Genomic DNA, 144,179 nt, shown 5'->3' on the forward strand with positions numbered 1-144,179 from the left:
CAACCACATAGCAGCAAATTTGGGTTGCATGGTTATAGTTGACTGGTAAGTCTTGCACAAGAAACCTGCTTCCTCCAAAGATTGGACTTTTTTCCAATAAGGAAAGTGTTGGGGAAATACACTGGAAAGTGTGGGATAAGTCTTAACTTGTTGCATTATCATCCAGCCTCCCCGCAGACAAATCAGAGTGAATACTCAAAAACCAGATCATCTGGAAGCTTCCCAGGTGACCTGTCTGTTTGCTCAGTCTGCTGTCCAGGTGTGAACTGCTGGTAAGCCACTTCAAGGCTCTCCCTCCTTTGGGTTCTTTTTCTTTAAAGTGGACTTGGATCAGGCAGCCCTCCAAAGGACTCCTTCAAATAGAGGGCTGTCATCAATAAAACAGAACATCAGCCCGCCCCCCCATGCTCGATCAGACTGAAAGTCCATCTATTCCAGCATCCTATTTCCAGCAATGGTCAAGCATCAGTCTCTCAACCAGCTCTGTGCCAAATTTTGCTTCCATGTTTTTCCTCAACCATTCTCCATCAACTAACAACACTATCCGAAGGGAAGGGGAAACGATGGTGAGATTCTCAGGGCTGGGTTGCAGGTGTTTTGTTGTACTTTTCATACTTTTGAGGTGGCCAAGGAGCACTGCAAGTGTCATTCCTTTCCACAAATTGTCTATTTGATGGTCTACACTCTACAGTGTTCCTGAGAACCCGCACTTCCTGAAAACCCATGGCATTCTTCAGCTAGGCTTACCTATAAGGAGAGGAAGGTGTAGAGATTGCCTGCTGAATACCTGGAAACTGTTCGTTGTTAATTTTAAAAAGCGAAGTCTGAGTTTCCCGCAAACAAAGTGACAGGTAACATACCAATGATGTCAGGTGACCTCTATCTTTCTTTCTTTCTTTCTTTCTTTTTCTTTCTTTCTTTCTTTTTCTTTCTTTCTTTCTTTCTTTCTTTCCTTGCCTGCAGTTTGAAATCAAATTGAATTGAAATCAAACAGTGCAGGCAAAGGCACACCCCACAAAGCACTGACAATCAACTGATTATTGGAATGTATGAAGCCCTTTGAAAAGACCCAACAATCAGCTGATTGTCGGGTCTTTTGAGCCCCTTGCAAAATGCTCCGCAAGACTTGACAATCAGCACTGGGCTTTGTGGAGCACTTTGAAAGGCACTTTGCAAGACCTGACAATCAGCTGATAGTCTTGCAAAGATAGTCTTGTGAAGCCTCTTGCAAAGCAATTTTGGCTGAGCCAGGTCTTTATCTCCCCACACACCTGACAGCAGGTGTAGGGCAAGTGGACATGGCTTGGCCAAAAAGGCATTGCAGGCCAAATGGGGAGGTGGCCTTATTAGACCCGTGAGCTGTTATATATATATATATATATAACACAGGCTGCAGCCCCAGGTCCAGGGCATCTGGTGTGACTTCCATTGCATGCCGCCCTGGGCTGCTGCTGGGAGGAAGGGCAGGATATAAATATCAAATAATGTTGTTGTTATGTGCCTTCAAGTCGATTACAACTTATGGCAACCCTATGAATCAGTGACCTCCAAGAGCATCTGTCGTGAACCACCCTGTTCAGATCTTGTAAGTTCAGGTCTGTGCCTTCCTTTATGGAATCAATCCATCTCTTCTTTGGCCTTCCTCTTTTTCTACTCCCTTCTGTTTTTCCCAGCATTATTGTATTTTCTAGTGAATCATGTCTTCTCATTATGTGTCCAAAGTATGATAACCTCAGTTTCACCATTTTAGCTTCTAGTGACAGTTCTGGTTTAATTTGTTCTAACACCCAATTATTTGTCTTTTTTGCAGTCCATGGTATGCGCAAAGCTCTCCTCCAGATTTTTCTCTTATCCAGTTTTTCACTGTCCAATTTTCACATCCATACATAGAGATCAGGAATACCATGGTCTGAATGATGCTGACTTTGGTGGTCAGTGATAATAATGAGAAGGAGCTACACTGCAGTGGCTCCCACACCGTCAAAATTCCATGAGAAGGTGAACCTGAGCTGCGTCAAAACAGGGAGGCATATGCTAGGCTGGAAGGATGTTGTGATTTCCGAAAGGAAAATGTTGACTGCATATTTAAAGGCAATAGTTGCCATTTGTCCTCTTCCAGGATAATCACCAGTTCATGTGGAAAAAGAGGCAGCTTGTTTGCAATATACGCATATAGACATACATTTCACACTTCGTTAGCCTTAGGGTTCCCAGAAGGCTCCTTTGCACTGCTGGGGTGAAAGAAAGGAGGAAGGGCGAGTGGGGGGGAAGGATATGACCTTGCAGAAGCTTTGTTGGAGTCTGTCCAGGGTCGAGGCTGGAAGGTTGTATCTTCTTTTCTTGTTCTGCACAGAGATGATGGTCTGCAGCTGCACCAAGCCCATCCGGACATCTTGGCACTGGTTTTTGATGTTGCAGGAAATGCCAGGGTCAAGGGCAAAAAGACTGTCAGGAAAAGTGAGAGCTGTGTCCCTGCTACAGGCATCATTTGGCTGCACGCAAGAAATACAACCCCAAAAGTGTTAACAGAACATGGTTTGTCTTCGTAGTCTGCTGTAACCTTGAGTATTGGGGCTGATAGAAAACAAGAACATTCCCCAGGTCTTCTGCGCCTTTGCAACAATCCTTAAACAGAGGCTCTCTTTTCTAAGCTGAGAGAGCTTCAAACCTGCCAAGAAGCCATGCCATTGGCCAGATAAACTAGTAAGGGGGCAGCCCATGCCCTGCCCCACTTTGTGTTGGAATTGGGCTTGGCAACCTTGGCTATGTTCCAAAAAATATAGGAGAACAGTTTATTCTGAGACCAATTATGAACCCAAATTGGACAGCATCATGCTCTTGATAACACCACTGAGGACATGCTGGGGTCTGATCCCTTCTCCCATGACTTCTCTACCCCCTCTCACCTGCCTGCTGCATCAGTGGATGCCAGGGGCGAAATCGTCTGGGATCTTGGGGGTCTTAGATCCCTTACCTTTTTGGGAGCAGGGTTCCAGCACGGTTCCTCTGTCTCCAGCATCATATGAGCCAATCAGCATGAAAGGAGAGTGTGTTAGCCACTGATGAGAGTCTCCTAGCATGCTTCCCTGTCCTTTCCTGCTGATTGGAGCCAATCAGAGTAAAAAAGAGCTGTCATTCACTGAGAAGACTCTTTTCAGTAGCTAACGCTCTCCCCTTTCATGCTGATTGGCTTCTAGAGATGTCTGTTGCTGTGGGAGAAGGTGCTAACAAGGAGCTCATTCTCAACCCAGTGGCAAAAAGGGGGGAAGGCGGTGGGATGGTGACTAACACTAAGGGATCCTGCACTTCTGAATTTGGTACTGCACTTCTGGTGGACACATTGATCACTGCAAGGAGAATTGGAGGTTTCTTGGCCCTTCTAAAGATTTTGGTTGCCCTGGAAAAATTACATTTCCCATGCAACCCTGACACCCAAGACACTGCCTAGAAGTATTCCAGGCTCTCTGGATGTTGGGGGAGAAGAGAGAGACCTTCCACCCACTCTCCCTGCTATCCCAGTGACAGCAATAGCTAAATAAGTAGGTATGACAAAGCTGTTCTTCAGCTTGGGTTACAAGAGTCAAAGGAGGTAGGTTCTGCCAGTCAGTGCAGACAATACTGAGCTAAATGGACCAGTGGTCTGACTGGTAAAAGGCAGCATCCTAGCTTCAGCTGAGCTGCTGAGAGCAGCTAAGCCCTTGTCTGAAGTGGTGGCAAAGCTTTTTCTTGTTGTTAAAAGAAAGAAACTGTAGTCACTTCACATTTAAAGGTAAGAACCACAAAAAATATTAAGAATGTGACCCCTGCAAAGTTGCCAGATTTCCCCCCAAAATTGGAAGTGTGCTGATGGATCCACAAAAATGTGTGTGTGATCAGTGGCCCGGGTTGAGAAATGTGTGTGTCATAACTGGCCCAGGTTCTTGTTTTTGCCACACAGCTCTCATCATAATATTTTGGTTCCACCCTCTGTCCCATTATGTTCAGTGGATCAGAAATAGGGATGGAAGGACTTGTCAGGTTCTCTCAGTTTCTCATTTCCCCAGTCTTGAATTCAGTTGTCTACATTTCTGTAGGAATTAGCTATTTCTTTTTTTTTAATCCCCATAAAAATTCTTCAGCATTTTATTGCGATTTCCCCCCCTTTGAATGCATTTTTGTATGCAGTTTTGATAAATGTACACATATTTGCAAGCAACATCTCTTAGTATAATGCAATTTTATATGCTATTTTCATTAATATTCATATTTATGCACGCATTTACCTAATACATACATTTTTGTAAACATTGGTTGGAAAACTGCATTGCAAAATTCAGATAAGTGCGGATTTCAAAGGATGGCTGTGTTTTGGTTCTCATACTGTTTCAGAAAGTGTGAATGTGATAGATTCAGCTTGAAATGCGAACTGAATCGAACTTCTCCCCCATCCCTAGACCAAATGTAGGTATACCCAGGATTGGAAGCTGTGTTATAGGGTTACCATCTTTGGCAGAGCACTGGACAAGGAATCCTAGAGCCCAAAATTGTTTGTGATAACTTGGGGTCTTATCGGTAAACTGTTATCCCTCCTGAGTGAGAACATTTGTTCAATGTGTCATGACAAGCCCCGAAAAGAAAACGGCCCCAAACAAAAATGTAAACCAGAAAGAGCTGGAAGCAGAATGTAAATGACAGCTATTTCCCAGCAAGGATAGCTGTTTGGCTAAATGTCAGATGTGACAAAAAGAATTATGGCTCCTTGCTTGAGGTCTGGGTCAGTTGACCTTTCCTCATTCAGTATTTGTTATATCTTGATCTCTATTCCCATGCACTTAAATTCTTGACTTCCCCCTTTGCTGAGACCACAGAGCCTTTTAATTGTGCCAGACTAGTAATGGGCTCCATTTCTGCAATAATTGGATTTGCCATTGGCTTAATTATTATTTCCTGATATTCTCTATCTCTGCAGACAGAACTTTGAAATAGCAACTCTCTGTGCTTGATTTCCAATTCATTCTTTTTTTCTGATTTGTTTTTTTTAAAAAAAAATCACTTTGAAATCATCAATAGTGTGACTGATACTTTTATCAATCTACTTTATGTGTGAACTCTTCAAATGTGTATTCACTTTCACTGATGTCAATGAAGTGTTGATTGTAACTAACAGACAGAAAGCAGCAGGGGAAATGAGGTGTTGATTGTAAGCAGCAGGGGAGAAGACACTGACTTGATTATCTGCCTTAATGTGCTCTGCAATGCACTTGGAAAGGAATGTAAACAGGCAATAATTACAGAGTTCACAATAAATATCAATACCAGTGGAGACTCATGAATATTGATTATAATATTAATAATTCTCTGCAAAGCTAATATATATATATATATATATATATTAGAGATTAGAAAGATGAAAAGATATTGGAGAAAAAGGAATTGGATCATTACAGTGGGTTCCAGTCCACCTACAGGACCAAGTCCAGAGAGTAGTATTGGGTGATTGTCTTTCAGCCCCCTGGCAGTTGTGCTGTGTGGTGATGCAGGGTACCATCATCCCTAATTCTATTTAATATCTATATGAAGCCATTGGGAGCAGTCATTAGGAGTCTTGGGGCAAGATGTCATCAATATGCTGATGACACTTAGCTCTATTTCTCCATAACATCTGAATCAGGAGAGGCCGTGCAGCCTTGGATCAGTGCTTGGATGCAATGGTGTGATGGATGAAGGAAAATAAACTGAGCTTGAATCCTGGCAAAACAGAGGCGCTGTGCTTGAGTGGTTCTTATGTCCAAAGAATTGGTTGATTGCCTGCCCTGGATGGGGTTGCACTCCCCCTGAAGGAGCAGGTACACAGTCTGGAGATGCTTCTGGATCCAGCTCTGTCACTGAAAGCCCAGGTAATCTCAGTGGATAGAAGTGCCTTTTATCAGCTGTGCCTGGTAAAACAACTATGACCATTCCTGAGCTGAGAGAGCCTGGTCAGAGTAGTTTATGCATTGGTTATTTCAAAACTGGATTACTGTAATGTACTTTATGTGGGGTTTCCCTTGCACTTAACCCAGAAACTGTTGGAATGTATGAGGTTCAACTCCAACTTGATGGGTTGAGGCTGCATGGGGTTAATAAGGGTAGCTAGAGAGCTAGACCTCTTGCTGGTTGAGGCTATACCTATCCCTTTGATCCTCTGCCATCTCTCTCCTTCCTGCTAGGCTGATAAGCAAAGGAATGCTGATCCCAGTTCCTTCCCACCTTTCTCTGTGTTCTCTTTCTCTCAAGAGGGGAGCATACATCTTCTCTTTGTCTCTCCTCTCAACCAGGATGAGGGCCACCACTGCTCCAGCATAGCCAGTTAGCTAGATGTAGAATTCTTTCCTATCAAGCATGTACTTCCAGAATAAAGTAGTTGTTTCTTATTTTAAAGCTTAAAGTCTCTGTCTGACTAATTTGCAGGGAAGGTAGAATCTTAGCAAAGATTCACACACACACTAAGCTCGCTCAATACTCTCTGTTCCGCAGCGCTACGCAACTCTGCTACGCATCTCAATAGAGGAATTCCGACAGAAACTGCATTTGTGAAGAATGCTGCAGCCAGATTGCTGGCAGAAGTGAAACTCTGTTATCATATAACACCTCTGCTCAGGGATCTGCACTGGTTGCCAATTTGTTACCAGGCCAAATGCAAGGTGTTACTCCTGGTATATAAAGCCTTTAACAGCTTGGGATGAGTTACTTGTTACAGGTGCTACTTAATATTTATCCCACACTTGTAAGAAATTGTTCTTTTAGTGTCAGACACCTACTGAAACCAAGCAGGCACCTTCGCTGTATTGTTTTCAGTGCCTGCTTAAAAATATTTTGTTTAGGCAAGCCTATCCAGACACATAGATGCTGATGGGTTTTAATTTTTTTACCCTATTGCTATTTTAGTTATTTAACTACAAATGTTTTAATTACTTGTTTTTAACTGTGTTATCAATAGCTATTCCCCCCCTCCAAAAAAAAACTGCTTAGAAGTTCTCACAGTCTCTCCAGAATCCCCTAATTTGGGTTGTTTCCTCATTTGTGGTGGAGCATTAATTCCATCACCAGCAGTGAAGCAAGTTTCAACCACCAGTATGGTTGACAGGTGTCCAGTTTTTGCCTGGAGACTCTGGATTTTTGGGGTGCTCTCCAGGTCTCCGGGTGACTCACCATAATCTCTGGACTCTCAGCTTTCATTTGTTTTGAAAAAAAAGTTTCTAGGTGGTCTGGTTCCCAAGATATACACCAAAATGTCAACCCTCACACACACAACTTCAGTTAAATGAGCTGGTAGCTGACTGCTCTAATCCCACCCTTTCAGGTTTGTAGCCAATAAGTGAAGTCAGGGTTGTAATTGACAAGACAGTAACTAGAGCCCTTTGCAAGTCAGAAAACTCCCCCCCCTGCTTTTCTGAAAATCTCATCAATTGAGTAAGTATAGAACTTTCAGTATTTTTCTCTCTTGTGTGTAGGAGTCGAACAAGTTTAAATTTTCCTGGGCTGTTAAAGAGGGCACTGTTTTGAAAACCTTCCCAATACGAAGCTTTAATCCAGTACTTGCTTTTCTGGGAGTAAAGCTGCAATGCTAATCCCACATACCCAGAGTAAACCCCATTGAATTCAATAGGACTTATTTTTGAGTAAATATGGTTATGTTTGTGCTGTAAATGGATGGAAGTGGAATGCCAAAGACTATGCAGTCAGAAGAGATGCGGGTCTGGCACTGCCATGATGGAAAATGGCAGACTGTTGACTTTCACCATTCAGGATCACCAACAGTACCTATCAACTCTCCAGGGTCTCTGCCAGAGGTCTTTCCCCATCAAATACTACCTGATTCCTTGAACTGGAGATGTCAGGAGTTGTACTGCATGCAAGTCATGTGCTCTGGCACCTTTCCTAAAACAATTGGACAAATATTGTGTGTTTATATAGCATACATAGTTAAGAACCATAGTCAAGAACTGTAATTTGAGAACTGGTGCCTGAGTGTGCTTTCCCCCCCTTGCTCTTCCCTGTTCCTTTTCCCTCATGTGTTGTGCATTTTACATTGTTAGCCTAAGAGTAGTTATTTAACTTTTGTAACTTGTATTGTTTTATTTATGTGTTTTATATTGTATTTTTATATTTGTGTTTTTTGTAAGCCACCTTGAGGGCCTTTGGCCAAAAGGCGGGGTATAAATAAATAAATAAAAATAATCATTATTATTATTATTGATGGGACTTTTAAGTGAACACAGCAAAGAATTGTATTTGTCTTTTTCTCCCCCTCCAGTCCTTTTTTTAAAGTAGGCAGGGCTTATCTAGGTATCACTGCTTTTATTATGTAGAAAACTAATAACGAACTATTTTTTAAAAAATGTTCTGATTCTCTGCATGCTTCCCTGTTTGAGTAAGCCCCACTGAATACATTGGGACTTGCCTCTGAGTAAACAAATGTAGGATTGCATTATAAATATTTTTACAGGTTGTGTAAATAATAAACATATTTTATAGTCATGCTTATATAAATATTTCTTTATACTATGTCCCGATGTATCTGATTTCACACTATGGTTGTACAGTATTTCTTCCTCTACATTTTCAGTGTGCCCTTTTTCCTTGGGGTGTTTATGGTTCCCCTCTGTTGTTTTCATCTTGAGGGGCAGATTAGGCTAAGAGATGGTGAGTAGTCCATGGTCACCCAGTACACTTTGTAGCTGATTTCTATTTTCAAAAATTAATTAAAATGATTTACATGAAGGCAAAGTTTATTAAGTAGATCCACACAATATGTTTAAAGCACATCCAACTTGTATTATAGCACATGGCTTCCACTAAAGAATCCTAGGAAGTGTAATTTCCCCCTCACATTTATAGTTCTCATCACCCTTAACAACTACAGTTCCCATGATTCTGTGATGTGATTCATATGCTTCAAATATGTGTTGAATGTGCTTTAAATGAATAGTGTGGATCTGCACTAGGAATGATGTGCCTTCATTAGTGAATTGAAAAGAGCAATTCTAAAAGATTTTTTTAAAAACGGGAAGGGTTGTAGCTCAGTGGTAGGGTATATGCTTTGCATGCAAAGGTCCACAATTCAATTTCTGGAAAATACTATTGCCTGGAATCCTGGAGAGCCAATGCTAGTCCATGTCATCAGTACTCAGCTAGAAGGCAGATTCCTTTGTTCCTAAAAATGGAAAGAGACCAAAGGGCCACAGTGACTCTAACATTTATGTATTTTAATTACATTTATATACCACTTTATTGTAAAAAATCTCAAAGCAGTTTACAGAAAGAATTAAAACAATATTTTTTTTGGCAAAAACAGTGTAAGACAGGTATTTAAAATATTTGAAATAATAAAACCACCAATGAGTTAAAAATAAATAAAAACATAATAGCTTCTACATGCCTGGTTAGGTTTGCCTAAACAAAAAATGTTTTAGCAGGTGCCAAAAAGAGTACAATGAAGGCACCTGCTAATATCAACAGGTAGGGAATTCCAAAGTGTAGGTGCTGCCACACTAAAGGACTGATTTTTTACAAGAGCAGAACAAGTACTATGTGGCACCCATAACATGGAAAGGACACCTTGAACTTGGCCTGGTAGCAAATCAGCAACCAGTGCAGATTTCAGAGCAGAGGTATTATGTGCTGATAGGGTCTCACTCATGTCAGCAATCGTGCCACGGCATTCTGCACTAACTGCAGCCTCTGGGTCATATTGTGCTGCATGGGGATTTCTGTGACCTTGTCTAACTAGCTGCCAGGATTTTTTTAGTTTTTGTTTTTGGTTAGGAATCCTGACTGGTCGTGGGATGCTGAGTTTTCTGCCTTACTCATAGGAATCTTGTTGTGGTTGGTATGGTATTACATTTAGGAAATCATCACTGTCTTTTGTTTTTTTTATTTGCATTTCATTTACTTTTATCCTCACTCCCTTTCATCCATAGAAGCAACAACAGTGGTTCCATGAGCTCCTCTCAACCCCCTCAAACCCACTGATGATGCACCTTGTTGGTTGTATGACGGTTTGCTTCTTGCCCAATAGTGGTAAAAGAGAATTCACATACTGGGCAGCGTGGCTACAATTGTTGTTGTTTCCAAGCTGTTGCCTATGAAGGTAGACCAAACCATGTGTGTTTTCTCTGTCAGTTATTATTCACTGGAATTGGGTTGGCAGTCAAAGTGAGTTTATAGCAGCCCACAGGGGAGACAGAAAAGATTAGAGAATCTTCTTACTCTTGCTCATTTCTCAGACATCTTTCTGAAGTGAAGGGTCAAATCTGTAAAGAAATTTGGAGCAGCCATGTTAAAAGGTAGGGGCAGGGCATTCCAGGCAGGGGGTTGCCAACCCTACTTGGATATGGATATCTTTGCATAGGATCCCTGATCAAGCTTTACCAACAACACGATCCAAACCATATCCAAACTGTTGGGTGCGGTCATCTGGACATCTGGAGTGCATTGCCATCAATATGCTGATGACACGCAGCTCTATTTCTCCTTTTCATCTTCTTCAGGTGAGGCTGTCAATGTGCTGAAACAGTGCCTGGCTGCAACAATGGACTGGATGAGGGCTAATAAACTGAGGCTCAATCCAGACAAGACTGAGATGCTGCTAGTGGGTGGTTCTTCTGACCGGATGGTGGATGTCCAACCTGTCCTGGATGGGGTTGCACTCCCCCTGAAGGAGCAGGTTTGTAGCTTGGGGGTTCTCCTAGAACCATCTCTGTCACTTGAGGTGCAGGTAGCCTCGGTGGCACGGAGTGCCTTCTACCAATTTCGGTTGGTAGCCCAGCTGAGCCCCTATCTGGACAGGGATAACCTGGCTTCAGTGGTCCATGCTCTGGTAACCTCCAAGTTAGATTACTGCAACACACTCTATGTGGGGCTGCCTTTGAAGACAGTTCAGAAACTGCAGCTTGTGCAAAATGCAGCGGCCAGATTGGTAACAGGGACCAGACAGTTTGAACATATAAAACCAATTCTGACCCACTTGCATTGGCTGCCTGTATGTTTCCACTCTCGATACAAGGTGCTGGTTTTAACCTATAAAGCCTTACACGGGTTAGGACCACAATACCTGATGGAACACCTCTCCCGACACAAACCCACCCATACACTACGCTCATCATCTAAGGCCCTCCTCCGGGTGCCTACTCAAAGGGAAGCTGGGAGTCTGGCAACAAGGGAGAGGGCCTTCTCAGTGGTGGCCCCCAAATTATGGAAAGATCTCCTTGACAAGGTGCACCTAGTGCCAACACTGTTATATTTTCGGCGCCAGGTCAAGACTTTCCTCTTATCCCAGGCATTTTAGCATGTGCTTTTAGATTGTGTTTTTTAAAAATTAAATTTTGTTTTTAAATTGTTTTTGTGTTTTAAAATTTGTATATTTATTTTTAATGTTTTTAATTGCTGTAAACCGCCCAGAGAGCTTCAGCTATGGGGTGGCATATAAATGTAATAAATATATAAATAAATAAATACTGAGAAGGAAGTCCTATTGAGTTCTATGGGACTTAGTCCCTTACTAAGTGTGTTTAGAATTGCAGCCTTCGGAAGCATCCATCTTTACTCCTGAGTGCTCCCATCTAACATATCCACAACACTAGGTTCCATTCTTCCTACAATGGACTTCTGGTGACTGGCCAAGCCTGAGGGCACTTAAACCCTTTTTGCCAGAAGCAAGTAGGCTAGATTAAATGTTCCCTACCCAGGCTCCATCTTTTAGCTAACATTTCTATCTTAATTTGCAATCAGAGAAATATTTTTGTTTGAATTGTATGCACCAAGCAACTGTGGTTGATACTTAATGTATCATGCTTAATGACATCACTCGGGCCCGCCCCTGTGGCATCATTCAGACATACCCTTATGACATCACTCGGGCCCACCCCCAAAATCTCAGGGTTTGGGATGCTTCTGACCTGGCAACCCTAAAACCAGTCCCTTTAGCTTTTCTACATGGAACGGGAAGGGGGCAAAATCTTGTCCATCTCCTCAGGCAGCCAAATGTCTGGAGTTGGGCCTGGCACCTGTAACTGAAAGAGAGTTTCATGGTGCCTCTCAAGGTAAAATTCAAGCTGCTTAAAAAAAAATTAGGAAGGCCTCTTTGTGATATTATTTTTGATGCCACTTAAAACCTTTTTAATGAAAGCCTGCCCAGACATGTAGCACTATTATATATATTTGGGGTTTTTCTTTTTTGAATGGTTGATTTTTATCCATATTTTGATGATTTTATAGTCTGCTGTTTTTAAAGGGTTGCATTCAAAGTAGCGCTGTCACTGGTTCCTACACTAAATATTTCCCCCCTTTCCTCTTCCTCCTGTGTACCCAAAATCTATTCTGGGGGTTCCCCCAGCCGTCTGGAGCAGATTTGGGGGTGGCACATGGGGGGAGGGGGGAGGCTGATTACACTAGTACTAATGCTTGTTGTCATGCAATTATTTAGTTGAATGTCTGTTTTTATTTTTTTTATGAATTTTTGTGCTGCTGAACTGTTTAGAGGTGTTTTTCTTAAATTAAGGGGTATATAAATCTGGCTAACTTAATAAAGCTCCTTGCATCTAGGATCCTTCACCATTTCCAATCCTTGCAGCCCATCTTGCAGAGAAGACCCGTGTGAGTCTTTTTCCTCTCGGTACAACCTGGTAGAACACATGTCGTCTTCCTGATTGAAGGACCGAGCTAAGGGATTCTATTTATTTCCCTGCTAAACAGCCTGGGGCAGAAATGATAAAGATGTGCATGCTTCTTGCCTCTTGCCTTGGATTGGCCTAGAAATAAAGTTGAGTTAGTTTGGGGGGAGTGAGTGGGTGGAAAGTAATTATGCATGGCATGGAGAAAAGTGGATGGAGAAAAGCTTTTCTCTCTCATAACAGTTGAACTCGGGGACATCCCATGAAGCTGAATGTTGGAAGATTCAGAGCAGACAAAAGGAAATACTTCTTCATACGGTGCACAGTTAAACTATGGAATTCACTCCCACGAGAGGCCATAAACTTGGATGGCTTTAAACGAGGGTTAGACTAATTCATGGAGGATCAGACTATGTTCTCCCTCCACTGTCGGAGGAAGTATGCTTTTGAATACCACTTGCTGGAAACCACAGGAAGGGTGAGTGCTCTTGCACTCAGGTCCTGCTTGACGGCTTCCTGCGGGCATCGGTCTGGCCACTGCAAGAACAGGGTGCTGGGCTAGATGAGCCACTGGCCTGGTCCAGCAGGCTGTTCATATGTTCCTAAATTCCTAACTCAGTTTATTTTCTGACCCAAACTGAGTCCCTCATCATTACCCTGACCCCCGTCCTCTTAAAGTCCTGCTTGGCTATGGCTGGCCAGTGTAGTGGGAGCAGGAGCAGCCTGAGAACGGCATTGCCGGTGGATCACAAAGCATCATGGTTGTGCCCATTATCAGCACGCTCAGGATGCCATGACACCAAGCTGGGGGACAAGAGGAAAAGAACAGCATTCACTACACACACACACACTTCTGCGGCTGAGAAAGACCTGAAGGTGGACATCACCAGCCTTTGAAGCCTGTAGGCACATTTGTATTTTTGAGTATCAAAAAAGTCAGGATCATTCAGACCATGGTATTCCCGATCTCTTTGTATGGATGTGAAAGTTGGACAGTGAAAAAAGTGCATAAGGGAAAAATCAACTCATTTGAAATGTGGTGTTGGAGGAGAGCTTTGCGGATACCATAGACTGCGAAAAAGACGAATAATTGGGTGTTAGAACAAATTAAACCAGAACTATCACTAGAAGCTAAAACGAAGAAACTGAGGTTATCATACTTTGGACACATCATGGGAAGACATGAAATGGAAATGGACAGCCTTCAAGTTGTTCCCGACTTATGGCGACCCTATGAATAGGGATTTCATGGTAAGCGGTATTCAGAAGGGGTTTACCATTGCCTCCCTCTGAGGCTAGTCCTCCCCAGCTGGCTTGGGCCTGCTCAGCTTGCCACAGCTGCACAAGCCAGCCCCTTTCTTGTCTGCAACTGCCAGCTGGGGGGCAACTGGGCTCCTTGGGACTACACAGCTTGCCCACGGCTGCACAGGTGGCAGGGCACGTAACCCCTGAGCCACTCCCTGTGGGGGTGATCTTTAGCTGGCCCTTGACACCCAGAAGATATGAGCGGGGATTTGAACTCACAGTCTCTGGACTCCAAGCCAGACTCTCCTCCCCACTGTGCTAGACCAGCCTGGGATTCACTACAAAATACAATAATGCTGGGGACAACAGATTGGAGTAGAAAAAGAGGAAAGCCAAACAAGAGATGGATTGATTCCGTAAAGGAAGCCACAGACCTGAACTTACAAGATCTGAACAGGGTGGTTCATGACATATGCTATTGAGGGTCACTGATAAATAGGTCACCCTAAGTAGAAATGGACTTGAAGGCACATAACGACAACTGTGGATGCTATCCCCTCTGGTCAATTCTCTCCCTCTCCAGATTCACCTTCATCCTGGAGAGACAAAAAGAGAAAAATCTCTCTCTCTCTCCCATTCTCCAGGGTATCTGGGTAAAAGATGGATCCAGTAGAATTAAGCTGAGCTTTGGAAAGCACATAGAGCTGAAAGCAGAAGTGAGAAACAGCATCACTCTTCCAACATCAGTTCTATGTACTTTATAAGACATAAAAAGATCATCATTCTCACCACCTCATGGCCAAGAGCAAAGTAAAGTAGGTGTGTGTGTTTCTCAGAGGCGTCATGGACTCTATTGCACCCAAATGTTGATGACACCTGCCTTAAGGGGAAGTAGAGTATTTGGGCTCGCACGTCAGAATTTCTTCTCTGGCTCAGTTTTTAACCCAATACAAAGGATTTACAGGATTTTTAAAAGTTCCCCTCTCATTCAAGGTGGGCTTTTAAGAGCTCCCAATGTTCATATTTGATCCTGAGCTTAAAAAAGAACTTAGCATCCAATTCTGGGGTCCAATCCGAGAAACTACATAATATGCTTTCTTCTGAAATTAACCCTGAAGAGGCTTAGTCAAAACAAGGCTGAGTTGGCATCGTGGACGTGGCATGAAAGGAAACCCAATATGCCTCAGATCTCAAAATCAGAGCTGTTGCACATGGCTCCACAACCCTTCTGATGGGAAGCACTGCCAGATTTAGAATAGTGGTGTGCAGTGGGACATTCGGGTAGCTTGTTTCAGGACTGGTAAAAGGAGAAGACAAAGGATAAAAGAGAAGAAACCTGGCTGAGTTTAAAAGCCATTAGTCAGATTGCACCTGATGTTCTTAAGTGCTAGTCCTCTTACACTTCAGCAGGCATAACACTATGTTCTGAGCATGCCAGCCAAGTTTGCATTGCCACAAGCAAAAACTGGATCAGTCACTGAAAATGTCGCTTTTCTGATTCATCCAGCTCTCTGTGCTTTCTGTTGTCAGTTCAACCACTAGAAGTCTCTGTGGAAAGAAGCATTAACCGAGATGCAATTTTATCGTGTCCTTAGAAGGAGAAAGAAATCCATTTCAAAAAAACAAATAAACCATCTCAGGGTCGGGAAAGATTTATCCCAGCCAAGAGTTTAATCCAAAAGCCCTGACTTGAATGCCCAGCAGATACATGATGTGGAAGAGGCAGGCAGACTACTTGATGGCCGAATCGCACCTAGTGCCTGGGCAGAATCCTTAATAGTTTAGCTGCATGGTGGGAAAATGGCTTGAATAATGTGGAGCACAAAATGAGAGGAGAAATGAGCTCAAATGTAAAGGGGTGAGTAGCAGAGAACTTGGAGCCAGGACAGAGAGGATTCTGTGCATGCTCTGGGGTTAGGGTTGCCAGGTTCCTGGCCTGAGACTGATCCTATATCTTTAGAAGAGAAAGTGAGCCAAGTGCAGGTGTTCTTGCAACACCATAATGAGAAAAACCACAAGGTGGAATTCTCCCTTCCCCCTGCACAACTTTTAAAGATACAGAAGACTTCTTGGTTGCCAGGCCCGGCCTCCAAGAGGTCTTCTGTATCTTTAAAATTTGTGCAGGGGGAAGGGAGAATTCCACCTTGTGGTTCTTCCCATTACAGGGTTGGAAGAACACCTGCACTTGGCTCACTTTCTCTTCTCCTAAAGATACAGGATCAGTCTCGGGCCAGGAACCTGGCAAACCTATCTGGGGTAGGCGGCCCTGAACTTTATAGTCTGGTGTTTTGCACCCACCATTTCCCCAAGTGGTAGGAAGTTCCAGGGCAGCCTTTCACAGGATTGTTTTCCTTATCTGGAGAGTGTGTGTGTGTGTGTGCTGGTAGCTTTTGTAATAAACTGTGTAATCTACAAATGTATAGATTTAACAAATGGGGTGCAAGCAGGCAAACAAGTCCCAAGGGATATTGATCCAGCTTCCCTGGTGTCCTAGAAGTTGCTTTGGCAAGCAAAAAACCACTAAGCAACCTTCTCCGGCAAGCTCCAATTGATTCTCCAAATGTAAAAAAAAAAAAAAAGTTTATTCCATAATCCACTGAGACAGCAGATGGGGTATATCGCAAATCGCAGTGGCTTGCAGCAGCCACTATCAGTGACTATCCATCAGGTGACATCAAAGGTCATTAAAGGCTATACCTAAACCAACTCTGCTGCACACGGAGTCCCATTGCTTCTCTCCCCCCCTCCCCCCCGGCAACCTCATCAATGCATGGCTCCTCAACAGGACGGTAGGTTGTTCCAGATGGCCTTCATGACCCCAAGAGCTGGCATTTATCACTCCCTGTAATAGCAAACTCCAGTAGTGGTAAGTGCTAACAGGATTAGAGCGCAAATGGGGGCCCCTGAAAAACAAGGAGGAGGTATCTGCAAGGTTTGGAAACCCCAAAGAGTTTTTGCAGGAGCAAAAAAAAAAATGTTTTAAAAACCTAGGGTGTCTGAAACACCCAGAAGGACTGAAACTGAGCATGCTCAGTAGTCACTGGATGATGAAAAGCAGGGAGGGATGCCCTGCTTTGACCCCTTAGCACTTGTACATTTTAGGAGAAGGGTACAGGATTTTTTTCTGGAGATGGGGATGTAGTGTACACATACACAACTAGTGCCGTTTCTGGTAGATCTAGGGCAGTATTTGACTAACTCATCCCGTCTGTGCAAGGATTACTACTAGTGCAGCAGAACTTTCCACCTCTCCTCCCCCCCCCCATGTAAACCTGCGCCCTCTCCAAATTTAATCTGGAAGACTGGGGAAACCCCTAGAACAGATTTAGGGGGTGCACAGACAAGGGGAAAGGTCCCATTGTACTAGTGGCAATCCATGCACTGACAGGACTCAGAGGTTGGATCTAACCCTTAAAGTGGCAGAGAGGTCTGAGCACCAAGTCCATTGAGCCGGGTACATTTTCCACTTCTGATTAGGGACAGGGGAGAAATTAGATTCACTTTGCATTGAAGGCAAATTTACCGAATTCGCACTTTCTGAAACAATACGTGAACCAAAATACAGTCATCCTTTGAAATCCACACCTCCAAATTTTTAAAACTCAGTTCTCCAGCCAGGCAATGTGCTCCAAAATGCATACATTAGTAGAGTGTGTGTTCCAGTGCATATGTTTGTGAAAAGAGCATGCAAAAATGCATTATATTAGGGGAAAATACTTTGCAAAATGCTTTGTATTTCAGGAGAAATCCACACTAAAATGCTGATGAATGTTCATGAGGACTTTTTCTTTTTTTAGAAAATGCAAACCGATGATGAACTGTGGAGAACTTGAACTGAAACTGGGGGAAAATGGGAAACTGAGAGAAACTGAAAATGACATATCCGCTAGCACTGTGCGCCAGATCTGGCTGAACAGAATCAGGCCAATTTGGGTGGATCCAGGTTTGGGCTGGATTGAGTTGAGACAACCCCAGAATGGCCTGGGATTGAGTCAGCCCACCTGAAGTGATCTGAGGCTGTCAAAAGGTGGGGTGTTCAGGCAGTGGGGTGAAGGGTGGGAGAAGGAAGGGCAGGCAGACTTTGCAAAATTTAAAGAGAAGTATGGGACTATTTGCAAAAGAACTTACAAACAGCCCTGCACTGTGCATTGGCTGAGCATGCTTGCTTCCAGCAAAGGAACATGCACACATAGTCATGCTGCTGCAGTGATCGGGTGAGCAGAAGGTGTTCAGAAGTTTCAATCCTGCTCTTCAGTGTGGTTGATGGGGAGGAGACACAGTGTTTCTTTCCCCCCCCCAGCTGTTTATTTCATTAGGGTTTTTAAAACCAGCTTTGCCAACCCAGTGGCCTCCATATGTTTTGTGCTGCGTGCGGCTGATGTAGTCCAAAACAGCTGGAAGGGATCAGATTAGTGAATGTGGTCTAGACTCTAGGAATGGTGGCATCTGCCTTTTCTATCTGGCAAGTTGATTCTATAGCATCCTTCTCATGCGAGTTAAACTGTATTAAACTGGGGAGCACAGACGGAAATCAGAAACGGCAATCCGACCAGACTGCATCTTATCTGTGACTTATAGCCCTGTCTTCAGGTACGGGCTGGCTCTATGGCTCAACACGCGAGTCTCACAGCGTTAGATGGTTTGTGGTGCCATGTGCATGTTATGCATTTCTTCTGGGGGGGGGGAGTCTTGTTGAGCCCAGGGGAGGATGCAGTTAATCAGCTCTATGTCAATAAGTGATGCTTCTCGTAATAGGAATTTACTGCAGATTTTCAGGGAGCTACGTGGCAGCTTCAGATCATAGACCAGGTGATCTGTTCACACACAGGCTCTCTCTCTCTCTCTCTCTCAGACTTTCCACAGGCATTGTTGCATAATCTTGTCATTCAGCATTCATCTGCCTATGTGGCCCTTCCCACATGGGGAAGATTCCTCAATTTGCTAAGCAATCTGCTTCTTTCAAACACATTCCAGAGTACTATTTTTTGACCTTTGGGGTTTTAATTTAGATCTGCTGTCCACACCTGGCATTTGTTATTAAACCACTTGAAGATCAAGCAAAGGTCATGGCCGCCCTATCGCTTGTGTTTTTCAGGCTTCCAGGATAGTGCTGAATCAAACTTATGGGTTTGTTGTTCCCCCCTTTTTTAAAAAAGAAGCATTATCATATTCTGAGGCTGTACTGAGCCGCTGACAATAAATCCAAGGGAAGTAGGTCCCGAATTTTTAAAGAGGTTTCCCTCCGGGAATGTCAATTACTTTTCTCTCCCAACACTGCAGCCATTGTCTCCACCATGAAATGCAGCCTGCTGTTTGAAAAATGTAACCGCTTTGATATCATTGTTCATTTTGCACTCAGAGCTTGACGTGTGGTGGTGGTGGGGCTTTTGAAAATGACTTTTAAACACAAATCCTGGATCCTCAAGCTTGCGTAATACCAGCTCTGATCTCAAGTCAGCAAGGGCTAATTCACACATTGGAGATGCTTGAGAATGATCATGATGGTGGTGGTGATGACTGAGTTCACAGATATCAGATGTACGATATCTGAAAGAAAGAAAGAAAGAAAGAAAGAAAGAAAGAAAGAAAGAAAGAAAGAAAGAAAGAAAGAAAGAAAGAAAGAAAGAAAGAAAGAAAGAAAGAAAGAAAGAAAGAAAGAAGCTGCAACTAGAGCAAAATGCTGGTACCATTGTGTGGTTCATCTTGTCAGAATTGCATCACACCAGCTCTATCTGCACTATACAGTGCATTTAAAGCAGTATCATACAATTTTAAACAGACATGGCTATCCCCCAAATCCTGGGAACTGTACTTTATGAAGGGTACTGAGAGTTGTTAGAAGACACCCTATCTGCCTCACAGAGCTACAGTTCCCAGAGTTCCCCAGAAAGAGAGATTGACTGTTAAACCACTCTAGACATGGTAGCCCTCTGAGGGGAATAAGAGTCTCCTAACGACTCTGAGCACCCTTCATAAACTACATAAGGACATAAGAAGAGCCTGCTGGATCAGGCCAGTGGCCCATCTAGTCCAACATCCTGTTCTCACAGTGGCCAACCAGCTGCCTATGGGAAGCCCACAAGAATGCAACAGCGCTCTCCCCTCCTGCGGTTTCCAGCAACTAGTATCAGAAGCATACCGCCTCCAACTATGGAGGTAGAGCATAGCCATCATGGCTAGTAGCTATTATCCCCCATGAATCTGTCTAATCCTCTTTTAAAGCCATCCAGGTTGGTGGCCATCGCTGCCTCTTGTGGGAGCGAATTCCATAGTTTATCTGTGCACTGTGTGAAGAACTTCCTTTTGTCTGTCCTGAATCTTCCAACATTCCACTTCTTGGGATGTCCACGAGTTCAGCTGCAGCTCCCAGGATTGTTTGGTGGAGGCCATGTCTGTTTGAAGTGATATCATAGTGCTTTAAACGCATAGTGCAGATGGGGTCCCTGATTCTGAAGGATCAGCACTGGTTGCCTACCTATATGCTGCTGAGTCCAGTTCAAGGTGTTCATGTTAACCTATGAAGCCCTAAATGACTTGGGACCAAAATACTTGAAGGAGTGCCTCTCCCATAAGCATAAATGACCCCAACAGTAGTGTAGTGGCAAATTCAGAAGTGCAGGGTCCCTTCATGATAGTCACAACCACACCCCTCCCTTTTTGTTGCTGGGGTGAGAATGAGATCCTTATTAATGCCTGATCCCACAACAACAGATGTCTCTTGGAGCCAATCAACATGAAAGGGGAGAGCTACTGAGAAGAGTTTTTTCAGTGGCTGACTCACATCTTTTCACTCTGATTGGCTCCAATAAGCAGGAAAGAAGCATGTTAGAAGACTCTTCTCAGTGGCTCACACACTCTGCTTTCATGCTGATTGGCTCGTAGGATGCTGGAGACATAGGGACCCTGCTCAGACTGTGGTCCCAAAAAAGTAATGGGTCTAAGATCCTCCAAATTCCCAGATGACTACACTCTTGGAACCCCCCCCCCCACACACACACACGAGCATGGAGTAAAGGGGTTGTGGGTTGGATTGCAGCCTAACACTGGTTTAAACACAAAGGAGCCTGAGAAGGGAGAGCAGCAGAGCCTTGAAGTTTCCCATAACCAGTTAGGTTTGGACAGCAACTTAAGCAGGGACACAGATGCTCAGTCCCAGTCTTCCTTACAGTGGTCAGATGTACTGTATTCTGATTCATCCAATTTTGTGGAGTAAAGACCTATCCCAGAAGCAGTTTTAATTGTACAATTTACACATAAGTCGATCTGTGGGCTAGTCTTTCTAGGACATTGTCACATGTTATCACCTGTAAAACATTCTCAGATTTCAGCCAGTTATCACTTACCATTTTCCTTCTGGAAACAAAAAACATTTGAGGCGTAAAACGTCCCAGAAATGAATTTTGCCATTGGTCATAGAATCATAGAATAGTAGAGTTGGAAGTGGCCTATAAGGCCATCAAGTCCAACCTCCCTGCTCAATGCAAGAATCCAAATCAAAGCATTCCCAACAGATGGCTGTCCAGCTGCCTCTTGAATGTCTCCAGTGTCGGAGAGCCCACTACCTCTCTAGGTAATTGGTTCCATTGTCGTATGGCTCTAACAGTTAGGAAGTTTTTCTTGATGTTCACTTGAAATCTGGCTTCCTGCAACTTGAGCCCATTATTCTGTGTCCTGCACTCTGGGACAATCGAGAAGAGATCCCGGCCCTCCTCTGTGTGACAACCTTTCATGTACTTGAAGAGTGCTATCATATCTCCCCTTAGTCTTCTCTTCTCCAGGCTAAACAGGCCCAGTTCTTTCAGTCTCTCCTCATAGGGCTTGGTTTCCAGTCCCCTGATCATCCTTTTTGCCCTCCTCTGAACCTGTTCCAGTTTGTCTGCATCCTTCTTGAAATGCGGAGACCAGAACTGGGCGCAGTGCTCAAGATGAGGCCTAACCAGTGCTGAACAGAGAGGGACTAATACTTCACACGTTCATTTATACACCAGCCAGCACTAGTAGTAAAACACTCCATTTTTTTTTCACAGAAAAATGGTCAGGGACAGGTTGACAAAGAGTGTTGGAGTCAAATTTCCCCTCCCAAGCAAACAAGCTAGCAGTCATATGACAAAGCAGTAAATAAACTTGCAATCACATCTCCAAGGTCCCATTGTTGCAGAAGGACACACCTTTGGCTCTTGGAAGAAAAAAACAAAACAAGGCTTCTACAAGAGAAGTTAGTTTTATTTTACAAATGGTAGGACTGGGGAGGGCAGCTATGAGAGAACTAGAAAAGCTCCTCAAAAGCAAAAATTTATCACTGAACAATAAATTCAGGATCATTCAGACCATGGTATTCCCAATCTCTATGTATGGATGTGAAAGTTGGACAGTGAAAAAGGTGGAGAAGAGAAAAATCAACTCATTTGAAATGTAGTGTTGGAGGAGAGCTTTGCGCATACCATGGACTGCAAAAAAGACAAATAATTGGGTGTTAGAACAAATTAAACCAGAACTATCAGTAGAAGCTAAAATGATGAAACTGAGGTTATCATACTTTGGACACATCATGAGAAGACATGATTCACTAGAAAAGACAATACTGCTGGGGAAAACAGAAGGGAGTAGAAAAAGAGGAAGGCCAAACAAGAGATGGATTGATTCCATAAAGGAAGGCACAGACCTGAATTTACGAGATCTGAACAGAGTAGTTTACAACAGATGCTACTGGAGGTCGCTGATTCATAGGGTCACCATAAGTAGTAATGGACTTGAAGGCACATAACAACAACAGAAATTACAAATGCCAGGAAGTGTTATTACCCCCTTTATAGCATTCAAAAGAGAAAAACCCTACCTCACTTTCTGAGACAAACTGGAATGGGATGGGATGGGAAGAGAAGTGACTAATCTGTATTTATCCAGACCTGATTCCAAGCATCCTTTGTGGGCAGAGCTGGATTAAGACATGCTGAGGCTCTAAGCCATGTCAAGATTCAGAGGCCACATACCATAAAAAAAGAAAAAGAAAAAAGTGTCTTACCTTTAATAGAAAGGATAATTTGAAAAAAGGTAATCCATTATAGAGCTTCATTTGCATTGTCAAATACCTTATAATTTTTAATTAGCATATATGAAACTGAAGACTTTTATAGAAACACAAGAGCAGTTCCAAAGTTTAGCATTTAGTTAACAGAAGTACTGTGTAGCTTGTGAAATGGAAATGGACTGCCTTCAAGTCGATCCCGACTTATGGCTATCCTATGAATAGGGTTTTCATGGTAAGCAATATTCAGAGGGGTTTCACCATTGCCTTCCTCTGAGGCTAGTCCTCCCCAGCTGGCCAGGGCCTGCTCAGCTTGCCACAGCTGCACAAGCCAGCCCCTTCCTTGTCTGCAACTGCCAGCTGGGGGGCAACTGGGCTCCTTGGGACTATGCAGCTTGCCCACGGCTGCACAGGTGGCAGGGCACGTAACCCCTGAGCCACTCCCTGTGGGGGTGATCTTTAGCTGGCCCTTGACGCCCAGGAGACACGAGCAGGGATTTGCACTCACAGACTCTGGACTCCCAGCGAAGCTCTCCTCCTCACTGCAATGAAAAATTAATACTTGTATTCTAAACAAAACATATACAGACTTGCAGTAACCCTATATGCATTACAGTTTACCTTTCAACGAAAATATCGAATGATTTCTTTCTTAGCATATATGAAATTGAAGACTTCTAATGTAAAGGAACACAAGAACATTACACAGATGAGCACTTAATAAATGGAAGCAACAAAGTAACCTTGAGTATGAGGTCCATTACAAAGGTGTAGTCATGTAGGGGCTCAGGGGGTCTTAGACCCATTACTTTTTTGGAGCAGGGTCCCAGCGGGGTCCCTATGTCTCTGGCATCCTACCAGCCAATCAGCATGAAAGGGGAGTGTCTTAGCCACCGAGAAGAGTATTCTAACATGCTTCCTTGTCTTTTCCTGCTTATTGGAGCCAATCAGAGTGAAAGGAGGTTCCTAGGGATGTCTGTTTTTGTGGGAGAAGGAATTAACAAGGATCTCACTCTCAACCCAGCAGCAAAAAGGGTATGGCTGTAACTATCTTAAATGGACCCTGCATTTATGAATTTGCCGCTACACTACTGGTTCCTTCTCTATAGCTGTAAGGAAGAAACTATCAAGTTTCAATAATTTTTTTAACTGCCCTTAGAATAATAGAATCATTCAATAGTAGAGATGGAAGGGGCCTCTAAGGCCATCAAGTCCAACCCCCTGCTCAATGCAGGAGTCCAACTTAAAACATACCCAACAGGTTGCTGTCCAGCTGCCTCTTGAATGCCTCCAAAACCCATCACTTCCCTAGGTAATTGGTTCCATTGTCATACTGCTCTGTTAGGAAATTTCTCCTGCTGTTCAGTTGAACTCTGGCTTCATGTAAACCCATTATTCTGTGTTCTGCACTCTGAGATGATCAAGAAGAGATACTGGCCTTCCGCTGTGTGGCAACCTTTCAAGAGTGTTATCATATCTCCTCTCAGTCTTTTCTTCTCAAGGCTAAACAAACCTAATTCTTTCAGCCTGTCCTCATAGGGCTTTGTTTCCAGTCCCCTGATCATCCTTGTTGCCCTCCTCTGAACCCATTCCAGTTTGTGTCCATTGTTCTTAAAGTATGGTGTCCAGAACTGGACACAGTACTCAAGATGAGGTCCAACCAGTGCCAAATAGAGGGGAACTAGTACTTCACGTGATTTGGAATCTATACTTCTGTTAATAGCATTTGCCTTTTTTGCAGCCCCATTGCACTGTTGGCTCATATTCAGTTTGTGATCAACAGTAATTCCAAGGTCCTTCTCACGTGTAGTATTCAACCTCCTTTTTTCTCTTTTGACATCTTTCATAAGTTCTTTTCATTGTTAAAGTTAATTGTTTTACTTGGCCAATGATACTATAAAAAGTAGTCTTGAAAATGGTCTTCAGATTAAATAAATAGTTCTCTTCCCCCCCCCCATGGTGTTGTAGTGCGTGAGTTGCTTGCTGGGAGTTGTAGTTTGAGGCATGGAAAAGAGCTGAGAGGAAGAGGAAGTAAGACGGCAAAACCAGGGTTGTTGGATTGTGGCTTGATGTTTTGCTAAGCTCCTGAAATAAAGAAGCTTCAAGTCCTTATCACTGGTAGCTTGTAATTCCTTCAACACAATCCCCTATATTTTCATGGTGGGGGCAAACTTTGAGGCTGGTTACAGGCATGTGTTGTGGCATATGGAGGAGTGAAGGTGGGAAAGTGGCAAGGAGAGGATTGGGTGTGGAATGTGTTGGTTGGCTAGCTCCACTTTGTCCTCTTGAGGATGGGCACCTTGTGGATGATGTGAGTAGCCCAGCAGCCCCGGAAGGGAAATTGATGGTCAATTTGATATGAAAGGTTATTTAAGCCCAAGCGATTTCAATGATAATAAATCTTCTTAGTTCTCTCCAACATATTTAGAGGCCGCTCATAATGTGAAGAGAGCCAGTGTGGCGTAGTGGTTAAGGTGTTGGACTATGACCTGGGAGACCAGGGATCGAATCCCCACACATGCTCACTGGGTGACCTTGGGCCAGTCACTGCCCCTCAGCCTCAGAGGAAGGCAATGGTAAACCACCTCTGGATACCGCTTACCATGAAAACCCTATTCATAGGGTCGCCATAAGTCAGAATCGACTTGAAGGCAGGCCATTTCCATTTTCATAATGTGAGGCCCTAAGCCATGGTTTACTTGGCTTGTTCCTAAATCTGGCACTGCTTGTGGGTTGGGTGTGTACCTTGGAATGCCCTGGGCATTCCCTTTGAAGGGAGACATCTACATTGGCAAGCAGCCTAGAGGGGCATGTGAAGTCCAGCTTGGTTGTAATGTTGTTGCCAAGCTGGTAGAGCCATGATACAACAGTGGTAGGGATGTAGCTGGGGACAACTTCTTCACCAGCATTGAGCTGGCTGGACATATGCTTCAGAAAGCTCTGCTGGAACAACTGGATCCTGCCACCTTTGCAATCAGGTACAGGATAAGAAAACCAGCAGACAGTGCAACAGCTGTGAAGTTTTGTTGTGGGGTCCACAGCACAGTGGAAGTTAACTGTGTGAGGTGTCAGTAGGTTCGCACAAACCATATAATGCCGTTTGGGGACATTTCTCTAAGGACAGTTTTCTTGCAGGTTTCTTAATGGGGTTTTAAAAAAACACGCAAAACCGTCAACGTTAGTTCTCAGCTGCAATTAAGTCTTTTTCTAGATACTTTTCATAACATGTTTACTTTAAAATATAGTTTTGTTGTTTTTTATTGAAAATGAAATCATGGCTTATTAAAAGAACAGCAGTTGTGTTGTTTACTCAATATGCAGGGGGAGGCACAAATGTTTCCTGCACAGAAAAAATCTGCCTCCTCTGAATAAGTGTTGTCTGGCTCTGGGTGTTTTGGTATTGTCAAGCACACTTCATCTGATGCCACAGACACAACTTTTATCTGGGGTCATCAGCCCACCATACAATGGAAATCCCACTGGGTAGAAAAACACCCCCCAAAAACATTAGTGTGATTTCTTTTCTTGACAATGGATGAAGGATTCATTATTCCTAAACTGGCAACTGTACATATAAATTATGTCATACATATAAATTAGCAGTTTGTGTGTGTGTGAACATGGAAGGTAAGACTATCAATGGCTACTAGCCATGATGGCTATGCTCTTCCTCCATGGTCAGAGGTGGTATGCATCTGAATTTTAGTTGCTGGAAACCGCAGGAGGGGAGAGTGTTCTTGCACTCAGGTCCTGTTTGTGGGCATCTGGCTGGCTACCATGAGAACAGGATGCTGGGCTAGGTGGGCCATTGGCCTGATCCAGCAGGCCTTTCTTATGTTCTTATGAAACTTTATGCAGATCTGTGACTTCTTTTTTTGCTGGTGCACATCTATAAACAGCCTCCTTAAACCAGAGAGGTATAGTTCCTTCCCTGACAGATGTGTTCATCCACCATGGTTGTGTCACCCTGTACCTCTATAACCTGCCTTACCTCGTATAACCTGACCCATCACATGTTGGATTGTTTTGTTTTATTGTTAGCTACCTGTGCAAAAAAGAAAAGGTGAGTTATAAATCTTAAAATTAACAAAATAAAGTCTACATTAAAATTAATGCAGAATATAGCGGCTTTGGATATTGAAACTCTGCTTTTAAAAAAAATCATACTGATGAGAGTGAGCAGGAGAATGAAAAGTTGATGGCAGGTTCATCCTAAATTTTCACACTTTGGGTTTTTAAGATTGAATTAACTAGTATAATGAAACAGAGCTTTGAAAAATGAATGCATTCAAATTATAGCTCTCCATGACGGGAAGGGCTGCAGCTTCTTATGTTGGTGTGAGCAGGACTGAGTCAGAATTAGTCTGAGTTTTGTGCTCTTTCTTAGTTCTGAAAAAATGTTTCCTTCTTTTTTGCCAGGGTGATGACATCATTGACTGGTGATGGCCATGAAACTGAGAGCTCCTCACCCTTTCATAATAAATGTGTCATCTTCTTTGCTCTCACTGTCCTTGCCTTCATGTGCCCTCACTGTCATGAATCTGAATAGCTGCTATGGCTGACCCTCATGATTTTGTTGATGACATCACAACCAATGGAAGCTGGTCTATTAAGGAAAATAGGGCACTGCCCCACCAACCTCATAGAATCATAGAATAGTAGAGTTGGAAGGGGCCTATAAGGCCATCAAGTCCAACCCCCTGTGCAGTGCAGGAATCCAAATCAAAGCATTCCCAACAGATGGCTGTCCAGCTGCCTCTTGAATGCCCTCAGTGTCAGAGAGCCCACTACCTCTCTAGGTGATTGGTTCCATTGTCGTATGGCTCTAACAGTTTGGCCTCAGCCAGGCCCCACCTGTCTGCCTTCATACTTGCAACCAGCCCAAGGGATGGCACTGCCTGCCAGCTTCCTCCTCCCGAGGCTCAGTGTTGCCCTTGTAGAACTCAACAGGAAGGAGGACGGGGGCAAAATTAGTTGGTTCTGGCTATCATTGGCTCTGGTTCCACCTGTCATTGTCTGTGGCTGCATCTACTGTTGGGCTTCTTGCCTTCCGCCCTACCAGTCCCAATGATGATTACCAGCCACCACTGATCATAACAAGTCTGGTGTCATAGATGCCTAGAAGCAAAATCATATTGGCAACAGCATCCATTCAGATTAAAGGGTACTGATTGACTGCTATGTGATTGCCATGTGGGGGACAGTGTGGTGTAATGCTTAGAATCAACATCTCTGTTATCTTTTCAGCGCCTACTTAAGACCTTCCTCTTTCAACAAGCCTTTTAAGAAGAGCCCTTATCCTAGTCTGCATCTGTGTTGGAATTGCTTTTTAATATGTTTTTTAAGTTTTTTTAAAAATATATATATATTTTAATATGTTTTTAAAGATGTTTTGTTTTGACATGTTTTAAAGTATTTTGCTTTTAAGGTGTTTTAGAGTTTTTGTTTGCTGCCATGGACTCCTTCTGGGAGGAAGGGTGGAATATACATTTAATAAACAAACAAATAAATAAATAAATACGGCCAACCTCCCTGCTACCTCGCTCCTCTTCCTCCTGGTAAGCAGCACTGACTCTACTGTTGGAAGGTTAGGTGAGCATGACCACCTCACTATGTCATCTACTATTGCTTAGAATGCTGGATTTGACTGGGGAGACCAGTCTTCAAATCCCTACTTGGCTATCCAGTCTGCTGTGTCCTTGGGTATGTTACTCTCCCTCCCTCCCTCCCTCTACCTTACCTACCTCACATGGTTGTAGGTAATGAAATTCAGAAGCTGGATCAGGAATATTTGTATATCCAGGGAGTATTTGGAGATGGTATGTCATCAAAACCCACAGAATTGGGGAAGGAGGAATCAAATTGGTTTCAGATCTAGCGTGAGAGTAGCTGGCATGGGAGGTATGTTTCTTAACACAGGAAGCTGCTTTATACTGCGTCAGACCATTGGTCCATCTAGCTCAGTATTGTCTACACTGATTGGCAGCAGCTCTCCAGGATTTCAGGCAGGAGTCTCTCCCAGCCTTACCTGGAGATGCTGGGGAACTAACCTGGGACCTTCTGCATGCAAGACAGATGCTGTACCACTCTTCCACCAATGGCCCATCTGGATGTGGATGCTCTATGTTAAGATGTGGATCAGGCTGAATGTCTTGGTTTTATCCTTGTAAGATTTCATAGAATCATAGAATAGTAGAGTTGGAAGGGGTCTATAAGGCCATCAAGTCCAACCCCCTGCTCAATGCAGGAATCCAAATCAGAGCATTCCCAACAGATGGCTGTCCAGCTGCCTCTTGAATGTCTCCAGTGACAGAGAGCCCACTACCTCTCTACGTAATTGGTTCCATTGTTGTATGGCTCTAACAGTTAGGAAGTTTTTCCTGATGTCCAGTCGAAATCTGGCTTCCTGCAACTTGAGCCCATTATTCCATGTCCTGCACTCTGGGACAATCAAGAAGAGATTCTGGCCCTCCTCTGTGTGACAACTTTCATGTACTTGAAGAGTGCTATCATATCTCCCCTCAGTGTTATCTTCTCCAGGCTAAACATGCCCAGTTCTTTCAGTCTCTCCTCACAGGGCTTGGTTTCCAGTCCCCTGATCATCCTTTTTGCCCTCCTCTGAACACGTTCCAGTTTGTCTGCATCCTTCTTGAAGTGTGGAGACCAGAACTGGATGCGGTATTCAAGATGAGGCCTAACCAGTGCTGAATAGAGGGGAATACTTCACATGATTTGGAAACTATACTTCTGTTAATGCAGCCTAATATAGCATTTCCCTTTTTTGCAGCCACATCACACTGTTGGCTCATATTCAGCTTATGATCAACGACAATTCCAAGATCCTTCTCACATGTCTTATTGCTGAGCCAAGTATCCCCCATCTTATAACTGTGCATTTGGTTTCATTTTCCTAAGTGTAGAACTTTACATTTATCCCTGTTGAATTTCATTCTGTTGTTTTCAGCCCAATGCTCCAGCCTATCAAGGTCCCTTTGAATTTTGTTTTTGTTTTCCACGGTATTAGCTATGCCCCCCAATTTTGTATCATCTGCAAATTTGATAAGCATGTTCTGTACCTCCTCATCCAAGTCGTTAATAAAAAGAGCACTGGGCCTAGGACCGAGCCCTGTAGTACCCCACTCATTACTTCTGCCGAGTTTGAGAAGGAACCATTGTCCAAGAACATTCAACAAACCAATATTAGGATTCTGCTGTCAACAGATACAGCACCTAGTGCCCATGATTTATGCGCCAAGGAAATGCACTTCAGTGTATATGCATCAAATTTGTTATCCTGAGTAAACAGAGTTGTCTAAGGCACATTACAATCACACTCTTATGTATAATTTAATGTAGCAAAGTTGTCTTAATTTCTCTAAATTGCAGTGACAATCAGAACGCTCGCAGGGATATTGCTAATCATTGTTAATCAACAATGAATGTTTTAATTACCTGTTCAGAAACAGCGTTGCGTTGATGGATTAAGAATAGGCGGGCATATTTAAGAATCCAAAGGCAATCTTTCTGTGTGCATTAACACTGGTTAGACAGTATGGCTAAGAATGAGGTTCCTATTGGATGTCTTCTGAAGGAGCAACAATTTTTTTTTAACAAAACCAGGGCTGCAAACTTGAATCAATTTAGTTGTCGGCAGGAAACTGCATTGCCCCATGCAGTCTGTTAAAAGGGGGGGAGGAATGCAAAACTACCTTCTCTCACATATAAAGGAATTTTTTTAAAAAAAAATCAATAACAAATGTCCCTCAATTTCTAGATCCCCTTAAGACATTTTTGTTCAGTGTGTTAGCTGCCTTATAGCGACCACTGATCAGTTTTGTTTTGTTTACAGAGTCTTAAACACAGGTTTAGTTGCTGAAAACCTGGGATACTACACTAACTATTAAGTAAGGTATTCAGCAATGAAAGTCAAATTCAGAAGCTGGATCAGGAATATTTGTATATCCAGGGACTATTTGGAGATAATCAGAGCTTGGAAAAGTTACTTTTTTGAACTACAACTCCCATCAGCCCCAGCCAGCATGGCCACTGTATTGGGCTGATGGGAGTTGTAGTTCAAAAAAGTAACTTTTCCAAGCTATGGATGGTATGTCATCAAAATCCACAGAGTACAATTGGGGAAGGAGGAATCAAATTAGTTTCAGATATGAGCCGGAGAGTTGGGAACTTCTGTGTGCAATACATGCATTCTGCCACTGAACTATGGTACCTTCCCACTGGAGACTAGCATTGTTTTCACAGATCTAAGTGCTCTGGCCCGAAATCACAACACTGCTGCTTACTTTTAAAGCTCTAAACAAAGTGGGACACAAAGACGTGCAGAAGTGCCTCTTCCCATACTATCCCCTCTGCCCCCGTGTCTTAAGATCTTCCACGGAGTCCCTACCCCTAGTGATGTCCTTCTTAGAAATGTGTTATGTAATCACAAAAGCCTGGCACCCCAGCTCTGGAATGCCTTCCCTAAATAGGTGCGGCTGACACCTACTTTGCAATCATTTGGGAAACGGGGTGGGGGATATTATTTCAAGCAGAATGTATCAGATTCACAATTTTCAAAATAATATGAGAACCGAAACACAGCCATCCTTAGAAATTTGCATTTATTAGAATCTGGGATGTAGTTTGCCAACTAAACAACATTTACAGAAATGCGTATATTAGGGGACGGTATGCGTAAAACCAAATACATTAATGAAAATAACATGCAAAAAGGCATGAAATGATGAGAAATGGCTTGAAAAAATGTGTTCCTTTGTTAAAACTGCCTACAAAAATGTGTTTATTAGGAGGAATTTCCACTAAAATGCTGGAGAATTTTCATGAGGATTTTGTTTTTTTAAAAAAACCACAGATCCCTGCAGACATATACAGAACTAAATTTAACATTGGAAAAATGAGAAACTGGGAGAACCGAAACTGACAGATATTTCCATCCCTGCCCCCAAGGAATCTTGTTTCCTAAAATGGACAGCCAAGTGCATCTGGAAAGCACCTAGGCAGGGCTTGGAGGCAATTGCCCTTTCCTGCTGTAACAAGTGGAATTCAGGGGAGAACTGCAGTTCAGTAGTAGAACACACTACTTAGGGTTGCCAGGTTCAGGGCCTGAGACTGATCCTGTATCTTTAGGAGAAGAGAAAGTGAGCCAAGTGCAGGTGTTCTTGCAACCTTGTAATGGGAAAAACCACAAGATGGAATTCTCCCTCCCCCCTGCACATCTCTTAAAGATACAGCAGACCTCTTGGTTGCCAGGCCCGGCCTCCACGAGGTCCTCTGTATCTTTAAAAGTTGTGCAGGGGGGAGGGAGAATTCCACCTTGTGGTTTTTCCCATTACAGGGTTTCAAGAACACCTGCACTTGGCTCACTTTCTCTTCTCCTAAAGATACAGGATCAGTCTCAGGCCCTGAACCTGGCAATCCTAACACTACTTCTGTGCAGTGGGTCCCAAGCTCAATCCTTGGCATCTCCAGGTAGGGCTGGGAATGTCCCCTGTCTGAAACCCCAAAGAGCTCCTGCTAGTCAGCATAAACGATACTGAGCTGGTACAAGGCAGCCTCCTATATTCAAGTGGGATACTGACTAACCTTACCCCCAGGTGTCTCATTGATTTCCTGCCTGTCCTTTCTCTGCTAGTCACTCTGCCTGCTCACCTGCCTTTCATGTTGCTCCAAGCCTTCTTTGGATTTCATGGTTCTGAGCCCTGGTTCACTTTGCCTCTGGATTGACCCTCCTCCGGATTGCCCCCCCGTCCTCCATCCCACTCTGCTCCCAATCCTGCCAGGACTCACAGTTCAGCTCCTGGGATGCTTTGCAGAGTCTGATCCAGACTCTGCAAAAGGCCTGGAGTCACGTGTGCCTGTCCAAAACACGCACTTGACCACTGAGCTATGGTCACTCCCTAAATGAGCCCAACAAACAAAGTGATAAATGAGAGGAATGCCACAGTGGGTTCAGAAATGAACTAATGAGGCCTCTGCTTGATACATAAGGCCAAAGGGAGCATCTGTAAAGAGAATACGACCAATCAGGCTATGTTTGCTTTTGCAGATTTCGGGAGATGATAGTCAGAAGGAACGGAGTGCTGACGTTGCAGTGAAATTCAACATACCAGGGTGTATTTTTGCTTACTGTAAGCACAGGAGGACATGATAATTTGGCCGTATCTTTCCAAATGGAAGAAAACAAGTCTCACTTTTGATTTACTGTACTATATTACAGGGGGGAATGGCTCCAGCTTGAAAATGACCAGAGCCCTCATTTTGATTGGTTGGACCATGTGGCTCCACTCATGACAATTTCCCTAGTGGGGAAAACAGCTTAACTCTTCTCCTGCCAGCTGCTTTTCACCAGAATCTTCTCCTTAACTGCTTCCCCTTCTTCCATGGGGTCCTGGACTTTGTTTGCAAGGTAAACACAGGCCCAGAAGGCTGGTGAGATAAAAGCAGCTGAGGGGAGGAAGTTTCTGGTGGAGAGCAGCTCCCAGCAGAAGGGTTAAGCACCCAACATTCCTTTCCCCCATTCCACTACAAAGGGATGCCTCCTGAGGGTGCTTTTCAACAGGAAATGTGTTTGTTTGTTTGTTTATATACCACCCTTGCTCCGAGAAGGAGGCCAGGGCAGCTAATATTGCATATAGCTCCTGGGTAGCACACGCTTGGTCCCTCAATGCAGTGGCAGCTGCTTCAGCATCTTGGACAGCTCCTTGAAAGTTCAGACTAAAAACCGGAGTGGATTCCATTGCCCCACTGACATGGAGCAATATAATACCACAGGGGCCACATAATACTTGTTCCACACTTGTAAAAAAAATGTTCTTTTAGTGTGGCAGCACTTACACTGCAGAACTCCCTGCCTATTGCCATCTGGCAGGCATCTTTACTTTTTGCCACCTGCATAAAACATTTCTGTTTAATCAAGTCTATTCAGATATCAAAGTGTTTTAATCTCTTTTTAGTTTACTGCTGTTTTAATTGTTTTTGAGATGTTTTTAATTACTTGTTTTTACTGTTTTTATTGATAATTTTAATGTTTCTTGTAAACTGCTTAGAGTTTTCTTTGTAATCAAGTGATATATAAATTCTGTTAAATAACTAAATCACAGTTTGAATGTCAATAGTTTAATTTGGTTGGTTTATGCCCATTCAAGAAGATATATTTCCTGGTTACATGAAGGAATGCCATTAGTATAAAAGTTATTAAATGCTATTGCATGCCAGTTGTTAGATATCTCCAAGCACTGATTACTGTTCCATGCTATCCAGTGCTGCCAAGGATGGCAACTGCTTCTAAGTAATCATTAAATGTCAAATGCTGATGTTGAATATTGAATTTCTACCCAATATCAGGCAAATATTCACAGATCCAGAGAATATTTGGGAAAGATTCATGATCAAAATTTACAGAACACAACAAGTAGAATAATGGTTTCCATTCTAGAGAGATGGCTCCATATATGTTTTGGGATGGAGTTTATTCCAGGAATGGGGAGCTGTTCTGGTTACAACATTGCATTTGAGACACGATTGCCACTGGTAAAGTATAGGGGAAAGGCCATAGCTCAATGACTGAGCATCTGATTTGCATGCAGAAGGTCCCAGTTTCGATCCCCAGAATCTCCAAGCAGGGTTGGGAGAGACCCATCTCTGAGACCTTGGACAGTTGCTGCCAGTTAGTGTAGACAACAATTTGAGCCAATTGGACCAATGGTCTGTCTCAGTATAAGGCAGCTTCCCATGTTCCTAGGTAAGCTGCAAGGTACAAATTCTGCACTTTGAAAAGTTGTTACAGTTAAAAAATAACGATGATGATCCAGGAATAGCAGAATTGTGGAAGTGCTTCCATAATAAAATGAGAAAGAAATTGGCAAGTCTCTCAATAGAATTCCTTCAATTTGAAAGACAATGATTTGCAAATGATCCTGTGATCTCTAATGGCAGTTTCTGCAGTGGTTTTATTCATTCGCTCAATGCAAAGCATAATCATTGCCGGAAACATCTGCAGAAGCGTGTGCATAATGGAGAGGCATCAAATCAATGAGTCAAAACATTAGAAAATAAAAAGCCAGCTGAACAAAGCATCCCAAAATTGTCTCGTCTATCACCTAATACTAGTTTTCCATCCTCCTTACTGGGATAATATATCTAGTGGCTGCTTTCTACCCTGTTTCTCCCTCTTCACGGTCCCAGAAAACAGCCACAGAGGTGCATCTTTGGAATGGCACAAATGGCCAGCCCATGAGTTTTAGGATGAAACGACATGTTGCAAAGCAAAACTGCAAAACCAACAAAAAGGGGTCGGCCAACAAAAAAGATATTTAGTTGAACTTGCCCTACAACCTGATGTCATTGCAATCTGTGCTTTGTAATCTCTGCTTCATATCACCATATCATCATCGTCACATTTATTTCCCACCTTTCCTCCAAGGAGCTCAGGGTGTCGTACATCATTCTGCCCTTCTCCATTTTATCTTCACAACAACCCTGTTAGGTTGGAAGACAATGACTGGCCCAAGGTCATCCAATGAGCTTCAGGGTTACATTTAGATCTGAACCCTAGTCTCCTAAGACCTAGTCCAACTCTTGAACCACTACACCGGACTGGGTCTCTGTCATATCACCAAATGTTGCTGGCAGGGGTGTGGAAATTTCAGCAAGAGTTAGGGGAAGCTGAACAGGGCATTATGGTGTGAGAGAGTTGGAACATCACATGCATACACGCTGAGGTGTAGCTGAGAGATTTCTGAACTAGTTCAGTGAACTAGTTCATTCCAAGCTTTGGATACCAGTGTGGTAAATGAAGCTCGTTCCCGCACAGCACCCCATGAGAGCTGAAGTGTGGTGGAATGTCTAGACAAGGAGGCAAGCGTCACATCCTGCTTGCACAGAGAGTTTCCCCACCAGCCACGGTTGATTCCAGGAATGACATACAGAGTGCTGGTTGTGGATCTCTTCACATGGTTATGAAGATCCAATTGGAAGGCTGCTTTGGATGTTACTGAACATGGGAAGGAGTCTTCCCCATAGATCGAACAAAGGCCATGGTCCCCAGCAGGACTTGCAGGCTCGGATCCTACTTGTGGGCTTCCCACGGGCATCTGATTGGCCACTGTGAGGACATGATGCTGGACTAAAAGGGCCTTTGGCCTGACCCAGCCGCCAGGCTCTTATGCTGATACAGTGGCAAATGATGGGGGGGCGAGAAAAAGCAAGTGGGAGGGAGGAGATGCGTGTGCTGGGGTGGCGCATAGGGGCACCTGCAACAGCTCTCCCTTGGGCAGCAGAACACCTTGTGCCTGCCTGTCTTCAGCACCCTGAATTTCTGCCTAACAATGTCCCAAGTACCCCACTAAGAGGCATCTATTTTCCCATTTTTCTGTTTTGTTTTGCCTTAAAATCTGCACCATTGAGGGGGGGCATGTTTGCTGAGTGGTTTCTGAAAATAGAAAGGATAGCAGGAGGATTGATTTTAAAAAAGCAATGCCTCCATGCACGTGGCACGTAACACATCCTGCCCTTCTGAGAAATGTGTGACACCCGCAGTTTTCTAACTGCTCGGCCACTGGGTTGGGCTTTTTTGAAAGCAGAAATCTGACTCCAGTAAAAGAGACATCTGAAGCTGTCTCTTCCCCCCACTCCCATAGCTTGTCCTCATTTTTACATACCATTTCGCTATCGATTCAATATTTTTATACACCATAAGGGGCACTTTGCAACCAAAGACTGAATTAGCAGATGAAATATTCTTTATTAGTGGCTACCTGATGGAAAATCATGTCAGTTTTCCATTTAAGAGATGGATCGTCTTTATTTGGCTACTGACTCAATTTTGTCATGATTAAATATTGCCAGCATGAGGCCCGTCCTCAAGAGCCATGATCTGAAGCTCAGCGGCATCAGAAAAGACTGGATGAGCCACAGAATATATAAGGTCAACCACTTGGTACCGATTCAGCGCATACTTCTTGGCAAACCTGGATTTGACTCTACGCACTGTGTGAAATGGCTTTGACCTCTCTGCTAACCCTGGTCAAAATGCATTGTGTGCAAGGGCAGTTGGTGGCTCCATGTCAATGGGACAATGAATCCACTCTAGCTTTCAGTCCTAACTGTCAAGAGCTGTTTTCACTCATGGGGCTGATTCCATCAGTTTTGCGGATTAAAATGGTAGCACTTCTGTCCCAATTTCTAAAATTCTTTTCATACTGCAGTACCTATTGTGTTAAGGAACCAAGGCTTTTTCGGCCAATATGCTGGCATTTCACGCAAATGTCTTACACGTTGTTGCAATGAACAGTCTTGTTTTCCTTGCCCGTTATACACATGTACACTGTAGTTCCCCCATAATTCACTGTGTGAGTTAATGTGGTACAGGGCCACTGAAGGCCGGGTATAAGGCTCCCAAGAATTGCTAGCTTAGAGTGTTTCTCTAGCAATGGTCTGGAGCCTGCTCCAGGGCGAGGAGGCCAGGGCCCCCCACTCTGCCCGTCTGTTCCCTGACCTCAACTAAACCGCAGTCTCCAACCCATTGACGTAATAAACCTTAAACAAAACTATGCAGGTAAGAAGCCAGCAGGGGTGTGGGGGATTTCCAGTGTTTTGCACCGCCTGCAGCATGTACGACTATCTGCCTGTTGGACAGAAGTCGTGGGTATGCTCTCGGTGCAATGAGCTCCTGGCTCTCTGGAAATGACTTCATTTCCTTGAGGCCAAGGTGGCGGACCTGGAAAACCTGAGAGAGGCAGAGAGGTGTGTGGAGGAGGCCTTCAGGGACGTTATAGCTGTGTCCCACTCCAACGATGATAGCTCTCCTGCTATCATGGACAACGATGGTCTCTGGGAAGGAGAGCATCCAGCTGAGGAAGAGGGAAACGATCCCTTAGAAGGGACCCATTCCTTGGGGGATGAGCAGCTATCCTCTCGTGCCGAGGATATATCTCCAGGGGGTGGAGGGATCCTTGTAGTGGGTGATTCGATCATTAGGAACATAGACAGTGGGGTGAGTGATGGGCGTGTAGACCGCAAGGTGTTTTGCCTGCCTGGTGCGAAGGTTGCGGATATCGCCCGTCATTTAGATAGTTTGGTAGACAGTGCTGGGAAGGAGTCAGTGGTCGTGGTGCACGTTGGCACCAACGACATGGGGAAATGCAGCCGTGAGGTCCTGGAAGCAAAATTTAGGTTGCTAGGTAGGATGCTGAAAGCCAGGACCTCCAAGGTGGCTTTCTCTGAAATGCTACCGGTTCCACGCGCAGGACCAGCCAGACAGGCCCAGCTTCGCAGTCTCAATGCGTGGATGAGACGATGGTGTCGGGTGGAAGGGTTTGGATTTGTTAGGCACTGGGGAACATTTTGGGATAAGCCGGGCCTGTACAAAAGGGACGGGCTCCACTTGAACCAGAATGGAACCAGACTGCTGGCACTTAAAATTAAAAAGGTGGCAGAGCAGCTTTTAAACTGACTGAGGGGGGAAACCCGACAGGAGCTGAGAAAGATCCGGTTCGGAATAAACCTCCCCCCGGGATAAAAACCAAAGAAATGATGAAATTTTAAAAGGGGTAGGCCTAGAAGTAGGCATTGTGAGAGCAGGGGCACAGGATATAAATTCAGAAGAGCAAAATTACCACAGGCCTAACCACAAGTGCCAAAGACACTTGAAGAGAGACACTGCTTACAAGTGCCTGTACGCTAATGCTTGGAGCCTGAGAACCAAGATGGGAGAACTGGAGTGCTTGGTCTTAGAGGAGAGCATTGATATAGTGAGCATAACGGAGACCTGGTGGAATGGAGAAAACCAGTGGGATACGGTTATCCCTGGATATAAACTATATCGGAAGGACAGGGAAGGACGTATTGGTGGCGGAGTCGCTCTATATGTGAAAGAAAGCATTGAATCCAGCAAGCTCGAAACCCCAAAAGAGGCAGACTCCTCCACAGAATCGTTGTGGGTGGTGATACCATGTCCCAGGAGGGACTTAATACTGGGAACGATCTATCGTCCTCCTGATCAAAATGCTCAGGGAGACCTTGAGATGAGATATGAAATTGAGGAAGCATCCAAACTAGGAAATGTGGTAGTAATGGGTGACTTCAACTACCCGGACATAGACTGGCTGCATATGTGTTCCAGTCATGACAAAGAAGCAAAGTTTCTAGATATTCTAAATGACTATTCCCTAGAGCAGTTGGTCATGGAACCGACCAGAGGGACGGCAACCCTGGACTTAATCCTCAGTGGGGACCGGGACCTGGTGCAAGATGTAAGTGTTGTTGAACCGATTGGGAGCAGTGACCACAGTGCTATTAATTTAAACATACATGTAACTGGCCAATTGCCAAGAAAATCCAACACGGTCACATTTGACTTCAAAAGAGGAAACATCACAAAAATGAGGGGATTGGTAAAAAGAAAGCTGAAAAACAAAGTCCAGAGGGTCACATCACTCGAAAATGCTTGGAAGTTGTTTAAAAACACTATATTAGAAGCTCAACTGGAGTGCATACCGCAGATCAGAAAAGGTACCGCCAGGGCCAAGAAGATGCCAGCATGGTTAACGAGCAAAGTCAAGGAAGCTCTTAGAGGCAAAAAGTCTTCCTTCAAAAAATGGAAGTCTTGTCCAAATGAAGAAAATAAAAAAGAACACAAACTCTGGCAAAAGAAATGTAAGAAGATAATAAGGGATGCTAAAAAAGAATTTGAGGAGCACATTGCTAAGAACATAAAAAACAACAACAAAAAATTCTATAAATACATTCAAAGCAGGAGACCATCTAGGGAGACAATTGGACCCTTGGATGATAAGGGAGTCAAAGGTGTACTAAAGAACGATAAGGAGATTGCAGAGAAGCTAAATGAATTCTTTGCATCTGTCTTCACAGTGGAAGATATAGGGCAGATCCCTGAACCTGAACTAACATTTGCAGGAAGGGATTCTGAGGAACCAAGACAAATAGTGGTAACGAGAGAGGAAGTTCTAAGCTTAATGGACAATATAAAAACTGAGAAATCACCGGGCCCGGATGGCATCCACCCAAGAGTTCTCAAAGAACTCAAAGGTGAAATTGCTGATCTGCTAACTAAAATATGTAACTTGTCCCTCGGGTCCTCCTCCGTGCCTGAGGACTGGAAAGTGGCAAATGTAACGCCAATCTTCAAAAAGGGATCCAGAGGGGATCCCGGAAATTACAGGCCAGTTAGCTTAACTTCTGTCCCTGGAAAACTGGTAGAAAGTATTATTAAAGCTAGATTAACTAAGCACATAGAAGAACAAGCCTTGCTGAAGCAGAGCCAGCATGGCTTCTGCAAGGGAAAGTCCTGTCTCAGTAACCTATTAGAATTCTTTGAGAGTGTCAACAAGCATATATATAGAGGTGATCCAGTGGACATAGTGTACTTAGACTTTCAAAAAGCGTTTGACAAGGTACCTCACCAAAGACTTCTGAGGAAGCTTAGCAGTCATGGAATAAGAGGAGAGGTCCTCTTGTGGATAAGAAATTGGTTAAGAAGCAGAAAGCAGAGAGTAGGAATAAACGGACAGTTCTCCCAATGGAGGGCTGTAGAAAGTGGAGTCCCTCAAGGATCGGTACTGGGACCTGTACTTTTCAACTTGTTCATTAATGACCTAGAATTAGGAGTGAGCAGTGAAGTGGCCAAGTTTGCTGATGACACTAAATTGTTCAGGGTTGTTAAAACAAAAAAAGGATTGCGAAGAGCTCCAAAAAGACCTCTCCAAACTGAGTGAATGGGCGGAAAAATGGCAAATGCAATTCAATATAAACAAGTGTAAAATTATGCATATTGGAGCAAAAAATCTGAATTTCACATATACGCTCATGGGGTCTGAACTGGCGGTGACCGACCAGGAGAGAGACCTCGGGGTTGTAGTGGACAGCACGATGAAAATGTCGACCCAGTGTGCCGCAGCTGTGAAAAAGGCAAATTCCATGCTAGCGATAATTAGGAAAGGTATTGAAAATAAAACAGCCGATATCATAATGCCATTGTATAAATCTATGGTGCGGCCGCATTTGGAATACTGTGTACAGTTCTGGTCACCTCATCTCAAAAAGGATATTATAGAGTTGGAAAAGGTTCAGAAGAGGGCAACCAGAATGATCAAGGGGATGGAGCGACTCCCTTACGAGGAAAGGTTGCAGCATTTGGGGCTTTTTAGTTTAGAGAAAAGGCGGGTCAGAGGAGACATGATAGAAGTGTATAAAATTATGCATGGCATTGAGAAAGTGGATAGAGAAAAGTTCTTCTCCCTCTCTCATAATACTAGAACTCATGGACATTCAAAGAAGCTGAATGTTGGAAGATTCAGGACAGACAAAAGGAAGTACTTCTTTACTCAGCTCATAGTTAAACTATGGAATTTGCTCCCACAAGATGCAGTAATGGCCACCAGCTTGGATGGCTTTAAAAGAAGATTAGACAAATTCATGGAGGACAGGGCTATCAATGGCTACTAGCCATGATGGCTGTGCTGTGCCACCCTAGTCAGAGGCAGCATGCTTCTGAAAAACAGTTGCCGGAAGCCTCAGGAGGGGAGAGTGTTCTTGCACTCGGGTCCTGCTTGCGGGCTTCCCCCAGGCACCTGGTTGGCCACTGTGAGAACAGGATGCTGGACTAGATGGGCCACTGGCCTGATCCAGCAGGCTCTTCTTATGTTCTTATGTTCTTATGCTGAGAGTTTATATTGTCCTGGTGTCAACCATGTGTCTCAGGGCCCCTCCAGCCTGTGTGTGTGTGTATTCTGCAACACGTCATTGACGTAGTATATCAGTGGTGGATTTATACTGAACTGTCCACATATCATTCTGCTTTATTAGTTGATCTGCAATGCTTCCCAAATGTTTTTGCATTATTGCCATCTGGAGAGGTGCTCTTGGACTATAGCACAACAAAACCAGGACAATAAGTAAATAAATAAACTGGACCATTTGTGGTGTAAAAAGTTATAGGATTTCTGCAGGAAGTTAAGGGGCATGCGCTGCTTGGACATGAAGCATGTTGTCTGCCTCGAAACCTTTGCAGACAAAAACAGTATTGAGCAGGATCGTGTCTAACTGTCCTAATACTATCTTGAGCACAAATCACCATGGATGCATAATATCATGGCCACCTGGAGGAACCCTCAGACTCTACTCCCACTGAGGAAACTCTATCAGGAAATGCAGCTAGGTAATTTAGACCATGGACTTAACTGTCTATTGCGAGGGGGGGGAAGGTTCCTCCCTTTAGATGGCCATGTGTTTTACTTCGATTGTGAAGCACACAATTAACCTTACTTTTCTCCCTACTGCTACTCCGTACTTTATAACTGCTTCTACATTCCCAAATATTTATTTATTTATTAGATTTATATCCTGCCCTTCGTCCCACTAGGAGAACAGGGCACTAAACAAAAGCACTAAAAACACTCTAAAACGTCATAAAAACAGATTTTAAAATATATTACAACAAAATATCCTTAAAAACATATTAAAACAAAACATCTTTTTTTAAAAGAAAGCTTTAAAAAGATAAAAAAGCAATTCCCACACAGACTGGGATAAGGTCTCTTTTTAAAAGGCTTGTTGAAAGAAGGTCTTCAGTAGGTGCAGAAAAGGTGACAGAGATGGTGCCTGTCTAATATTTAAGGGGAGGGAATTCCACAGGATAGATGCCACTACACTAAAGGTCCGCTTCCTATGTTAGAGCAACAAGCAAAAATCAGTTTATCGACCCTGATTAATTTAGTTTGCAAGCTCCTGGTCTGAAGTTTGGGAAGGTTTGACCCATGTCTTGATATTTGGCTGCAACAACATTAATAAAGGCAAACTAAATGAATTTCCAGTTAGTGGCTAAATTTTCCAGGGTATTTGCAGATTTGAAAGTGTATGAAGGATCTGAATTTCTAAACGAGATTCAAGAACATAAGAAACCAAACCCTTGTCCATACATGATTTGAACACACATTTCATGTTCTGAGGTTACTCTCACTGCTCTGTGAAATGGCTATCTCTTCCACTCACACTGCTAGGATGGAGTTTGTGGTTATATATCATGCTAGTGATGTTCCTCATTAGGATATCTTAAACATGTGGTCAGAAGGTGTAGCATTACCCTAGAGTAGGAGTGGCTAACCCCCAATTCAGGGGCCAGATTCAGCCCCATATGCAAAATTTTCTGTCCTCGCCTCCAAGACCCCACTGATTTTGACAGCAGCAGCAAATGAAAAAATATATTACACAGCATGGAGAAGAGCCTAGCACCTGATGAGATGCAAACTGCCCCCTCCCCAGTTATCATGCTGCATGGATCAGTTGAGGGAAGCTGCTTGCCTGCATGTATGCATGTGTACATGCAAGAGTGTGCATGCAAGAGTGTGGGGTGGCCACACCCACTTCTGGCATGTGCCCCCCCCCGGGAGCTGGCCAACTGTGCATGTATCCTTTAGTCAATAAAGGTTAGCCACTCCTGCTCTAGAGTAACATGGAAAAAACAAAGGCAGTGGTATCAACCATGCCATTCCTTTTAATATGTAGAGTGCCCTCCTAATTTCATTCATTTTAAAGTAGAGGTGGAGAACCTTTGGTCCTCCAGATGTTGCTGAACTGCAACTCTCATTGCTATGGCCAATCATGAGGGATGACGGGTGCTGTCATTCAGCAATATCTGGAGGGCCCAAGGTTCCTCATCCATGTCATCAAGGGATTTGTAATTCAGTCTGTTTCATCCAAGAAAAAAAATTCTGAGATATGCCAAACAAAGTCAATGGATAGTTCAGGTCTTCACCATTTCTTTGAGTCCATTCCTAAACACCAGCTGCTTGCTAATGTAACCGCACAATGTTTTATGTCAAGTTGTCAACTGTGCACATTAAATGGAATATCTGGCAAGGTGACACCTGAGCAGACTCCTTGGGTACATTCTGCAATAGAACCACACGGCGATCGATAGGAGAGATTCAGCTATACTTACTCGCAACTGTGTCTGATGCAGACTGAACCCTTGTTGATGCCATTGGGTCTTTTGCTGGTATTACAATTGCAACATCAGAAGCACTGAACTGAACCAAGCACCATTGTTTCAAGGGGTAATAGGCAGATCAGTTGACCAGTTATTATTTATTTATTTATTTATTTATTATTTGATTTATATCCTGCCCTTCCTCCTAGCAGGATTCCAGGGCGGCAAACAAAAGCACTAAAAACACTTTAAAACATCATAAAAACAGACTTTAAAATACATTACAACAAAACATTTTTAAAAAACATTTTTAAAAAGCCTTCAAGACACCTAAAAAAAAGGTTAAAAACATATTGTTAAAAACAACAACAAAAGGTTTAAAAATATATTAAAAATCGATTTCAACACAGATGCAGACTGGGAAAAAGTCTCAACTTGAAAGGCTTGTTGAAAGAAGAAGGTCTTCAATAGGCACCGAAAAGATAACAGAGATGGTGCCTGTCTAATATTCAAAGGTAGGGAGTTCCACAGGGTAGGTGCCGCCATACTAAAAGTCTGTTTCCTATGATGTGCAGAATGGACCTCCTGAAAAGATGGTATCTGCAGGAGGCCCTCACCTGCAGAGCACAGTGATCGACTGGGTATGTAAGGGGTAAGACGGTCTTTCAGGTATCCTGGTCCCAAGCTGTATAGGGCTAGACTAGAACCTTGAACTTGGCCCGGTATTGCAAAGAGTACAAGTGTTGGCAAAACATAAACCAAGCTAGAATCAGTATCAAATGGTGGTAGCAGAGTTTACCCTAGAGAGTAACTATAACAGGTTACAGAGGACCAACCCAGGGTTGTGATCTTTTACAAACAGAGAGATACACAGGGGAGTTGAGGCTTGACGGTATACCTGGATGCTTGTTAGCAAAGGCTGGGGGAAATAAGGCAAAGTTCCTGATAGCAGCATTGTTATAGAGTGTGTGGCTTATAAAATACGCCTCCCTCTGCTAACGGCAGAGTGATAGTAGGTAGGAGCGCAACACCACACTATTCTTCTGATTGCAGATTGTTTTAACTATTTTAATCTTGAATTTTCATGCTGCAGAAACCTTCCCTGGGATATTATGGTGAAGGGTGGGTAAGAAATCCAATTAATAATAATAACAGGCCCCATAAGGAGAGAAAAAAATCCAAAATCAATATTAGGACAATAGCTTCATTAGGCCAACAAAATGTCACAAAATAGTGGATGATTAACAAAGCAAAGGGTAGAGGAGGGAGGATAAAATTAGCTCCATTGAACCCCCCAAAAAAAATTTCACTGAAATTCCCCAGCCCTCACTTATTGCAAGGATGTTTACACACATACACACACACACACACACTAAAAATATTTACCATGCCTGAAAATATTAGCTTAGCCCTACCTACAGCACTTACTATGATCATATACATCAAAGGATTAGTGTGTCTGGCATACTGAGATAGGGAGGTGGTCACAGTCAGGGCTGGATTTTGGGTCAGGCAACCACCAGTGTGGTGTAGTGGTTAAGGTGTTGGACTACGGCCTGGGAGATCAGGGTTCAAATCCCCACATAGCCATGAAGCTCACTGGGTGACCTTGGGCTGGTCACTGCCTCTCAGCCTCATGAAAACCCTATTCATAGGGTCGCCATAAGTCAGAATCGACTTGAAGGCAGTACATTTACATTTTACAACCACCTGGGGTGCTGAGCTTTGGGGGATGCTGAGCTTGGGGTGTACCTATCTACTCTAGTATCAGCTTAAGAGCTGAAATGGACAGAACATAAGAGCATACGAAGAGCCTGCTGGATCAGGGCAATGGCCCATCTAGTCCAACCTCCTGTTCTCACAGTGCCCAACCAGTTGTCCGTGAGAAGCCTGCAAGCAGGACCTGAATGCAAGAGCACTCTGCCCTCCTGTGGTTTCCAGCAACTGGAATTCAGAAACATGCTGTCTCTGACAGTGGAGGAGAAGATAGCCATCGTGGCTAGTAGCCATTGATACCCTTATCCTCCATGAATTTGTCTAGTCCTCTTTTAAAGCCATCCATGTTGGTGGCCATCACTGCTTCTTGTGGAAATGAATTCCATAGTTTAACTCTGCTTTGCATGGACTACTTTCTTTTTAGTGTCCTGAATCCTCCAACATTCAGCTGCATTGGATCTCAAAAAATTTGAGTGTTATAAGAGAGGGAGAAAAACTTTTTTTCTATCCACTTTCTCCATTCATGTATAATTTTATACACTTCTATCATGTCACCTCTTACTTGCCTTTTCTGTAAACTAAAAAGCTCCAGACGTTGCAACCTTTCTTCATAAGGGAGTCGCTCCATCCCCTTGAACATTTTGGTTGCCCTTTACTAGACCTTTTCCAACTATAATTTTTGAGGTGAGCTGACCAGAACTGTACACAATTTGCAGCGCAAAACTACATGTAGATGTATACATCCCATCATGCAAACTTCTCACTAACGAGACATGGGTATGTCACACATGCAAATCCTGCATCAAAGTTGTGAAACAGGCTAGACATGTAATGAAAGCAAGGAATCGTTTTAATTCTTTGTATTCCCATGTGCTTTGATTGCTTACAGAAAAACTGCTCACAATCCAAAAATTGGCTTTGATTGCTTTCAGAAAAAGCAGCATAAAAGTATAAAAAATATGTACTTATTTAAAAATGTGAACAAACAGAGAGAGGAAATGTAGATGCTCCTAGCCTGGAATTGGCCTTGGTCACAGTTTCCCAGAGTTTGAAATAGCCAATGCTGGATTGTGGCTGTGGTTTTCTTGCATCTATGTGCATGATGGTTGTTGGCACAGGAGAGCAACTGAGCTAATTAGTTCTGAATCTTAATTTTATAAGCACATCCGCATAGAATCAGAGAATCGCAGAATTGGATGGGGCCTTTAAGGCCACTGAGTCCAACCCCCTGCTCAATGGAGGAATCCATGTTAAAGCATACCTGACAGATGGCTGTCCAGCTGCCTCTTGAATGTCTCCAGTGTTGGAGATCCCACCACCTTCCTAGGTCATTGGTTCCATTGCTGTGCCACTCTAACAATTAGGAAGTTTTTCCTGATCAGGAAGCCAAAATCTAGCTTCCTGCAATTTGAGCCCATTATTCTATGTTCTGTAATCTGGGATGATAGAGAAGAGATCCTGGCCCTCCTCTGTGAGACAACCCATCAAGTACTTGAACAGTGCTATCATATCTCCCCTCAGTCTTCTTCTCAAGACTAAACATGCCCAGTTCTTTCAGTTTCTCCTTATAGGGCTTTGTTTCCAGTCCTCTGATCATCCTTGTTACCCTTCTCTGAACCTGTTCCACCTTGTCTGCACCTTTCTTAAAATGTATCCAGAACTTACTCATGATGAGGTCTAACCAGTGCCAAATAGAGGGGAACTAATACTTCATGTATGTGGAAACTGTATGTCTGTTAATGCAGCCTAAAATAGCATTTGCCTTATTTGCAGCCACATTGCACTCTTGGCTAATATTCAGCTTGTGATCAACAACAATTCCATGATCTTTCTCACATGTACTATTGCTGAGCCAGGTATCCCCATCTTATAAATGTGCATTTGGCCTCTTTTTCCTAGGTGTAGAACTTTGCACTTAAATTTCATTCTGTTGTTTCAGCCCAATGCTCCAGGTGTGTGTGTGTGTGTGTGTATCCATGTGTCTGTGTGCATTATATGTATATGTGTAGTAAACTCTGACTTTGTATGGATGGAATGTATCTAAGTACAAAAGTAAGAGTAACATCCATTGCTCTCCTCATTTTGCATCCTGCCCCATTCACCATTGGGGTGCAGCCCCCAGAAGGTTACAAGAGCAATCTTCCAGGAGGGAATACAGCCCTCAGGTTGAAAAAGGTTCTAATATCATGAAACCTCATGGGCATTTAGCACATTCATAAAATTGCCATGTCAAGTATTTCTCCCACATTTTCTCTCTCTCTTTTTACCATTTCCCATCAGTTAATAAGAAAAGAAATGTGATTTGAAAATTATCAAAGGGGAAAGGAAATGTTGGTGAAATTCTCATGGGTCCTTATCTCACTTTGGAGGCGGCAGAGGGATGTTTGTGGATATCCTTTCTTTCATTCTGTAGATCATCTAATCAGCAGTCTGGGGTTTGCAGCCTCCCTGGGTGCCCATACATCAACCAAAGCCCAGGGAAAGATATGAGGTGCCTGCTCCCATGGGTTTTACCAGATCAGGAAGCCCGGGTAGCCAGGGAGGCTACAGAGGACTCGAAAAACATTCACTTGAAAGGAAGAACATAACCACCCTGGGCACCTTGCAATGAAAAGGTAAGCTTGACCCCACAGCAACCAGAATTATGAAGAAATGTTCAGGTGTCCTGAGATTAAATGACAATGAGGACATTGAACTTGTCAAGGGTTATCAGTACCTTGGCACAGTCATTAACCAATATGGAGAAAATAGTCAAGAAATCAGAAGAAGGCTAGGACTGGGGATAATAAGCTGATAAGAGAAAAATCAACTCATTTGAAATGTGGTGTTGGAGGAGAGCTTTGTGCATATCATGGACTGCGAAAAAGACAAATAATTGGGTGTTAGAACAAATTAAACTAGAACTGTCACTAGAAGCTAAAATGATGAAACTGAAGTTATCATACTTCGGACACATCATGAGAAGACATGATTCACTAGAAAAGACAATAATGCTGGAAAAAGCAGAAGGGAGTAGAAAAAGAGGAATGCCAAACAAGAGATGGATTGATTCCATAAAGGAAGCCACAGACCTGCACTTACAAGATCTGAACAAGGTGGTTCACGACAGATGCTCTTGGAGCTGATTGCCATAAGTTGTAGTTGACCTGAAGGCACATAACAACAACAACAACAACAACCTGAGATTGAATGAGGCAGAAAAGCAAAAGTCTCTTTCACAGAGGAAGGAAACTTTCAAGAAACTGCAGAACAGATTTCAGCACAGCACTGATTCATTGGCATTCGGCTGGGTGACTGTTTCTGGTGGCAGCAGAATTCTTGCACACTCTTAGGGATGCTCACATAGTGACACTGAAGTCTGCATCCTCCTTCCAGGGAAGCATTATCAGAGTTCAAGGGCACATGCCAGCCAGGTAAAAACACTCAATAAGGGTGTGGCCTGGGGAGAGTGAGGGACAAATAGAGAGCATGAGATACCTGAGATTGAGCCTGGGACCTTCTGTATCCAAGGGATGTGCTTGACCACTGTGGGCCTGCCCCTTGAAGTGATGTGCTGCAGCTATACCACTATTTACTGCGAGGAATGTGTGAAATGTATGCCCACACACACACAAAAATCATACACCAGGAAACTGTATCTAATCAGGGCTCTTCGGGGTATATCCTTAGTGTAAACATGTCCATACATTTATATTTTTACTAGTAGCAACGCTGGTGTTCTGCTGCAACAGCAATGGCCACTTGAAGCATGTGGCAGTTCTCAGAAAAGGTTGCTATTATCATATCCTTGAAAACATGTGAAAAATTGCATCTACCAGGAAGAGGCCAATAATGATTCTTACTACATGACAGTCCATTCCCAAGACCATTTGCAATGTAAAAAGAACCATGGCCAGTGAGGCGGCATGCAAGGATGCAAGGGACTGCCAGCAATGAGCAGAGACTCAACAGGAGTAGGGCTGGGCGGTCCATGACACTTTTGCATATAGAATCATAGAATCGTAGAATTGGGGCCTATAAGGCCATCAAGTCCAACCCCCTTCTCAATGCAGGAATCCAAATCAAAGCATTCCCGACAGATGGCTGATATATTTTTAACTATTAACCATTATTTTGCATTAAAAGTATAATTTGCCCTTTACCCAAAGGTCCCAGGGTAGACATATACACAGTCTAAGGAAGCAATCCCAACTATGGGAAGCCATCATAATTTACACCAGCTTAAGGTGGCGTAAAGTGCGCCAGATCAGATCCAAAACCCATTCAGGACTGAGGCTACCAACAGCTGAGCTGGCCCAACCTTGGCAGAGGGAAAACAAACGTGTAAAATAGAGCCTGACTAACACAACCCTTTTTTGCTGGTGTACATTCTGCTGTGTTGTCATAGCAGAAGTCCCCCACCACTTGTCCTGCCCCCACCACACCCCCAGAATGCCCATTTTGGGGGGCTTACACTGGGATTACTACTGGCAGTCTCAGCTTCACCAGCTGAGCCAGGATCAGCAAATTAGGCCAGCATATCTCTGGCTTAGCTGGGATGAGCGAGTTACTCCAGTGTTGCAGAGTTACTGGCTGAGCTGTGAACCAGGCAGCTGAGCTGGAAATCAACCAGGTCCTGACTCACCTGGGAAATCGTGGGTTTGGATTGTGCCCTAAACCAAAATCAAACAATAAGATTAAAACAGCATAAAAACAAAGATACAGACTTCAGTTACCAAAATAAATAAATAAATGACAGCAGCGACAGAAATTCAAATGTCCAATACATCTTATCCTTCCACAAAAGCCTGGACAAACAGGTGTGTCTTCGCCTGCTGTGGAAAAGACATGTGTGCCCTGTTAAGATGCACCTCAGAGAAGAGGTTGTTCCAAAAGTGAGGAGCCCCCTTAGAGAAAGCCCCCCATGGGCTTTCAGCCCATGAATCTCATGAGGACTATCAACAGAGTTTCCCCTGCAGTTCTTAGAACATGGGCAGGCTCGTATGGGAAAAGGCTTTTTGTCAGATATTTGGGGCCTAGGGCCTTAAAGGCTAACACTAACATCTTAAATTAGAAGACAATAAGCAACCAGTGCAAGACTTTCAGAATTGACATTATATGTGAATGTCCCATAGCACTCATTAGTACCCTGCCTATAGCATTTATGCACCAGTTGTTACTTATGGACAATTTTCAAGGTCAGCCCCATGTAGAACACATATCAGTAGCCTAATCCGGAAGTTACCAAAGATTGGATAACTGTGGCCAAGCAGTCTCCATCCAGTCTCGTGTCTAGCACCCAGAAAGTCTGTGAGAAGATCCACAACGGAGCTCAAATTGTTACAACTTCTCTGTTGAAGAATTGCAGTCCTCTCCTACAGAATATTTGGCAAAATAGCCTCCCCAATTTCACTATGTGTGAATGTTCGGTTGTATACAACAAAGCCATGGCACAAACAGAATGACTTCTGCTCACACAATGGAACCTTCCCTCCCTCTCCTCCCTCCATGCACACCTCAACCCCAGCCCCAAATAGACTCCACCAACCCTCCAGAGCAGATCTGAGAAGGAGGGGAAGCTCCATTGTGCAAGCGGAAGCCATTCTACTTGTGCAATGGCTTAGCTGGATTCAACGCTACAGGTGCAACTGTGCATCTAGTTTTGATATGGTTTAATATTATTTTAATACTGCCAGATAAAGCAAGGCGCTTGGCACTGACTCCTTCCAGCCCTCCATGAAAATGAAATGGACTGCCTTCAAGTCAATTCTGACTTATGGCGACCCTATGAATAGGGTTTTCATGAGGCTGAGAGGCAGTGACTGGCCCAAGGTCACCCAGTGAGCTTCATGGCTGTGTGGGGATTTGAACCCTGGTCTCCCAGGTTGTAATCCAACACCTTAACCACTACACCACACTGGCTCTCCCTCTCTTCATACACCAGTGTAAACTAACAGCAGAGTTTCATTCTACGCTGAGTGAGCCAATATTTCCCAGAAGAGAGTTTCCTGAGAAAAGCCATTGAAGAATTTCACAAATGCCCCAGAATATTTGGCAAAATGCCCCTGGCCCCCTCCCGGCAAAAATATCACCATCAGAAATAGTGTGGATAATTTTGGGAGGCCACTTTAGCTGAGCACTAATTTAGAACAAATGACAATGTAATGCAGGAAAATGAGGAACTCTAGGCTGTAAATCACTCTGTTGGAAATGGGCTACTCCAGTAACCTCACCCACTCTGGAGTTCATCACATCTGATACATAACAAATAACCACATGCCTTATTAAAGCATTTGGTTAGCATGGAGTCCATTTTCTGCCTCCACAAGTAAATTATAGACTTAGAAAGCACCAGTCTCACCCAGTGGAAAAATGCAAATTGTCCCAGCCTTGTGGCAAGATTTATAACCTTCCTCTAAGTGGGATATTTATTATTTAGCCTAACGGAGCCCATGAAGGGACCTTGCAAAGGCCGGCAGTCCAGAGGCACAAGAGGGATATCCAGCAGAGTGCTAGGGATGTATAAAAGGCGAGTGCCGAAAAGATCACTCATATGATCAGCCCTATCATCACATTTGGTGATGAATGCTCCCAAAGGAGCCACAATTCAACTGGAAAGATGAAGAAACCCATTATATTTTTTGATAATTTTTTTTTTAAAAAAGGGGGAGGTGGAGAGAGAAAAGCCAACAGAAACCAGAGAAGACACGTTAGCTATATCCAGACAGACATCTGCAACTTGTATATATGTTACAGTAACTGCATATGCACCATATGCACAGCTTGTCAGGGTATGTATATTTCATGCTCCTGTTAAAAACATATTTGGCCAGAGAGCTGCAACATGTAATGTCAGCAGATACTCTTTTTTGCCCAGTGCATCATAATGCATATTCTCCGCTGATCATGTGCCTAGCATAGATGGCGCTCACATCATGTAATTTTTAATGTCTTTAACCAGTTTCGGCTTTGTATGCTGATAGCCCCTCCAGGCTATATGTGTGCCGTGGCAGCTGTCAGCAAAGAAGGGAGGAACGTCTGTTCAGGCACTTACTTTGTAGCTCTGATTTGAAATCTGTTGCCACTGCTGGATGAAACATCTCCGTAGAACATCACACATGGTTGTGCTTTGGTTGTTTTATTCCCTCACCCCTGCCTTTTCTCAGATGGATTTATGAAATGCAAAAGAAAGAACTTACTTTTTACAAACTAAACTACACCAAAATGCCCATTCTGTCCCAGAAAGATGGTGCAAGGCCTAGCATAAGGCATAAAAGCCATGGTGAGTGACCTCATCCCCACCACAGTGGCCACATCACTTATTTCTCATGGCCTGTTTGAAGGAGGCTGATCAAGCCACACACGCTACTGGTCCTGATTCAGCTGCTTCCCCTTCTGCTTTCCAACGCTCATTATGTTCAGTGGAATTCATAATGTCAATGTCTGTGCATTTTGATTGAGAACAATATTTTAATGTTCCCTGAATATCCCTAATATTTCACTTTTCTGTCACACACACACTAATCCATTTGTATGGTTTATTTTTCCCTCTACACCCTTTGAAGGAATAGTGTTCTTAAAATAGGGGTGGATGAATCTGTCCATTTGGGTTTCTCTCAATTTTTCATTTTTTCCATTCTTCAGTTCTCCACATTTTCACATCAATTTGCATTTTTCAGAAAAGTCCAAATGAAAATTCATCAGCACGGTAGTGCAAATTTCATGTTTGTATGCAATTCTAATATATGCATTTTTGCAAAACAATTTCCCTTGCGTTTTTGTGTGTGCTATTTTCACTTATAAATTTTTATGCGCACTGTGCCACAGTATACATGCGTTGTTGTACTTCTTATTTGGTTGGAAAGCTGCATTGCAAAATTCAGAAAAGTGCACATGTTGAAGGATGGCTGTTTGTAAGTTTTCAATTGTTTCAGAAAGTGCAAATCAGGGAGGTTCACCTTTCAGTGTGAACTGAATTGAATTTCTCCATCATTCCTACCTTGCAATAGAGCATAATATGAATGAATGATTGCATGAATGAAGGAATGAAGCAATGTGGCTCCAAACCACCACTGCCTGTTGGTTATTATACTCTTTACGCTGCAATCCAAACCCAAGATCTGCCGGGATAAGAGAGTTTGGATTCAACAGATCTTGGGGTTTACCGGCTGAGTCAGAGCCCACCTATGGCCACTTGTGGGTGGTGCCTATTGGAGTTGGTGGGGTGGAAGGCAGAGGGCCAGGCAGTAGATGAAGGCCGCAAATGAGAAGCAGAGCCAACTCATTCTAGCTTTGTCCCATCCTCCTCCCTGCTGAATTCTACAAAGCCAACACTGAGACTGAGGTGGGGGAAGCTAACAGTTAATGCTACCCTCCGCCCATGAAGGCTGGCTGGTGGGGCAATGCCCCAATAGCTCTAATGTGCCAGCCTCCACCTCACCGTGGCTCAGCCAGAGATGCACCAGCATCAGGGCCTTGCTCCAGCTCAGCTGGGACTCAATCAGTGGAACTTTAGCTGGTATCAGGCTTGCCGTTGTGAGAACAGGTTGCTGGACTAGATGGGCCACTGGCCTGATCCAGCAGGCTTTTCTTATTTTCTTAACCCTGACTTTTCAGGGAGAGTTCCCCCCCTTCAGACCTCTGCTCTGAATGCACAAGAGGAGTCTGCACAGGGTGGGCACAGGGCTTGTTTGTGCCTCCCCTCTTTAAGCCCTCTCCTGAGAAGACAAAACTCCCAAACCTTGAGATCAACACCCAAAAGCCAGCCACCTGAAACACTAAGCATTATATTCATTTCCCTCTCCCCCAACTTACTTTTCTTAGTTTTGTTTGTTTTTATGTTTTGGAAAAGCATTCTGGCTTCCTATTCCTCTTTGCTCTCTCCAGCAATCGAAGGCAGAGTGGACCACTTTGTTCCAACACGCCTAGCTGACTTCGCAGAAAACAGAGGCAAGTTCCATTGGTATCGCATTTTCTATGCACCCATCCAGTGGTCAGAGTGCAAAAGTAATTCGCTCTCCATACTTTTCTTTCTAGTCTAGGGCTAGAAGAAACCAAAATGTTCATTTTTGCATCCCCCTCCCCGAAGAAATACATTTTAAGAGACATTCATCAAGAAGAAGGAACTCTGGGGATTAGCCATGGCTTGCTTGTAAGAACTGGCCAATGTTCAGTGCCAGCTCCAGGTTTCAGAGCTGGTGCCAACCCCTGATGTCAGTGCTGTGAATGTTCAAAGGTAAAGTGCCTCTGTTTTATGATTCCAGGTTCACTTTTAATGATCTCAAAGATTTACAGCAGAGTTGGGGAACCTCAGGCCCAGAGGCAAATTGTGGCCCTCCAAGTTTCTCCATCTGGCCCTCAGGATTCTCCACAGACCACACACCCCCTCCCTAGACCACGCACATCAACAGCCCTGCCTTTCCCCCACCTTTAGTGTTTTTCTCTGGCTGGGATGTGTCTTTGAACTCTGAGGATGCCTGTCACTTCCCTGGATGAAGACCAAAGAGGAGTGTTCATGGTACAAAGGTAACATTTACATTTGTGGCCCTGCTCACTTTTCCCTCTGGCCTAGCTCACCTCTGACCTGACATGTGGCCCTTGATAGGCAGAAGAGAATGTGGCCCTCAGGCTGAACAACACTTCCCATCCCTGGTTTACAGCAATACCTATTCCACGGTTGTTGTTATTATGTGCCTTCAAGTTGATTTTGACTTATGGCGACCCTATGAATCAGTGACCTTCAAGAGCACCTGTCATGAACCACCCTGTTCAGATCTTGTAAGTTCAGGTCTGTGGCTTCCTTTATGGAATCAATCCATCTCTTGTTTGGCCTTCCTCTTTTTCTATTCCCTTCTGATTTCCCCAGCATTTTGTCTTTTCTAGTGAATATTCTAGTGGAATATTTCTAGTGAATATTCCATGGTAGAGCTCTGTATCTTTGGGTACAATGTATTGTGGGAAGTCCAGGAGTATAAAAGGAAGCGGCAGAGGCCAGTGTAATGTATTCTCAAAATTCTGGAGGACTGATGCCATTGTAGTCCTCATTAAGTCTTTTGAAACTGAAATCCACACATTAAAAAAAAATGATGTCAAACCCAGGATAGCTTTGCATGCATGTCCTGCCATGCCAACATGAGCATATTGGGGGTGGGGAGGAGGATGCAACAATCTAATTACACCCTGCATCCCATTGCCAATGAAAAAAGCCCTGGAAGAAAGTGTAGAAGTCACAGGTGGAAAAACGCAGCTTGGTGTTGCAGCTCTCCCTACTGGGTGGGAAGCTAACGTAACAGAGAGAACAGCAAATTACAGTCCTGACTGATGATAAGGGTTCAAGTGGGTGAGAGACTCCAAGGCAGAATCTAAACTGGAGGATGTTTAGGGAGACAGGGAGATGCTCCAAGCAGGTTCGCTTAAGAAACAGAGACTGGTTGTACTACTCAGAATAGTTCTTTGCAAGAGGCTGATATTTTCTTGCAGCAACAGATGGAAGGGAAATGCCTGCTTGCCAGCACCACCTTAACACATAGGCTGCCACTGAGAAGCAAGGCCAGGCAGCCGAACAGATGAAACAGGAAAGCAAAGCAAGGCCATGCAACAGGGCCAGGGATCCCAATCATTTTAGAGAAGATGGGCAAAAAGATGTGAAAATATTCTTTCTAGATTGCAGGCAAGCGAATATCCTTGCAGGCAAGCGAATAAATGAGTTTCATTTATTTATGGTTTTCAACCACTTTTTTTTTAAAAAGGACATATAGTATAGCCCTTAAACATATTCCAAAATGTTTTAAGAAGAAACAGTGAAATTCTTCCAGTCCCTCTTATTAATTTAGGGATGGGTGTTTCATTTTTCTAATCTTAAACTCAGTTTACCACTTTTCTGCCTCTGTGATTTTTTTTTTTTAAAAAGGTTCTCAGAAAAACTTGTCAGTATTATATTATATATAGTTCATATATATTGTTAATTTCTACTAAAGTACACAGCTTTGTATGTAACATGGCCTAACAAGCACATTTCTCCAATCAATTTCCCCCAATAAATGCATATTTGTATGTTATTTTCACAAGAATATGCATTTTTATGCACACTTTCCCCTAATATGCACATTTTTGTGCACTGTTTTTTGGCTAGATAACTGCATCACAACATGCGGAGAAGTGCGAGTTAAGGATAGCAGGAGAAAGATGTCTTTCGGCTAACACATTGTTTCAGGCAGAGCTTGGAAGTAAGTCGTTATTTTTAACGAGTTACTTTTAATTCATTACAATTTTAAATAACGAGTGGGTAATTCCATTACATTTGGCAAGTAACGGAACGAATAGTAATTTCCCTACTTTTCAGCTTCAACTTTAACGTTTCCACGTTAGGTTGGACGTTACTTGGGGGCGGGAACAAGGGGAAGTCAGCTCCTGGCTGTGATTGGTTAACACAAGACATGTACCTCACACTGATTGGACCTCTGCGCAGACTGTCTCTTCCCTCGTGATCTGTGTTAGGAGGCACGATAGAAGAGATGAATAGGCAGGGGGAGCCTGCTAGCGTCTGACTCTGAGAGGAAAAAATGGACGCCGGAGGAAAAAGCCAGGGCAAGGAAGGCAGAATGGCGAAGAGCTGTGGAGGTGAGTGACGATGATTTGTGTGTGTGTGTGCCCCGGTGTGTGTGTTTTCGGCTGGAGTCTCTGGTTTTGGGGGGGGGCTCCGGCTCTCTGGCTACCACCCCTTACTCTCTGGACTCTCCGCTTCAATTTTTTTAAAAAAAGTTTCTAGATGGTCTAATTCCTGAGATATACACCAAAATGTAAACCCCCCCTGCACAACTTTTTTTTAAACAGATCATGCTCTAGCTACAACTCCCATCAGCCCAATCCAGTGGCCATGCTGGCTGGGGCTGATGGGAGTTGTAGTTTAAAGTAACTTTTCAAAGCTCTGGCTGCAACCCCGCCCTTTCATGATTGTGAGTAAAGTGCAGACTTGTGTTTGTGTTGTAAATCTCTCTCCCTCCCAACCCTATTTTTAAAGAAATTAGGCAGGGTTTATCACAGTTTTTATTATGTAGGAAACTAATACTCATTTTTTTAAAAAATGAATGAAGTTTATTTATTTATTTTTATTATTTTATTTATATCCCACCCTTCCTCCCAGTAGGAGCCCAGGGCAGCAAACAAAAGCACTAAAAACACTTTAAAAATCATAAAAACAGACTTTAAAATATATTAAAACAAAACATATTTAATAACATTTTTAAAAGCTTTAAAAACATTTTTTTAAGAAGAAATTTAAAAATATATTAAAAAGCAATTTCAACACAGACGCAGACTGGGATAAGGTCTCAACTTAAAGGACTTGTTAAAAGAACAAGTTCCTTATCACTTGAGGCTGCAGTTTTCCCTGGTTGAGTAAGCCCCATTGAATACATTGGGACTTGCTTCTGAGTAAACAAACATAGGATTGCACTATAAATATCTTTACAGGTTATATAAATAAACATATTTGATAGTCATGCTTATATAAATATTTTCATAGAATCATAGAATAGTAGAGTTGGAAGGGGCCTATAAGGCCATCAAGTCCAACCCCCTGCTCAATGCAGGAATCCAAATCAAAGCATTCCCGACAGATGGCTGTCCAGCTGCCTCTTGAATGTCTCCAGTGTCGGAGATCCCACTACCTCTCTAGTAATTAGTTCCATTGTTGTATGGCTCTAACAGTTAGGAAGCTTTTCCTGATGTCCAGTCGAAATCTGGCTTCTTGCAACTTGAGCCCATTATTCTGTGTCCTGCACTCTGGGATCATTGAGAAGAGATCCCGGCCCTCCTCTGTGTGACAACCTTTCAAATACTTGAAGAGTGCTATCATATCTCCCCTCAGTCTTCTCTTCTCCAGGTTAAATATGCCCAGTTCCTTCAGTCTCTCCTCATAGGGCGTTGTTTCCAGTCCCCTGATCATCCTTGTTGCCCTCTTTTGAACCTGTTCCAGTTTGTCTGCATCCTTCTTGAAGTGCAGAGACCAGAACTGGACACAGCACTCAAGATGAGGCCTAACCAGTGCTGAATAGAGGGGAACTAATACTTCACATGATTTGGAAACTATACTTCTGTTAATGCAGCCTGATATAGCATTTGCCTTTTTTGCAGCCACATCACACTGTTGGCTCATATTCAGCTTGTGATCAACAACAATTCCAAGATCCTTCTTGCATGTCGTACTGCTGAGCCAAGTATCCCCCATCTTATAACTGTGCATTTGGTTTCTTTTTCCTAAGTGTAGAACTTTTACTTCCACCCAGTTTTGTCATGCTGTGTCCCTATAAGTATCCAATTGCATACTATGGTTGTACAATACTTCCTTTACATTTTAAGTATGCCTTGGGGTAGTCATGGTTCTCCATTGTTTTCATCCTGAGGGGCAGATAGGCTGAGAAATGGTGAGTAGCCCATGGTCACCCACTACACTTTATAGCTTATTTTTATTTTGAAAAATTAATTAAAACAATTTACATGCAAGCAAAATTTATTAAGCAGATTCACACAATATGTGTAAAGCACATCCAACTCGCATTTAAAGCGCATGACTTCCCCTAAAGAATTCTGGGAAGTGTCATTTCCCCCTCACAGTTACAGTTCTCACCACTCTTAACAAACTGCAGTTCCCATGATTCTGTGGTGGGATTCATGTGCTTCAAATGGGTGTTGAATGTGCTTTAAAGGAATGGTGTGGATCTGCCCTAGGTATGATGTTCATTCAAGAGTGAATTGAAAAGAACAATTTTAAAAGATACTTCTTACTCTTACTCATTTTTCAGACCTCTTTCTGAAGTAAAGGATCAAATCTGTAAAAACATTTGGAGCAGCCACATTAAAAGATAAGGGCAGGGTATTCCAGGCAGGGGGTTGCCAACCCTGCTTGGATATGGATGTCTTTGCAGAAGAACCCTAGTCAAGGTTTACCAACAGCACAGTCCAAACTATATCTACTTAGAAGTCAGTCCTGTTGAGTTCTATGGGGCTTAATCCCTTAGTAAGTGTGTTTAGAATTGCAGCCTTCAGGAGCCTCCATCTTTACTCCCCAAAGCTCCCATCTAACATCTCCACAACACTAGGCTCCTTTGTCTCTGCTGTGGCCTTCTGGTGACTGCCCTAGCCTGAAGGCACTTAACCCTTCTTGCTGAAAGCAAGTAGGCTAGATTAAATGTTCCCTACCCAGGCTCATATATATAAAAGATAAACAGCATTTTGTCAAAAGTATTTTTGTCTACATTTTATACCTCATCCTTGGTTTTCCAAGCTTGGCATGGAATGCTTCTCATACAGAATTAATTTGAAATGCTGCATATTTATTATCATAATCATCATATTCAAAATAAAAAATATATGTACTGCCTTCAAGTTGATTCCAACTTATGGTGACCCTATGAATAGGGTTTTCATGAGGCTGAGAGGCAGTGACTGGCCCAAGGTCACTCAGTGAGCTTCATGGCTATGTGGGGATTTGAACCCTAGTCTCATTTTGTTCTCACAACAACCCTGTGAGATAGTAGGTTAGACTGGCCCAGGCAGGGTTATTCAGTGAGCAAAAATGATGCAAATAGGATCTCTTTTAATTGTGCTATCGACCTGCTTACTTCCACTCTGACTGGGGGATCTTGCAGCATGGGGAAGAGATGGGGCACATCACAGCTGAAGTTCACCCATATAGGAGCATTATCTCTTGTTTATTACAGAGACGCCTGTTGCAGGTTTTGCTGCTGAGAGCAGCAGTCAGTTAGTGCAGCCACTTGTGTCACAGCTTGTTGATCCTGAGGAGGCAAAACTAGAAAGTGAGGTTCAGAAAGGAGGCCCTGTGCACGAGGAGGAGGAGGGCATGAAGCAGTGCCAGTTGCCCACAGCCACATCTGCAGAACAGCAAGTACCATGGTTTGGCTTTGAGAAAGCTTGTACATTTGTGAGCCAGAGTGGGAAAAATGTTGTTGTACGATGCAATTACTGCCTTCCAAGGATCAAAAATCTGAGATCAGCTGTTTCCTCCTCATCTAATGTGAAGAAACATTTTGAGGTAAGCCTTTGTCATGCTGGTCCTCAAAGAGTGTCCATTGTCTATTTATGTTTAAATTGTGAAGTTCCTCTTCCATTTTTTCTTGGATTCATGCTTTGTTCTTCTTCCTCAGAGGGCACACCCTGAGAAGCTGAGAGCAATTGAAGAAGCAATAAAGGCAAGGAGACGTGGCCTTCCTGAACCAATGCATGACACCCCTCCTCCCAAAATGCTGAAGCAGCAGCAGACAACCCTTGAGAGGTGGGGATCTGGCAGGGATCTGCTTCTTCTGGCAGCCTGCGTACACCCTCGCTTCAAACTAGATCGACTGGAATCGTGTCAGGCCACCACCCATACCAACAAGTAAGAACATTAGGGAAGCCCTTTGGGTGGATTACTCCAAGGGAAATGTTGTCTCAAGGGAGGCATCAGAGGGCTTAAGGTGGTAGGCCGGGGCTGGGCCTTTTCTTCCTGGGGCTCCTCATCACAACCTTGGGTTGCTGCAGGTAATCCTTAAGGGTCTGCTGTGCTGCCCCATGAGTGTGGTGACTTGGTCACCTTCCTACCTTCCATGTCATCATCCACAGGCTCAGGCTGGACCCTGAACCAGGGGACATGACAAGCATCAGGAAATGAAGAGCAGATGATGGTTTCCTAACATATATGTGTTAACATATCCTCTCTCTTTCTTAGATACACAATGGAAGCCTTGTTGAAAGCTGAAATAAAGATGGGTGTACTTAATGAGGACAGTGATCAGTCTTCAGATAAAGACCAGGAAGGAGATGACTTAGAAGATGACTTCTTTAACTTTCTGCCCCAGGGCAAGAAGTCAGCAGTGGACATTGCTGAGGAGGAACTGGTGAGGTACCTGAGGTCTCCCAGCAGGGAAGTGTCATTACTCCATGGCTTTCCACGTGTGCTGCGGTGTTTTTTGCAGCACAACACAGGCATGCCTTCAAGCGCCGCAGTAGAACGCCTGTTCAGTACTGGTGGCAACGTAATGACTGTAAAAAGACATTCCTTGTCTGACATGCTCTTTGAGCATCTCGTTCTTTTGAGACATAACAGAAACATATTATAAAAGCATTTCAAGTGTAAAATTTGATTTCAAGAGTTGGGGTATCTTCATTGCTTGGGGGGATGTGAGATTCTGTTATGCCATTATGTTAATCTTATGGATAAAAATTTTTATTCTACTACCCCCTGTGTGTGTGTGTTTATTTTTAATATTGTTTTAGACTTCTTAGATGTGCAGCAGCCAAGGCCAGCACCTTGTAGGAGTTTTTTTAAAAAAGTAACTGAAATGTAATTGTAGTGATTACTTTTGAGAAAAAGTAAAGTAATCAGTTACTTTCAGAGCAATTGTAATTGTAACGGTAATTACTACTTTTTTGGGCCAAGTAATTGTAACTGTAATTTATTACTTTTTAAAAGTAATCTTCCAAGCTCTGGTTTCAGGAAGTGCCATTTAGGTAGGCTGTCATTCAAATGTTAACGCAACTTCATTTCTTCCACATCCCTAAAAGTGTAACTAGAACTTTTCCATCTTCCTTAAAAAACGTATTTTCTATGTGTGTGTCTGTATCTCTGTGTTAAGGATGGAAAGATGTGACAATTTTGGTTCTCTCAGTTTCTCATTTTCCCAACCTTAAATTCAGTTCTCCACATTTCTGCCGCAATTTGAGGTTATTTTTTTTTTTTTAAAAGAAATCCTCATGGAAATTCTCCAGCATTTTAATGCAAATTTTTCCTAATGAACACAGTTTTGACTAATGTACACATTTTTGCAAGCCGTTTCTCCTCATATTGTGCATTTTGCATGTTATTTTCACTGGTATTTTCATTTGTATGCACTCTTTCCCCTAACACATGCACTTTCGTAAACATTGTTTGGAGAACCACATTGCAAAATTTGGATTAGTACAAATTTCAAATGATGGATGTGTTTCAGTTCTCACATTGTTTCGAAAAGTGCAATTTGATTCGGCTTGAAATCCAAACTGAATCTAATTTCTTGCCTATCCCCAGTCTGTGTGTGCATGCCACAACCACATTTATGATGATGATGATGATGTGGTCCTCCCTCTCTCTTTTGCTCTTTTAGATATGGCAGCCATTATGGCACCCCTGGAGCAGACTGACACTTTCAAAATTCCAAATGTGCCCACTGGCTCAAAAATGGTTGGAGATCCCTGGCTTAAGGTGTGTGCCTCCATCAATGCTCAACCTGCATGTTTGTAAATACATGCAAATAATATAAAATGCCAATCACGCTCCAGTGACCTCCTACCAAAAAGAATGAAAAGTAACTGCTATACCCCGAATGTCTCACCACTCAAAGTGGGGTGAACGTAACAACACAAATTCCTTTAGGCATACTTATACTGAAGAAGTGTGCATGCATTCCTCAAGATATGTCAGTCAAGAAGAAACAATGGGGAGAATATAACAGAGCAGGTACAGTGTAGCAGACAGAGTGTTAGCCTCAGAGCAAGGACCTGAGTTCATATCCTTGCCCTGCTGCAAAACTTACAGGGTGCTGTTGGTCAGTTACTGACTGTTAACCTACCTGCCAGGTAGCTGTGAAAATAAAATGGGAGTCAGGAGAATATCAGCAGTACCCAGTTATCTCATTCTGTTAGCACAAGGTTTAGGCTTGCCCAGTGGGACTTTCCCCCCCTCTCCTCCCCCCATGTGCATCCTGCACCCTCCCCAAATGTGCTCTGGGGGATGGGGGAAGCCCCAGGATAGGTTTAGAGGGTATATGGGGGGAGGAGAGGGAGGAGTTTCATTGTGCAAGCAAAAATCCTTGCTCTGAATTCCTTGGAGGTAGAATAAAATAAATCCTTCCTCTCCAGAAAGAACCTTGACTTGCTTAACCAACTGCTTCAATTGTCCCAAGCAAGGATGATTCGTAGAACCATGTTACAGCTGCAGCCTGTCCATGTTGTTTACTCAGAAATCTCTCTCTCTCTCCGAGTTCAGTAGGAGCCATGGGAGCAGGCTTAAAATGTTACTCCTAAGTAAGCACTCACAGGATGATTTTATTTTAATTATGACAGGAGCATCTAGATTCTCTTGCTTTGCCAAAGGAGCTGCAGGTGTACAGCACTTGTTAAAAATTAGGGCAGGTTCTTGGTGGCTAAATATAGCCTTTGACTGCTCCAATTTAGGAACTCAAGTCTAAGCAACATGCTTGCCTCTTCATCTTATGGCAACAGGTATTTTTCATTGAAACACCTTTTTTTGCATGTTTTCCACTTTAGATCAATGATTCTGAGAGCACTGGGAGGGGGGCGGGTTGCTGAAGCAATGTTAAGAAAGATGGGCATTCTCCCTGATTGTTCCCACGGTGACTGCAATTGCCCAAAACATCTATGGGGCTCATAGATTCAATGGTGTCAGGCAGAAGCACAAGTTATGCTTAACAGAAGAACATAGGTAGATCATCGTCTTCTAACACTGGCCATGCAGCTGCCTATGGGAAGCCCACAAGCAAGACCTGAGCGCAACAGCACTCTCATAAGAAGAGCCTGCTGGATCAGGCCAGTGGCTCTTCCAGCCCAACATCCTGTTCTCACAGTGGCCAACCAGATGCCACTGGTAGCAAGCAGGATCTAAACACAAGAGCACTCTCCCCTGCTGTGGCTTCTATTCAGAAGCACACTATCTCTGACTGCGGAGGCAGAGCCTAGGCATTGTGTCTAGTAGCCTTTGATATCATTACCCTCCACGGATTTGTCTAATCCTCTTTTAAAGCCATCCAAGTTGGTGGTCCTCACTGCCTCTTGTGGGAGGGAGTTCCATAGCTTAACTATGCGCTGGGTGAAGAAGTACTTTTTTAAAAAAAAAAACCTGTCTTCTCCCCACCTGTGATTCTCAGCAACTGATATTCAAAAGTATAACACCTCCGACTATGGAGGCAGAGCATAGCCATCATGGCTAGTTGCCACTGACAGCCTTATCCTCCATGAATGTATTGAATCCTCTTTTAAAGCCACTCATTGGTGGCCATTGCTACCTCTTATGGAAGCGAATTCCAGAAGGCTGTGCTTGTTTATTTATTTATTTATTTTATTAAGCTTATATACCGCCCGACTAGCAAACAGCTCTCTGGGCGGTGAACATAAAAACATATACAATAATAAAATTACAGGATCTAATACAACAAGTATATAAAAGTACACCATCTAAAATAAAATTACAACATTTACTCAAATTAACTTAGATTAAAATGCCTCAGAGAAGAGAAAGGTTTTAACCTGGCGCCGAAAGGATAATAGTGTCGGCGCCAGGCGTACCTCCTCGGGGAGACTATTCCACAATTCGGGGGCCACCACTGAGAAGGCCCTAGATCTTGTTACTACCCTCCGGGCCTCCCTATGGGTCGGGACCCGGAGGAGGGCCTTCCTAGTAGACCGTAGTGTACGAGCCGGTTCGTATCGGGAGAGGCGTTCCAGCAGAGAATGCTGCCTCCTTGTGGTAAGTGATTGTCATGTGGCCTTTGTGTCTACTACTGCTTGCCACATGACTTGCTGCCATTAGGTTCTGCATGTCAATACCACCACCACCCTTACACATGCCTGGTGGAGACCCACAGTATATAGGCTTGTAACATGATTGGGGCATGACTGGAGGGAAGGGGGGAATTAATCAATGCTGTATATAAATAATAAATAATTACTTGAAAATGCTTCCCATTTGTGGTATAGAATCATTGAGTTGGGCCTATAAGGCCATCGAGTCCAACCCTCTGCTCAATGCAGGGATCCAAGTTAAAGCTAAGAACATAAAAACCAACAACAAAAAATTCTATAAATACATTCAAAGCAGGAGACCATCTAGGGAGACAATTGGACCCTTGGATGATAAGGGAGTCAAAGGTGTACTCAAGAACGATAAGGAGATTGCAGAGAAGCTAAATGAATTCTTTGCATCTGTCTTCACAGTGGAAGATATAGGGCAGATCCCTGAACCTGAACTAACATTTGCAGGAAGGGATTCTGAGGAACTAAGACAAATAGTGGTAATGAGAGAGGAAGTTCTAAGCTTAATGGACAATATAAAAACTGACAAATCACCGGGCCCGGGTGGCATCCACCCGAGAGTTCTCAAAGAACTCAAAGGTGAAATTGCTGATCTGCTAACTAAAATATGTAACTTGTCCCTCGGGTCCTCCTCCGTGCCTGAGGACTGGAAAGTGGCAAATGTAACGCCAATCTTCAAAAAGGGATCCAGAGGGGATCCCGGAAATTACAGGCCAGTTAGCTTAACTTCTGTCCCTGGAAAACTGGTAGAAAGTATTATTAAAGCTAGATTAACTAAGCACATAGAAGAACAAGCCTTGCTGAAGCAGAGCCAGCATGGCTTCTGCAAGGGAAAGTCCTGTCTCAGTAACCTATTAGAATTCTTTGAGAGTGTCAACAAGCATATAGATAGAGGTGATCCAGTGGACATAGTGTACTTAGACTTTCAAAAAGCGTTTGACAAGGTACCTCACCAAAGGCTTCTGAGGAAGCTTAGCAGTCATGGAATAAGAGGAGAGGTCCTCTTGTGGATAAGAAATTGGTTAAGAAGCAGAAAGCAGAGAGTAGGAATAAACGGACAGTTCTCCCAGTGGAAGGCTGTAGAAAGTGGAGTCCCTCAAGGATCGGTATTGGGACCTGTACTTTTCAACTTGTTCATTAATGACCTAGAATTAGGAGTGAACAGTGAAGTGGCCAAGTTTGCTGACGACACTAAATTGTTCAGGGTTGTTAAAACAAAAAGGGATTGCGAAGAGCTCCAAAAAGATCTCTCCAAACTGAGTGAATGGGCGGAAAAATGGCAAATGCAATTCAATATAAACAAGTGTAAAATTATGCATATTGGAGCAAAAAATCTTAATTTCACATATACGCTCATGGGGTCTGAACTGGCGGTGACCGACCAGGAGAGAGACCTCGGGGTTGTGGTGGACAGCACGATGAAAATGTCGACCCAGTGTGCGGCAGCTGTGAAAAAGGCAAATTCCATGCTAGCAATAATTAGGAAAGGTATTGAAAATAAAACAGCCAATATCATAATGCCGTTGTATAAATCTATGGTGCGGCCGCATTTGGAATACTGTGTACAGTTCTGGTCGCCTCATCTCAGAAAGGATATTATAGAGTTGGAAAAGGTTCAGAAGAGGGCAACCAGAATGATCAAGGGGATGGAGCGACTCCCTTACGAGGAAAGGTTGCAGCATTTGGGGCTTTTTAGTTTAGAGAAAAGGCGGGTCAGAGGAGACATGATAGAAGTGTATAAAATTATGCATGGCATTGAGAAAGTGGATAGAGAAAAGTTCTTCTCCCTCTCTCATAATACTAGAACTCGTGGACATTCAAAGAAGCTGAATGTTGGAAGATTCAGGACAGACAAAAGGAAGTACTTCTTTACCCAGCGCATAGTTAAACTATGGAATTTGCTCCCACAAGATGCAGTAATGGCCACCAGCTTGGATGGCTTTAAAAGAAGATTAGACAAATTCATGGAGGACAGGGCTATCAATGGCTACTAGCCATGATGGCTGTGCTCTGCCACCCTAGTCAGAGGCAGCATGCTTCTGAAAACCAGTTGCCGGAAGCCTCAGGAGGGGAGAGTGTTCTTGCACTCGGGTCCTGCTTGCGGGCTTCCCCCAGGCACCTGGTTGGCCACTGTGAGAACAGGATGCTGGACTAGATGGGCCACTGGCCTGATCCAGCAGGCTCTTCTTATGTTCTTATGTTCTTATGTTCATACCCAACAGGTGTCTGTCCAGCTGCCTCTTGAATGCCTCCAGTGTCGGAGAGCCCACCACCTCCCTACGTAATTGGTTCCATTGTCATACCGGTCTAACAGTTAGGAAGTTTTTCCTGATGTTCAGCTGAAATTTGACTTCCTGTAACTTGAGCCCATTATTCTGTGTCCTGCACTGGGACGATCGAGATACTGGCCCTCCTCTGTGTAGCAACCTTTCAAGTACTTGAAGAGTGCTATCAGATCTCCCCTCATCTTCTTTTCTCAAGGCTCAACATGCCCAGTTCTTTCAGTCTCTCCTCATAAGGCTTTGCTTTCTGTCCCTTGATCATCCTCGTTGCCCTCCTCTGAACCTGTTCCAGTTTGTCTACATCCTTCTTAAAGTGTGGTGTCAAGAACTGGACACAGTACTCAAGATGAGGCCTAACCAGTGCCAAATAAAGGGAAACCAATACTTCACATGATTTGGAAACTACTTCTGTTAATGCAGTCTAAAATAGCATTTGCCTTTTTTGCAGCCACATCACTCTGTTGGCTCATGTTCAACTTGCGATCAACAACAATCCCAAGATCTTTCTTGCATGTGGTATTGCTGAGCCAAGTATCCCCCATCTTATAACTGCATTTGGTTTGTTTTTCCTAGGTGTAGAACTCCCTGTGTGGTGGCCATAATGTAATATCTGGCCTAGGGGTGGGGAATCACCCACTTGGGACACAATGCAACCCTCCAGATCTCTCTATGCAGCCATTTGGTCTCTTCCCAGAACATGTCCCTCTCCTGCGGCCACAACTCTGCTCCACACTCTCCTTGAGTACTTTTACCTAGCTGGAACATATTGCTGAACTTTGATAATTCCTAGATGGAGGGCAGAGAGGTGTAGAAATATTTGAATTTTGCCTGTCTGGAGTGTAGTCTATAATATGAATGTAGGGAATATTGTCCTTGGCCTGGAAAGGTTCCCTTCCCCTGATTAGCCTTACTCCTGAGTAAATGCACATCATCTGCTGCAGCTTTGGCCCTATGATCTAGGAAGCCAAGTGGCAAACATCCAAAAGAGGTTGACTTCAACCAGGGCAATTTGGGTTCAAATCCCCATTCAGCCACTGAGCTCACTGGGTGATCCTCGGTTAGTCAGCATCCCTCAACTTAACCTACTTCACAGGGTTCCTAAGAAGATAGAGGAGGAGCTATTATGCATGTTGCCCTGTGGTCTTCCAGAAATTGTTGGACTCCAACTCCCATCAGCCCCAGCTGGCATGGCCAATGGTCAGGCTCAACAACATCTGGAAGGTCACAGGTACCCTGTCCCTGGGATATGAGAAGCTCATTGGTTTCCATCCACTGTGGCAAGTTTGCATTCCTTAACCCAGAAGAAAATCAGGTGTTGATGTTCCAAATGTATTTCAGTGTCCACATTTGTAAAAACAAAGCATTTTTTCTTACACTTCTGGGAAATGTAAGATTTCTTGAGAATGATGAAAGTGCCCCCATCATTTAGTATGTGTGGGTAGATGTGTTTCTTAGAAACAAGCAGCAGTTCCTCATTCATTCTTCTTGGGTCTTCTCTGCTGACATGCTTATTCACAATTAGCAGCTACTTATGCATAAGATAGGACATAGCAACTTAACTCCCACTTTTCCAAAAATGCTTACAGGGAGAGTTCACCTCTTACCATTTAGTGGTGTAATGTGATGTTTCTGATTTGGAAAGTGAGCCTGATCAATCAGGAACCTCAACACAAACTCCATTGTAGTGAATGGAATTAAATCACCTAGCAATAGTTGGGTAGGAAAAATGCATGCGATTTGCTGTCATCATATGGTTGCTTCATATACTGTATATAGATACACACACACGCCTCCTGCCGTGTCAGGAAACTGAATCCTGGGAATCAACTCCCATTGGGTTATATCAATCCTGCTATTCTGTTCACACAACATACTTCTGCTTGCACAATGAAATGTCCTTCCTCTCTTCTTCCCTGAAGCTCTCTGCACCACCTCAAAATCTGCCCCAGAGTGTACTTAACTAAAATCTCTCCCTTCCCCCCAGTTTGTGAAATTAAGGACTGGTTTTCTGTTGCTTTCTTGGTGAAGAGGAAAGATTTCTCCAAATTTTTCAGGAAGGGGTTCCCACTTACCTTACTGGGGATTATGTCATCAGAGGGGCCAGCCAATAGGAGGCTGTGGAGGCAGTCTCACAACACTTCCTACGGGCCACACTTCCCAGAATGATATGGGAGTAGGGATGAGGGAAGGATCTGACCATCCCAGTTCTCATTTTTCCAATCTTAAATACAGTTCTCTACACTTCTGCAATTTGCCATTTTCTTTAAAAAAAAGTGTGAATTTCTCCTGTGAATTTAGTGTGAATTTCTCCTGTTCTATTTCTCCTATGACTGTTGTGTTATTTTCACTCATATATTCATTTTTATGACACTTTCCTCTTATATGCATTTTTTTAAAAAAATGGTTGGTTAGCGAACTGCATTGCAAAATTTAGAGTTGTGTTTTGGTTCCCATATTGCTTTGGAAAGTGTGAATTTAGTAGTCAGCTTGAAATGTGAACTAAATTGATGTGGTGTAACGCCCAAGGCAGTCCAGGACATGTTGTCTGCAGAATTCTGTGAAGAGAGCCATGCATAGGGTTTGTTTTTTTTTTAAAAAAAAACTTTTAACCTAAAGCGAGAAAAATAGAGAACCCTGGGCCACTTCATTAAGTGAAGTAAGGGAATGGGCAATCCCTTTCAGAAAAAAAACCCACATAAATCTGTCTCTTTCTGCCCCGCCCCCCATTTTCTGGGGCAGTGGTTCATTTTGCCTCCGGTTACCCAACAAACAATGAAAAAAGAAATTTTCAAAATTTTTGGCACAGCTCAAGTTTTCGTTGTGTGTAAAGGGGACCTGCTGCATGTTATCGTGCTCACCTGGCATCTTCCTAGACATTTCTGCACTGTGCAGAGACAGGCATAGGACAGAGTTCATTGATGTGTCGCCCAGGGAGCCTCTAGGATGATGTTAGGCAATGAGGTGTGCAGTATCTGATTGTCTTTGCTTCAAAAGAGACCCATTTCCTAGCTACAGCTTCTCCCACATTAAGCAGGGGAAGGAGTTGTCACTGCAGACACGTCCTTGGTTGAGGACCGAGTCATAGCCGTTGAATCCCTAGCAATGTAAAAAGACCTATACGCTGGGATTCGTATTTGCATTCCGATGGGCTATAACACCAACACCATTTGTAGCTTCTGATAGTTGTATGGATTTACGATAAAGTTAGGAAAAGATGACACTCAGTTTACTTTCCCCCCAATCATTATAACATGAGAAAGTGAGCGATTTTCTTTAAACCATTAACATAACATGAATGCTTATTACAGCCAAACAAGGCTTTATGCCTTATGCCAAGTCCCTATGAGACCAAGGTCCATTTAAAGAATAAAGAGAAAGGGTCTTTGGAATATTTTTTTTTCCTGGAGAAATGCCCCAGATGTTCAATTTCAACAGTGCCCCCATTGACTGGATAAGCTATGGACCTTAAACCAGCCTAAGGTATTTAGAAACCATATTTACTACTTGGTAGCAAATACATCTCACATCTACTGGCGAGAGCTGTCAAGATGGTGAGTGGCAGAGATGGGTCCCACTCTGTAGTGGCCCCACACCAACCTCCCCAGGAAAAGAGGGATGTTCCCTTCTTTGTTGTCCTTTATGAGAGCCTTGAAGCCTTTTTTGTTCTAATCTGCATTTGGATAATTTTATGGTGCCATCGCGATTGTTCTTCTGCTGCTGCTGCCTCCACTGCAGGAGGCAGGAGGTCCTTGCTGAGCACCACTTACAGGGAATCACAGGTAGAGGGGCTGCTATTGCATCCAGGTCCTACTTGCAGGCTTCCCATGGGCATCTGGCTGGCCACTTTGAGAACAGGAGACTAGACTAGATTGGGCATTGGTCAACTCCAGCAGGCTCTTCTTATGCTCAATTTAATGTTGCTCAATTGTTATTGCAGCTTTAATAATTTGGGGGGGAAATTTGCATAGCGTTATTTGTCATTTAACATATTCTGAGCTGCCCTGTGAGGGCAGATACCCCTGAAATGTAGGCTAAATACAACAAACAAGGTCCCTGCATGGGAAGGGCAGAGGTCTATCTACTCCTGCTTTTCCCAAATTGGTGTCCTTCAGACGTTTTGGACTACAATTATCATTAATCTAGCCAGCATGGTCAATGGTCAGAGATGATCTAATCCAGGGATCACCAGTATAGTGCCCACCAGCACCTCCTATGGTGCCTGTGAAAGATCTCAGTCCCCTCAAAACTCCACAATGCACTTAAGTGTTTGATGCACAGTTCCTCTCCGCACTGGCTCAGCCTCTCTTATGTGAAACACACCCCTTTAAACATGCCCACATTTCACTGGATGACAGGATTGGACACCCACCCCTGCCATTCCATTCTGAACAGAGGCGAAGTGCAAAGAGCTTTTCTCTGGGAGCGAGTGTGGCAGTTGGAAATGTAAATGTCTTTCCCCCCACTAATGGAAGACCTGTTTGGGGGGGCATAGCTGTACCTTTTTGTGGTACCAACCCTTTTTCTGCTATTTTAGATAGCTCAGCCTTTATGTGTGTTATCTTACTTGCCCATGGCAACCATTGGGTGTTATGCCACACCCCCACAGCATCCATTTTGTGTCTGATGCCCACAGCATTTTCTCAAAATTCCATGAATGCCCATTGGCCAACAAAGTTTGGCAGCCCCTGATCTAGTCCTGCATTCTGTCTCCAGCAGAAGCCAACCAGCTGCCCCTGGAAAGCTCATCAGCAGGACACAGAAAGTGTTGGTAGCCCATGCCATCTATCCCCACCTCCAACTGGTACTCAAGAGGATTACTGCCTCTCAACTTGGAGGCTCCATTTGGCGCCTAGGCCTAATAGGTGTTCATAGACCTCCATGAAGTTGTCTAATCCGCTTTAAAAGCCAGCAAAGGTAGTAGTGGCTATTGCCACATCTTTTGGCAGCGAATTCCCAATGTGCATTTGTGCAAACCCCTTTTGGTCCTGAATCTACTGGCAATCAATGTCGTTAAGTGAGCCCCAAGTTCTTGCATTATGAGAGGTGTCTGGAAACCAAGTCCTATGAGGCATGGTTGAAAAAACTGGGTAGGATTAGCCAGGAAAAGAGGAGATTAAGGGATGACATGAGAGCGGTCTTCAAATATCGGAAGGCCTGCCACACAGAACATAGGAAAGTGCCTTACAAGGAGTCAGACCATAGGTCCATCTAGCTCAGTATTCACTACTCTGACTGGCAACCGCTCTCCAGCTTTTCACACAGGAGCTTTCCCTCAGCCCGTCCTGGAGACACCAGGGTTTGAACCTGGGACCTTCTTGCAAGCAACACAGAGGCTCCACCACTGAGCTACCGTCCTTAAAACAGATTCATTCTCTGTTGCTCCACAGGGCAGGACTAGAATGGATGGATGGAGTTTGCAAGTAAGGAGACTTCATCTGAACTTTAGGGGAAATTCCCCATCTGACAGTGGAACAGGCTGCCTTGGGAGTTGGCAGGCTCTCCTTCTCTGGAGGTATTTAAGAAGAGGCTGAACGGCCATTTGTCAGGTATGCTGGAGTTGCATACTTGTGAAAAGGTTCTGTGGAAAAAAAATATTTGTCTCTGCCCTCAGTTGTGTAAACCTCTAAGAAACAAGCATCCTTCCTCAGCAGTCTTTCTCACTGTAAACTTAACGCCTCCTATATCAATAAAAAGGCAAATTCTATGTCTCTTTCCATGGTAGTCACAGCAAAGCTTTAGATAAGAACTTATCAGTGCCTAATAAAGTTAGGATGTATTTGTAATTTTTTGCCCCATTTTGCATCATATTCTATTTTCACCAAACCTCTTCTGCAGATTCAATCCTCCGTTGTGCTGAATGGCTGATTAAAAATAAAGGTTTGGGGTTTTTTGTTGTTGTTGATTTAAAAAAAATAGTTTATAGAAAGGGAGCATTGCATGAAAATGTTTATTAATTACTGAAAGACAGACAAACACCGAAGCACAGAAAGCTCTTTTTGAAGGGACAGCTTTAACACGCTATGGAAACTTGCAAGCTTCTGCTGTTAAAATATACAGTTCTAAATTACTGCTCAGATCAATAACAGTAGGAAGATGGAGATTATCAATCTCTGAGTGGCCTCAGTTACATGGAATTGACTGGCAACCACATAATGACTTTGGGCCCAGCCCACCAGTTTAGAGCTAGGGCGATAGATCTGTAGGTGCCACTCATCATAATTCCCTTATCGACAAAGTCCACCGGAGCCATTTGTCTTCTGGTTGTCTCGGTCCACTTGGAGCGCTTCATTCTTCAGAGCCGCCTCTGAGAGTGTGATCAATGCACAGCTACAGCTGGTTGAAGGGGACCAAATCCATTGAACAGTTGATTTGGTTCCATTTTACCAGCTTTAGCAAAGCATTCTGGGCCTTGTCACGGTTCGCGGGAAGCTAGAAGGGGAGTGGGGGCAAAATTCCTTAGAGACTCTGTGGCTGACCCTGCACTGATTCCAGCAGCTTCCTTCTTTACCAATCTAGGTTGTACTTCACCAGAAGGGTTGCACATGATGGCAGACACTTAAGTGCAAGAAGGCAGACCAACAGGAAAAGAAATCGGCATGCATATGGCACTCTAGACTCCTTCTGGGAGGAAAGGCGGGATATAAATGTAATACTAAATAAAATAAAAATAAATATGCCTCCTTAGGTTGGTTGGTGCATGTGAGGATGAGCTCCTCACCCAAACTTCTGGAAAAGAGGGAGTGTGGCTACTGTGACCAAAACGGAGGGGGGTAGGTTCCTCTTTGGAATGGAATGTTTTATCACTTGGGGCAAATATTTGGTGTTTGGTGGTTAGGCATGTCTCTCAATTTCTCATTTTGCAAGTGTTAAATTGTTCTCCACATTTTTGCAACAATTTGCATTTTCTTAAAAAACAATCCTCATGAAAATCATCAGCATTTCAGTACAAATTTCTCCAAATAAACACATTAGCATACAGTTTTGACTAATGTACACATTTTGCACAGAATTTCCCCTAATATAATGTATTCTGTCTGGGGGCTTTTTTTGTGTGTGAACATATTCATTTTGATGCAGACATTCCCCTAATATATATTTTTACAGACACTGGTTGGTTGGAGAACTGCATTGCAAAATTTGCACAAGTGTGAATTTTGAAGGATGGCTATGTTTTGGTTTTCATATTGTTACGAAAAGTGAGAATTTGGTAGGCTTGCTTTTAAATGTGAACTGAATCGAATTTCTCCTTCATCCTTAATAGTGGTAACCTTTAGTATGAAGCATTTGAAAACCTAATGATTAATTCTGTCTTCCCTGACAATGTCTCCCTTTGCTAGGAGTGGTGTGTTAACTGCATGGGGAATCAGGGTGAAATCTATGTTGAGAAGCTTTATGGCCAACCAAGGTCAGCAAGCAGGGTGGCCCACTTAGATTTAGTTCCAGTGGCCTTTGGGTTGCTCTTATGGTAAATGTTTTCAGCACTACCTTGCGTACCTAGTCTGTTAATTCCATGCCTTATAGATGCTCCCACTGCACAGGCCATACAGCAACACAGATCTTTCTTAATTGCTTCTCATGTACCATTTTATGATCAGCAATGCAATATGCTGTACCAGACTCAGCTATATGTATCAATGGGGCTGGATGCAAAGCTGATTTAGGGCCGATCCGCAAATGCAGATCAATGTCTCACAACCATGTGGATGGCTTACCTAGATTTTGCTTGAGGCTGCATGAAAGTGCATGTGTGCGATATCCAATCTGCGATGGATGTGAGAAAGTGTGTTGTGTTCACTTCCATAAATCTGCTATGGTGAAATGGGCAATATGGTGAGCAAGGAGGCCTGGATTCAAATCTATGTTGATTAGAAAGTCTTTGGCAACCTCAGGCCAGTCACTACTTCTCAGGGCAAACTACTGTGAAAACGAAATGTTGCATGGGGAAACAAAGGGTGTGTGTGTGGGGGGGTTGAGAAATAAAAATGTGCGGGTGCACACATGTGCAGGTGTGTAAATTTGCCTTCAGTCCCAGTGAACCCACTGGTTCAAATCCTAGTGCTACTTAGCTGGGATGCAGATCAGACAAAGGGTTTTTTAAAAAATACATTCATACCAACATTTCCATTCAACCAGTTTAATGCTTGTGGTTTGTCTTTCCTACATCTCACAAACCTAGGGTTTACAACAAAAATACAAAGAGGGAAAGAGGAGGTTGCATGTTGATACCACCCTCCCACTTTCTCTGATTTGTGGCTCCAAGAAAGAGGGGAGAAGAAAATCAAGACGTGATTAATTGCAAATAAAAAGTTCAAGAGGAAGACATGTGAGCTTTCCTAAGCATAATACGATACATGGCACATTGCTGAACTCAGGTTGCTAAAATTGCAGGCATGGCAGTTTTTTATCCTTACTACCTGGGAACAGCTTCTCTCCCAGAGCTCTGCTGAGTTAAACTCCATTACTGGAAATAAATGGTTTCGTCATCTCTTCTGTGCCTCCTCTCCCACGACCCAGCAAGGGGGGGGGGGGAAGAGAGGCAGCATTTCATCATTTCTGCCACAATGCTCAATTTAAACCAGTCTTAACTTTATCCTGGACTGTCAAATAAATAAATAAACAATGTCTTGTAAAACTATTGCAATGCTATTTTGAAAAGCTCAGAAAAGGCAATGGCGCCTCAGACAGCGCCGGGTGTGTGTGTTGTGTGAATCATAGAGCTGGACAACATCCAGTTAATACTCTCGTCCATGGGTGGGGAACTTGTGTTCCTCAAGATGTTGGTGAACTCCAACTCCTGTCAGCCCCAGCCAGCATGGCTAATCTAATGGCCAGGGATTGTGGGAGTTGTAATCCAGCAACATCTGGAAGGCCACAGGTTCCCCACTCCAGTTCTGGTCTAAGCTTCTGCTCCAGGATGAACAACCTCAACCTATATTTCTGCAAGGTTGCCCCCTTGGAAACTCACTTCTAGAAAGCACTGTGAGATGCAGTTTGCTAATTCTCTCTTCCTCCAAGTCCCTCTTCAAAACTCACCTTTTCTTTGAAGCAGGGATGGACAAATCTGTCACTTTCAGTTCCTCATTTTCCCATTCTTAAATTCAATTCACCCCGTTTCAGGACCAGGTTGCTTCTTTTATTTTTACGTCTGCACAAACATTCATATACGTTTTCATGCACACAACTCTCAACATACACATTTTTGTATACAATTTTACCTAATGCACACATTTTGCAAGCAATTTTCCAGAACATATTGCATTTTGTATGTTATTTCACTGATGTACACATTTCTGCACACAATTTACCCTAACATGCACTTTTTTGGTGCCTTGCAAAAATGTAACACATGCAAACTGCAAAGGATAGCTGCAAAGGATAACTAATTCAATTTGTGAATTAGTTTGGGAAGTGCAAATTAGGTAAATTGCACTCAAATGCAAACCAAACAAATTTTCCCCATCAATACTTTGAAGTCCATGATTAACTCTCCCCTTATTTAATCCTCAGCTGCTCTGAGGTCTATATATGGAAAATCCCATTTGCTCATATCAATCTTGCCTATTTTCTTTCTATCCCTCCTGTTGTCTTCCCACAATAAATAAATAAATAAGAAATTAAAAGTAGTTAAGTTCTTTGGGGTAAGCACTTGCCTTTTTCATATGCTATAAAGCACCAGGTAAAATGATTCTGCTCTACACACTACTTACTACCACTACAAATATGACTACTACTAATAATAATCTGTAACCAGCACAGTCAGCTTATTCTGTTGCTTATCTGCTCTTATATGGGAAAGTGATACCAAGAATAATAGCCGTGAAAGGAGATCCCTGCAATTAATTGAATCATGTTATTTCTAGGTACTCTTTCAAGAGATATTCAAAGTCAAGGAACGACATGAAGACCTAGCTACAATAAAGATATGAAATGATTCAGCCTTATTCTTGAGTGGTTTAATTAAATCCTTTGGTTCTTCAATCACATTTTCATGCAAGCAGAGTGGTAATTGGAAGCATGCAACCAGAATCATAAAAATGACATGGAATGTGGAAGGGATGTGTCAAGGACGATGCACAATTACTGGTCTGCAGTGTTCCGATTAACACTATGGAAATGTCCTGCATAGCTGGGAATACCTGGACTGTTTCAACATCTCACTCATGGTCTAAGAATATCATTTGGAAGCAGGAGAGAATTGCAATGATACAAGGTTGAGGCATACAGCGATCCTGGTAGCTGATCAGTTAACACCACTTTGCCATTCTCAAGAGGAGGAACAGAGAACCCCCCACATAATGTATCCGAAATCAATCGCAGAGTAGGTGAGAGAAAGTGTGTGTATAGGTTGTAACATTTGTTTAGCTCTCTGCAATGAGTTATGGTTGGGGGTTCCCTTTTTGGAAAAGCAGTTTTTTCCTGGCTGTTCACCATTAATCAAAAATAATAATGTGCTTTCCACCAGGGAGACCTTAGTGGCAAAACTGCAAATAGCCACTGTGGGCTCTGGAGTTTGTTACAAAGGGCTACTCCACTGCCATCTTTTGCCTGCAGGCTGAGCAGCTGGATGTGGGGATGCTCCCCTGGGGCCACTATTTCCTTATCAAGATTTCTAGATTTCTGTTTCCCTAAGGTCTCAGGAGGGGCTACAGCATTTTATATATATTTTAAAAATGAACTAAAACACAATAAAAAGAGTCACCTATTTTAAACACATAGTATATATAACAATCCAGCTCAAGAAATATCATCCGAGTGGACAGAAATACACAAATCCACACACACATGTAACATAGCAGCCTATCTGTAAGCAATTGACAAGAAGAACCGACTCTCAATAAAAAGTCTCAGAACACCTCTGGGAAAAGATGTTCACGCCCAGAGTTGGCTGAGTCTGCAGAGAATACATTTCTGTAATTTTGGGAGAATGGCCACTGATTGGCGTCATTTAGGGATGGAAAGAACTGTCCATTTTGGCTTTCTCCATCGCTCATTTTCCACTCTTAAATTCAGTTCCATAGAAATTTGCCATTTCTTTAAAAAAAATCCTCATGAAAATTCTTCAGCATTTTAGTGTGTATTTCTCCTACTAAACATTTTTGCATGCAGTTTTAGAGGTTTTCTTACAATCAAGCAGTATATAAAAGTTATTAAATAAATAAAACAATGTTCACATTTTTGCAAGCAATTTCTCCTAACAATGCATTTTTATATGTTATTTTCACTAGTCATTTGTATGCATATTTTCCCCTAATGTATGCATTTTTGTAAACACTGTTTGATTGGAAAGCTGCATTGCAAAATTTGGATACATGTGCATTCTGAAGGGTGGCTATATTTCAGTTCTCATATTGTTTCGGGAAGTGCAAATTTGATAGATTCGGCTTGGAATGCAAACCAAATTGAATTTCTATTCCCCCCCCCATTGTCATTAGACTTCTTGTACTGGTCAGAAGGTATCTGTAGTCCAGCAGAGAGATTGCAATGGAAAATGGGGGGGGGGAGGAGGATGTGATCTCTGCAAGCTTTGAAGGCCCACAGGATTGGTTAGTGTTGCATTAGGAATGGGGAGACTAGGGTTCAAATCCCTCTCCACTATGAAGCTCACTGAAATGTTGGGCCAGTCACTATTTCTCAATCTAGCCTACCTCACAGAGTTGTTGTGAGGATAAAATGGAAATACAGGGTAGGGGATGATGTGGGCAGCCAAGCTCAATGGAGTAAAGAGGGGTTTCTTTATAAATGTAATTATTCTGTTAATCAGATTTTTTTCTAAGGAGAAGACAAGGATCTATACACACCCAGTATATGCTGGAGATATTTTGTTTGCTTGTTTCTTTGTTTAACTTTTCTTTTCAATAAAAATACAGAAGAAAAATAAGCTCCTTTGACAAGAGTGAAAACATCCTATTCTATACATCATCAATTAACACACTATTAAGCTCATTTTGAGGCTTCATAATTGTAACAAAAGGAAAATGAAATAGATGTTGATTCTGGAAACAAACAGGCACCTCTGACAGAGCACAAATCAGAGCAGAACATTCAGGTCTAGGCAATGCATAGACGTCAAGTTACCTCATGTGTCTGCTAAAATAATCTGCAGTTGACCTGCACCCGTGCCCCAGGAAACTACCAGGCCCTGGGCAATATTGCCAAAATCTGTTGCCCATCTAGGAAATGCATATGGTTGCCGCTATCCCATTTGAAAAGTTTCTTATTCCACTTACTCTAATAAAGTATTTGCTTTCTATTCTTTGCTGAAAATCCCACACCAGTTGCTAGAATAAAACAGCCATCACCAACCTGGCGCCCTGTAGATTCTGAACTATGGCTGTGCTGCCCAGGGTTGATGGCAGCCAAAGTCCAAAACTCCTGGAGGGCAGCAGGTTGGTGAGGGCTGGAATAAAAAGTATCATCTAAAACATATCACCTTAACTATTTTGTGTCTTTTCCATGACAGGTATGGCAACATGTGTTTTAACCAGGGATGAGAAACTTCTTTAGTTCACAGGGCCTCACTGGAAATCTACAAAAAGCTTGATGGCTGCACCCGATTTGCACATCGCGGCTGCATGCAGTCAGCATAATCTGCACACGGCTTTCAAAAGCACAGCACATGCCGAGCTACAGTGAGTGAGCGTACTGTGCTTATCTACAAAATCCTGCAGTTGCCACTCTCAAATGCAACCAGCTAATGTCGTTCCCTTTCTGGAGCCCTTTATCGTTTGGCAGATGGTGATAGCCTGTGTTTATCAGAATATGGAGACAACATCTGAGCATCCTTCAGTTTGGGCGCATTTCAACAGTGACTATTGTGTCATATTGTAACATTGTCCATGGGGAAGGGCCGTAGGTCAGTGACAGAGAATCTGCTTTGCCTGAAGAAGGTTCAGGTATACCAACCAACCAACCAACCAACCAACCAACCAACCAACCAATCCCTGGCAGCATCTCCAGGTGGGCTGGGAGAGGCCTCTGTCTGAATTCCTGGAGAGCTGCTCCTAGTCAACACATGCAATACTGATCTGGATGGACCAATGGCCTGACTCAGGATAAGGCAACTTCCTATGTTCCCTTAAGTATTTACTGATACACCAGAGCACACCGCAATGCAAGTATACAGATGGTTTGCCACAACGTATTTGAATTTGGGCTTCGTTCAATTGCATGATAGCTTTCACGTTTTATCACTCAGCACCATGATGCATTGCCGCTGTACAGGGTTCTTATTTTGTGTCATGTGACTCTGGCTTTGACCTTCACCCCAGTATTCTAACAAACACACATTCTATCACCTTCAGGAGCAAGGAGCAGTATTATGTGTTGCTACATAGTGGTAAGAAGGGGTAGTGCTGTGGAATCTTGAAAACCCGTAATTGGATTGCAGCACGAGCTTGTCTAGGTGGCAGACTACAACACTATTGTATACGTGCTTAGCCAGAAAAAAACCCACCACTGTATAACTCTGAGATTGCAGCCTTAATTAGATACTTAGGTGGACATGTCCTATGGTAGCTCTTGCATCACTATAAACCACTGAGCCTCTGATTCTATTAATTAGGTTTCAAGCAGGAACTTTTCATCAATAGAGATTATCTACAGGTCTGTGGCTGGCAAAAGAGCAGCGTTACCTGGCTCTTGCTTGTTAACAAATCCCTCCCTCATTATGTCTAAAAAAGTCTTAACCCTTCCCAGATTATCATGCAGTGGGACACGGCCCATCCTGGCCAGAGCTCCATTAAAGCTTATGTTCAATAGAAGCTGGGGCCAACAACAACTGTAACAACGCGCAGCTTTTCTGTAGTGCTTTAAGAGTATTCCAAGGAGCTTTCCATGCATTCCCCTTACTAATTCTTGTAACAACCCTGTGAGGTAGATCAGCAATAGAGGAAGGGTGGCTGAGGACACCCTTTGCGTGCACAAGGTCTCACATTCAATCCCTGATCCTCCAGTTAAAGGACACCTGAGAAGGGCTATAGCTCAGGAGCAGAGCAGAGCATCCGCTTTGTATGCAACAGGGCTCAGGGTCAGTCCCTGGCCTGTCTATGAAGGGATGGGAAAGACTCCTGCCTCAAACACTGAAGAATTGCGGCCAGCCAGTGTAGAAAATATTGAGCAAGATAGACTAATGGTATGGCTCAGTATAACAGACTTTGCCAACTTGGTGCCCTCCAGATGTTTGGGCTACAACTCCCACCAGCCAAAAGCAGCATGGGGTTGACAAAGGCTGCAATAAAACATCGAAAGGAACAGCTTCCTATCTCCCTATGATCTCAAGCAGCCATCCTGAGAAAGACAACTGCCTGAGGCCTTGGAGAGCCATTGCCAATACTTGGCTAGACAGACCAATATAAAGATCTGATTCATCATAAAGCAGTACCCTATAACTCCTTCATATTATCCCTGGTATTACATTTGGGCTTGGGCTTCCTCGTTCATAACTCAGGGTGAAGTCCTATGCCTAGGAATAGGGATGTCAGAGACTTCCGACAGAAATGGAAAATGGGAGCAGAAATTGCCAAAGTTCAATTAGTCATCCCATGTACAGAACAGAAATCAATCCAGTGAATACGATCGGTATTTGCTGCTGCTGTTGCTTTCAGTCTGCAAATGATACGTAATTGATCACTCTCCCCTGCCATTTGCATTCCGTTTCCTTTGCATGGAACAATATTATGACAATGTAACACAGATAATTATGGTACTGATGTAAGTTACGTAATTTTGCCACAGCAGACAGAGATGAGTAATGTTGTTTGTGGCAGAAGATGAATTGAAGCCAAACAGAGACAGTGCTGCATGCAAGGAATACAGGGCAGAATGAGAAACAATGCTTTCTTACATCCCTCCCTAGAAGTAAAAGAATAAAACTTACTTTTGAGTCTATAGGATTTCTATAGTCATTTAGCCACAGTGTGATGTTATAATCAGCAAGGGGGATTCATTTCTGCTTTGCACTTACATTGGGATCCTGGTGCCGTTATTTTCTTCTCACCCCCCTTTTTGTCTTTAAGCGAAAGGATCACAAATTGTCATCACAAATCGCAACATGTCAATATCGCTAATGAAGCAGAAGATTCCCAGTATGCAGTAGAATTAAAGAACATTGAACCGCCAACATGATGCCTTTCTCTCTGAATAAAAGAAAAGGGAACCTGCTTACCATACCTGGAAACCGCTTTGTGGCATGGGGTGGGGGAAACTTTGAAGAAATGAAACTGATGACCTCCAAGCTACTATTGTTTCAAGCACAGATGGCCCCCACGTTTGAGGTAGTTCTGATATTCTTCAGCTAGATAAAGAGATCATTCTTTCCTTTTTGGATCAAGCCTGTTAGCATTAGGGAAATCCAATCAAAACAACAATGCTAAATATTGATTTTTTTTTACAGCTTTATCTTAATGAAGTACACGTTCCTTTAGTAATTAGCTTTTAGAAGTTTTCTCTGTTAATGTAGTGTTTGGTGCTGCTAAATCTGAAGGACTCCTGTCACAGATGACATGGTCTTTGATGACTCAAACAGTCTCTTATCTGTCTCTTGTCCAAGAGGCAATCCACCAACAGAACTGTAAATTCACTTGTAAATTATTCAGCCAGATCACAATTGCAGTGCAGTAAGGGACTGCACAAACCACTGCATTCCACATCTGAGCCCCTTCCATGTAAGTAAGCATGCGAGGGGAAGCCACGAGGATGAGTATACAATCCTGCTCTGAGCTAGAGATGGGGAAGTAATTTGATTTAGTTCACATTTAAAGTGGCCCTACCTACACTGCTTAGAAACATTAGTGCTTAAGTGATATATGGAAATGGAAATGGACTGCCTTCAAGTCGATTCCGACTTAAGGTGACCCTCTGAATAGGGTTTTCATGAGGCTGAGAGGCAGTGACTGGCCCAAGGTCAGCCAGTGCACTTCACGGCTGTGTGGGGATTCGAACCCTGGTCTCCCAGGTCGTAGTCCAACACCTTCACCACTACACCACACTGGCTCTTGCGAGTGATATATAGATAATAAAATAAAAATCTGCACTTTCTGAAGCCATACACAAAACGAAACACAGCCACCATTTGAAATTCAGACTTTTGATGAATTTGCAATTACTTCAGCCAAGTAATATGTTAAAAATGCATATTCTAGGATAAAGTGTCATAAAATGCATATATTAATGAAAATAACACAATTGCATTATATTATGGGAAATTGCAAACATAAATGAGAATGTTAGGTGAAATGTGCACTAGAATAGTGGTGAATGGTGGCTATTAGCCATTGGATTCAAAGTACAGCTTCATTTGTGGGGATAGCATACTTCTTTACCCAGGCATTTGGTGGCTCAAGGTTCCTGGCAACCTGGGGATCACCGGATGGAAAAATGTTTTTAAACTGTAACTGTTTTTAGAATATTTTTAACTGTTTATGGAATGTTTTTCTTTTTGTTGCTGTTAAATTGTTTTCTTGTGTTTGTTGCTCTGAGGTTCTTTGGGAGGAAGGGCGGGATAGAAATATAATAAATAAATAAAATACTTGCTGTTAAAAGCTTGGAATTAGCCAAAAGTATAGCACCATCCAGCATTGCTTGTAAATCTTCTTGAAGCACTTGCCTGGCCATTGTAAGCAGAAAGAATACTGGGCTAGATAGATCACCATTGATTGATATTTTTGCTAATAGGAATACAATGTGAGGTTTATTTAAAAAAAATAGTCCCTAGAAATGTAACTACAATCATTTTTTTAAAAAAAAATACTAACAATATGAATAACCAGAACGATATTAAGTTTCTAGCCCTCGTGATTATGATTGAGTTTTGGAAGTATGGTCCTCACTGCTGAACAACTTGCCCACCTCCAGAGCAGAACATATTTGTACTTGAAAAAATGCCTCCAAAACACACACACACACACACAGATTAAGTGATTTTTTTGTGCACCTTGGGGTTTCAAGGTGCATTATTATTATTAAAATAATTTATATATCCCCTTTCATTTCAAGAAGAAATACCGAGGCAGTTCACGAACAAGCAAAAGCCAGCAGCAAAATAACTGTACACAAAGCTCCCTCTGCAAAAAGTGCCTCCCCTTCACCTCACTGGGTCAGGTTTGCATGATTGTCCAATTGAAGGTGATACCTCATCAGGGCACATGTAGTTCTGGATCAGGGTGTACGGGTGTGCAACCTGTGTATTTAGAATGGTACAACTCTGGGGAAGAAAATAAGCTGTACAGGAAAGCTTGCCAAGTGGAAAGGGGAATGGCGACTGCAGATATCTGCTCTGGAATCCAATTTATTTATTTTTAAAAGTAAAAGACCCTGAACTTAGAAACAGTACATTGAATGTCACAGCATTCAAGATTTTTTTTTATCTTAAGCAGATTTGTTGGCATAATTTGTCAAGTCCAACCAGGAGTTCTCAGCATGATGGAGAACCATTTTTCAAAAGGCACCGGAGAACACCAAAGCTATCTTAAAGGTTCTGTGCACCTGCATAATTAGATAATGCTTAACAAGTGTGCATCTGATAGGCCATCATTTCTGTGATAGGATCCATCAGGGCCAAGGAGCTGTCATTAGGAAGCCATGCATAATCTCTAAGCGGAGAGCATCTCAGGCAAATACATCTTACTCTGGAACTTTATCTACATCAACATTTGCTCCAATTATAACTAATTGGACACATACTGCATTTTCATAGCATCTAATTTTCTATTGATTTTAGCAGGGCTGCTGGTGTTTTGTCGAATAGAGTGGTATCTGGTATCAGTTGCTGTTTAAAAATGCTGAGTACACTCCCCTGGATGGGATTATGCAGTCAGCAAATGTTTAAAACCCAGTTTAATTGTTTGCTTTATCAAAAGCACAAACTGTATTGGCAGTGAACAGCTCCTTTGCTTTTATAGTACCTGCTTTTAAGTGGGAGGGAGGGAGGGAGGGAGGGAGGGAGGAAAGAAAGAAAGAAAGAAAGAAAGAAAGAAAGAAAGAAAGAAAGAAAGAAAGAAAGAAAGAAAGAAAGAAAGAAAGAAAGAAAGAAAGAAAGAAAGAAAGAAAGAAAGAAAAAGAAAAAGGTGTGAATATGGATGTTTTAGGAAGTTATTCTTTGCAAATTCTGATGCAAACTGACCTGATCTGCACCTTCAAATTTCTCCCTGCCACCCTAGTTCAACTTAGGAACATTGGAAACTGCCTTATTCTGAGCCAGTCTGTTGGTCCATTGAGCTCAGTATTGTCTACACTGACTGGCAGCCGTTCTCCAAGTTTCAGGCAGGAGTCTTTCCCGGGCCTACCTGGAGATGGCAAAGACTGAACCTGGGACCTTCTGCTTCTAAGACAGATGTTCTACCACTGAGCTACAGCCCTGGACTGGAAGGCAATTATTCTTCAGATTTCATATTTCTCTGTATTTTGCAGTGTACTTCTTGGTTCAAAAATGTACCAAAATGTTTGTTTGTTTTTAAAAAAGTGTATTTTAGAGAGGCATATCTTGAGAAAAAAATACTTTAAAATGTACTTCAATTTTGTGTTTAAATGCAATTTTTCATGTGGATTTTTTTTCACATTGCGAATAAAAGTGGAAATGGGACAAAAAGGACTTATGTATGAACATTTGCAAAAGTGACGCAGACCAGAAGTAAACTCATCCATCCCTTTCTACATGTGAGGTATGGAAAAAGAAAGCAGCTGCTTCTTTCTGTGTAAGAGAGCCTCCTTGTTAACGGCAAGGCTCAAGAAACAAGGCCATGCCATTGCCTTGCTATAGAGCTGTTGCAATCGGCTCTCACTAGGACAGGGGTGGGGAACCTTTTCTCAGCTTGAGAGCTGCATTTCCTCATCAGCAACCGACTGGGAGCCGCATGAAGGTGGTGGGCGGGGCCAAAGTGGGCAGAGCAACAAGTGTGAGTCTGACCTTTGTACAGTAGGCTACATTCCAGTTATGCAAGAGTCAGAAGAGTGGGTTTTCTTTTCTTTTGTTTTGACATAAACCCTGATCCAATGCACATCTCTCCACCCAGGTGAGCAAGCAACACAATAATAATTCAAGAACACATTCCAGCCTCGCAAAAGTACTCAAGAAGGGTGTTGCGCAGGGCCATTGAAAGATATTACCTGGGAATAAGGGGGTAGTCCGGGAAGGGGTGTGACATGGGAAGAGCTCCAAGGGCCAGGTAGGGAGGCCTTGAGGGCTTCATTTGGCCCCCAGGCCTGAAGTTCCTCACTCCTGCACTACGATGTCCCTAACTCAAATCTTTCCTCATCCCCTGAACTCTTAGCCTCTCTCACTCCTCTGCATCTACAGTATTGCAGCAGCACAAATAGTCTCCCTGGCAGAGTTGTTGTAAGGATTGCTGACATCATGATGATGATGATTGCTGACATGATGATGATGATGATGATGATGACAAAAACAAAAGATTCACCCTTCACCACAAGGTCCCAGGATGGGTTACAACTATGTAAAATACAATATTAAAAACAGTTTAAAACTAATCAATCACAGGAATAGGATGGATCCTAAAAACGTACATCTCAAGTGTCAAACACCAGGGCTAACACATGAAGTGTTATGAAATACTACTACTACTACTACATCATCATCATCATCATCATAAACAACTAACAATAATTATGGTGCATGTTTTCTATTCAACATAGCGCTAAGGTGAATATTCCATTTGTGCAAGGATTTCTGCTTGTGCAATGGAACATTATTCCCCTCTCCTTCCCCTGCGCACCCCCTACATCCATTCTGGGTTTTTCCCCTAACCCTCTGGAGCAGACTTGGGGACAGCATGGGAGGACAGGCGGGGAAATCTCACTGTGCTACCGCTAATCCTTGCACTAGTCACAGCCCTTTATTTCCTTTATCCTACGCCTCCTCCCGCAGAGCCCAGAGTGGCTAACATATAATGTACAACAACAAATAGCTCTTTAAAAATGCAACATTACAAATGCATTAAAATATAACCATAAAATGCCATTAAGCAACGTATCAGTTAGCAGGGCAACAGGGGAACAAACAAAGCCACCTACATTGCGTTCCAAAGTCCTGCCAGTACAGATCAGGTTTAAACCATTACCTAAATGAACATGAAGTGGCAGATAGCCAGACCTCCACTGGGCGGGAGTTCTGTTCTTAACCCTTCTGGGCCTGTACAGTCACCATTAGTTACATTCACTTCTATTAGATCTTTAGAACAGGTGCATAAGGGGTTCACTGAGTCGGGTGGAGCCAGTGCACTAGCCAGTGGGTTGCTATTGCTTACTGGGAGGGAGGGATGGTGGGGAAACCAGTGCAGTGCAGACACTCCAGTGGAGCCAATCTGGTGCTCCTGCCAGCAGTAGTGGCTGGTGGCTCCATATCAGTGGGCAGAGGAATTCACTCCAGGGTTTAGTCCAAAAGCACCTTGGACAAAAGTTCAGATTACAGCTAGGTGCAGATTCCACTGCGCCACTGCGTCCGCATGCACTGCGCTCTGCTCCTCACTGCCTCACCTCTCCTGATAAGCAACTGTAACCCACCTACCAGGAAGCTAGTGGCTGTGCTCCACTTACTGCTTCACTCGCTTCTGGTATCTGGGCCAGTTTATCAAGTGCTAAAGCTTTGTCTTGATGCTACAGTGTGTGTGTGGGGGGGAGTTCATGTTGGAATGCCCCTTTGTAAGAAAGGGAACATCCCATAATACTATGTCAGGAAGAGGGCTACCTTGCACCTTTCTCTCTGGTATTAGGATAAGGGTTGGTTTTTATTCTATATTGTTTTATTGATTGTGGGAGGGTTTTCTTTTTCATGGGGGAGCATTTAAGCTTGCAGCCATTTGCATCCTGGAATGGTATAATCCAGGAACACTTTTACCTTATACTAGCTGGCACTAAGATAACACAGCACTTAAAAGACTGAGCTCTGACCCCAGATGTCACAAGTTCAAATTTTGTTCAGTCATTAGGTGGCCTTAGTCAAGCCACTGCTTCTCTGTTTCAACACGTATGCATGCCCATCTACAGTACTTGGATCAGAATGCTGGTTGATGCGCTTGTTTTAATACATGCAAAGCACTTTGAGTACTAAAAAAAGTGCTATATAGCTGTGAATTATTTATTTGTGACTCTAGGTTCAACTAACTGGGAAGTTTGCCTTGTGCAGGTTGAATGGAAACTCATCACTGCATTTCTGCTAGGGATGGGGGAGAAGTTAGATTCAGTTCACATTTTAAGCAGAAATTTACCAAATGTGTACTTTCTGAAACAATATGAGAACTGAAACGCAGACATCCTTCAAGATTTGCACTCATCTGAATTTTGCAATGGATTTCTCCAACCAAGCAGTGTTTACAAAAATGCATTATATTAGGGGGAAATGTGCACAAATGAATATATTGGTGAAAATAACATACAAAAATGCATCACAGTAGGAGAAATAGCTTACAACATGTGCACATTAGTCAAAACTGCATACAAACATGTATTTATTAGGAGAAATTCACACTAAAATGTTGAAGAATTTTCATGTGGATTTAAATCAAAATTGCAAATTGCTGCAGAAATGTGGATAACCTAGTTTAAGATTACCAAAATGAGAAACTGAGAGAACCAAAATTGACAGATCATTCCATCCCTGGCCAGCTCCCACTCATTTCAACAGGGTAACTTAGGTGGGTGGTGGTGGTAGAAAAGAGAATGTCTCAGTGGACTGTAACCTAAACAGGCAAACCAAGTCTTATACCATAGAGCCAAGAAGGGACCTGTATTGCCCACTGCACAAGAATCATCATAGTTAAAACTCCATGCAAATCTTTCCCTAACCTGGTCACACAACTTCAGACAATCTAAGTCTAAAATTGCTTTGACTTATACAATGGAAGCAGAGGAAAAAATCAGAATGCAGCTTCAAGCAATCAGCTAGACACTTTTCAGGCCACACAATATCATTCTTGCCCTTGAGCCTTGAGTTTCCACCTTTACTGCTTTCAGCTGTCCCAAGGTCTCCTGTTCCAGGAATCAATCCTGCTTATTCCCTCACTTTGTAGCTAGAGCTCATTCAAATAATAGCTGCAAAGCACCAATTCATTTATCTGTTCTTTCAAACAGGGATGGGAAAGAAATATGGTTCAGTTTGCATTCTGATGCATATCCGCCTAATTTGCACTTCCCAAGCCACTCCGCAAACCAAAACTGCAGTTATCCCTTAAAATTCACTTTTCTGAATTTTGCAATGCAGTTTTCAAACCAAAAATGTGTGTATTAGAAGCATGCAAATATGGTTGAAAATAACATACTCAAATACATTCTGTTAAGGAAGGCTGCTTGCAGAAATGTGTCTAGTAGGCAAAACTGCAGACAAATGTGTGCATTAAGAGAAAGGTACACACTAAACTGCTGATGAATTTTCTTTTTTTAAAAAAGATTACAAACTGATCAGAAATAGGGTAAACTGACCTTAAAATTGGAAAAATGAGAAAATGATAGAATCCAGAGTTGGCAGATTTGTCCACCGGTGTTCAAATTCCCCATGGCTTAATCTCTATTCAACCTAAGCATAGGTAATAAAATACATTTAAACATATGCATTATTGGTTCCCTCACTGCAAACCCCCCCCCCTATTTCTCTCTTCCCAAAATATAGACTGTTTCCCCCGTGGGGCAGAGACCTGTCTTTTTGCTTCTTCACCATTTTACAATGATGGCATGATAGCAATCATAATCAGAAAAAGTTAAACTGAATAGCCACCCAATTAATTCAACTATGCCTCATCCTAATCTCATTTTGAGACTCATTTCAGAAGCTCTTTTTTAAAAAAAAGGTGGCAACTATTAATTGTTTCTGGAGACCTTCCTTGAGTGCAGAATGCTTTACAGCAATTATCTGCAGTTTTTAAATGTAAATGGTTTCCTGCTGATTATATCAGAATTACTTTAAGAAGCAGTGATTTGCCACCTGATGAATTTTTAATCCCATCTTTTAGTTAATTATTAAAATGAATAACAAAATATCTTGGCCCATAAAAGAAAGAGGCATGCACTTAACCATGCTGACTAACGGCCTGATCCTAAGATGTGTTTTGCCAGCAGAGAGGTCCTTAGCACAACACAGAACAGCTGCTCCTCTAAGCAGCAGCTACAGTGCAGAATATGGCCATTGTACAATGATATTATGTCAGCTGTGCAGAGACCATAGACTGAGGGCCAAACATGAGAAATACCTGCTTTTCAAAATTTAAATAGCAAATCTGTGGGTTGTATCCAACTAAATGATTGCATACACAGAACGACTCTGAAGCACATTTGGGAGTGATGTGGGGGAAACCCAAGGGGATGAGAGAAAGGGGAATTTCAGGTTAGGAAAGGATGAGAATTTTGATTCACTTCCCATTTAAAGCCTAATCTACTGAATTTGCACTTTCTGAAACAATACGAGAGCTAAAACACAAACATCCTTCGAAATTTGCACTTATCTGAATTTTGTGATGCAGTTTGCCAACCAAACAATATTTATAAAAATGCATATATTAGGGGGAAATATGCATAAAAATGATATATGAGTGAACATGCAAAAATGCAGTATATGATAAGATTTGGCTGTCAAAAATTTGTACCTTTGTCAAAACTGCCTACAAAAACGTGTTTATTAGGAGACATCTGCACTAAAATGCTGGAGAATTTTCATGAGGGGTTTTTGTTGTTAAAAAATTGCAAATTGCTGCAGAAATGTGGAGAACTGAATTTAAAAGTGGGAAAATGAGAGAACGAAAACGGACATATCTTTCCATGCCTAGTTCAAGTGCACTCACAGATTTAGTTAGATACAAGTGTGTGCAGGGTGGGTGGGTAGAGGATCAGGAGCTAGACCATACTGCCTGGGGAAGGTTTTTAAATCCTACCCCCCTGAAGCTGCTATTAGACAAAAATGGAAGTTTCTATCCTGCCCTGCGTCAATAATTGTGATCAGAGCATAATGTGCCAATCAAGTAATCTCTTCCTGGTGCCTACGTTCTGATCTGCACACACAACTTTCCTATTCATTTCAATGGACAGATTCTTTTGAATGCACAGATGGGCTCTCTTCTTTCAAACGAGTGAGACCCCTGCTGCCATCAAGTATGTGATATGGAATGACTGGGACCACCTTTGCCACAGGCAGAAAAATGTCTTGGGCCAGCCCTAGGCCCCAGCCCATATCACCTAACGCCCCATATAATGGTGCCTCCCTATGTGTTTTCCTTGTAGGGCATGGGCAGGGAGCACTTGCAGGAGAGAATCAACAAACAGGAGGCGGGTGCTTGACACTTCCTCTGTCTGCTGATTGTGCCTGACAAATGCCTGCTTGGCTCTTATCCATCGCTTTTTGCCCAGCTGAACTCTGAAATCCATAAGTAAGCAAATACCATTCTCACCAGTTGGGTAAGAGCTGTAGCTCAGTGGCAGAGCATCTACTTTGCATGCTGAAGACCCCAGGTTCTATCCCCAGCATCTCCTGGTAAAGAACATCCCCTGCCTGAAACCCTGGAGAGCTGCTGCCAGTCAGTGCAGATGATAAGTGAGGTAGGTGGACCAATGGTCTGTTTCGATATAAGGCCGCTGCCTATGTTCCCATACAAATCCGCTCCACCACCATCCAGCATTATTGCAACAAACACAAAGATGGGGGATCACATGTTAAGGTTACAATGGTTTCCATCCTTAAGGAATCCTTAAGCTCAGCTATCTGAATACTTTAAATTGGTGATGCCAGGGATTGAACCCAGAACCTTCTGCAGGCAAAGCTCCTGAGCTATGTTTCCTTTTCTCATAGGGCAAAGCAACCTAGAGCATGGCTTCCTCTCTGAATGCAAACCAAAATGCAACCGGAATTTAGTGGCACAGGATTGCCTGAACGCTATCTGTGGTTGAGAATCAATCCTCATTGTACAAACAGAATCCATTGCTCTGTGATTTGACGCTTTACCTCTGTATCGGTCCAGCAAGGCCCATGCAAATCAAAGGGAGCTTTGCATTTGACTTCATTATTATCTGTTTTGCTTAAGGACAAATGTCTGGAACACAGAGGGAGAGAGAGAAATCAGAGCTGACATTTTAATGCTGACTCAGCCAAGCTACACAACCAGAGAAGAGCTAAGACCAGACCCATAACTTCTGAATCTGTTCAAAAGGCATATTCTTCTTCAATGCCGATAAAACTTTAATACCAGGATGCTCAGCTTTTTAATAAACATGCCAACAAAAGAGCAAAGCAAATTGATGGGGGCCTTCCCAAGGAATAAATTCCCATTTCAAATAGTCCTGAGAAATGCAGAGCATGGAGCCAAGAGGAGCCTGGCCAATGATTTTGCTGTTCTTTGCAAAAATGATCAAATAGATTTCTTTTTTTGGTCTTATTATTTCCAAGAACGGATCCACCCAAGTTTAAAAGGCAGTGTAAGTGAAGAAAAGATATTTGAGGTCACAACTTCACAACAGCCATCATCCCAGGAAAGGGCATATCTTCTTGCTTTGAATCAATTATGAAAATGCTAATTCTCATTTTAAAAAGATATGTGGAATTTCCCCCCCCAAAAAAAAAAATATTCCTGGCCCTTCAATTCTTAGTAGGCAAACACTGTCAGCAAGGAGTGTACAAAACTGTGTTCTCTTTTCAAGTTTTCTTTGGAATCTGTGTTCTCCAGTGTGCTTTGTCTGGTTATCATTTGTGGGGAGAGACTATAGCTCAGTGGTAGAACTGTGTGAACCAGTTTAGATGATAATCTAAACCATAGTTCAGATGTTCATGCATGAGCCATGGCAAACCCTGGGCTCACATATCACCTTTCCGCCTTCTCTACATGGTTTCACATGTTGGTTTGTTAACTAACTTTGTTTAGAATAAACCACAGTTTCCTGAGTTTGCATGTAATAGGAAACTGTGATTTGTTCTTTAGCGGAAGCTTTCTCCCTCCTCCTACTTGTTCATGATCATCCTAGCCATGCTTGTCTGAACTGGGCCTATATATAAGTTCTCAGGTTTAAGCCCTGCCATCTCTAATTAAAAAGCTAGCAGATAGCAGGGTTCAGGAAAATATCTTGCTCTTGGGATCATGAAAAACAGCTTCTGAGTGGGCAAGGCTTGTTTAGATGGACATATGTGCTAAACCTTGTAGGACCAGTGCTATTGTATCACTGAAACAAGTACACAGATGAGATTTAAAGTAACAATATAATTCTCTCTCCTTCCCTCCCTCCTATGCAATATTAGATGTTGCTAACTGATTTAGCTTTCTTTTATAAAAAAGAACATTTAGCTTGCACTTTCTCTCGAAAGCTTGTCAAGGAGGACATCATAAATTCCAAATTTACAGACAGAGAACATAGACTGAAAGACTGTGATTTGCTGAAAGGCAACCAGTGAGACCATGCTTATATTATGGGTTATCCCATAATTTATTTATTTCTAAACATTTAGATACTGCCTTCCATACCAATCCCAAGGTGGTTTACAGCCTTAAAAGACAGCCCAATAAACTTAAAGCCTATAAAAACACATTACAATAAATAAAAATTAAAAACGCAACCATAAATTCAATCACCAAAGCAGTTCTCAAGAGTAGGTATCTGTAACCCCCAAATGACCAGATGAACAAGGCTGGTTCAGTAAACTGGGTACCACAAGAGATAAGATGGAATCTTATCTTGGCTCAGCTCTTGGCATTTGTTCCTGTGCCCGGGGCTGGCATCCGCAGTCAGCATGGTTGGGCATCTGCCAAAAGCCCTCACCCCAGCAAGAGGCTCACAGACAAGAGCCCCCTCAACCTGCCGCAGTGAGGAGGTAGGTTCACTGAGGGAGGAGGCCCACAGAGAGAGTCTTGCCCAAGGATCCTCCAAAATCTGGAGCTGACTCAGCCTGTGTCCTTTTGCTGGGCTCCCTATTACCATATATATTGAGAGTGAATTCATCTTCTAAGTGTGGATCCTTATATCACCAAAACAGCACCACTGAATGGAAACTGCTTCCCCCTCTTTGAGCAAGGCGTGAAGCTGCTTTCAAAGAGCTTTCAAACAGCCCAGCACTTCCCACTGAAGTCCCGACAGTCAGGGCTTCAAATTGCATCACCTGACATCACTATGAAGTCATAGACAGGTGGGCAGCTTCAGAAAATGAGTGGAAGAAACAACTGGGGTCAGTTGTCCTCTGTACGTATTTTGCAGCATTCACATGGCAAGCCCAACAACACAGCAAGGAAATGTCAGTTATGTGAATCGGCAATGAACCTAATCATTGGGTTACCTTCCTTAAATGATAGCTCTCCTTGTCACTTTCGCTAAGAGCTACATCCTGCGACCACACTGGCACCTAATAAGTGCTGCTTTGTTTGGTAGAAGGACTCTAGCTCAGGGGTAGATCATCTGCTTTCCATGCAGAAGGCACCAGTTCAATTCCTAGCATCTCCAAATAGGGCTGGAAGAGATTCCTGCATTAATTCCTGGAGAACCACTGCCGGTCAGTGTAGTACTGAGCTAGGTGAGCCATTGGTATAAGGCAGCTTCCTGTGTGCATAATCTCATCCCTACCCCTTGGAAATTTCACTAGCCTTTTTTCCTAAATCTCCGAGATGTTTTTCCCATCCCAAGCACAGACCTACAAAGTTCACTGTCTGTGATATTTGACCAGAACTTTAGTTCCAGGCCTTACCAACATGTTCTACTTTATGTAAGCATTTCTTTCCAGGTTTGCGCTCCAAAATGGACATCCAGGGCTGGTGAGAGGCAAACATTGATACCCATCCACAGCACTGCATAACTAACAGCTTGTCGTAATGTTTTCTGTGCGTCCGAGATAAGGATATGTAGAGCCACTCAAGGGGAAAGTTCAGCTCTCCACATTTCTACATCAGTTTGTGATTTTTTATATAAAAAAGTCCTCATGAAAATTCATCAGCATTTAGTGCAATGTTTTCTGACAATACACATTTTTGCAAAGCAATTTTCCTTAATGTAATGTATTTTTGTACACTATTTTCACTAATACATGCATTTATATTCACACTTTACTATAGTAAATGCATTTTTGTACACATTACTTGTACACAGAAGTGCACTGCAGAATTCACAGAAATGTGAATTTTGAAGGATGGCTGTGTTTCAGTTCTCATATTGTTTCAGAAAGTGCGAATTGGGTAGGTTCACTTTTAAATGTGAACTGAATTTAATTTCTTCCCCATACCTAGGTACCACTAGAAGTATTATGGGGAAAGTATTGAATATCCCTATAGTAGAGGACATGACGGGTCTGCACATTCCTTTACCATTGTCATTTCTGCAGTGCTCCCCCGCTTCCTTTTCTCTGCTTAACTTTTGGAATGATTCTCTTTTAAAAAAGACTGTACTTCTAACTTTTAGTGTCCACTGAAGAAGTTATAAAAAGAACAGTTGCTCATCCCCAAGGCTCCAACTGAGAACGTGTGACTTTCATGATCAGGCTCTAGTGTCCTGTCCTTTTGGAAATGAACTTTATTCTCGGTTGCTGTTAGCTCACCAGATTCCTCAGTCCCTGAAATGCCTCTGTTGATCTGCCTATGTAAGGCCTCGGCAGGAGTGGCTCCTGTCCCCACAGCTGCTTGGTCACTGATCACATTGCACTTCGACACTGAGTTATCAAGAGGCAGCCCTGCGCTACTTGATTGCCCAGATGCCTCCTGAATACAGTTTCACCAGAAGGGCAGCTGAGAATGAAGACTATTTATATCAGCTGTTCCATACTCCCCTTTGGACTCATCTGAGGGTCTCTCTTGGCTTTTTTAGATAGGGCGAGACACTCTGTCAAATACTGGCCATATCTGGGCATACAGAGCCAGTTGCAAATCCAACACCCGGGTTTATTTAAAAAATGTACATCTGTTCAGGATGTCAGTTGCCTTGACAATATATTAGATAGATAAGATAGATTCCCTGCTCTTCAGTCACTATTTGTAAATGTTTGATCCCTCATATTTTTTTGCAAAAAAATGAAAAAACAAAACCCTACCAAAAAAACACAAGCTTACTATTCAATTGGTTTGAAAGCAATGTTTTCCCTCCTTTTTAAATGTTGCTTGTCAACCTACTTCATTCCCATTTTTTTCAGGAGAGGGGGAAGCTCACATGCAATATTTGTATGTATATGTTGCACCTTTCCAGAGTGACTGTGTTAAGCAGACACAAAAATATGCAGACTAAAAGCATGGATTTGGTTTAAGGGAGCTTGCAATAATGTGCTAAAAGTTTGCTGCTGAAAGGAAGAAATTGAGAGATCTAAGGCCAGATAAAAATAAAGATATGGATTTTGATGCATCTGTATCTGTCTGGAACACACAATCAGGTTGTGCGCCATATATAGTGAGATCTTGCATTATACCATTAGCCTGGCTTTCAGAATGACACAAACAATCAAAAACAAGTTGTGCATGTAGCTAAACTGCATCCTGCTGGCTGATGCAACTATGAAAAAATTGGTTCTCTCTGCATGGAGAATCCACCTGCTTTGCTACAGTTTACTAACCCCTTTTGGATTTTCTTTCTCCTATAGCAAAGGATTCCCCCTCTCCCCACTACGATCATCAAACACACCTTCGGGGTCAGTTTTCTATGTTACTTTTCCTTGCCTGAGCCTGTATCAGGCATGTCAACACTGGAGGAGATCCAAGCATTTGTAATGTCAGAATGGCCAGATTTGTGTCTGGTAAAGCTGCTCAAAGCCACATATGGCTTACACCTTTTCAACTTTAATGCAAAGGCTCACTTTCCAGTGAGGAGCAATGCCCAACACCATAAGGTTGCAAACTAAACATGTGATGGAAGATGCAATATAACCAGTTGGAAAATATTTCCCTTTTCCCCCCCTCTCACAGCTGTCCCTAACATGCTACCTCACTTTTCATTGAGGTGAGGATAACAGGGAAGATTTCACATAAACGTAACAAGTAGTGAATCAAAAATTGAAGAGAAGATCTTCCAAACTGTTATATTGTACACAGGGATAGGTAGAAACTCAATTCAGTTCACATCTGAAGCTGATTCTACCAAATTTGCACTTTCTGAAGCAATATGAGAATCAAAACACAGCCATTCGTCAAAATTTGCACTTACCCGAATTTTGTGGTGCAGTTCTCCATAAAACAATGTTTACAAAAAATGCATATATTTGGAGAAAGGGAGCACAAAATAAATATATTAGTGAAGATAACATATGAAAACACGTTATATTAAGAAAAGTCACTTGGAAAAATTGTACATTAGTCAAAACTGCGTAAGAGGTGTATTTCTTAGGAGAAATTCATGCTAAAATGCTGAAGAATTTTCATGAGGATTTTTTTTTAAAAAAATGCAAATTGCTGCCAAAAATGCAAAGAACTGAATTGAAGACTGAAAGAATGAGGGACCAAGAGAGCTGAAACTGACAGATCCTTCCATCCCTATTTGTGTATTACATCACATGATCATTAGTACCTTTGTGCTATTGAACACTGGCCTTCCTCTACAGCCATAGCAGATCCACTTATTGGCACTTCTTTTAGCATGGAAAACTTGGGCCAGTCCATATACGCCTGGATATCACTTGATGAGTACAGACCAAATATTCCAGATAGCTTTCATAACTCTACTGTCACTTCAAGCATGATGCTTTTCAATAGAATTCATTCACATGTTCACTTGCAAGTTATCCAGAGCTGAGTAATCAAGTGTGAAGCAACTTTGCTGTGCCTCTTGGACTCAGTCTCCGTATGCTGCACTAGAGAGGGCCATTCCTCACATCTAATGCTTGCATCAGACTTTTATTACGGATTCTGCATGGGTTGCACCTAAGATGGGGGAGAAATTTGATTCAGTTCTCATTTAAAGTCAAACCTATCAAATTTGCACTTTCCAAAACAATACAAGAACCGAAATATAGTCATCCTTCAAAATTTGCACTTGTCCAAAGTGTTGTGGTACAATTCTCCAACCAAACAACGTTTACCAAAATGTATTAGGGAAATGCATGAAAATATATTTGTGAAACTAACATACAAAAGTGCATTATATTAGGAGATTGCTTGAAAAAATGTGTACGTTTGTCAAAGCTGCATTCAAAATGGCCTGTGTTAGAATTGCTTGTTAATATGCTTTTTTAAATAATGCTTTTAACCCTTTTTTAAAGATTTTTTAAAGCTTTTTTTAAAAAAGTTTTTAACATTATTTTGTTTTAATGTATTTTAAGGTCTGTCTTTATGATGTTTTAAAGTGTTTTTAGCACTTCTGTTTGCCGCCCTGGGCTTCTGCTGGGAGGAAGGGCAGGATATAAATCAAATAATAAATAAATAAATTATTAGGACAATTTTGCACTAAAACAGTGGATAATTTTCATGAGATTTTTTTTAAAAAAATTACAAATTGCTGCAGAAATGTGGATAACTGAATTTAAGAGTGGAAAAATTAGAAACAGAGAACCAAAATTTACAGATCTTTCAATTCCTAGTTACACCCCGATATGCTGATCACATAGTGATTCTATAGTATTTCCAAACATTGTGGAGGAACCCATGGTAAATTTTCACTGCTACCAATTCTGGGACACAGGGTTATATCCAAGAGTGCTTTTGCACTAGTGGAAAACACTTCTGCTTGCATGAGGCTGGGCACACAATTTCTACCTCTGTCCATTGCAGCCTCTTGTGCCCCTCCCCCCAGAAAAGCTGCTCTTGATGACTGGATGAAGCCAATGTTGGATACAACCCTTTTTATATATTTTCCCTCATTTCTAATTTGCCATCTCACTTAGCCTCAGGAAAAGTGTAACAATTTAGAATTATTTAACATAAAAAAACTAAAAGTGCAATTATAGATACATGTGCACAGTACAAATTATACACACAATTAAATTATATCAGATAATTTGCTGCTGTCTTCCTAGACAGAAATCGCTGGTTGTGCACACTGGTCTCATAAAAGTCAACACATCTAGCGCTATTCCTTCACCACATGATCAAACAACCAGATTAGAATCTATGCCAATGTTCCATTATTTATTTATTTTAAATATCAATACCCTGTGTTTCTACCAAAGATATCCAAAGTAGTTAACAATAAAATAACTTTAAAATAATTAACACAACTACTGCTGATAAGAGCAGACAATTCTGGGATAAATGGCCCAATGATCTGATTGAGTACAAGGCAGCTTCCCATTTCTCCCCAAATGCTTGACCAAATAATACTGTTTGTAGCCACTACCAAAAGGGTAGGAAAAATGGACAGTAGGTATCCATCTAGGTTTTACTCACAGTAGACCCACTAAAATTAATGAACTTGAGCTGGTCATGCTCATTATTTTCAGTGGGCCTAATCTGACTAGGACTAGCACTGGATACAACCAATGATATTTAGGGAAAGCACACACACACCCAAACTGGTTGCTGCCTCTGAGAACACACAAATTAGTGATGGTCACCAATTCAGATGGCTTTAAAAGGGGAATAGAGAAATTCAAGGAGGCTGTCAATGGCTATTCGTCATGATGGTACTATGCTACCTCCAGTATCAGAGGCAGCATGCCTATGGATACCCATCATGACAGGAGGGTGATATTGCCCTTATGACCAGTTTGTGGGATTCCCAGAGGCATTTGGCTGGGCATGGTAAGAGACAGAACACAGAAAGAGATTGGCCTATGGCTGATCCAACAAGGCTCTTCTTGCATTCTCATGTGCAGTCAAAATGCATCTGTCAACTCAAAATGGCAGGCATGTGTCTACTTAGGCTGGTATCAAATGCACTCGCTCAGTTAGTGTGATGATTTATGCTTACACACCTGAACTTTATTCCCCCGCGTGCGCCCTCCTCAAATCTGTTCCAGAGGGTTGGGGAGAAACTGGGAATAGATTTTGGGGGCATGCAGGGGGAGGAGGAGGAAAACCTCTGTTGTGCAAGTGTAAATCCTTGCGCTAATGAGTTACTTGGTGCTACACTGAATACAACCCATACCATGCCTTCCCCTCTATATCATCTAACTTAGAAATGCATAGTATAAGACCATGTAGTATATTTCCCCGCTATAGTGGCTGATGTAGCAGGAGGCAACAAGCAACACGGTGACATCACGGGACACACTTCCCTAACTAGAAGTTAAAATGAGAGGAGCAGGGACTAGACACATAGTTGCTGTTTTCAGCAGCAAATGAGCATTTACTGTAACATTTCCATTGTGAGCCTGAGAAAAGAAGCGGACACTCAATGCAGCAGTCCATTGATACACATTTTGGTCCCTCTTCTAGTGGGGGAGAGGCAAGCAAACAGATGAAGGTGAAAATGGACCGTGGAATAATGAAAGGAAGAAGATAAGGAAGAATGGAAGCTCCTGAAACATGGAATGGAAGAAAAGAAGAAGAGGGGAAGAGATAGGTACAGAAGGAGGCAGAAAACAGGAATTCAGAGACCTCTGAATTCTGCTAGGGAAAAAAGATATTATCTGGATGATTTGCCAAAATGGTTCTACCAGTCCACATTGGGAAGTTTTTTGGGAGGGTTAACATTAGGATTGGTTATGCCCAATACCAATTTAGTTATCACAAAGATGACTATGGAGTGTAAGATGGACAGAACAGTATGGTTTTGGTCTATGTCGATTTCACATGCATTCATTCTTAAATTAATTCTATCCCATTTCCACACTAATCTGCATATTTTTTTTAAAAAACTGCACAAAAATCATGTTTAAGAACATAAGAAGAGCCTGCTGAATCAGGCCAGTGGCCCATCTAGTCCAGCATCCTGTTCTCACAGTGGCCAACCACTGATAAAATATGTATTTTATCACAAAAATATGTATTTAAATAGGAATTTTATCTCAATGTACACATTTCTAAATATATTTTATTCTAACATATTAATTTCGAGCCAAGAACTGAATTGCACAAGAATGAGAATGTGAAATCTAAAGGATAACAACTAACCGATCTAGATTTTAATCTAGGAGCTACAGATCAGGTTGGTTCTAATGCGTGCTCATAGGAACTGAATTCTTCAAGCATCCCTACATGCTAGTAAATTTGAATTAGAGGTTCTTTTAAACACTTTAGCAAATCACTAGCAAATTGTGACCTAATATCTGGCCTTATTTCAAATTCCATTGTCCAATTGTTTGTTTGTTTTAGTTTAATGTGCAGTGCAGTAATTTATCACTGCACAATAGGACCACTTTGAACACTGTCACTGTGCACTTGCTCAACAGTCATAGCTCAGAAAATGAAAGGTAGAACACACTGTGTATAAATTTGTAACTTAAGCACTGAGAAGAAGTTTTTTGTTTAATGCAAGCACCATTTCCATCCATTTTCCAAAGGGAGAAACTGAGGCTGCTTTCCTAAGCATACTTACTTGCAAATGAAGTCTACAGAAGGTGGTTAGACTTTTTTGGATTCAGGTAGGATAGAAACTCAGCGATATCTGATAACTGGCAGACTGGGAGGTCACCCTTTGTAAGCTAATAATATGTACCCTTGATTTATTTATTTATTTAGACAGTAATGTCACATTTTTAAATATCATTTTTAGTATGTGGGTTTTGTTTTGTTTTCATCATAGCTTCAAGAAAATCAAAAGCAACTTGCATATTACCCTATAAAGATAATATACATCCAGTTCGAAAGGCACAAACAAATGATTGTGACTAAATTCTGCAAACTGTCTCGACAAGAAAACATGAATGGAACTCGTTTGCAACCATACAGCTTCTGCCTGAACGCTGTAGCTTAACTGGCTTGAAATCAAAGTTCAGCGATATTAAGGGAGAGAAACTAGGAATCATATATTTAACACAGGGAAACAGCAAACAATCACTTAGCCTTCTTTAAAAGATTCAAATACACCATGCGATAAAATTTTGTTAAATGCCAAGCCATTTCCCCCCCACCATATGAATTTGCTAGTTTCAAAGCTGTGGTTTCTGCTAGCTCAGGGACAGGATATGAACCATCACATTAATGATGGGCAGGCGGGCTTCCATCATTCTGTGCGGCCTTTCTCTTACTCTAGGCCTCAACCAGTTTCAACATGAGAGAGAAGCCCTGCCCAGTTAACTTGGGCTCCAAAGCAGGGAGAGGCACTGCACTGCAGTGCTGATCTATTCTGCAATCAAACGTGCACGCGAGCCCAAACCCTGAATCAGCACAATTCTTTTCTCCCCCTTTTTGATTGGCTGATCTGAGTCACATACTTTCCATTTGTGCTAAAGTGGCAGCAATTAATGCATCTCCCTCAGCACACACCTCCTTTGCAAAGAAAATAAAATTATAATTTCCCCTTTGAATACAGACACAGGCATTCCCCCAGCCCCAAAGCCCTAAATATTCCAAGCTTCTTTTATTTTTAATTTAAATCTTGTGTCTGTGTATATATGCACACACAATCCAAGTGATGGTCACTATGATCGACTTACGCTGCAGCAGCTAAAATAACTGTCCTGCAGGTCAATCTAATCATGCTTAATAGCAGTTTATTCCTCAATGCAACGTTTTTCACATTGGGTCGACAGTTTTAAGTAAGACTGCTGATGCACTCCTTTCTTAGGTGTTTTTTTTTAAAAAAAAAAACAGGGCCAGCACATGCACAGAGATCCTTGCGCAATAAAATGCTTTACTGCTCTTGATGAATGCACTATTAAACTTGAATTGCAAACACCCATCTTCTTTTTTTTTTATTTATTTATTTAGAAATGGGGTGGGGAAGTGTATTATCTGGTCACCTGATTTCCAATGGCTAAAAAGAAATTAACGTATCTACATGTGTCAGCTTAAGCAAACAGAACCTCTCCAAAAGCTGCACAATAATGCCAGTCTAATACCTGTTTAGCCACTGTACATTCAGGGATTTTTCATACACACACTCACTTACATGTAAAATATTCATCTAAAGATTTTTTTTTTTAAAAAAGGCTGAATTTTGTGGGGCATAGAATAGGAAAATATAACTAATTTGGTTCACTGGATTTACAGCTTTTTACAGTCCTCAGAGCTACTGTTTCCACAACTGGCTCTTAAAACAAAATCCTCACTTAGCTGTTTGGATGACAGCTCTCAAATTTCTCAACTTGTTCTGATGGAGAGACTTGCCTCCCGTAGATGGCCTGCAGGAAAGAACTTCAGGAATGACATTATGGAGGTACTGATAAACGTGAAGCGGGGCTAGGTAGATCTTTCGTCTTTTTGTTTTTATGTTCTGAGTGGCTTCTCTCAAAATTACTTCAGAGGGGAAGGAGTTTGGAAATCAGTTCCATTTTGAATAGGGGGAAAAAATCCAATGAGGTGAGATCAGCAGAACTACAAGGGAAGTCATAAAAAGAAATGTGAATTCCCCCAAACGGATCATTAAAGTCAATGGCCAAACTTCACTTCACTTCAATCCATTTTGAACATTTGTTTTAAATTTACCATGGTTTTTCCCCCCCGTTTCATCCTAATGAATCCTTTTAAAAAAAGAGAAAGCTCATTATTAGAGGACTAAAAAACAACCCACCCGTCCCCACTAAACTCAGGCTTCTATTAAGAAGCCCTGATTGCTGCAACATTTTCTACCATGATTGTTTTTTCATCTAGGATACCCCTCAGCCCATTTTTCCATTACTTTCCCTCCCCTCTGTCTGTAGTGCAGTTGCATCGGAATTATTAAAATATCAAAAGGCAAGACCCAAAATTGCAACTGCCAAAATATTTACACACACACTTAAAATCTGCATGGATTAGTTACTAACTTCCTAATGTGATTCCCTCTGATTAACAAGCATATTAATTCAGAAGGGAGAGAATTAAAAGTAAATCAAAACTGCTTTGAAGATGCATTCCGCTATACGTAAATCAGCACTGGAAATCTAGCAATCCTAAGGAAATGAAAAGAAAAATGTCAGTGAAACCTGAATTTAGATAGGGAACAGAGAGGTCCCTGAAGGGACTGTCCTGTATTCCAGAATAAATGCAGCACCATAGGACATAATGGACATCTTTTATCCTGGGGCCTGATGAGACCAGAGTGCTCTTAACAACAGCTTCTTTTCTTTTCAAACATTTTGCATTTATAACTCCTGCGACAACAGACAGGCCAAAAAAAGTGAGGTGAGGCAGAGAGAGATGCATCCTGTTTTATATCCAAGACGGTGAAGATATTTGTCCCTCTTTTAAATTTAATGTGCCCAGACAAATACCGGTGATTTATAGCCAAGAGAAAGCTACAAACTTAAGCCTAGAAAATATCATTTTACTGCTCTGTCAAGGCTAATTCCAAAACACTAATGGCTTTAATTTTAAACACCACATCATCCCATAAAATGTTAATGCTAAACAGGGACGGGGTCTTTTATCACCCTGAAACAGTTTAGAAGATTCTAAGGTCTACTCTGCTATCAGTGTCAGATGACTTTGCCAAAGAAGAAATAAACATTTTCCAGAGTAAGGAAATCATCACTATGGCTTAAGGAGTTATGCAGAACTATAGAGTTGTAGGACCTGAATCCAAACCAATTTAGTGGAATTAACTCTAGTTTAGATCCTCCGTGGCGCAGAGTGGTAAGTGGCAGTAATGCAGCTGAAGCAATGCTCACTGCCGGAGTTTGATTCCAACGAAAGGAGGAAGTCGAATCTCCGGTAAAAGGGGTCGAGGTCCACTCAGCCTTCCATCCATCCGTGGTCAGTAAAATGAGTACCCGGCATATGCTGGGGGGTAAAGAAAGCCCAGGGACGGAACTGGCAATCCCACCCCATATATATGGTCTGCCTAGTAAACGTCGCAAGACGTCACCCTAACAGTTGGAAACGACTCGCATTACAAGTGTGGGGACACCTTTACCTTTTGGGTTGAATCCAACTAAGTCATACTAAAAGTAGACTCACTGAAATCAATGGATTTGACTAACACAAATCCATTTATTTCAGTGGGTGGTATCCAATGTGTTCATGCTGTTAGTGCAAGGATTTACACTTGTGCAATGAAACTTTCCCCTCTGTCCTGCCCCCGTGTGTGCCACCCATACTCCCAAAATCTGCTCCAGAGGTTTGGGGGAACCCCAGAACAGATTTAGGGGGCATGCAGGGGGAGCAAGGTGGAGTACCATTGTGCAAGTGTAAATCCTTGTGGCAATGGAAGACGCTACTCAGCACTACACTGAATACAAGCCACTGTATTCCAAGTATGACTTGGTTAGATACAACCTCTAGTTTTTCTATCTTTACTTAACTGGCGTACAAGTCAGAAATCCATAGTTTGAGTCTCACCATAAACTCACTAGGCAATTTTAGGCAAGCTGTTCACTCTGTGCCTCAACCTTCCCATCTGCAATATGGGGATAATAAATTCCAACCTGCTTCCCTAGAGCTGCTATAAGGATTACAGCATAATAATGCACCTTAAGTGTTTTGAACAAACCAACACACCATATAGGGGTGTGGTCTGAAGGCACACGAAGCCAACACCTTCCTGAAACTAAGCAGGTCTGGATTTGGTTAGCGTCTGGATGGGAGTTCCGATGAAAGATAGGCAGGGTATAAATGTAACAAAACAAAAATAAAAATAAATATCACTGGTTCTACATTCCAATTTACTTGGTAAAAAATTTCACTGAAATTATTGGACCTTACTTCCACACTACAGGCACAATTCAGAGAAAATTAAGGACCTTTATTTATTTTATTTATTAAACTTTTATACCGCCCGACTAGCCGAAGCTCTCTGGGCAGTGAACAACAAAAATACTAAAATACACAATATAATACAATAAAAACGTATAACAATAAAACAGTCTAAAAACAATACAACAAATGAACAATCAATAGATTAAGTTAAAATGCATTGGGAAAGAGGAAGGTTTTAACTTGGCGCCGAAAAGATAGCAGTGTTGGCGCCAAGCGTACCTCCTCGGGGAGACTGTTCCACAGTTCGGGGGCCACCACTAAGAAGGCCCTAGATCTTGTCACCACCCTCCGGGCCTCCCTATGAGTCGGAACCCGGAGGAGGGCCTTCGAAGCAGAACGCAGTGAATGGCCGGGTTCATATCGGGAGAGGCGTTCCAACAGATATCGTGGTCCCATGCCGTATAAGGCTTTATAGGTTAGTACCAACACTTAGAATCTGGCCCGGAAGCATATTGGCAGCCAGTGCAAGCGTGCCAGAACAGGTGTTATATGATCGGACCGCTTGGTCCCTGTCAACAATCTGGCAGCCGCATTTTGCACTAGCTGCAGCTTTCGAACTGTCTTCAAAGGCAGCCCAACGTAGAGCGCATTGCAGTAGTCCAAACGCAAGGTTATCAGAGCATGTACCACCGATGTAAGGTCTTCCTTACTCAGATAGGGACATAGCTGGGCTACCAACCGAAGTTGGTAGAACGCATTCCGTGCCACCGAGGCTACTTGAGCCTCAAGTGAAAGGGAAGAGTCTAGAACGACTCCCAAGCTCCGAACCCGGTCCTTTAGGGGGAGTGTAACCCCATCCAGGATAGGGTATGTATCCACCATCCGATCAGAGAAACCGTCCACCAGCAGCATCTCAGTCTTGTCAGGATTGAGCCTCAGTTTGTTAGCTCTCATCCAGTCCATTGTCGCGGCCAGGCAATGGTTCAGCACATCGACAGCCTCACCTGTAGATGATGAAAAGGAGAAGTAGAGCTGTGTGTCATCAGCATACTGATGACAACGCACTCCAAAACTCCTGATGACCGCACCCAACGGCTTCATGTAGATGTTAAAAAGCATGGGAGACAGAACCGAACCCCTGCGGAACCTTCAGGAGATCTTAAGAACACAGATAAATGCTTAAGGCTTACAAGCCTATTATTTCTGTACTTGAAAGTGTCTTCTTAAAAGAGTGTGTGTGAGAGAGAGGAGGGGGAGCAGGCCACTCCCAAGCTGGTGTCTTGCATTCAAGATGGTAGATTACAAATTATATAGACCTGCTTTAAAATCAGTGCATCATATTTCCATGTTAAGAGCTCAGAGTGTAAACCCTATTAATTAGGCATGCTTACTTTTCTCTAGAGAGGGCCAATTACAAGGAACTACGTGCCACGTTCTGTTAAGATGCACCCTTGATTAACTGATTAAAAAAGAGGGGCATTTTTGTCTTCTAAAATCCATGGTGGCCCTAGTCCCTACGATTTCAAAAGAAAAGGGCATATAAGCTCCCACTTTCTGGTGAAAGACCCATGCCTCTCCAAAACAGAGAGGTATAAATGGCCGCTTGAATGCATGCAATTCACCTTAGCCATTTCCAAAGCCTCTAGAAAAGTGATTGAAGAGTAGTAGGTTGAAGACTATGAGTCAGCTCTTCCATCTCTGCCCCCCTCCTGCAGCTTCCACAAATATTTGCCAACTTAGCTCCCTAAACTTAGAGTGGGAACCTGCTATTCAAGCCAAAGGTCATCCCTTTTGGCAGCCTAACTTTAACCCAGATTACTGCTCCCACTTGCACCTGTTGTAGGCTCCAAAGAGGCTGGCATAAGTGAGATTCTCCTAAAGAGCAAAGGGAACATAATGCGAGGATCAGCAAGGCCATGCGCCTTTCATGGTTCATTGCCAGCTCATTGAAACATTTTCTTTTTTAAAAAAGGGGAGGAATGTATTTTCTAGATCTCTGCAGTGGCTTGAAATTTAGCTGTGGCCCAAATTCATGTTCTCGTCCAAGTCAGTGCATTAAACAAAATCTGACTGTCCACAATTAGACATACCCACTATGCTATTTCTGCAGTTGCATCAGCAATATAGAATTTGCAAGAGAAAGATTGAAAAAATAAAAGAAACCCCTTTGTAATATATATTGAATAGTTTACAATATAAACTGTGCTCTGGTGTGGTGGGGGGAGATGCATCCAATTCCACCACCATCCTGCTAAATATTGAGTTTCTGCTTGTAACATGTAACAAGTAACAATGAGACTTCTATTGAGTAGATCCAGATAAGGATTTGGGGGAGGGTGCGGTCGGATGCCCTTCAAAATTCCTCTTTTCTCTTTTAGAAGCCCCAAGCAACACTGTTGAGCTAAGGTTTCCAAAGACAGCATCTGTCTGTTGCTTGATCAGCAATGGGGGAGGAATGAAGACGTTCAGGACTCTCATGGCTTGTCAGAGGTCTGTGTGGCCTGCAGCATCTTGGCAAACTAAGGACGACGTCAGACCTGCAGGCATTCCATCTGAGAACCCAGTACAGTGTCACCAGTGAGGGAAGTTAAGGAAGAGTTAATGTGTCACAGTGGGGGAGGCAGGGAAGCAGAGCCTGTCACTTAATTTAATTCAAAAAGAGAGTTCTTGCATATGCTGCGGTGCATTTTAGGGGGCAGGGGTTGAAGCATTAAAGGGACAAAAGATGCAGTATGAAGAAACATTCAGCTCAACTGACATCTGAGACTGTGGCTTTCTTACGATATATTTGTGCAAGTTTGTCACTGCGATAAATAAAACTGCAAAGCTCTATTGGCCCCTGACTGAAACCTTCAAAAAACAGGAATGGAATAGATTGGGGGAAAACAAACAAACATCTGAAGCACACAAATGCACACGGCCTCATTTTAAAAAGGTATGTGTGAAGTCAAGCACCTAGTAAATGTTCTCAGTTTTGAAACAGAAGAGGTCAGCATGAATTTGCTACCCTGCCTTTTCAATATTAAATAGAAATAACTTTTTAACCTAACAAAGGCTCAAGAAGTTTTTAAACTCATCTTAGCCCTAAAATGCCAACCACAGCTTTACAGCCTTTCTGACACTCACCATGTCTCACTCGCATTACACACATGCATATATATGTAGATTTGGGGTAGTGTTTATTTTGTTTAGGATTTTGAAATCAGTCTGTTATACAGGAAGGGAGCCTGGCAGGCAAGGAGGCCCTTACCTCTGCATTTTTCTCTTTTCTTTTTAAAGAAAAGAAAGAATGGATACAGAAAGATAAAGAACCACAGAAGTGGACAGTAAGGTTTCCTCTGCCGATGCCTTTCAAAGCCCATACCGCAGTCAGCATATTGAATATTTAATGTCCTGATGAGTGCATCCACCTGCTGACACAGGCAAAGTGACAGAACAATACACGCGCTGGAACACGGTCATCAATTGACTCCCCAGTCAGTCTGCCATGTCAGGCATTGAATTAAAAAAAAAAGTGAACCTTTTTCTCTCTTTATAAAGATTTTTTCCCCTTCCACCCCATGTCCTACATTAGTGCCATTGCGAAGGTCCATACCTGAAATACATACTTCTTTACATTCCATAGTTTGCCAGGTTCATATGGGCATATAAAGAAGTATGTCGCTCAAGCAGGTAGTTTTCGGGATGAGCATCTAAGGGGCTCATCAAGAAGAATCCACAGCACAAGGAGGTTCCGTTTGAAAAAGTGCAGGCTTGTCTCTCACCCACCCCAACCCTTCCAACACCACCAGCTGCCAGCTCATGATTCCGACCTGATATAGACAGATCAGTACAGACACACACCCACTTTGCCTCTGACCCATCTCTGACCCACGACAGATCTCTGTAGGGGCACCTCCTACCCCCCCTGCAAGAACAGAACAGGACAATACAGTGTGCAAAATGGGGAGGGGTCAAACAAATTTGGCAATGATTAAAAGCTAATTTCTCACAGAAATAGGACAGTGGCATTATTTTAAAATAACTATGCAATTAAAAAGAGTTATTTCTGTTAATCCAAAAGCCAGCACAAATTTGCAAATCCACATTTCTTTAAATTTTGCAAATCCACATCTTTAAAGGCATAGACTTCTCCTAGAAACTTTCAGCTGTGATACATATGTCCAATATACATTATAACAGAGCAAAGGAAGGATTTGATTTCTTTTCACACACTCTCACGAAAAACAGATTTCTTCCTTGCCTGTCAATATTTATACCAATACAGGTGAATGCTTCCCCACACTTTTAAACAATAATCTTCGCCGCATCCACAGACAAAATTGAGTATCTGTTTTATAAACTTAACAAATCAACATGTTCCATACAGTGGATGGCAGATATCTCAGCAGAATTAAAGAAAAAGAAAAAGTGCACATACACACACAAAGGACAGATTTTTTGTTCAATTATGTCAGCGCAAAAACATAAGAAAAAACAGGGAGTTTCTTTCTTACCTCAGGTGTCCACTGATATAATTTTCCCCTTTTTTGTAGGTCACTGTAAGTGAGGCACAGCCTGAAGGATAAGAAACCCCCAAAAGGAAAGGGCTTGACTTTTTTCCCTTGGAAAGAAGTGGGATTTTCTACAGTATCTTTCAGTTGAACTTTGCAACATTAGAAGATGCCCGAAACTGACCTGAGAACAGGCAAAAAGAACACAAGGAACCCCAAAGTGGACGGACGGATGGACAGATGGATAATGTTGAGTGTAGGCCGGAGTGGAAGTCAAGAGTTACTCCTCAGAGGGTGTGTTTGTGAGGGGGGGTGCATGAGGGTGTGTGTGTGTGTGTGTCCATATGTGTGAAATCTTGCCTCTCACTTCTGTTTGCATCAGGCAGTCTCTCTCTCCTCCTCTCTCTTTTTCTCTTCTCAGCCACTCTGAGCTTTAAAGCTCCCCTAACAATGGGGTCCAAGAAGCACCACTGAGAATGATGAGTGTACTGAACAGGAGACTATTATGAGCAGGATTTAGACATCCAGCAAACCAGGAGGTCACACTGGGTGCATAATGCTCATTCAGCATTGCTGTAATGGTGTGCTTAGCTTGTCCACTCACCTGCTCCATCTGATGGCTACCTCCTCTCTCTCTCTCTCTCTCTCTCTCTCTCTCCCTCTCTCTCTCTCCCTCCCTGCCACCAGCCTGAGCCATGCAGATCAATACCAATTTACAGGCAAATGCAGAACGGCTGCCTTAATGTTAATGAATTTTACCATTTCTCACAGTCTTCTAATGAACCCTTTAAAGAGGGTTTAAGTAAACTTAGCAACTGGCAAACTAAGCACTTTGGAATACTTAATTGTATTGATGGGTCTTGCAACCCCACCCTCACACCCACCATGCTGCATTTTAAAAATACAACTGTGAAGTAAACATTCCCTTATTTTCTCCACAAACTTTAAATCACTGTTATAAAGACACTATAATTATACTTTTTTTTAAAAAAGCAGGCCTCGCATTCCACTACTTCCACATAGCAGTTAATGCTGGACAGCGTTTTTATCTCCCTCAGATACATTACATCATTTCCGTTAAATATCTTCTTTTTTTAAAGAAACAATAACAATATGGCAATTTGATAATCCCTGTATTTTTGATATCTTTCTTTCTGCACCTTCCCTCCCCCTCCCCAAAAAGGAATTCATTTCAGCTGCAGCCAATTTCCTATGATTTGGATTCAATATAAAGGAACTACCTCCTCCTCCTCGGAATGCAGCAAGGCAGTGGAATTAAGCTGAGTGAGCTGGAGATGGCAAAAAAGTGCCCTTGCTCAGACAGCAGCAGCAGCTACCTAGAAAAAAGAACCAATCTTATCAAGACCCACAGGCCTTTCGTGTAGGTTTCTCCTTGTTCCAATAAAAAAGGCATGTAAAAATAGCTACAAGTGGATGGAGACAATCTGCTCTGTTTAATTATCTATTTATTCCCCCCTCCCCCTTTGAAATTACTGCAAAGGACACTTGACTGCCATCAGCTCACCCTACATGCCTATAGACTTTTCCCTGCACAAATGGAACATTTGCTAATTGGCAACCAGGGGAATTCCCTTTGCGAAAGTGCAAAAGGGAAGAGCAGAACCCTATAAATACAAAAAGGTTAGGGGACAAGACTGCCTCTTTATGAAGCCCCATAGAGGCTTTATAGAAAAGTCACCTCAAAGTTTCCAAGTCTGACTTAAGATTAATTCAGTGGCCATTTGCTGCTGCCAGAGAGGTGCTTTGGGAAAGAACAATAGGTAATTTGTGTTACATTCACTCTTTACACAGGGTTTATTATTGCCAAAAGTGCTTGTCTCTCTTCCCCCCCCTCTTTTTTTTTCTTTTAGCACAGCAGAATTATATTACAGCTCAGCTGCTGCTTTTACATTTAGTCAGGGTTATTTATCATTTTCACACCCTCAAGGATAACAGAGGGCAACTGAAGTTCCTCGTGTTCATCCAGAGTGGTTGGTTCATTCATAGTGGGAAAATCCTGCATAATAAGAAGGTGAAGAAGGGGAGAATATCTGTGGAAGGAAGATTCATTCTCTCTCTCTCTAGATAACAAGAGATGGGAAAAGGCTGCAGAGGACATTGAAGGGAGTTTGACTCCTTGTGGGTGTGGTGGTACAAATGTACCACACACACACCTTCCATACAGAGCTTCCCTCCTCAACCTCCTCGCATGACTGCCAATCTCAGATATTTGCAAAATGGCCATCTGTGTCAAAGGGTGCATCAAAGACCACATTCTAGAGGAAGTCACCAGTGGGAAAGTTGAAGTGGAATGAAGGATTGTTATACCTGCCTGCAATTGGGTGGTTGTTCCTTATGTGACTGAACTCAGTTTTCAGTGTTAACAATAGTATTCTGAGCAAAAGGCATGATAGAGACAGTTCTGGAGAAACACAGCGATTACAGTGACAGCTTCTCCGATTACACAATTGCACGTTATTGCTGAGTGAAAGGAATTCATCCTTCCTTATGCACACATGCACAGAACACACATGCACAGAAGAAGCTAAAGAAAAAGACGAAGAAGGGGGCAGGAAGGAGTCCCAAGTGACAGAGGCTGCAATCCCTCATACATTAACTCTGGACAGTCCCACCGGAGTGAAAGGGGCTACTCCACAGTATGTGATTCAAGGATCGCAGCCTTAACATATGGAACAAGTATTCATGTTATATACACGAAAGACATGCATATAGGAGTACTGAGATACAGACACGTATCTAAGAATATATACAAATACATATGCAGAAAATCACACTCTGTGGAGATGGAGATCCTACGCTCACCTCCTTGCAAAGTAATTGAGTAAGTCTGTGGTGTTACAGCATTAAACACCACCCATGCTTTTAGATATTAACACAGATGCTCACTTACATCCTTGACATCAAATCGACACTGCATTCTGGTTTATGACATGACTTTCAAAGTATGCCTGCGGAGCCACTTCCCTCTCAAATAAAAGATCATCTTCAAGGCCAAGAAAAAGCAAAACTGCCCAAGAGGAGCTCTTAAACTGTAACTTGCATTTCAGTATCTTTGCCTCGCCAATGTACCTTTTCTGGCTATGGGCGTTTCTTCCCTCACTCCAGCCTCCCATCTTGATTACCCATAAATCATGCACAGGTAATTAATGCTCACAACCTTGGCATGTCAATGGTTAATCACCACAGCACCGAGATCAGGGCAAGTTAGACTAAGTTTAACCACCTTGTATCCTCTCTCCCTCTGCCCCCCCCTTTTCCCCTCCCTGGCTTAGTATCATTCCAGCTTACAGCCACTAGTTATTAATATCAAAAGATTTCTCTTCTCTCTTTCCCCCCCACCTTCCCCAGCTGTCATTAGCCAGCTCATATCTGAATGAGGCATTTAAAAGGTTGGTTTAACCTTGCAAAATGCCTGCATGTCAAAGTTCTAGCGTTTCAGTTCCGAATACTCTAGTCCGCTGCTTGCTCTGCAGATTTTTTTGTCCTTTTTTAAAAAAAAATGCGGAGTGTGTGCTACAGCAATAGAACAACAACAACAAGAGGAAAGGGGGGAGAGAAGGATAAGAGGGAAAAAAGCTCAAAAATGCCCTAACCCTAACCCACCCCCGTATGAAAGCATGCATGCACCGATTATGCCCCTTCTGCGAAAAGCATGCATTTTAAGTCCACACACAAGTTGGATGCATGCACAAGAAGACTCCTGCTGCAGGTCTCTTTAAAACAAAGCTAAGCTTGGTGCAGTTGAGGATGGGGGGGGAAGAGAGATGGGGAGAAGGCAGACAGTAAAAAGAGGAGGGGAGGTGGATTTAAAAAAAAAAAAGACATACCAGTTAGAAGATTTTCTGTTGCAGCAGTGGAAGTCACCAGAGCACTAGCTAAAAGCTGAATCAGCTTTCGAGAGTTAGGGATGCATAGAGGAGGGTCATGGAATCACAAGGTAATAATGCGTTGCATGCAGCTGCCGCCGCCGCCGCCAGCCTTTTCCTTAAAGCTAATCTCTAATGCAGGAAGGGAAAGCGGGAAAGTGCGGCCCAGTAATGGTATTAGACCTCACTTGGAGACCGAGAGAGAGAATTGAGGCAACCCCACCCCACCCCCAGCCATCTTCCACCCTCTCTCCACACGCACACACACCACCTCACACACGCACACCCCAACAGGCGCTAGTTCATCTCTAAGGCTCCTGCAGCATCTCTGGCTAAGGTAGCGAGGGAGGGGGACGCTTGCAAGCTTACAGCTGAGGCCAGCAAAGGAGAGCACGAGTGTAGCAGGAGACGGGCGAGAGGTGCGGGACTTCAGAAGAAGAAGAAGTCCCCTTCCAGGGGCAGGGCTCCTGCCCGCCGCCCACCTTCCAGCAGCGAAGCCGTTCTGTTTGCAGAAGTCTTCCCTGCCCTCTCTCTCCTGCCCCATGCCTTGCTTTATCCTCCGACCCACCCCACTTGCCCTTCCCCAAAAGGTCAGCCTGAGGTGGAGGCCAGGATGGAACAAAAAAAAGAAAGGGGGGATTTTGGGGAGGGGGTCTGCACAGACTCCAGAGGTGCAGGGCGAAGCAAGCTGGTCAGGAAACGCATCCACCTTTCCAGTGCTTATATACCCAGCTAAGCATCCGAAACACGCGCTCGAGGCCCGGAGCCCCCTTCCCTTGCCATTCCCTCCCTGACCATATTTAGTCAACCAGGGCAAAAAATAGCCTGTCAGCTGGAGATGGCCGAGCAGGGAGTATTTGGAGTTCAATCCCTTCTCTCAGCCCATTGACTACTAGCCCTGCAGGGTCCTGACTCTGCCGTTTTATATATATATATATATATATATATATATATATATATATATATATATATATATATATATATATATATATATATCCCCCCCTCACCTCCCCCCTCCAACCTGTCTATTTTTAGCTAGGCCAAATAAAGAGCCATCTCGGCTGACCATGCACGGGCCATCCCAGGCCTTTGCTAGGCCCCGGCTATGTATGGTCAGCTCCGTCGCTCAAAGGCAGACGCCCGCAAAGGGGACAGGCCAGCTCCAGGGGTCTTGGTGTTGTGGCCACCGTTTGCTCCACCTCTTCCTTGGGCGGCCAGCGGCGGCGGAAGGCAGGACTCCTTTACCTGGGCGCGTTGGGGCCTCTCTTCGGCCCTGCGACTCTGTCGTGTGGCGAGCTGCAAGTGCTGAACTGTCCTCCTTGTGGGTTGCACGCAATTAAAGCTGCAAGGGCTCTTGGCCTCTGCTGCACCTGTGGTCGCCTTATCCCACCCCCGCGCGTTCTAGTCTTCGTTTTTCTCCCCCCTGACTTCCCCATGGATGGAAGCATCTGTAGATAGCTCCAGGGAGGCACAATACTGGACATGCAAACAAAATTTCTGTTTAATCTTAAAGGACACTTGAGTCTTGACTCTTCAGTCAAGTGTACCACATGAAGGTAGCCTACAGAGTAATGAAAGGGCTGGAACCCATGCACACATGTAAGCACACACGCACACAAAGTGTTCTCAAAAGTAACACACCCTTTCTGCTTCCCATAGTAGGAATGGGCAAATCTTCCAACCTAAAGTTCAGCTCTCTGCATTTCCACATCAGTTGGCAATTAATAATAATAATAAAAAGCCCTCATGAAAATTTATCAGCATTTTTGTGTAAATTTATCTTTGTATGCACCAGTTTGCATGCGATTTTCCCTAATATACACATTTTTGCAAAGGGTTTCCCCTAACATAATGAGCTTTTGTATGTTGTTTTCACTAATATTTGCATTGTTATGCAAAATGCGTATATGCCTTATCCAAGTATATGCATTTTTGTACAGGTGGTGGTGGTGGGAGAACTGCATTGCGCAACTCAGAAGTATGAATTTCAAAGAATAGCTGTGCTTTGATTTGCGTATTGTTTTGGAATGTGCAAATTAAGTAGGTTCTCCTTTAATTGCAAACGGAATTGAAATTCTTCCCCATCCCAAATGGAGAGACATGTGATATAGTTGTAAGAATCTCAGAGTAAGACCACAGAGATCCGGGTTCGAGTCCCTATTCAGCCAAGAAACTCATGTGAGTGGCCAGTTACTAATTCTCAGCTTGACCTACCTCTCAGGACTGTTGTGAGGATAAAATGGGGAAAGGACCATGTGTGCTGCCTTGAGCTCATTTGAGGAAATGTGGGATATAAATTAATAAATGAGTTTCCTCTTTCTTGTAGCAGGAACGCTTACAGATTATCCTTTGTGCTATTTTACGTCACTAGGAAGATGGGAGGATTGAGGCAGGTATCTGAGCATTTTATCTAATTGGGTGTGGCATGGACATGTCTAAAAGAAGATAAGAGGACAGGAATGCATCTGAATGTTCTCCCTGATTGGGTATGCTGTGCATACTAAGCATCATTCAGCATAATTTCTACCTACCGCAAAGTTATCTCATCTAGGGATGACATCAGTGTGGTTGGGCATCTGCTGAAGGGCTCAGGCCACAGCAAGGGGGCCACTGACAAGCTCCCCTTTGGTGCAGTGAGGAGGTAGACTCACTGAAGAAGGTGGACCATGGATCATATCTCACCAAGGGCACTCCAAAACCTGGAGCTGACATCCAGTCAACAAGCCTAACAGTGGTGTTCAGGGGATAGAGGAACAAGGCCAGCTGGCCTTTTCAATGGATTACTAGGACATCTTTCCAAGATTAGATTGTGTTGCATTGTCTACCTTGGCTGTCTCACTGGGTGGGGAAGAAGATCATCAAGAATGACTAAGGCAGGGTTAAACTATATGCTGTTCTCCAGATCTTTTGAACTGTAATTCCCATCAACTCCAGCCAGTGACCAGTGGTCAGGAATGATGGGAGTTGTAGCCCACAGGCTCTGAAGGGCACCACATTGGCAACGCCTCGACTAAGGGAAGCTCGGAGGATTTTATTTTTTATTTTATTTTATTGCATTTTTAGACCGCCCTATAGCAATAAGCTCCCAAGGCAGTGTACAACATACTAAAACAGGTTAAAATACAAGTGAATGTAAATACAATACACAATAAAACATAATTAAAATTTTCAATTTTAAAATTCAAATTCTTAAAATATTTAAAATGCCTGGGCGAAGAGGTAGGTCTTTACCTGGCGCCGAAAAGATAGCAGAGAAGGCGCCAGGCGTATTTCATCAGGGAGGGCATTCCATAGTTTGGGGGCCACCACTGAGAAGGCCCTAGCTCTAGTTATCGTTCTCCGTGCCTCCCTATGCGTTGGGACACGGAGAAGGGCCTTCGACGTCGAGCGCAGCGACCGGGTAGGTACATAGCGGGAGAGGCGTTCCGCCAGGTATTGCGGTCCGATGCCGTTAAGGGCTTTATAGGTAAGAACCAACACTTTGAATCTGGCCCGGAAACATATTGGTAGCATGTGCAGCTGGGCCAGGACAGGTGTTATATGATCAGATTTTTTAGTCCCAGTAAGAACTCTGGCCGCAGCATTCTGCACCAGCTGAAGTTTCCGAACCGTCTTCAGAGGTAACCCTACGTAGAGTGCATTACAGTAGTCCAATCTAGAGGTTACCAGAGCATGGATAACTGTGGCGAGGTTCTCCCTATCCAGATAGGGTCGTAGTTGGGCTACCAGCCGAAGCTGGTAGAACGCATTCCGTGCCACCGAGGCTACTTGAGCCTCCAGTGACAGGAGCGGATCTAATAAGACCCCCAAACTACGGACTTGCCCCTTTAGGGGGAGTGTAACCCCATCTAGGGTAGGTCGGACATCAACCATCTGGGCAGAGGGCCCCCCCACCAACAGCATCTCAGTCTTGTCAGGATTGAGTCTCAGTTTATTAGCTCTCATCCAGTCCATTATCGCGGCCAGGCAGCGGTTTAGTACATTAACAGCCTCACCTGAAGAAGATGAGGAGTAGAGCTGCGTATCATCAGCATATTGCTGGAAACGCACTCCAAATCTCCTAATGACCTCGCCCAGCGGCTTCATATAGATATTAAAGAGCATGGGGGACAGAACTGAACCCTGTGGGACCCCATATTGGAGTATCCAGGGACTCGAGTAATGCTCCCCAAGCACCAGCTTCTGGAGACGATTCTTGAGGTAGGAGCACAGCCGCTGCCAAGCAGTGCCTCCAACTCCCAAATCCGCAAGACATCCCAGAAGGATACCATGGTCGATGGTATCAAAAGCCGCTGAGAGATCAAGGAGAACCAACAGAGTTACACTCCCTCTGTCTTTCTCCTGACAGAGGTCATCATACAGGGCGACCAAGGCTGTTTCAGTACCAAACCCCGGTCGAAAGCCCGATTGACATGGATCCAGATAATCAGTTTCATCCAAGAGAGCCTGGAGCTGGCGAGCGACCACACGCTCTAAACCTTGCCCAGGAACGGAACATTTGCTACCGGTCTATAGTTGTCAAGATTTTCAGGGTCCAAGGAGGGTTTCTTTAGGAGCGGTCTCACCACCGCCTGTTTCAGGCAGGGTGGTACCACTCCCTCTCGTAAAGAGGCATTGATCACCTCCTTGGCCCATCCGGCTGTTCCATTCCTGCTAGCTTTTATTAGCCATGAGGGGCAAGGATCCAGAGCAGAAGTGGTCGCCCGCACCAGTCCAAGCACCTTGTCCACGTCCTCGAGCTGAACCAACTGAAATTCATCCAATAAAACAGGACAGGATTGTGCTCCGGACACCTCGTTAGGCTCAACTGCTACAATATTGGAGTCAAGGTCCCGGCGGATGTTCGTGATCTTATCTTGGAAGTGTCTCGCAAACTCATTACAGTGGGCTGTTGATGGTATTATTGCGTTCTGAGGACCAGAGTGTAAAAGTCCCCGAACAACCTTATAAAGTTCCGCTGGGCGGTTAGAAGATGACTGAATGGAGGCAGCAAAGTACTGCTTCTTCGCTGCCCTCACCGCCTTCACATAGAGCTTGGTAGAGACCTTCACAAGTGCAAGACCACAGCCGTCGGGAGTTCGTCTCCATATGCACTCAAGCCGTCTCCTTTCTTGCTTCATCACTCTTAGCTCAGGGGTAAACCACGGAGCCAGTTGAGCTCTGCAGAGGAGAGGGCGCACCGGGGCGATCGTGTCAACTGCCCGGGTCATTTCCGTATTCCACAGATTGACCAGGGTTTCGACAGGAACGTCAGTTTTATCAGCCGGAAAACTCCCCAGAGCCTTCTGAAAACCTTCAGGATTCATTAGTCTCCGGGGACGGACCATCTTAATTGGTCCTCCACCCTTGCAGAGGGGAGAAAACATTGTGAGCCTACACCTCAATAGGCGATGATCTGTCCATGACAGAGGAATAGATGTAAAATCCCTCACTCCCAGATCACCATCCCCTGCTCCAGTAGCAAAAATTAAGTCTAGAGTGTGCCCCGAAATATGCGTAGGGCCAGTAACAAATTGAGACAGCCCCATGGCTGTCATGGAGGCCATGAAGTCCTGAGCCGCCCCAGATAAAGCGGTCTCGGCATGGATGTTGAGATCCCCCAATACCAAAAATTTGGGGGATCGCAACACCAAACCCGAGACCACCTCCGTCAGCTCAGTTAGGGAGGCTGTTGGGCAGCAGGGTGGACGGTACACCAACAGTATTCCCAGTCTGTCTCGCTGACCCAACGTAATATGAAGACACTCCAGACCATTAGCTACCTGGATAGGGTGCCTAATAAGAGGGATGGAACTTCTATAGACCACAGCGATTCCCCCTCCCCGGCCCTTGGATCTACCCAGTTGGTGAACCGAGTACCCAGGTGGGCACAGCTGGGAGAGATTAATGCCTCCCAGATTGCTCACCCAGGTCTCAGTAATAAACGCCAAATCGGCCGCCTCATCCACAATTAAATCATGGATGAGGGAAGCTTTATTATTTACCAATCTGGCATTAAGAAGCAGCAACTGGAGATCCGAGAGTTGGCTGATAGAACTACCAGCAATCCTGTGGATGTGGGGAGGACTGGAACATGGTACAGCCACCAATTGTCTGGGCCGAGTTCCCCTCAACTGGCATGTCCTCCTCACAACGCCATACCTCCCATTACCCGTCACTACGCTAACAGGGGCCCCCTCTGGTCCCCCCTCCCAATACCCTATCCTCCCGCCCAGGCACATAATAAAATTAAAATAAAATAAAATAAAAATACACACACACTCACAACATACAGGATGGCAACAAAGGAGGGGGCCTTCTCAGTGGTGGCCCCCAAATTATGGAATGATGTTCCTGACGAGGTGTGCCTGGTGCCAACACTGTTATCTTTCCGGTGCCAGGTCAAGACTTTCCTCTTCTCCCAGACATCCCTCGTTGGATCGTCACCTTGTAGTGGTGAGTGGATTTGCGTCTTCCAATGAATCCTGTGAGCGATGCTGTCAGGAGTCATGTACTCCCAGCAGGGTCCCCATGATGGTAAGGTCAAGAGAGAGGAACCAGACAAAGAATGATCCAAGAAAGTCCTCAACGGCAGGACAGGCGGAGGATAACAATGTGTACGTCACAACGGCTGTGAAGGCAGATGAAGGCTGCAGCAGATAAAAGACTTCCAACCGTCATGGTACCCATGCCATTGGATCAAAGCCTTTTTCTGTCAAGATTGTGTGTTGATCATCGGGCGCCACATAAAACAAATTCACGCACAGGCGTCTTCCAAGCAAAGACCTTATCTTGGAAGACAATCTTACTTGGCCACGAGTCATCGCCAATGAATGAATTTAACATGTGTTTTTAAATTGTTTTTATTTATTTATTTTAAATTGTGTTTTTAAATTGTTTTTTGTGTTTTAAGAACATAAGAACATAAGAAGAGCCTGCTGGATCAGGCCAGTGGCCCATCTAGTCCAGCATCCTGTTCTCACAGTGGCCAACCAGGTGCCTGGGGGAAGCCCGCAGGCTGGACCCGAGTGCAAGAACACTCTCCCCTCCTGAGGCTTCCGGCAACTGGTTTTCAGAAGCATGCTGCCTCTGACTAGGGTGGCACAGCACAGCCATCACGGCTAGTAGCCATTGATAGCCCTGTCCTCCATGAATTTGTCTAATCTTCTTTTAAAGCCGTCCAAGCTGGTGGCCATTACTGCATCTTGTGGGAGCAAATTCCATAGTTTAACTATGCGCTGAGTAAAGAAGTACTTCCTTTTGTCTGTCCTGAATCTTCCAACATTCAGCTTCTTTGAATGTCCATGAGTTCTAGTATTATGAGAGAGGGAGAAGAACTTTTCTCTATCCACTTTCTCAATGCCATGCATAATTTTATACACTTCTATCATGTCTCCTCTGACCCGCCTTTTCTCTAAACTAAAAAGCCCCAAATGCTGCAACCTTTCCTCGTAAGGGAGTCGCTCCATCCCCTTGATCATTCTGGTTGCCCTCTTCTGAACCTTTTCCAACTCTAGAATATCCTTTTTGAGATGAGGCGACCAGAACTGTACACAGTATTCCAAATGCGGCCGCACCATAGATTTATACAACGGCATTATGATATCGGCTGTTTTATTTTCAATACCTTTCCTAATTATCGCTAGCATGGAATTTGCCTTTTTCACAGCTGCCGCACACTGGGTCGACATTTTCATCGTGCTGTCCACTACAACCCCGAGGTCTCTCTCCTGGTCGGTCACCGCCAGTTCAGACCCCATGAGCGTATATGTGAAATTCAGATTTTTTGCTCCAATATGCATAATTTTACACTTGTTTATATTGAATTGCCTTTGCCATTTTTCCGCCCATTCACTCAGTTTGGAGAGATCTTTTTGGAGCTCTTCACAATCCCTTTTTGTTTTAACAACCCTGAACAATTTAGTGTCGTCAGCAAACTTGGCCATTTCACTGCTCACTCCTAATTCTAGGTCATTAATGAACAAGTTGAAAAGTACAGGTCCCAATACCGATCCTTGAGGGACTCCACTTTCTACAGCCCTCCATTGGGAGAACTGTCCGTTTATTCCTACTCTCTGCTTTCTGCTTCTTAACCAATTCCTTATCCACAAGAGGACCTCTCCTCTTATTCCATGACTGCTAAGCTTCCTCAGAAGTCTTTGGTGAGGTACCTTGTCAAACGCTTTTTGAAAGTCTAAGTACACTATGTCCACTGGATCACCTCTATCTATATGCTTGTTGACACTCTCAAAGAATTCTAATAGGTTACTGAGACAGGACTTTCCCTTGCAGAAGCCATGCTGGCTCTGCTTCAGCAAGGCTTGTTCTTCTAAGTGCTTAGTTAATCTAGCTTTAATAATACTTTCTACCAGTTTTCCAGGGACAGAAGTTAAGCTAACTGGCCTGTAATTTCCGGGATCCCCTCTGGATCCCTTTCTGAAGATTGGCGTTACATTTGCCACTTTCCAGTCCTCAGGCACGGAGGAGGACCCGAGGGACAAGTTACATATTTTAGTTAGCAGATCAGCAATTTCACATTTGAGTTCTTTGAGAACTCTCGGGTGGATGCCATCCGGGCCCGGTGATTTGTCAGTTTTTATATTGTCCATTAAGCCTAGAACTTCCTCTCTCGTTACCGCTATTTGTCTCAGTTCCTCAGAATCCCTTCCTGCAAATGTTAGTTCAGGTTCAGGGATCTGCCCTATATCTTCCACTGTGAAGACAGATGCAAAGAATTCATTTAGCTTCTCTGCAATCTCCTTATCGTTCTTTAGTACACCTTTGTTTTAAAATTTGTATATTTGTTTTTATTGTTTTTAATTGCTGTAAACCGCCCAGAGAGCTTCAGCTATGGGGCGGAATATAACTGTAATAAATAAATAAATAAGTCATGGGAATCTCCCTTGCACAATCTATGGGCAAGAAAAAGGGTTGGTTGCTGCTACCTGCCAAATGGTCCGTATCCTCTTTCCCGTTAATAAGCGAAGGAGCTGGCGAAGGCTGAAGTTTGTAACAGTGTAGCAATGAGAGAAGAAGATGGCCCTGGCTGCTCAAAAAAAGACAGGAGAACGGATCCTCTTTTTGTGACATGGTCACAGGTCTGGGCCTACCGCATTTATTCCAAATGATCATTAAATAGCACAGAAATGCATTTGTTACACACTTGTTGGTCAGGATCCAGATGTATTTCCTGAAGGAAGCCTCTCCCAATTGGGCATCTAATTTTGTTACCAATGTGACTATATATACTGGGGAAAGGTAATCCCTATTGAGTAGGGTCATTGCCTTTTTGAAATGCATGGGATTTGGTTACATAAGTCGCGCAGACGCCTACTGAATGCTGCCTGTGCCGTCACGGATAACAGCAACTTCCCAACCTATCTCAGCATGGTGTGTTGGATTCCTGCATTGAGCCGGGGGTTGGACTCGATGGCCTTATAGGCCCCTTCCATGATTCTATGTTCCCAACCTCGCCACTCAGCCTGTTAAGAAGGGACCGGCAAAGGAACTAAAATGGACTTGTTGTGCAACAAAATGTGGAGAAGCCTTTTTGAATTCCAAGCCTGGCAGGGGACAAGTTTTCAGGCTCTGCCTTGAGACTGTCCATCATCCCCCACCCCATCAGCTCCAATTCCCTGCTGGAGTGTCAGGATTTGCTCTCTGCTGGTTTCAAGCTTTTCTGTCTGACCAGACCCAGAGGGTAGTCATTAGGGGTGCCCTCCTTGCATTGCAGTGTTCCACATTGGTGGCACCAATCCTGTTTAACATCTATATGAAGCTATGGAGAGAGTTCCTCCAAAGTTTTGGAGTAAGGTGGCATCAACATGCTGATAACATCCAGCTCTATATTTCTATCAGTATAAACATCCAGGTGCTACTGATATCACAATGCCATTCCAAAAATCTATGATGCAGCGGCATTTGGAATACTGTGCGCATGTTCTGGTTGCCTCACTTCAGAAAAAATATTTTAGAGCTGGGAAAGGTTCAGAATCCAACCAAAATGATCAAGGGGTTGGTGCGACTCCCCATGAGGAACGGTTGCAACTTCTAAAGCTTTTTGGTTTAGAAAAAAGGCAAGAGGGGGGGATATGATAAGATTATGCACTGAGTGGATACAGAGAAATTTTCTTCCCTCTCTCATAATACTAGAACCCATTGGGGCCATCCAATGAAACTGAAGATTGGAAGATTCAGGACAGACAAAAAAATAGTACTTCTTCACATAGCGCAAAATGAAACTATGGAATTCATTCCCACAGCAGGCAGTGAGGCTTACAGGATAAGGCTGTCAGTGGCTGCTGGCCAGGATGGCTGCGTTTTACCTCCATTGTTGTGGAAGAAGTATGCTTCTGAATAGCAGTTGCTGGAAACTGCAGGAGGAGAGAGTGCTCTTCTGCTCAGGTCCTGCTTGCGAGCTTCCCATAGGCATCTGGTTCGCCACTGTGAGAACAGGATGCTAGTCTAGATGGGCCACTGGCCTGATCCAGTAGGGCTTTTCTTATGTTCTTGTACGCATCCTGAACGAATGTGTGGAAACTATGGTCAGATAGATGTGGGTTAACAGATTGAAGCTGAATCCAGACAAGTAAAGGGGAATGTTTGAGAGTTCTCTTCAGGTCATTAAGGAAACCGTTTTTGTCCTCAGAACAAGTTTAGAGTTCTGTTTTAGGACTGAGTAAACATGGCCTCCCAAAATATCTCCATCCTATTTGTGGATGTTGATTGTGGAGGGGGGATTTGCAGAATATTCCCTGGGGGGGGGGAGGAATTCTTCAACAGTTTTGAATAGCTGAAAAAGAAATTTCTCTTCTGATAAATTTAGGTCCACTTAATATTGGAAGAAACACTGGCGTTGGTTCATATTGGTGGATGAAGAAATTGGTGTTCAAGTCCATTGCTTCCTTCAACATTATTAAAATAATATTAAACAATAATTAAAACTGTGCCCTTTATTCACAGACAGAGAAATGGGGGGGGGAGCATTTCATCAAATATTCTCTAAGGGGACTCAAATTTTCTAACAGTTTTGAAGGAGCCTGAAAAGTCACACATTTATTTATTTTTTAATCTGAGAAATTTGTCCAGTTCTATTCTTCTTGATCCAGCTTTTCTTTTTGAATTCCAGGTTCCAGGTGTTTCTGAAACCTTTTTCTTTCAAATTCATTTGCTGCACAAGCACCAAACCTTCTTAGATCAAGGAATCACTGGTCCATGTTTCTGTAGTCTCCAGACTTGATTACCATAATATGCTCTATATGGAACCACCCTTGAAGACAACTCAAAAGCATTATATAGTGGAAACTCTTGCCTACATTTATCTGATGTGGGGAAACATAGACAGATACATCCTGTTCTTTTCCAAATACACTGCTTTCCAATATGTTTCCAGGCTTAATTCAAAATGCTGGTGATTACCTCTAAAGCTCTTCATGACCTGAATCCCACATACATGAAAGATTGTCTTATCCCTTACATACTCATTCGATCACTGCGCTCTGCAGGTGAGGGCCTCCTGGAGATACCATCTTATCAGGAGGCCTGCTCTGCACAACATAGGAAGCGGACCCTTAGTGTTGTGGCACTTACTCTTTGGAATTCCCCCCCCTTAAATATTAGGCGCTATCTCTGTTACCTGTTCGACACCTACTGAAGACCTTCCCCTTTCAACAAGCCTTTTAAGCAGAGACCTCATCTCAGTCTGTGTCTGTGTTGGAATTACTTTTTAAAATGTTTTTAAAGGATTTTGTTTTTAAAAAAATGTTTTTAAAGATGTTTTAATATATTTTAAAAATGGCTTTGTTTTAATATGTTTTTAAAGGTGTTTTGTTTTAATATGTTTTAAAGTCTTTTAAGATGTTTTGGAGTGTTTTGGGTGTTTTTAATTGCTGCCTTGGGCTCCTTATGGGAGGAAGGATGGGATAATATATATTTAATAATAAATAAATAATATCTCAGAGATCTCCTTGCATTTCCACCCTTGCCAGCTCAGATCACCTAATCCGGCCAGTGGCAGTGTGCGTGTTGGGGGTGGAGTCTTCCTCCCAACACCATCATTGCTGCTCCTTACCTGGACTGGGCTTGGGTGGGGCAGGCCAATGGTGAGCCGGGGTCAAGCGATTGTACCAGAGGGGCTGCAGCCACCACTCGGGCACTTCCACTGGTGCAACCACACAGTCCTGATCTCACTACTACCCTGCCTCTTCCCCTCACAGGTAAGCAGCAGAGATACTGGTGTCAGAAGGATGGATCCAGCCCAGAAAACATGCTGCTACTAAGTCAGGCCCTGTTCTAGCTGCCATCTCCATGCCATGGGGAAATCACTGCACTTAAAAGCAGGGTTTTCACTTTTGTTGCCCTGAGGCTGTGAAATAGTCTTACCTCTGAGATGCATAGCATTCCCCCCCCCATCCCCATTCTTGCTGGCTTTTTAAAGGAGCTGTAAAAACAACTTTCATTTAATTTCTGGAGTGGTTAAATAGTCAGTTTTGACTCTATATTTTTAGTTAGTTTGTTAGTGTGGTGTAGTGGTTAGAGTTTTGGACTACGACCTGGGAGATCAGGGTTCAAATCCCCACACAGCCATGAAGCTCACTGGGTGACCTTGGGCCAGTCACTGCCTCTCAGCATCAGAGGAAGGCAATGGTAGACCACCTCTGAATACCGCTTCCCATGGAAACCCTAGGGTCGCCATAAGTCAGGATTGACTTGAAGGTTGTCCATTTCCATTTTGTGTTGTAAACCGCCCAGAGAGCTTTGGCTATGGGGCAGTATACAAATTAAATAAATAAATAAATGACAAACTAATCTAGCAGCTGTCTGGACATGGAGCCGAAGGCTGCAGGGGCACAATATAGGGATAGGGAAACCATTACAGCTGAAGCTATTGGACAGGAACCCTCAGAGGAACCTCACAGACCATCAGGGCCTATGAGGCCAGAGACCAAAGCCTCCCAGGCAACATCCCGTGGGGCGAGGGAACTAGATGCCTCCCACTGCACATCACCAGTCTGACAGCTCAGAGATGCACCATGAGGCAGACTATGGAATGGATGAAGAGTGCCCGTCCTCCAGTCAGAGAGTTGGCCCTTTAAAGCTCTGAAGTGTATAGAAGCTAGAGGTTGTTTGGAGACAGAGGCTTGAAAGGCCTTGGTCTGCTCTCAACCTTTGTTGGAACAAGTTGCTCACTTGGAGCTATCCATGGTCTGGCAGCCTTTGACCAGCCTTGCTGCTTTCTGTCTGGGATCTGGTACCAGACCAGAATGTGATTGCTTGTTTGTCTTGAAAAGAAAAGAAAGGAAAAAGTTTAATGTCTTTATAGGCCTGTAAAGCTGCCTTGAGTTTAGGAAGGGTGGCTAGTAATATTCATTTTTAATTAAGAAAGAATCTGCTGCCAATGGGGGAAGGTTGTTAGACAATTGGGTCAGGGTTCCATCTTGTGCTAGGGAAGTGTTAGGGATCTGGTACCAAATTTTCCATTAATTTGCTTATTTGCTATCATTGCGGATTGGATTTTTATGTAGTGATTTTCCGCTGCTATTTTCAAAAATGGATTTTTAAAAACAAAATGCATCTAAAATATTGATATTAACATTGATATTTTTGTTGATATTTCCTTTTAAAATATCAAAATTAATGTCAATATTTTATCAGAGGGGGGGAAATGAATGGGTAAAAGCAGCAGCTTGTAGACAAAGTATAATCTCAAATTGCTACCAGCCTGTTAGATCAATAGAATGATTTCGAAGTGGCACTGGCCAACGGATCCCGTTCCTACCTTGTGTGGAGGAACTCTACATCAGTATACGCATATAGGTCCCCTTCACATACTGGCTAAACACGCAGACAATGGGGTGTGTGGCCATTGTCTACATTTACAGTTAGGGCCAGGGTGAGCCCACACATCCCCATGGCTCTCCTCACATGCTCTTTCAATTCATGGGGAAGCTATCTGAACCCCCATAATACAAAACTGACAACTGGCTTCTGCAATCTGTGCCATGATATTGATCCATTTCATTTAGGCTGTGCCAAAAAAAAAATTACCTGTGAAAAATGGAGTTCAACATGTCTCCTGAAACAAAAAAAAATCCTAAACTTACCTCTTTTTTTAGCCTGTTCCATGACTATTTGCAGCTACTTTGGTTTCTCCAGCACCGTTTTCTCTCCCTGGATGGTCCCAACCAATCAGGGATCACATAGTGATCACATAGCGAAGTGATGTCACTATGGGGGTGTTATATTATGCACACATACACACCACGTTGAGAGAACATGTGAGGAGGTTGCAGGACTGCACCAGCCAGACCTGCCCCCTGTTGCTGCCACATGATGCACCCCCACTGCTTCCCACAGTGAGAACACTTCCCCCTTTCATCTGGTGTGGAAAAGGGCTCTATCTGTGTAGAGCTCCTCCAGAAGTCCCCTCACATGTTCTTTCAAGAGCTCTATGCAGGTTCAGTAGTAGATGTATGGAGCCTTTTCCCACACTGGCTAAATCCATGGATGGTGGGATTTGTGGCTATGGTGCAAGGGGGTGTTTGAATAGCCCATGCATACCCACAATCCCCTTTGTAGCTTCTTTCAGTGTTGGGGGTCATATTAACATCCATCATGCTATGTAGCCAGAATGGCATCACAATGCTGCCTGAAGGACCTTCTCCTACATGAACCCACCGAAACATTATGTTCTTCAACAGAGGCCCTTCTTCAAGTCCTCTTAAGCTAGGGAGATGGGAGATGGCGAGAGGGCCTTTTCAGTTGTGGTGCCCCACATTTGGAACACCCTTGCCAGGGAGGCTCACCTGATGCTGAACTCAAGGTCTTTCTACCACCTTTTTGATTTGCCTAGACTTCCCTGCAATATCAGCTGTTTGGTTTTAATCTGGTAGCTTTTACTGCTTCTGCTGGTGTCATTCTTTTGATTGCTCTGCTATAATATTTTATATCTGTTTGAAAGAATGTATTTTGTAAAAGGTATGTGTGACTTTGCTGGCCACTTGAGGGCAAACAAAGCAGCATTTTACTGGGTAGGAGAGGAGATAATGTAACCCTGCACTGATGAGCAACTGGGTGACACTCCTTGTCTTTGCAGGCTGTGAGAGAGGTTGCATCACCTCTCACGGTACTGTGCTAGAATTCAAGGAACACATCCCGTTGCCTTGGCAATCTGGGGGCATATTCCATGACTTGCTGTCTTGCAAGGGGCATCAAAACTGCCCAGAAAGGGCAGCATGGACAGCACATCACTCATGTCACTTCAGAACACAGGGACACATTCCTTCCTTCCCATCACTGTAAAGTGGGTGCATCTGTCCATGTGCTCTCCCAAGATGTTTCATAGGTGTGATCTACTCGTGTAGGCTACATGAGTAGTAGTAGTAGTATAGCCCACTCTTCATTAAATGATTTCAATCCCAAAGCAGAGAAAAAAGTAATCATTCATTGGCGATCACTCGTGGCCGAGTAAGATTGTCTTCCAGGGTAAGGTCTTTAACAGTGGGTCCGTAAGTGATTGTGGAGGCCAGTTCTGGATCCACACAGCCTCCCACAGTGAGGACATAGGTTTCCAGATGGAAGATGGTCACGATGAGGATTTGCTTGACGTGCCTTCCGCTTAGCTCGTTTGTCCCTTTCGCCCTGTACTCGTGCTTCTTCAAAGTCCGTAGCACCTTTGATAATGGCCGACCTCCAATTGGGACGCTCATGGGCCAAGGCTTCCCAGTTCTCGATGCTCATGTTACATTTTTTAGATTAGCTTTGAGAACATCTTTAAACCTTTTTTGCTGTCGACCGAAAAGATGTCCAAAAATTACAAAAACATACAAACAAGTTAACAATTCTGGCATAAGGCAGGCAGGCAAGCAAGCAAAACTACAATGAGGACAAAAAGTAAAGTTTCCAATTTAACAAAATACCTAGGTAAAAAAAAAAGCACATGCAGGATATTCAAACAACCAAGGGCTTTGGCCACAACTCCCACATCATTTTTCACCTATGGTAGCCCACTCATTCCCCCTTTGTCTCTCACCCAAATAGGGCCCCACTCTATGAGAGCAGATGCTCACGCCATGGCTTTTGAGCAACTTAACATCTTCCCCCCCTCACTCTCCCACCCATGCAGTCTCTCATCCTGAGTGTTATGAATTGTGGCCCACAGGCATCCAAAGTTAGAACCTCCCACCCCTTGTCCGTAATGTGTGGATTGAATCCAATTTAATTCGGAGGTTCCCAAACTGTGGCCTGTGGACCACCAATGGTCTGCAAGCTGCCTTCAAGTGGTCCACGGCATGTCCACGTTAGATAGCCGCCATGAGTTCCAGTTTTGGAAAAATGGCGGGGTATAAATAAAGATAATAATAATAATAATATTCAAAATGGATTTCTAAATGCATTTTATTGCTTCTTTGGTTACTTGCATTTTATTGCACTTCAATTTGAACTCTGTGAAATGCAAATTGTAATACAATAATACAATATAACAAATACAAGAAGCAATAATAATACAATTAAAAATCATGCAGCACCCAGTACAGTAGCCACAACAGGCAGAAAAATTAAGTGTTTTGCCAAGAGGTCCATGGGGGGAAAACTTTGGGAACCACTGAACTAAGTAATTGCATAAGTGGAACGACTTCCACATACACAATGGAACTTCCCCTCCTTTTCCTTCCCCCATGCATCCACTACACTTCCCCCAAAATCTGTCCTGGGGGATCTCCCAGCCCACCAGAGCAGATTTGGGCGTGGTGCAGGGGGCTTGAAGGGAGGGGATTCACTCCTAGGAGGCTAGAATTATATCAGCCAGTTTACCTACTTTAGAGAGGACAGTCACCAGTATGAAGGGCTGTCATTGATAGTCCTCTCTTTCAAGGGTTGTCTGATCCAAGTCCATTTTAAAGATAAAGAAGCTTAAGAAAGTTGAACACGGGTATGAAGTTGCCTGTCAGCAGTTTGCACCCAGACAGCAGATTGAGGAGGCACACAGGTCAGCTGGTCACAGTCCTCCCCGCAATTGTGCGATGTATTTCTATTATATTGAAGTCATTGTTTCTAAATTTACATCTATAACATAAAGATTAGTATGTGGAGATGTGTAATCAGCCAACCTACCTAGATTTTAGCCCTAGCTGCAGCAGCAATGATTTATAATGCTCCAAAAAGCACCGTGGAAGTAGTCGATGTTGACATCCATGAATTTCCAGTGTCCATGTTACATTGCAAAAAGTGAAGGAAACACTCTAGTAAGTGTCTCAAACCTGCTAGGATGTTCAGATATTGTTAATCTCTCATGTGCTGGGGAGAGAATCATATTGATTTTACTAACTTTCCCTTTATTCTGATTAATTTTACCTTCACCATAGCTTTAATGCAATAAAGGCAAATTACTTATGGGCTGAGCTACACTAGCTAGATCAAAGCAAAATTTAAAAAATAGCTCAGTTCTCCTGCTAGCTATGCAAAATTTGCAGCTTGTTTGCATGTGAGTTTAAAGATCCTGGTGCATTTGAGTTGCTAGAGGAGCTCAGATCTGAGGCTTTGCAGACTGACTTTAGGCATTGAGCTCTCTAGCTGCTTTGGTTTACTAAGTTCTCTTAATTGTCAGGCTAACCATGACTGGAATTTATGAACAGGGTAAAATAACACTTCTGTCTACTGTATCCTGATGGTTATGTTCTGCCTCCACTGTTGGAGGCAGTATGCTTCCGAAGTTGCGGGCAACCACAGGAGAAAAGAGTGCTGTTGCACTTGGGTCCTGCTTGCGGGCTTCCCATGAGCATCTGGTTGGGCACTCTGAAAACAGGATGCTGAACTAGATGGGCCACTGGCCTGATCCAGCAGGCCCTTCTTGTTTTCTTACTGTTCTACCTTGTAGCCTGGCACACAATTCCAGCTAGTTTTACCCCACCTTCCTTTATTAAGCCCTGTTGTTCCTTGGCCCCTACTTCTCATGGGCCCTCTGATTCCTATGTCCTATGAGAACCAGTGTAGTGGTTGGAGTGTTGGACTATGACCTGGGAGACCAGGGTTCGAATCCCCACACAGCCATGAAGCTCACTGGGCGACCTTGGGCCAGTCACTGCCCCTCAGCCTCAGAGGAAGGCAATGGTAAACCCCCTCTGAATACTGCTTACCATGAAAACCCTATTCATAGGGTCGCCGTAAGTCAAGATCGACTTGAAGGCAGTCCATTTCTATTTTCATGAACCTTTCATCTCTATCCCTCAGGCCTCTGATGCCTCCATTGCACTCCCCTTACTTCTCGTTCCAATTTTCCTACCCCTCCCAAATGATCTTGTTCCCACTTCCCTTCCCTGTATCCTGCTTTCTGAAAAACTCTTTTCCTTTGCCTAATAAATATCCCGTTTGCCTTCTAAGTGTTTTAGGTTTCAATTCAATAATGTGTTTAATGATGTGTTTAGACTCCCCTCCTAATGTCACTCTTCTAGGATATGTCATTCCCTGACAACTGCATAGCTAACCTTAGATTATGTTGCAGTCCACTGATGGCTAGGTAACCTTTTGTATAAGGATTGTGGCCCAGCCTCTATTGCCCATAAAAGCTTGGAAGCTGTAATCATGCAAATAGGGAGAGATCAGAGGGAGAGAGGATTGGTCTATTTCCTGCTAATGTTTTAAAAATCCATTTGATTCTGCATGCTAAGGTAGCATGCTTGTGTTTTCCTCATTGTGTTTTCTAAAGAAGGAAGAACTTTGAAGGAACTCTTCCCAGTGGAAAGAAGCTGCAGATTCCTCAAAAACAGGCCTTTACTTTCCTCTTCCTCTCAGCTTCCCAGTGATACTTCCTACCAGTGCTGGCAAAGCACTTATTGAGAAGAAAGCAATCAGACTCTTGCTTCCTCTCAGATACATGGAACATCATTATAGAAGATAACGAGAGATGTATTATGCCTCCAGTGATGTCGCAATTCCACCCTTCCTGAACTTATTGAGCTAGGTAGAACTCCTTGAGAGGCAATGGATCCAATACAGCTTCATTGTTGTTGTTATGTGCCTTCAAGTCAATCACTACTTACAGCGACCCTATGAATCAGCAACCTCCAATAGCATCTGTCATGAACCGCCCTGTTCAGATCTTGTAAGTTCAGGTCTGTGGCTTCCTTTATGGAATCAATCCATCTCTTCTTTGGTCTTCCTCTTTTTCTATTCCCTTCTGTTTTCTCTAGCATTATTGTCTTTCCTGGTGAATCATGTCTTCTCATGATGTGTCCAAAGTATGATAACCTCAGTTTCATCATTTTAGCTTCTAGGGACAGTTCTGGTTTAATTTGTTCTAACACCCAATTATTTGTCTTTTTCACAGTCCATGGTATGTGCAAAGATCTCCTCCAACACCACATTTCAAATGAATTTATTTTTGTCTTATCAGCTTTTTTCACTGTCCAACTTTCACATCCATACATAGAGATTGGGAATACCATGGTCTGAATGATCCTGACTTTATTGTTCAGTGATACATCTTTGCATTTGAGGACCTTTTCTACTTCTCTCATAGCTGCCCTTCCCAGTCATAGCCTTCTTCTAATTTATTGACTATTGTCTCCATTTTGGTTAATGACTGTGCCAAAATGGAAATGGACTGCCTTCAAGTTGATTCTGACTTATGACGACACTATGAATAGGCTTTTCATGGTAAGCGGTATTCAGAAGGGGTTTACCATTGCCTTCCTCTGAGACTGAGATGCAGCAACTGGCCCAAGGTCACCCAGTGAGCTTCATGGCTGTGTGGGGATTCAAACCTTGGTCTCCCAGGTCATAGTCCAACACTCTAACCACTATATCACACTGGCCAAGGTATTGATAATCCTTGACAAGTTCAATGTCAACTTTAAAGTTACATAAATCTTCTGTTTTGACATTAGTTTTCTTGATGTTCAGCTGAAGTTCTGCTTTTGTGCTTTCCTCTTTAACTTTCAACAGAATTAGTTTCCAATCATTACTGGTTTCTTCTAGTAGTATGGTATTGTCTGCATATCTTAAATTGTAGATATTTCTCCCTCCAATTTTCACACCTCTTTCATCTTGGTTCAATCCCGCTTTCCATATGATATGTTCTGCATATAGATTAAACAAAGAAAATACACCCTGTCTCACACCCTTTCTGACTGGGAATGAATCAGTTTCTCCATAGTCTGTCCTTTCAGTAGCCTCTTGTCCAGAGTACAGGTTTGCGCATCAGGACAATCGGATGCTGTGGCACCCATTTCTTTTAAAGCATTACATCGTTTTTCATGATCTACACAATCAAAGGCTTTGCTGTAATCTATAAAGCACAGGGTGATTTTCTTCTGAAATTCCTTCGTCCATTCCATTATCCAACGTATGTTTGCAATATGATCTCTGGTGCCTCTTCCCTTTCTAAATCCAGCTTGGACGTCTGGCATTTCTCGCTCCATATATGATAAAATCCTTTGTTGTAGAATCTTGAGCATTACTTTACTTGCATGGGATATTAAGGCAATAATTTGATAATTACTGCATTCCCTTGGATTCCATTTCTTTGGAATTGGGATATATATTGAACGCTTCCAGTCTGTGGGCCATTGTTCAGTTTTCCGTATTTGTTGACAAATGTTTGTCAAAATTTGGACAGATTCAGTCTCAGTAACTTGTAGCAACTCTATTGGTATGCCATCTGTTCCTGGTGATTTGTTTCTTCCAAGTATTTTAAGAGCAACTTTCACCTCACATTCTAAAATTTCTGGTTCTTTATAATACGGTTCCTCCATGAATGAATCTGTCATCCTTGCATCTCTTTCATGTAGTTCTTCAGTGTATTGCTTCCATCTTTCTTTTATTTCTTCTTGGTCAGTCAGTGAGTTTCCTTGTCGGTTATTTAACATCCCTACTCTTGGTTTAAATTTCCCTTTAATTCCTCTAATCTTTTGGAATAGGGCTCTTGTTCTACTAAAGAACAATAAGGAGATTGCAGAGAAGCTAAATGAATTCTTTGCATCTGTCTTCACAGTGGAAGATATAGGGCAGATCCTTGAACCTGAACTAACATTTGCAGGAAGGGATTCTGAGGAACTGAGACAAATAGTGGTAACGAGAGAGGAAGTTCTAGGCTTAATGGACAATATAAAAACTGACAAATCACTGGGCCCGGATGGCATCCACCTGAGAGTTCTCAAAGAACTCAGATGTGAAATTGCTGATCTGCTAACTAAAATATGTAACTTGTCCCTTGGGTCCTCCTCCGTGCCTGAGGACTGGAAAGTGGCAAATGTAACGCCAATCTTCAAAAAGGGATCCAGAGGGGATCCCGGAAATTACAGGCCAGTTAGCTTAACTTCTGTCCCTGGAAAACTGGTAGAAAGTATTATTAAAGCTAGATTAACTAAGCACATAGAAGAACAAGCCTTGCTGAAGCAGAGCCAGCATGGCTTCTGCAAGGGAAAGTCCTGTCTCAGTAACCTATTAGAATTCTTTGAGAGTGTCAACAAGCATATAGATAGAGGTGATCCAGTGGACATAGTGTACTTAGACTTTCAAAAAGCGTTTGACAAGGTACCTCACCAAAGGCTTCTGAGGAAGCTTAGCAGTCATGGAATAAGAGGAGAGGTCCTCTTGTGGATAAGGAATTGGTTAAGAAGCAGAAAGCAGGGAGTAGGAATAAACGGACAGTTCTCCCAATGGAGGGCTGTAGAAAGTGGAGTCCCTCAAGGATCGGTATTGGGACCTGTACTTTTCAACTTGTTCATTAATGACCTAGAATTAGGAGTGAGCAGTGAAGTGGCCAAGTTTGCTGACGACACTAAATTGTTCAGGGTTGTTAAAACAAAAAGGGATTGCGAAGAGCTCCAAAAAGACCTCTCCAAACTGAGTGAATGGGCGGAAAAATGGCAAATGCAATTCAATATAAACAAGTGTAAAATTATGCATATTGGAGCAAAAAATCTGAATTTCACATATACGCTCATGGGGTCTGAACTGGCGGTGACCGACCAGGAGAGAGACCTCGGGGTTGTAGTGGACAGCATGATGAATATGTCGACCCAGTGTGAGGCAGCTGTGAAAAAGGCAAATTCCATGCTAGGGATAATTAGGAAAGGTATTGAAAATAAAACAGCCAATATCATCATGCCGTTGTATAAATCTATGGTGCGGCCGCATTTGGAATACTGTGTACAGTTCTGGTCGCCTCATCTCAAAAAGGTTATTATAGAGTTGGAAAAGGTTCAGAAGAGGGCAACCAGAATGATCAAGGGGATGGAGCGACTCCCTTACGAGGAAAGGTTGCAGCATTTGGGGCTTTTTAGTTTAGAGAAAAGGCGGGTCAGAGGAGACATGATAGAAGTGTATAAAATTATGCATGGCATTGAGAAAGTGGATAGAGAAAAGTTCTTCTCCCTCTCTCATAATACTAGAACTCGTGGACATTCAAAGAAGCTGAATGTTGGAAGATTCAGGACAGACAAAAGGAAGTACTTCTTTACTCAGCGCATAGTTAAACTATGGAATTTGCTCCCACAAGATGCAGTAATGGCCACCAGCTTGGACGGCTTTAAAAAAAGATTAGACAAATTCATGGAGGACAGGGCTATCAATGGCTACTAGCCATGATGGCTGTGCTCTGCCACCCTAGTCAGAGGCAGCATGCTTCTGAAAACCAGTTGCCAGCACTATCTCGTGTTGCATTTTGGATACTCTGTTCATAAGGTTTTCATGGTAAGAGTTATTCAGAGGTGCTTTACCATTGCCTTCCCCTAGTTTGGATGCATCTTAGTCTGGTGTTTCAGCTTTGACCATTCCACCTTGGGTGACCCTACTAGGAATCTAGCCTCATGGTCTAGTTTCCCGACGGCATTGCTCTCAGCTTCTTCAACACTCTCAAACCCCCTCACCCCTTGGAGATAGGGTTGCCAGGTTCAGGGCCTGAGACTGATCCTGTATCTTTAGGAGAAGAGAAAGTCAGCCAAGTACAGTTCTTGCAACATTGTAATGGGAAAAACCACCAGGTGGAATTCTCTCTTTCCCCTGCACAACTTTTAAGGATACAGAAGACACCTTGGAGGCTAGGCCTGGCAACCAAGAGGTCTTCTCTATCTTTAAAAGTTGTGCAGGGGGAAGGGAGAATTCCACCTTGTGGTTTTTCCCATTACAGGGTTGCAAGAACACCTGCACTTGGCTGACTTTCTCTTCTCCTAAAGTTATAGGATCAGTCTCAGGCCCTGAACCTGGCAACCCTACTTGGAGCAGATCTCCCCATAGCTAAATCTCAAACAGGTTTTAAACTTCCCTGAATTTAAAGAGCACATTGGACATTTTTGCTTCCTCGCCATTTAATATCCTGCATTTTCAGTCTCAAGCGATCCCCAAGGCAGAAGGCATAATGTAGAAAAAAAACCACTATAAAATAATAAAACAATTTCCAAACACCACCAAGTGAATTGAGAAAACCTAGCAACAGCAGTAATAAAAGAGAAAACACTACATTAAAGCACAGAGCTGTGTATCACTCCAGTGCGTGACTGACCCATGTTAGTCCACCAAAAAGGCCTTTCTGAAGCACGTGAAAGTGACTGAGCTAGGTCAGTCTCCTTTGGGCACGCATTCCAGAGTTGTGGTGCTATCATAGAAAAAGCCTCTCCTACAGTGGTACAGTTAGGTAATTTTAGACTCTGGATGTAATGGTTTTATGCCCCCTTTGAGGTAAGGGTAGCATTATGGTGGCAAGATATCAAATGCACATAAATTAGATGGCCTGTAGTGACCTCCTATACATACAATTGTACATCTGTGGGGCTTCCAAAATCACTCTTTCCATACCCCATCTGGATCTCCATGCCAACCTGACTGGATCCAAAATAAGGACACTGTGGCTGCATCTGCACTATACATTTATAGCACTATTATACCACTTTGCCATATAACTGGGAAGTATAGTTTGATAAGGGTACTGAGAGTTGTTAGGGCATCTCTTGTTCCCCTCAGAGAGCTACAATTCCTAGAGTGGTTTAACAATCAGTCCCTCTTCTTAGGGAACTCGGGGAGGTATAGCTCTGTGAGGGGAATAGGGGGCTCCTTACAAGTCTCCACACCCTCAACAAAGTACAATTCCCAGGATACTTTGCGGGAAGCCATGACTGTTTAAAACGGTATGTTACTGCTTTGAATGTATAGTATGGGTGGGGCCAGAGAAACAAAAGGGAGGAAAACTGAGAAATATCTACATGCTCAGGGAAACCCTGAGATTTGCCCCTCAAAAAAACACAAAATCATTTTTTACATACCCCAGAGGGGGCAACTCACATCCAAAAACAATGGCCCAATGTGGGTGGGGAATGCTCAGTGGCCTCCAGGGACCATAGGATGCCGTGTATCTGTTGAAACAGAAAAGTAGAAAACTGGGGGGGGGGTGAGGGGTGGAATGGCCTCCTTGAGCCCTTAATAGCTTATAGTATCCTAGAGAAACGCATGGATGACATGTGGAAAGATGTATGGCAACATTATTTTGCGGGTTCCACTTGTACATTCTAACGAGTTATGTTCTAATGAATGCTTGCAGGTTGTCATGGACAGAGCTTGGAAAAGATACTTTTTTGAACTACAACTCCCATCAGCCCAATCCAGTGGTCATGCTGGCTGGGGCTGATGGGAGTTGTAGTTCAAAAATGTAACTTTTCCAAGCTCTGGCATGGATCCTGCTTCACCTCAACCCCGTGTTTTCATTGGGCCCTAAATGAGTGCTTGCCTGAATGGGGCTGTAGATAAGTCTTCCATATGCCAGGAGTTTTATCTGTATGGATTACTGAACATCTAATCATGCCACTTCTGCAGCTGCAATCAGAAGTGGTATAGTCTGGGCACAGTTTTTAGCTCATGACCCGCTGTTTGTAGAGAACAGACCAAAAAACGGGTGGATGTGCCAATGGTGTGTTCAACTTATCTCTGGACTGTGAATTGGAATGAGGCCTCCCCTCTGCATCTGGCTGTGCATTGTGGGGAAAGCACAGATGCAGCTCACAAATATAAATCCAGTGTGATTGGTGTGTATTTGGTGATTTGCTATTTTTGACTGATTTATTATCATCATCGTATCTTTCTTTTGTATTATAGCAGTTCTGTGCACTGCTTTGCGGCCCTTGGTCCAAAAAGTGGCACATAAATAAACCATAATATAAAATTGTTGTAAGAGGGAGACACTTCCATCCCTCAAGATATCACAAAGGGTTTGATGCAAAAGTTTAGGGCAGTGGGGAGCCAATGTTGTGTCCTTGAAATATTCTTGGACTCCAGCTCCCATCAGCCCCAGCCAGCATGGCTAATTGTCATGGACAATGGGAGTTGTACTCCAGCACCATCTACAGGGCATGTCAGCAGCTTCTTGCGTAGGGTTTTAATAATTTAATGTGCTTTATTAGCAAAATATCAGGGAGGAGGAAGGAAGCAAGTTGGGCTGTGAGATTTTTCTGTGCGTTCAAGGCACTGTATAGCTGACAAGCCAAATAATAACAGCTCCTCTGGAATCTTTAAGAGTGCATTAAACAAATATAGTGCTGAATATTTATAGACCTTTAAGAACTGATGATGAATAAAGAGGCGTTTATAGCTTCTAAGCTGCTAGACTTCCATAATGTAAACACTCTGAATAGTAATAACAGGGCACTGGGTGTTGTGTGGCTGTTTGGTGGGCCCAAAGTCCAACTCGTACACCCCAGTTAGAGAAGATGGGTGTCTCTCTCTTTTTTAATTTCTTACTTTCCAGTTGACCCAATGCCTAGTCAGGTTAAGGGTTTGGGCAATACTGCATAGGGGTGAAAGAGAGTGGATATGAGCAGGTATGGAGTAGAGATGTGACTCCAAGTCATTTATGAACAAGTTTAAAAGCTCAGTAGGAGACTACACTTCCTACATTCTTCCACTGGGAGATCTGCTTCCCTTCTTGCCTTCAGCTGCAGCCTGATGGAATATTGCTAGATAATATGTACAGAAATTATTTACAGAAGAGGCATAGCCATATGGGAGGGATTGGTGCTAAATCTGATATGGTTAAAGGAGGAGCAAGGTTCCTACATGAGGAACCTGCCTGTGGGCTCGTTTTACACCATCTGGTGAATACATGGAAGGTGGACCCAATGAGAAGGGGCATGATTCTACTCTTCCAACACCCCACACGTTCAGTGAGCATATGAACAGGGCTATTGCCTTCTCATTCAATGGCTTGTTGCTTGATGACTGACAGTTGCCCATGTGAACATCCTCAACCAAACTGTGCTCAGGAGACGTTAGGGGTGGGGGACAAATCTGGTTTGGTTCATATTTTAATATAACCTAATTTGTAATCCCTGAAACAGCACACAAATTAAAACAGAGCTGTCCTTTGAAAAAATGCACATTCTTCCAAATTTTGCAGTGCAGTTCTTCAGTCCTGAAAATGTTTGTAAAATACATAGATTAGGGGAAAGTGTGCGTAAAAATGCAATATTTGTAAAAGTAGCATACAAAAATACATTATATTAGAGGAAATTGCTTACAAACATGGTATATTAGGAAAAATATATACAAAACATCCAAAAGTTTAATAAATAAATATTGCTGTTATATTGAAATTAACATACAAAAGTTCACTGTATTAGAGGAAATTGCTTTGCAAATGTATGTATATTAAGCAAAACTGCATACAAAATGTGTACATTAGGAGAAATGTGCACTAAAACACTAGTGGATTCTTGTGAGGACTTAAAAAACACACCACAAATACATGTGGAAATGTGGCAAACTGAATTTAAGATTGGAAAAATGAGAATTCGAGTGAAACGGAAACGGATGGATTCATCCATCCCTAGGAGCTATTAAAGCTCTATCTCTGATGCTTGATCTTTCCACCATACATGTTTTGAGGAGGTGCCGTAACTCAGTGATGGGGCAGACATTTCACATGCACAATGTCCCAGCATCTCTGGTGAAAAGGATCAGGTAGCAAGAAATGGAAAAGCCCTCTGCCTTAGACCCCGGAGAGCCACTGCCAGTCAGAGTAGGCAAACCTGAGTTAGATGGCCAAATAGCCTAAGTCAGCAGTCCTAATCCTTGGCTGAGAGCGGTGAGACTTGATGGAAGGATGCAGCAACTGCTGGCCATATCCACAGTCCACCTTTTGTGCCGTCCAGGGTGGAATGCGGGGAGAGACATTAAAAAATCCCAATTCACCACACCATCTCTCAAGAGACCCAAATCTCTGCCAGCCGAGCCCCAACCCTCCCTATCCACCAAACACCCCATTGTAGGAGTTTGTGCCGACTACCACTGGCAGAGATTCCACAGTGGTAGCTTCTGTCCACCCACTGTTTGGGCAGACACACTGAAGTCCTCTTTGGTGGAGTGGCTTCCCTACCGACGGCAGAGCTGGACAGTACTGGGTGGAGAGACACCTCTGCCCCACTCAAACTCCCTCCAGCATGTAAGATTGCTCTGTAGGTAAAAGGCAGTTTCCCATCTTCCTCTGTCCTGTCACTTGATATTATAGTCATGGCCTGGATAGCATGAATGTGTGAGTGTGCCCCAACTTTAGGAATGCTTGGGGAATTTATTGTTTGTGGATTCCAATATGAACTGATCTGATCTGCAACTCCCAGACTAAGGTTGCTTTCACACATGGCGTTTATTGCATCAGTTTCACAGATTAACATGGTAGCACTTTTGTCCTGATTTCTAAAAATTGCTGCCCTGGGCTCCTGCTGGGACAAAGGGCGGGATATAAATCTAATAAATAAATATATAGATAGTAAACTTCCTTTCACGCTGCAGTACCTCTTGCGTTAAGGAACAGTGACTTTTTTGGCCGATATGCTGGCATTTCACACAAATGTCTTTCACACTGCTGAAGTGAACAATGGCTTTTTTTCATCCCTCACCCTTTATACACATGTGCACTGTAGTTCCCCCATCATTCACTGTGCAAGTTAGTGTCCAGACACAGAGGTGTGTGTGAGGAAAGGAGGAAGGGGAAGCTGCGAACCCGTGACTGTGCCAGAATACCGGTAAAACTTTAATCAGACAAAACAAAGCAAAATAAAAAAATTGACATGCGCCTAAAGGGTGGGAACGAATTTCATGTCAGGATGCCTGTCACATGAGCGGCTGCAGCTAGTGGAAAACTCCCACAATATTACAGGTTCCCAAGCTTATCTCTGGAATCATTTACAGCGGAAATGAGCTCTACATTTCCACTAGATTCCACTAGATTTCCAGAACTAGGTTTTATGCCATGTGAAAGATCAAATAAAATGTGCAAATTACCAGGTAAGAAATTATTGGAATAATAGAATAAAGTGCAGTGTGAAAGCAGCCCAACATGCCAATTGGGATGCAATTAACCTTTGGATCTCGCACATCTCCAAATTTTGCAATGCAGGTCTCAGCACAAGGAAAAAAGTACCAGAAAGCATATTTTAAGACAAAGCATGTTTAGAAATGTGCATTTATGAGAAAATCGATTCCAAAAAAATAGATTTAAATACAAATATTCAAATTATTATTTTTTAAAAAAAGATTACTGAGGACACAGGATGGGATGGATTTATGAATGGATATATGCAAAACTGACACATACCAGGAACAGATTGATTCATCCATCTCTAATTCCTGAAGCCTCTTGGTGTTCAGATCATAGTGGAAGTGAACTGCTAAGCCTCACCCCAAATACCTTTTGGTCAGCAGTCTGCCATCACAACAGCCTCTAAGCCACTGAAATGCTAAATCATTAAAATATATAGGCAAGGTTGAACTTTAAACATATTACATACAAGATTTAAAAGGGACGGAAGAATGAAGAGGCTTTTAATCATGCCATCTTGAGCAGCACAAAGCTTTATCTCCCTGCTATTTGTTTTCACTGTAGTCATAAGAGAGTAGTATCATAGTACTAAGCATATTTACCACTTATCACTTTCAAATAGCTGTACAAACAGTAGTCCATCTTCACCATGTTCTCAGTGCTGGATGTGAATTTGCACGTGATTGGCCTCACTTTTTGCAGAGGAGAGGAACCCAACTGGAAGGCCGATGATGTAATGTACAGATAAAGAGACGGCTAGGGATCAAAACTACCTCCACTGACGGAGGCAGTATGCCTTTAAATACCATTTGCTGGGAATCACAGGTGAGGAGAGTGCTGTTGCACTCAGGGTCTGCTTGCAAGCAGAACATGATTGGTCATCTGGTTAGACACGATGAAAATGGATCATATGGGCCTTTGTCCAGATCCAGCAGGCATCTTCTTATGTTCTAAATTGGAAAATCTTGCTTCATGGACTATTCGGTGACCAAAACTGAAACAACACTTGACAAAGGTGGTATATTCTTGTTTTCCGCTAACCCTCAATCCAAATTCCTTAGGAATGCAAATTTTATCATTAGAATAAGGAATTGAGCCTTAGTAAATGTGCTTGGATTGTTTGGCACAATATATTCCAGGTAGCCAATGTGATGTCCTTCAGATGTTGTTGGACTCCTGTTTCCATCATCCCTGACCGTTGGGCTTGCTAACTGAGGCTCATGAAAGATGGAGTCCGACTGGAGGGCACCATCTTGATTATCCCTGATATATTCTATGTGGATAAAGTTTTCAAATTAGTGTGAAATCTTTTGACAAGAAAGGTTATGGTGGAGAGCAGTAGAGGAAGGAGGAGATGAAAGATATGAAGAGACAGGAGACTTGGTAGTTTTTTGTGTTTAAACAAGACTTGGATTCTTAGAAAAGAATACTGGTTTCTGTATCAGATTATCAGTTTTGCACAGCAAACCTACAGGTGCCTGAAGTCAATGCAACCTTCATTATGATG

At 43.0% G+C, this 144,179-nt stretch overlaps 1 protein-coding gene across 21 annotated transcripts; it reads right to left on the reverse strand.

The window, feature by feature from the left end:
* Positions 1–22,118: 22,118 nt before the first annotated feature.
* Positions 22,119–115,226, reverse strand: LOC133387065 (uncharacterized). Of its 21 annotated transcripts, none has more exons than XR_009763357.1 (5): positions 110,691–115,225; positions 110,510–110,570; positions 26,894–26,947; positions 23,411–23,444; positions 22,119–22,324 (listed from the first exon to the last, which is right to left on the reverse strand). XR_009763357.1 is itself a non-coding variant. In XM_061631052.1 (5 exons), exons 2-5 carry the CDS (start codon positions 113,426–113,428, stop codon positions 106,503–106,505), a joined length of 750 nt encoding a protein of 249 aa, XP_061487036.1. In that variant the 5' UTR covers positions 113,429–114,525; positions 114,763–115,226; the 3' UTR covers positions 106,060–106,502. The 21 variants fall into 21 exon arrangements, 9 of the variants coding, with proteins under 9 accessions (XP_061487040.1, XP_061487036.1, XP_061487045.1 ...); XM_061631052.1 differs by lacking the exons at positions 22,119–22,324; positions 23,411–23,444; positions 26,894–26,947 and adding exons at positions 106,060–107,017; positions 109,264–109,426 and having other exon boundaries at positions 113,418–114,525; positions 114,763–115,226; XR_009763354.1 differs by having other exon boundaries at positions 110,510–115,225.
* Between the last annotated feature and the right edge of the window lie 28,953 nt (positions 115,227–144,179).

The sequence above is a fragment of the Rhineura floridana genome, chromosome 6, assembly GCF_030035675.1.
Source record: "Rhineura floridana isolate rRhiFlo1 chromosome 6, rRhiFlo1.hap2, whole genome shotgun sequence".
Classification (NCBI taxonomy): domain Eukaryota; kingdom Metazoa; phylum Chordata; class Lepidosauria; order Squamata; family Rhineuridae; genus Rhineura; species Rhineura floridana.

Coding starts and splice junctions, on each gene's coding strand:
- LOC133387065 (XM_061631052.1), bottom strand. Junction 109,427..110,509: donor TATATCAGTGGACACCTGAG/GTAAGAAAGAAA, acceptor TGCCTGTGTCAG/CAGGTGGATGCACTCATCAG. Junction 107,018..109,263: donor GAAAAGAGAAAAATGCAGAG/GTAAGGGCCTCC, acceptor CATCATCTACAG/GTGAGGCTGTCGATGTGCTG.